The 117,050-nt window shown below is 35.7% G+C and overlaps 4 protein-coding genes, 1 non-coding gene and 4 pseudogenes across 7 annotated transcripts; 3 read left to right on the top strand and 6 right to left on the bottom strand.

The window, feature by feature from the left end:
- The first annotated feature begins 7,787 nt into the window (after positions 1-7,787).
- LOC120140010 lies at positions 7,788-20,819 on the top strand (annotated as a pseudogene).
- Positions 20,820-22,561: 1,742 nt separating this feature from the next.
- Positions 22,562-38,888, top strand: LOC120140009 (annotated as a pseudogene).
- A 568-nt stretch (positions 38,889-39,456) lies between these two features.
- Positions 39,457-41,575, bottom strand: LOC120140051 (annotated as a pseudogene).
- Positions 41,576-42,754: 1,179 nt separating this feature from the next.
- On the bottom strand, positions 42,755-48,138 carry LOC120140050 (plastidial pyruvate kinase 2-like). Its single transcript, XM_039155110.1, has 12 exons — positions 47,746-48,138; positions 46,799-47,086; positions 46,088-46,253; positions 45,633-45,767; positions 45,387-45,497; positions 45,192-45,280; positions 44,778-44,840; positions 44,484-44,659; positions 44,043-44,145; positions 43,794-43,942; positions 43,435-43,543; positions 42,755-43,191 (listed from the first exon to the last, which is right to left on the bottom strand). The coding sequence occupies exons 1-12, from the start codon at positions 47,980-47,982 to the stop codon at positions 43,084-43,086; spliced, it is 1,734 nt and encodes a 577-aa protein (XP_039011041.1). The 5' UTR covers positions 47,983-48,138; the 3' UTR covers positions 42,755-43,083.
- A 7,908-nt stretch (positions 48,139-56,046) lies between these two features.
- On the top strand, positions 56,047-98,176 carry LOC120139879 (annotated as a pseudogene).
- A 661-nt stretch (positions 98,177-98,837) lies between these two features.
- On the bottom strand, positions 98,838-101,011 carry LOC120139862 (rRNA 2'-O-methyltransferase fibrillarin 2). Its single transcript, XM_039154975.1, has 6 exons — positions 100,860-101,011; positions 100,277-100,372; positions 100,106-100,183; positions 99,845-100,012; positions 99,134-99,202; positions 98,838-99,039 (listed from the first exon to the last, which is right to left on the bottom strand). Exons 1-6 carry the CDS (start codon positions 100,905-100,907, stop codon positions 98,863-98,865), a joined length of 636 nt encoding a protein of 211 aa, XP_039010906.1. The 5' UTR covers positions 100,908-101,011; the 3' UTR covers positions 98,838-98,862.
- Positions 99,586-99,658, bottom strand: LOC120140067. Its single transcript, XR_005517698.1, has one exon. It is a non-coding gene; the product is annotated as a small nucleolar RNA snoR60 (small nucleolar RNA).
- A 696-nt stretch (positions 101,012-101,707) lies between the features above and the next one.
- On the bottom strand, positions 101,708-106,970 carry LOC120140047. Of its 2 annotated transcripts, none has more exons than XM_039155107.1 (10): positions 106,815-106,970; positions 105,477-105,620; positions 105,244-105,380; positions 105,001-105,045; positions 104,854-104,907; positions 104,523-104,627; positions 104,235-104,438; positions 103,931-104,016; positions 102,333-103,360; positions 101,708-102,238 (listed from the first exon to the last, which is right to left on the bottom strand). In XM_039155107.1, the coding sequence occupies exons 2-10, from the start codon at positions 105,613-105,615 to the stop codon at positions 102,015-102,017; spliced, it is 2,022 nt and encodes a 673-aa protein (XP_039011038.1). In that variant the 5' UTR covers positions 105,616-105,620; positions 106,815-106,970; the 3' UTR covers positions 101,708-102,014. The 2 variants fall into 2 exon arrangements, with proteins under 2 accessions (XP_039011038.1, XP_039011037.1); XM_039155106.1 differs by lacking the exon at positions 106,815-106,970 and adding an exon at positions 105,870-105,917 and having other exon boundaries at positions 105,477-105,706.
- Positions 106,971-108,264: 1,294 nt separating this feature from the next.
- LOC120140055 lies at positions 108,265-113,427 on the bottom strand. 2 transcript variants are annotated; one of them, XM_039155114.1, is made up of 11 exons: positions 112,997-113,427; positions 112,420-112,506; positions 111,338-112,251; positions 111,170-111,258; positions 110,954-111,057; positions 110,773-110,863; positions 110,346-110,421; positions 110,139-110,253; positions 109,519-110,050; positions 108,386-108,926; positions 108,265-108,291 (listed from the first exon to the last, which is right to left on the bottom strand). In XM_039155114.1, exons 1-10 carry the CDS (start codon positions 113,295-113,297, stop codon positions 108,434-108,436), a joined length of 2,802 nt encoding a protein of 933 aa, XP_039011045.1. In that variant the 5' UTR covers positions 113,298-113,427; the 3' UTR covers positions 108,265-108,291; positions 108,386-108,433. The 2 variants fall into 2 exon arrangements, with proteins under 2 accessions (XP_039011045.1, XP_039011046.1); XM_039155115.1 differs by having other exon boundaries at positions 112,420-112,517; positions 112,997-113,127.
- Positions 113,428-117,050: the final 3,623 nt, after the last annotated feature.

The following is a 117,050-nucleotide window of genomic DNA, read 5'->3' as shown; positions in this document are numbered from 1 at the left end:
CCGATTCTGAACCGAAGAGAAACATTTTTCTTTTTAAATTTATAGAATTAATAAAGAAAACGGACGAGCCCAATCGCAAAAATACGCCGACAAAGCTTTCATCTCCGATCCTCAGTGGAGGACGCCTATGCTAGATCTGTTTTCGAGGTTTTGGATTTCTTTAGAGTAGACTCGACGAAAGCACTTATTTCGTTCGTTTTGGCTCTGATTAATGGAGAGATGGGCTTAACTGTATTTTTGGAGCCTTCTGTTATCCTCCTGATATTAGTTGTCAATGCTGCAGTAGGAGTAATTACAGAAACAAATGCTGAAAAAGCACTTGAGGAGTTACGTGCCTACCAAGTTGATATCGCAACTGTGCTGCGCAATGGGCAAGAGTTGTTGTCGTTGGGGTTGGTGCAAACACTGTTATGGGGTAGCATTCGTGATTCAATGTTGCGAACAGATGATAAAGTGACACCCTTGAAAAAGAAATTGGATGAATTTGGTATATTTTTGGCTAAGGTTATTGCTGGAATTTGTGTATTGGTGTGGATTGTAAATATTGGCCATTTCCGTGACCCTGCTCACGGTGGAATCTTGCTCGAGCGAATGGCATTCAAGATCACAACAAACCGCAGCCAGTTGCACGTTGTTAGGAAGTTGAGGCAATTGGAGGTCACAAGTTGATTCATTAAATATTTTTATGTTATTTTTCTTATTTTATCTTTTTTTTCTTTGATTTATTTAATGTTTATTTATCATTTATTGTCTAATATTTTTGACTTTTTTTAGAAGAATTTCAACCAAATCAAAGGTAAGTAATTTGAATCGAGTTTTTAAATTTTATTTTTCATTTTTCGCAATTAAAGACAACTGAAAAATTAATTGGTACCGAAAGGGCGGTGCAAGGGTGCTAATCCTTCCTTGACCGTAACCATCTCCCGAGTCCGACACGTTTCTGGTACAATACATATCAGGTAAGACGGTGTCCGACCCACCTAAATTCGTTTTAAAATGGTCGGTGGCGATTCTAACCCAATCAATTTAAGTCGAAGCCCAATTCCGGACCTAACCGAAAGACGGCCGCGACAGCTTGGCGACTCTACTGGGGACAGGTAAGTGAGTCAGGCCGAAATTTAATTTTCGGTTGTCTTTTTTTATCGAAAATTACAAGTTTAAATTTTAATTTATTTATTCGATTCCAATTATTTATCTTTGATTATTTTTTTCAAGTAAATAGTTGTACTGACGTTTTTTTCAATGATTTCATATTTTGAAAAAGTTTCCATATCTGGCTCTATACCCAAGCTCCGAACCCTTTTAAGTGGGGTGAAAGTGATGTCTTCGTGTGAATTTATTCACCGTATGTGCCAAGCAAGTAACCTTCGAGATTCATATACCTTATGTCTTCGTGTGAATTTTTCTCCGTATGAGCATAAGAGAATTTTTCCTCTCGAGTTTAACTTAGTCCACATAAGCTTGTAATGGGCTTAGGACTAAGGGTCTGATAAGTCCAATGGGGTACCGGCAAGGAGAACTCAGGTACCGTTTTTTAGAATCTAAACCGGGAGGCTATGGAGAATTAGAGCACACCCCAAAACCTCATTCCAAACCCTAGGCTATTTTTTTCATGCTTTACTTTCTGTTCAAAGCATGCGAAATAGATAAATATGTTGTTATGATTTGTGTGGAATTAGCATGCAGGATAGAGATCATGTCTGGGTAGGAATTAAAGCATGTGGGGTAGATATCATGTAAGGTAGAACTTTTATTTTCATGATTGTTTTTTATTTTTTTTACCTCACTAACTATTTTTTATTTTTTGTTCTCTTTTATTTTGTTTCCATCATTTGCATCATTTAAAAGAGGTGTTGATCCACCAAAAACATATTTATTAAAACATGAATAATCTGCATTAATGGACAAAGGGGTTGTAATACAAGAGGTGAAAAACGCAGGGGTCCGGCTATGGTCAGAAAAAATTCAGAAAGAAAATGAGGATAATCTGCAAGACAACTATGTGTCACATTCGATCAAGAAGACATGGTGCCCACAATCAAATAGATCAAAAGTCAAATTTTCAAAAATGAGTTATTGACCTCGAGAGTCTCTTCAAAGACAACAAGAACAAGATGATAAAACGATAGCTAAATTGGAAGCCATTGTCGACAAATTCAATGAACTTCAGATAATCCCTTTGATGGAGGATTTCAATGATGTTTCCGTTATAGAACAGGTTCAGCAAAGGATGAAAGCCAGAGATGTAGTCATTCAATACTTCTAGGAACAAGTACAAAAAACAGCTCGTCACTTGCACGGTTTAACCAGAGAAGCCGGAGCGGTTCGGCAGGGTATTCGACCGGTGACAGACGAAGGCAGAAGACTAGTCAACTTATTTTAGGGTCTAGAGGATTTAGTCTGAATATACCTTTAAATATGTTTATTGTCTCTTAAAAGATAAAACACTTTTGTCCCAATAAAGATTATTTATAATAAAATACATATCTTCGGATCAATACCTCGAACATCTCATGCATTTTTGCATTTTGCATCTACATTCATTTTTAAGCATTTTCATAAACATGAAATTTCTTACGGAGGATTCAATGAAGTGGGTCTTAACCACATGATACCACATGGAAGCAAGATTTTAACAATTAAAGAAAAAAGCTGAAATCAGTACAGTGGGAGCTTGATCAGTTGATTGTAGGACTAAGCCTGTCAGGATGATCTGAGAAAAGAGTCCACATCTCCCAAGGGCTACGATGTTGAAGCTGTTTGTAGTTACCATATAGGAACCCCCAAACATTCCTCTGAGAACTGTAAGGCATTGATGTGCAAGATCCAAAACTTGATGGCTTCAGGGGTATGAACAGCCGAAGAAGGGGGCATTGCATATATCATTTACACTAAGAGGATTGTTTTGAAAACGTCTTTGATCTTTCATGTTCGCTTAATCTTTTAAACGATTGAATTTATGCTACTTTCTAAGGTGGAGCAATTGAACAAATTTAAATCTTTAGTTCTTCGAATATTAAATGAATTAAGGATTCTTTTAATTCTTCAAGAATTATAGATTTTTGACATATGACAAGATTAAACATTTCTTATACTGTCTCAAACCCCAAAATAAAATACCTTGTTTCTTTACCCAACATAACTCATGGTCATTACCAAAGAGACCAAATTTTGACATTACCTCCATTCGAAATTTTTTTAACAACGCCTTTATCTTTTTGATACACCCATACCTTTCTTTGAGTCAATAAAGTCACACCATTGTCTTTTTAGACTCAAAATTGACATTTTTATACCATTAAAACCCAAGGCATTGAGTTGTTCATTTGAACATGAGCATTCTTCTAAGATACAACTTGAGGCATCTCGCAAGGAGCCTGAACATTGAGACATTTTGGGGGCAAGAAGCAGAAAGAAGAATTCACTCGAATTGATTCTACCATGCATTAATTACACTGTTTTCATGTGAATAAAAATAATCCTAAAAATCTATCCCCCTGGGGACACCTCTTCTGTGAGGACTTCTATGTATGAAATGATGAACGGTTTTCTTTCTTCATCCCTTCACAACAGGAAAAAATATATATCCCTTGTGTCCCCTTTTGAACATATAATATTTTTTTCTTCTGATTCAACCCTAACCAAGGATCACCCTCCACACTAGGGGGCAAGGTGGAGAAAATATGCTCGCATGAGTGAAGACATTGATTCAGATGAGATACCGAAAGGTGAACCAAATGCCAAGTGCGAAGATTCAATCAGAACAAAAAGAGAAAATAAGAGAAAATAAAAAGAGAAAAAAAACAAAGGAAAATTGAAGAAAAAAGAAGACAAGATGCATATGCAAAGATTCTCTCGATTCAAATGACGCATCGAGATTCAAACTATGAGATTGATCAAGCACAATCATTTTCGAATCACTAAATCACTTCACTCGAAGATCATAGAGCATCAAATGAGATTGATCAAGCACAATCATTTCCAAATCACTTCACTCGAAGATCATAGAGCATCAAGAGAGAGACACATACGAGCAGATTCAAATTGAGCAAGATATGATTGAAGACATCAGAATGAATTGATCCTTGGTTTAATCACCCTTAAACACTTGTTTGGGCCTTTTATCCTTTTTTTCATAACCATGAACCATGACCTACGTTACGTTCCTTAAAAGTCCCTTCTAATCATATATGGATTTATGAACAGAAGAGACTATCATCAGATTTCATCCCGCCCATCAGGATTAATCTTTATTTGCAAAAAATAGTTTAATTAATGCATGATAGAGAAAAATAACAAATGAGGGTTCAAGACGTAAATTTTGAATGACGTCTTGAAACCAAAGGAGGATTAGAGTTGAAAACCTGAAAAGGCGACTCGAATATAAAAATTGTGCAGTTGAGACGATCGCAGAAATCCTTCATAAGGCATCGCACAATCTGAGCGTGACCATGAAAGCTGGGAGTTGGAGAACGCTTCCAGTAAGAAAAGCATACAAGCTACCCCATCAAACCTTTGAACATCAAATAAACAAAAATGCCAAACTTGTGACCAAACACAATAACCTGAGACATTTTTATCCTTTCCTTACTTAACCATTTCCCAAAAATAGATTTGATCTTGGCACGTGTCAAACAACTATAATTTATTGAAGGATTAACAATGTAATTAATTCTTTAATATCCAATTAACTTTAGTTTTATGATTTGTCTCAATTGTAAAACCATGAAAAAAGCAATATTTTCAAAACTTTTGATTAAACATTTTTTTGATATTTTCATAACTTTAAAAATAAAAAAGAATGAAAAACATTTTTTTCAAAACAAGACAATCTCACTAGAGTGGATCTTGGTAAATGACATGTGACTCTCAAACACAAAGCTCATGCTTAGAATTAATGCTGAAGCAAGAAATGAGGAACAATGAGGGCATCTTTGAAGATTCAACATCAAATGCTGGGGCATTTTTTGAGATTTAACATCAAATGTTGGGGCATTTTTTGAAATTTAACATCAAATATTGGGGCATCTTTGGGAATTCAATATCCTGATGTGAATTATCAGATCTTCTGAAGGTCTTTCCTCCACGTGCAGGAACCAGCAGACAAAAAATGAGATTCTGTCCGATGAATAAAACAAGAACTAACTCAGTATGCATGCATTGTAGAGCATCATTTTTTTCACATGCATAATTTTTGCAGCTTTAGAGTCAAGTTTCAACTTCAAGACGAAAGATACTCGATTCAAAGCACATTCAGAAATTGATGGTGGTTGCTCAACTTCACATCGAAGGGGCAACTGTCTGTCGACAAATAACTTTCCAATTTCATTCAGAGTCGATTTCAACTTCACAGCGAAAGATATTAGACTCAAAGCGACACAATTTGCTCGAGAGTAGATTTCAACTTGACGACGAAGGATATCTAGCTCGAAGTCAAACTTCACAATAAAGGGGTCATCCACGGTTTCAACTTCACGGTGAAGGGAATCGTGTCCACCCGCAACATACAATACTTGGATTTCAACTTCACGACGAAGGATATTCAAGTCAAGGCTCAATTTCACGACGAAGGGGCCATCCACTATTTCAACTCCACGACGGAGGATATCGTGCCATTTTGAGGCTTAACTTCACAACGAAGAGGCTTCCCAGTTTCAAAGCCAATTGCAACTTCACATCAAAGGATATTGGACTCGAGACAACACAAGTTCAACTTCACAGTGAAGGGACGACTGGTTGTCAACAAACAATTTCCCAGTTCCAGTGCCAATTTTAACTTCACGATGGAGGATATTAGACTTGGAACAATACAACTTACTTGGATTTCAACTTCACGATGAAGAATATCTAATTCCTAGCTCAACTTCACGGCGAAGGGGCCACCCACGGTTTCAACTTCACGACAAAGAGAATCGTACACACAAGCAGCATCCATCTTCAGATTGGATTTCAACTTCACGGCGGAGGATATCCAACTTAGAGAAGGAGTGTCTGTCAACAAACTTTCCAGTTTCGAAGTCAATTTCAACTTCATAGCGAATGATATTGGCCTCGAAACAGCATACTGGATTTCAACTTCACGACGAAGGATATCCAATTCCAAGGCTCAATTTCACAATGAAGGGGTCATACACGGTTTCAACTACACGACGAAGGGAATCGTGCTCACCATTGTCTCTCTTGAGACAGTTTCCAAGTTTTGTATCTCTTGAGACAGTTTCCCTTGAAACAAAATCTTGTCTCGCTTGAGACAGTTTCTCTTGAAACAAATTTTGTCTCTCTTAAGACAATTTCACTTGAAACAAATTTTGTCTCTCTTGAGACAGTTTCCCTTGAAACAAATTGTCTCTCTTGAGACAGTTTCCCTCGAAAAAAAATCTTAGAATATGTTTTCCTTGAAACAAATTTCGTCTCCCTTGAGATAGTTTCTTTTGGAACTAAGTTTTGTCTCTCTTGAGACAATTTCTCTTGAAACAAATTTTGTCTCTCTGGAGACAGTTTCCCTTGAAACAAAGTTTTGTCTCTCTTGAGACAGTTTCTCTTGAAACACCAATCTTTGAATATGTTTCTCTTGAAACACAAAAAAAACCTTTGAAATCGTTTCTCTTGAAACACAAAAAAAACCTTTGAAGATGTTTCTCTTGAAACACCAAAAAAAAACTTTCAAGATCTTTCTCTTGAAACACAAAAACCTTCGAGTTCGACTACGTTCAGCTCCAAGGCACATCATTTGCAACATAGCTCAAGGCAAGAAGGCTATTTGCCAACCAAAGACCTTCGAGTTCGATTACGCTTAGCTCAAAGGCACATCATTTACAGCATAGCTCAAGGCGAGAAGGGCTATCTGTCAACAAAAACTGATGAGTTCGATTTCAACTACTTTTTTGAAGAATTTTCAAGCCGAAATCTTTAAATCAAAAGAAGACAAAGCCCAATTCCAGGAACCCAATCACATTTGAGAGGACCGGACAAAAACTTGTTGTCTTTTTCATCTTTGCCCTATTCTTGCTAACACAAAAATGTGCAAAGAGGGGCAACTGTAGACACCTGTTTTTGTCCGGGTCTACAAATTTTTTTATTATATTATATTATACTATATTATTTATTTATTATTATTATTATTAATTATTTTTTACTTTTGTAGGCCCTAATCCAACACCCACCATTATCTCACCACTACCACACTATTATCTACCTACTAAACAACTACCCACCACCTCCACGTCTTAACTAAACTCACATATGGTTCCTTGTTTTTCTCTCTTTTTTCTCCTTATAAAACACCACGGATTTCATTTATAAGGGGGGGAGTTCAAGCTGATCATCAACAACAATAATGGAATCCTCGACAACAAACCCTTGTTTCCCTTCTGTAATCCCTTTGCCTTAACCCGTCCAAAATCACCAAAAGTTTTCTCACCTGGAAATCCAAAACCAAAAGAATCACATTGGTAGGTACCTTGATTCCTCCTTGTCCCTTGTTGGAAGCCAACTGTGGGTATGCAAGTGAGTTGGGATCGATCTCACTCAACGAATTTCATCTATAAGGCGAATGTTCTGCTTTCCTTGATGAAGTACGACTCAGTGCACACGCAAAATTCTCAAAGTTACGAGTGCCTGACGAAGCCTTATCTCATGTTATGAGTATGAGATTTAAGGAACGTGATGTAATGAGGGCATTATGATTGAACAATCAAGATATTGAGAGAGCTATTGATTTTCTTTTTGAGGAAAAAGCAAAGAGAGTACAAAAGCGAGAGGATGATATCAGGTACAAAGAGGAAATCATGGAGCTAAAGCAATATGGAGTAACGCCATTGAAGAAAGCTGTGAATCTTGACAAATTGAAAGAATTAATGGCTATTGGATTTGAGAAGAAACTTGCTGCTGAAGTGCGACTCAATGCAGGCTGTTGCTAATTCTCGGGTTTAGTCTTTGGGGGGGCACGCATAGTTGAAAAGTGTAAATCTCGAGCCTCCGATTCTGAACCGAAGTGAAACATTTTTCTTTTTAAATTTATAGAATTAATAAAGAAAACGGACAAGCCCAATCGCAAAAATACACTGACAAAGCTTTCATCTCCGATCCTCAGTGGAGGATGCCTATGCTAGTTCTGTTTTCAAGGTTTTGGATTTCTTTAGAGTAGACTCGACGAAAGCACTTATTTGATTCATTTTGGCTCTGATTAATGGAGAGACGGGCTTAACTGTATTTTTGGAGCCTTCTGTTATCCTCCTGATATTATTTGTCAATGCTGCAGTAAGAGTAATTACAGAAACAAATGCTGAAAAAGCACTTGAGGAGTTACGTGCCTACCAAGTTGATATCGCAACTGTGCTGCGCAATGGGCAAGAGTTGTTGTCGTTGGGGTTGGTGCAAACACTGCTATGGGCAGCATTCGTGATTCAATGTTGCGAACAGATGATAAAGTGACACCCTTGAAACAGAAATGGGATGAATTTGGTACATTTTTTGCTAAGGCTATCGCTGGAATTTGTGTATTGGTGTGGATTGTAAATATTGGCCATTTCCGTGACCCTGCTCACGGTGGAATCTTGCTCGAGCGAATGGCATTCAAGAGCACAACAAACCGCAGCCAGTTGCACGTTGTTAGGGAAGTTGAGGCAATTGGAGGTCACAAGTTGATTCATTAAATATTTTTATGTTATTTTTCTTATTTTATCTTTTTTTCTTTCATTTATTTAACATTTATTTATCATTTATTGTCTAATATTTTTGACTTTTTTTAGAAGAATTCCAACCAAATCAAAGGTAAGTAATTTGAATCGAGTTTTTAAATTTTCATTTTAATTTTCATTTTTCGCAATTAAAGACAACTGAAAAATTAATTGGTACCGAAAGGGCGGTGCAAGGGTGTTAATCCTTCCTTGACCATAACCGACTCCCGAGCCTGACACGATTCTGGTACAACGTAGATCAGGTAAGACGGTGTCCGACCCACCTAAATTCGTTTTAAAATGGTCGGTGGCGACTCTAACCCAATCAATTTAAGTCGAAGCCCAATTCCGGAAGCAACCGAAAGACGATCGCGACACATATACTTCCATATATTTTCGGCTTAATTATAAAATAATAATCCAAATTATACCGTTTAAGTGCCTACAATATTTTTTAAATGTTACCGGTGTCTAATGTTACAAACTTACTACAAGTGTTCAGGCCGTAACTTCCGTTAGTTTTTCTGTGTAATTTTTATTTTTTAATTAAAAATATGATTATATTTATAAAAAAAATTCCCAATTTCTCTTAATTACAAAAGAAAAACTCAAATTCATAAAAATCTAAATCCTAACTCTAATCATCCACCGTCTTTTTCAACTACGACCATTGTCGCAACTTAATCCTTGTCATTCTCCTAGTTATACGTCATCGTGGTTTTCGTCGATTGACCGTCAGAATCGCGATTTTCATAGGGTTCATGGGGTACAAAATGTCGATTAACCGTCAATCGATCGTGATTTCATAAGGGTATTGATCGTCAGATAAGTGAGGTCGGGTGGAACTTCGTCAATGACAAAGAACGGCGGCGAAGGTTTTCAAAGTTGTAAGGCTATCTTGAAATTTTTGTGTGTTTTTTAAATATATAATTTTAATTTTTTTAATTTTAAATAAAAATTTTAAAATTATTAGAGAATATGACACGTTTCACTTAACGGAGAAAATTAATGGCGTTTATGGTTCGTACAGCTAAAGTGGTAACGTTTGTAACGTTAGGCACTGGGATAATTCAAAAAATATTGTAGGCACCTATTTGTGAAAAACGTTATAGTTTGGACACTTATTCTATAGTTTGTGTTATATGTTTAAGTTTTGAGATATTCTTGTATTTGCATTGTATTGCTATTATTTTCCTGCGGCGTTTTAATTGCTTTTTTTTGGTATCATGTGTGTATTATGTTGTGTAATCGTATCGGGTCCAGGTCAATGATGTCTAAGGAAAGATAGCCTAATATAAGGCTAAGAAAATGCGTTACTGAAAATATTAATATTTTTAACATTTTCGGTAGAACACTACTTAAAATGTTATTTTTTTAACCGAAAATATTAATATCAGGCGCTACTTAAAATGTTATTTTTTCTATCGGAAATATTCATTTTAGGTAGCGAAATTAACATTTCTGGTAGAAAAAATAACATTTTAGGTAACATTCTACCGGAAATGTTAAAAAAAATATTAACATTTCCGGTAGCACCTTTCCTTAGCATTATATTAGGCTGCTGTACAGAAGAACTAATCGGTCCAGGTCTACTTTTGAATAATAATAAATTTGTTAATTTAAATATATATTACTATTATATTCAAATTGGAAGTGAAATGATTCATTTTTGTTTGAAGCTATTCAATCTTAATTGTAAGAGTTAATTATGCTTCAGTTGCCTGAACAAAAAAAATGTGTTAACTAATTTTATGGTTCTTTTTGTTCAGAGGGGAACAATTTAAATTCCCTGTTAATTAAAACACTTTGGTTGTTTTTGATTTTGGTATCATGCTGATTTGTGTTACCCACCATTGCTTGTGGGTTCAGAGAGGAAGCCAGGGGACTTGGCCCCTTGGTTAAACGGGCAATTTTCATTTCTAGTCACTTCCAAGTATTGTCAATTCAATTTAAGCCTCTTGCCCTTTAGCTAAATGGAAATATTGCCTTTTTAGCCCTTTTAAAAATTAAGTAATAAATTTAAGCCATTTTCAAATTATTTTTTAGCTTTGATCCCCAAATTTTTTAGCTTTGTCTATGCGTGGGTTTAAAGATCTGACATTGAAGGCCATAAGTGGACTACGTTAAATGGTATGAAGCAGTTGTCTACTGATTGTGATTGTTCAATTGATAGGATTAACCGGTACTTCTAGGTGCTGATTAAATATTAGTTAACAATTTTAGGGAAGTTTTGCATTCAATACGTTACTTTTACTGCATTTTAGCAATTATAATGTGTTGATTAAGTTTCGTTCTATAAATATCATCTGAAGCTCTCTCAGTTGATTAACATTTTCCTGCTTAAAACTGGGAATATAGGAAAAATAAGGGTGCTTCTATAAGGCACTGTAAGGGGTTCGTATGCTTGTGCTGAATTAACCTTTTTGTGCAACTGTAAATTCCGGATGAGTGCAAGGATCATGGTTGATTCAGGCCCAACAATAAACCAGAGTCCCATCGTTAATAGGATATCTGAAAAAGGTGGTGATGGCGGATATGTTAGTGGAGGTTGGAAAAGGTAAATACCGTTTTTCGCTTGTTCTAAATAGTTGTTTTTACTTCTTATCATATGCAATACAAAGTGTCCATGATTTATTTTGTAAAAATTATTTTTGTTTGTATGCTGGTTTAGTTATTTACTCTGATTTGATAATGTCTTCGCTGGTTTGGTTCAATTAATGTGTTGCCTAATGATTGAAAGCTAGATGTTTTGTTGTTGGTACTATAAGCTACCGATCATTTGTGCACTCTGAGAATTTTTGCAATGTCCATTTTACATGTGTTGATATCGGTACAGTCTCTTAAATTTGCACATGGTCTCATATTGGAACAAGTTAAAAAGGGTCTTTTAGTAAGTTCATTTGATCTGTTTGTCTTTACTTTCATACGGTGATTACCTAATTACTGGGTGATTAGAAGAAAGAATACTTTTGTTTCCTTGCAGGACTTGTAATATCATTGTTAATATCAATTGTATTCTCTTTGTAATTTCTTTACTTTCCAGAATCACCTTTGTCATAAGTATTCTCCTCTTCAAGTTCTTCACATAAACCATGCCTCTCACCTGAATTTCTACATCTAGCATACAATCATCAATCCTTGCCTTCTTGTGTCCAAAGGATAGAAGCTATTGCCTATCGTGCATGAATGCTGTTCTATTTGTTGATTTAGATGTTTAAGAGAAATTCAAATTTTGTTAGTTGTAATTTTGTACAACTGATGATATTAACCAATATTAGATTTTAAACCACACTTACATGGTAGGTTTCTTGTCTGATTTGACAGTGAAGATGGAAAATTAAGCTATGGCTACTCAAGTTTTAGGGGAAAGAGAGTGACTATGGAAGACAGTCTGCATGTTCGGAATCTTTGTTGGTTAGATTCTCTTATCATTTCTTGCCTTGTGGAAGGTTATGAAATTAAAAAATTATTGCCTTTGTTCTATAACGCTTATGGACGAATATTAGAAGACGTACCATCTGATGTGATGATCGGAGAAGACCTCAGTCCACAATGTGGGACTAGTCTTTCTTCTGATCTAGGTTTCCACTAGCACAATCTTGATACAGCTAAATATGTTAAAAAGATAGCATGCTTGTGGTTTCTAGGCCATTTATGGGCCATCTGAATATGAATTATGCCATTTATATCACTTTGGTAGCTTCATGGTAGAAATTCACAATTAGGTACACCGACTTTTGTTCTGTCAAGCAATTCCTACAATTTGTTAACTCTGATAATTGAAAAGCTAATTTTTCCTACACTGCCCATGAGGATGTGCTATCTGATCTTTAAATGCTACATCAATTAGCTCATGTCTACAAAATGCCGATCATTTTTTCTTTTTGAAATTACAAAACAAAGAAAATTAAAAAAAAATGAAATAGGAAAAGAGGGAAAAAGGAGTAAGGAAGAGAGAAGGGAGGCCATTTGGCTCAATGTAGTTCTGACTCCTCTTCAGTGTTCCGGTGTCCAGACTTCTAGTTCTCTCTTCCAATGTTGGTTTGTGCTTGCAGTCTTTAACTTACTCCATCCTGGATGCTGTGTGGACATTTGTCAGGGTTTTGAAATCCTTTGCTTTAGTGTTGATGCTGTATTTCTTCTTTCTTTTCTGTGGTTGCTAACAAAGTTTTTGTGCATAAGCCATAGGCTTGTTTGCTGGTAAAGTTAGCAATTTGCTATGAGTTGTGGAGTTAGAATCGGTTCTTGTTTTCTTTGTTCTTGAGTTTTACGTGATCGATAAAGAGAGATACTATTTAGATTTTATTTCGGTCATAAATTCATAGCTTGTTTAATTGTTGAAGAGATTTCATCCATAGAAAATTTGTGAGAGAATGAAGAAAGGTTCAGGTTTCTTCGGGATGTTCCCTCACTTATTTCTTTCTTTTTGTGTTTTTGGGAATTTTTGAATTCAAAAAGAAAAAAATAATTCCTCGGTTTTCTTGATCCTTTTTTAGAGGTCCACAAATTACATGTGCTTTAAGAAGGTTTCACATATGGCTAGTCAAATGATTATTGGTCTTGTATGTCACGTGTGTATTTTGACCAATGGAGCTAGTAAATGGGATGATTTGCTTGAAGGAATAAAAGTTCAGGTGCCAGATTGCAAAATGCTATTCTTTGAGTACCAGAGTGACACGAGTTGTATAGTTCAAGGTTCAAATAAATTTTAAAATTATGTCTAAGTTTTATTGTGATTTCATTTAAAACAGAGTACAACTCATTATGAGACCGACATTCTTTTATTTACATCTAAATGGTGGCTCTTGACAAATGCTTTAAGTTTCAACCTATTTATACTATTTTTCATTATGTTATGTGCTTTTGGATGGTGAATAACGTTTCTAAAGAAGAAGATTTCCTTTGATGTCTGAAATGGAAGTTTTTTGTTTCTCCCCATTTAACAATATTATCTGCAATTCCAGGGCACGACGATTCTCATGCTGCTGAGTATTTGAAGCAACATCTTTTTGAGAATCTAATGAAGCATCCAAAGTTCATGAGCGACACCAAACTTGCCATAAGTGTGTTCAAGATCTTTGATATTCTCAGTTTATGGATTTTTTTAAAATGTTGCATATCCTAGCTTTCACACCCCCCCAAGAAAAACACACAGAAAAAGTATTGTATACCATTTACTATTAGCCCTCTATAGAGGATCCATGCGTTAAAAGTTCTCATATCTCTTGTTTTGAGTAAGCAAGAGATAGGATTGTATCCTACACAAATGATTATCAAGCCATTTTAATCCTCGTTTATTCATTTTGGTTTTATTGGATATGCTTCTAGGTGAAACATATTCACAGACTGATGTAAATTTCTTGGATTCTGAAAGAGATACTTATGAGATGATGGTTCAACTGCTTCAACGGCCGTTTTGGTTGGCAACTTTCTATACGTTGCCAACGTTGTGTTGAAATGTCAATGCATGGGCGGCTGGCAGCATATGGGGCTGCTTTGGGCGGCTGAAAATTGGTCCAAGTTAGGCACCAAATTGTTGAAAGTAAAATTACACATTTTAATCATTAAACTTTAGGGTATTTATAAGATTAAGTCCTTAAGATTTAACTATAAATACCCTATCCCATTTAGCTTCAAAATCATCCCAAAGTATTCTAACTTTCTTCCAATACTAGAGAGAATTTAGAGAGTTTCTTAAGAGTTGTTTTCTCTTTTTTATCAAGAGAGAATTATCATTGTTTTCTCCTTGGTCGATCGAGAGAAGTTGTAATTCCTATTTTCTCATAGTGAAATTCTTCTACCGTTGCCCGTGGTTTTTACCCTATATTATTCAGGGGTTTTCCACGTAAATTTTGTGTCTCTTTTATCTTCATTTTTATTTTCTCAAATTATCAGTTGCGATTTTGCTCTATCCAATAGCCGTCTTTCGCAACAATTAGTATCAGAGCCAGATTTGAGTATGTAATATCTGCTTATTGTCTTTGTGGTTGCCACCAAAAGGTGAATCCTCCAACATAAAAAGTAAGAAGGTATTATCATTCTTTGACGGTTCTAGAGAACTATTCACGATAGTGAAATAGTGTGAGCTATCCGAAATAGAAGCTATGGCAACGAAATTTGATATTGAAAAGTTCAATGAGAGAAATTTCTCATTGTGGAAATTGAAGATGAAGGCCATCCTGAGGAAAGACGGTGTCTAGTAGCTATCAATGAAAGGCCGGTGGATTTCACAGATGACAACAAATGCATCGAAATGGACGGGAATGCTATGACAAGCTTTCATCTAGCATTAGCAGATAAAGTATTGTCAAGCATCGAGGAGAAGAATACAGCTAAGGAGATATGTGATCATCTCACCAAATTGTACGAGGCCACATCGTTGCACAATAAAATTTTCCTTAAGAGGAAATTGTACACTCTCCGGATGTCAGAATCTACTTCAGTGACGGAGCACTTAAATACACTGAACACCTTATTTTCTCATCTTACATCCTTAAGCTGTAAAATAGGAGAACAAGAACGTGTTGAACTTCTACTTCAAAGTTTACCGGATTTGTATGATCAACTCATCATCAACTTGACAAACAGTAATGTCACCAGTCTAGTCTTCGATGACGTTACAGCTGTTGTTCTACAAGAAGAAAATCGGCGCAAGAACAAGGAAGACAGACAAGTAAATCTGCAACAATCAGAAGCGTTGACAATGATGAGAGGAAGATCAACGGAACGTGGCCAAAGCAGCAGTCATAAACATGGTAGATCGAAGTCGAGGAGCAAGAAGAATTTAAAGTGCTACCACTGTGGAAAGAAGGGTCACTTGAAGAAGGATTATTGGAGTCTCAATAAAAACTCCAATCCACAAGGCAATACCGCAAACACTTCAGATGATGGAGATGTTCTATGCTGCGAAGCGTCAACCACCGTGGAAGGTAGAAAGAAATATGCAGATATATGGCTCATTGATTCAGGAGCAACATATCACATGACCTCAAGAAGAGAATGGTTCCATCATTATGAACCTATCTCAGGAGGATCTGCGTATAGTTGCAATGATCATGCCTTAGAGATCATTGGCGTGAGAACCATCAAATTGAAGATGTATGATGGAACAATTAAAGTTGTTCGAGATGTGTGGCACGTGAAAGGCCTGAAGAAAAATTTATTATCCTACGGATTGTTGGATAATAATGCAAGCAAGATTGAAACACGGAAAGGAATCATGAAGGTGTTCCGTAGAGCGCTTGTGGTGCTGAAAGGTGAAAAGATAGCTGCAAACTTGTACATGCTGAAGGGAGAGACTTTGGTAGAAGCAGAAGCCTATGTTGCCTCATGTAGTTTAGATTCGACAATGCTATGGCATCAGAAACTTGGACACATGTCAGAACAAGGAATGAAAGTCCTTGTGGAGCAAAAGCTACTTTCAGGCTTAACAAATGTATTACTTCCTTTGTGTGAGCATTGCATAACAAGTAAGCAGCACCGGTTGAAATTCAACACATCAAATTCTAGAGGTAAAAGTGTTCTAGAATTGGTTCACTCTAATGTATGACAAGCACCGGTTACATCACTTGGCGGAGCAAAAATACTTTGTCTCATTTATTGATGACTACTCCAGGAGATGTTAGGTGTACCCTATTAAAAAGAAGTCAGATGTGTTTTCAACTTTCAAAAACTTCAAAGCGCGGGTGGAACTTGATTCTGGAAATAAGATCAAGTGTTTCAGAACAGATAATGGAGGATAATACACAAGCGAAGAATTTGATGACTTTTACAGAAAAGAATGCATTAAAAGACAGTTCACAGTGACGAACACTCCTCAACAAAATGGAGTGGTAGAGCGGATGAACAAAACCTTGTTAGAAAGAACAAGAGCAATGTTGAGGGATGCAGGCCTAGAAAAATCATTCTGGGCAGAAGCAGTCAATACCGCCTGTTTTTTGGTGAATCGAGCTCCATCAACTGTAATAGAGCTGAAGACACCAATGGAGATGTGGACTGGTAAACTAGCTGATTATTCAAACCTCCATGTATTTGGAAGGATTGTGTACGTGATGTACAACTCCCAAGAAATTTCAAAGCTCGATCCAAATTCCAGGAAATGCAAATTCTTGGGGTATGCTGATGGTGTAAAGGGGTATCGCTTGTGGGATCCCACTGCCCATAAAGTGATCATCACCAGGGATGTTATCTTTGTAGAGGATAAACTAAAAAGAAAAGAAGACGATGATAGCGCTGAAAAGTCAGAGACTACACAGATACATGTGGAAAAGGAGGTTGAACAAGGAGATTCTTCTGAAGCGGAACCAGCACATGATGAACAAGAACCAGAGAGTTCTGAAGCTCCAACAACTCGTCAATCAGATCGTGTGAGAAGACGTCCCAATTGGCACTCAGATTATGTTATAGAAGGTAATATTGCATACTGTCTTTTAACAGAGGACGGTGAGCCATCAACATACCAGGAGGTAATAAACAGCTCAGATGCTTCACTGTGGATGATGGCGATGCAAGAAGAAATTGAAGCCCTTCATAAAAATAATACATGGGACCTTGTGCCACTACCACAAGGAATGAAGCCAATTGGTAACAAATGGGTTTTCAAAATCAAGCGAAATGGTGACGATCAAGTGGAGAGGTATCGTGCAAGACTGGTGGTCAAAGGATATGCTCAGAAAGAAGGTATTGATTTCAATGAAATTTTTTCTCCTATGGTTCGACTAACAACAGTTCGAGTAGTCTTGGCAATGTGTGCTACATTGAATTTACATCTGGAACAGCTAGATGTTAAAACAACTTTTCTTCATGGAAATCTTGAAGAAGAGATTTATATGCTCTAGCCTGAAGGTTTTGAAGAAGACGAAAAGAAGAACTTGGTTTGCAGGTTGAACAAATCTCTGTACGGTTTAAAGCAGGCGCCGAGATGTTGGTATAAGAGATTTGATTCCTTTATTATGTGCCTTGGATACAACAGACTTAATACAGACCCTTGTGCTTATTTCAAGAGGTATGGTGATAACGATTTTGTTATATTACTGTTGTATGTGGATGACATATTGGTTGTATGACCCAACAAAGATCATATTGAAGAATTGAAGGCACAATTGGCTAGGGAATTTGAAATGAAGGATTTGGGATCAGTAAACAAGATTCTGGGGATGCAAATTCACCGAGACAGAAGTAATAGGAAGATTTGTCTTTCACAAAAGAATTACTCGAAGAAGATCTTGTCACGATTCAACATGCAAGATTGTAAGCCAATTCTACCCTTCTTCCTATTAACTTCAAATTATCCTCCAGTATGAGTCCTAGCAGTGAAGAAGAGAGGATGGAGATGTCTCGAGTACCGTATGCATCAGCAGTGGGAAGTTTAATATTCGCTATGATATGCACAAGACTAGACATTGCACAAGCAGTGGGAGTGGTTAGTCGGTACATGGCGAATCCATTCAAAGAGCATTGGAATATTGTAAAGAGGATCCTAAGATACATCAAAGGGACCTCAAATGTTGCATTATATTACGGAGGATCAAACTTACTTATAAATGGGTATGTCGATTCTGACTATGCAGGGGATTTGGATAAAAGCAAATCTACTACAGGATATATGTGTTCAAAGTTGCTGGTGGAGCTGTAAGCTGGGTTTCAAAATTGCAGTCAGTTGTGGCTACGTCCACAATAGAGGCAGAATATGTAGCAGCTACACAAGCCAGTAAAGAAGTAATTTGGTTGAAGATGCTATTGGAGGAGTTTGGGCACAATCAAGAGTATGTCTCTCTGTTTTGTGACAGTCAAAGCGCCTTGCATCTAGCAAGGAATCCAGCATTTCATTCAAGGACAAAGCACATACGAGTTCATTACCATTTCATTCGTGAAAAAGTTGAAGAATGGACAGTATATATATGCAGAAGATTCATACCAAAGACAACATAGCATATTTCATGACGAAGGCGATCAACGCTGATAAATTTACCTGGTGCCGATCCTCTTGTGGCCTGACGGAAACATTAGCAACATGATGGTACAAGGTAGAAAGAATTATGTGAAGATATGATTGTTCCAATCAAATCTTCAAGTGGGAGATTGTTGAAATGTCAATGCATGGGCGGTTGGCAGCATATGGGGCTGCTTTGGGCGGCTGAAAATTGGTCCAAGTTAGGCACCAAATTGTTGAAATAATAAATGGTAAAATTATACATTTTAATCATTAAACTTTAGGGTATTTACAAGATTAAGTCCTTAAGATTTAGCTATAAATACCCTATCCATTTAGCTTCAAAACCATCCCAAAGCATTCTAGCTTTCTTCCAATACTAGAGAGAATTTAGAGAGTTTCTTGAGAGTTGTTTTCTCTTTTTTATCAAGAGAGAATTATCATTGTTTTCTCCTTGGTCGATCGAGAGAAGTTGTAATTCCTATTTTCTCATAGTGAAATTCTTCTACCGTTGCCCGTGGTTTTTACCCTATATTATTCAGGGGTTTTCCACGTAAATTTTGTGTCTCTTTTATCTTCATTTTTATTTTCTCAAATTATCAGTTGCGATTTTGCTCTATCCGATAGCCGTCTTTCGCAACAGTTGAGACTCAAGGACTATAATATCCAAGGCTGGAGAAGGTATTCCATGCTTTTTTTTAAAAAAAAACTGCGTATTAATATGTTACTTTCAAGTTCACTGATACATGCATCAACATATTTTGCCTTTAAATATTATTAGTATTACTTGAAGATGATGTGAATGGTTCAATGATATTGCTTGAGGAAATGACCCAGTAAATGGGAAAAAGGCCGGGCCCCATATTTTGAAAGCATTTTTCTTTACTTCTTCCTTTATCAACTATAGATGACGTGATAATGAAGTTTGAGAGTTTTGAATTTGTAAGCGGGGATTTCTAAAATCAACTTCTTTTACCTTTTCATGCTATCCTTCTCTCGGAAGATCATAAACCTAATAGAAGCGATGAACGGTAGAGAATTGAAAATGCTGGTGGGGTTGTTATGTGGGCAGGTAAAATTGTTTAAAGAACTAGCTTGTCTTATTGAAGCCAGAACAAATATTTTCATTTGTATCTGGTACTCAAATCAGAAGTTCCTCCTGAATTTTTATATTGAAATATTTTGTTGATAATGTTGTTAGGAACTTGGAGGGTAGGAGGTGTATTAGCTATGTCTCGAGCTTTTGGATATCGCATGTTGAAGCAACATGTTGTTGCAGAACCCGAAATTCAGGTGATCTCAAAACCATATGCTAATAAGCTAGTAATTGCTCTCATTTCATTTCATTTTGCTATTATTTTCTCTTATTGTATTGCTTTGGCCTTGGTAGTATGGACTCATTTGGAAAAAGCATCATCTGATATGAAAATATTGAAAATTGTAACATCCTATTTTCATCCTTAATTCACCACAACCATAAGTCAAAATCTGAACGGTGAAGTAAAATTGTGCTTGTTTATTCTTTTTGTTTCGACTATCAATGTTAAATAGCTTTGCTTCATTATCACTTCTATTTTTTCTTGCTCCATCCTATTTTGTCCCGTGGTTTCTGTATCTATGGTGGTCAGACTACAATTCATATATCGTTTTGTGTTCAAGTTGTATATTTTTTCCCCTTCTAATGAGATACTAATATTTCTTAATGTTTATTTCTCAGCATAAAGAGATAGATGAAGAGTTTGAGTTGCTTGTGCTTGCTAGTGATGATTTATGGGATGTAGTGCCTAATGAGGTAAACCTCTCTCCGACGCAACTAAATTATCTGTCCACGTATATCAACCATGTGTCTGGTCTTCGTTTCGATTGATGAGCAACATCTAAGGATAAACCGGTAGTTATTCAGGACATTTTGATTTTGACAATGAGTCCCAATAATATTAGATTAGATTGGTTATCTTTCAATGTTCGAGGGGATTTGTGTGTTTGCTTGTTATAAATTAAAAGCATGTTAGCAGGATGCTGTTTCGCTAGCCGGGGGCAGAAGAAGAACCTGAAACAGCTGCTAGAAAGTTGACAGAAACAGCTTTCATACGCGGGAGTGCCGACAATATAACATGCATTGTGGTTAGATTTCACCACGACAAGGCAGTTCCGGTTAATCCCAAAATTGGGTAAAGGTCCCTTATATGGTTTGCAGTTTGATGCGAAGATTGATTGGCAATTTAGTTTAATTTCGAAATCTATATGTGCCTTTTATGGCAAATGTGCATTAATTATATAGAGGACGCGATTTGTTTGTTGGTTTTGGTTTCCTAATGCTCTGTGGTGTGTAATACATGGACCTCACGTCCCCTATTTATTCCCACTGTCATTTCATTTTTTTACTGGCGCAAAAATTTTATTACCCAAAAGAAAGCAGATAGCTGCTACAGTAGAATAAAGATGCTACATAAGACGAATTAAAACTGCAGAACCAGAAATCACTGCATTACCCAAAACTATATTCCAATCACTACACAATCCAGAGTTTAGCTTAATGGTCACCCCTTAAAACTGCAAAGGGACCTCCCTAATCTTCGTCATCAGCACTTCTATGAGCCCCTCCAAAGACTCTTTTTCCTTTCCTTCCAAATACATCAAACATAAACATTCCAAGCAACCCTGAGTAAGAGAGACAGGAACGCCTTTCCCTAGAGCTTAGAGATTGCCTAAGACACCTCATACGCCCAAGTACCAACCCTTGTTCGAATATCAAGTACAACCAATATAATCTCACAATGCTTTGCCACACCTCATTCGAATAACCACCTCAAAAAACAGGTGGTCCCCCATTCCAGCCCTTCAACGCAAAAACACAACCCCCCTTCAATCTCCATCCCCCGTCTTAACAACCTATCCCCATCACCAGTTGGCAGCCTATCAAACAAAGCAAACCAAGTAATAATAGCATTACTAGGAATATAAAGGAGAAACCAAATTAGCCTCGCCCAATGGACCTTACCTTGCCTCCTTAACACCTTCGACACTTCTTTAACTTGACAGCCTCCTTGCAGCGTCCAGTATCCCGCAGAATGGTCCATAAGCTTAGCCGTCAACTTGAGAAGCTTACTCCAAACCCAACTACAAGTAGTAGGGGCATTGAACTCCATTGTTTAGTTGGAAGTGTAATAAAACCATTCCCCTTAATACTTTAAGGGTAAAGTATACAAATGGTCCACCGATTATGGGACGTGTTTTGTTGAGTCTATTGACTATTAAATGTTACAAAATGACCCTTTAACTATAGGGCGATGTTTTGTTGAGTCCTTCGACTATTAAAAATTATAAAATGATCACCCGACTATTCATAAATCATATGTTTCAAACTCTTCATTTTTCGTTAAAAGATTTATGGTCGTCTGAGCACGATGTTGACATATTGGTTGGGATATGATTAAATCATATTTTAATACTATTTACTAGTACCGTCGTTGCTTTTAAGCACTTACTCGATGATAAAGTATTTCAAGCATTGACTCGACTACATAATGTAAATGGAGAGTCGGTCCACAAAATACAGTTCAAACGTTTCCGAGATCATATTTTATCATATCTCAATCAACAGGTTAACGTTCAACTCAAACAGTAGCTAATTTTTTAACAGAAAATTACAAGTTTGAAATATAAATAGTTGGATGATTATTTTATAACTTTTAATAGTAAGGAGACTCAATAAAGCATCGTTCTATAATCGTAAAACTATTTTGCAACATCTAATAGTCGGAGAACTCAACAAAATAACGCTCCACGAGGAACATTTGTGTAATCGGTCATCTAGATTTGTGGAAATACAAGTTGTGTTCACTGTACAACATTTAAAATATACTTTATGAGACGGATTAGCTTCGAGATATAGTAAGGGTAACTATAAATAAACGATCGTAAATAAAAACAATACCGTATAGTTACGTCAATGCAGCGGTATGAGGAATGTTTCAAGACAATGAAGAGTACCGGTTCTTTGATTTCTCTAAAAGCATCGAAATTGGTTGATAAATTTTACGGAATTTGAGCACTCCACGAGGCACTAAAACATAGCGGGAGATTAAATCTTAAGAAGATTATAATTGACATGGACAACAATAAAGCAATCCAGGTTACTCCTGATATATCAAACGTTTTATGTGGTGATGTTATAATAGATTTAATCAACATATTGAGAGAAAATAATTGCTGAAATAAAGATTCATCATGTGTCAGGGGAGCAAAATGAAGTCGCAAATACCTTGATAAAATTTTGTCGAGGCCAACTGTTAAGCCAAGGACATCAAACTTGGATATCCTTCCACCATCGATTAGAGACATATTAGTCCAAAGAGCTTGTGTGATTTCAGAATAATAGTAATAAACCAATGGAAGGCACCCAAAGTTTAGAATACACACTAACTTAAAAGATGATACCTGCAATAGCTGTTACTCTCATGAATGTCTTCCGTCTTCACTAGCATACTGCAAATTACAAAGATATTCCACATAGTATACACCGCTTCATCATCGACATAAAAACAATTATGAAATATTATAACATACTGCTACTAATTCAAATTAATTTGTGATTATTATATTTAGATGACAAGTATTGTATTTCCTCCGAATTTTTTTTCTGTAAATCATGTTTTTATCGTCACCTTTCGTCTATTGAAGTCTTCGGAAGAATTTTTCCGTTGATTAAAAGATATAAGTCTTTGAAGATTATGATCTCTTATAGGCTCATGTTATCTGTTACTGTCTGGTGATCATGTCCATTTGCCTGGTCAATTTTGGGATAGTCATAATGATCTTACTCTTGACACCAACCCAAAGAGTTAATATATAAATCCTCATTCAAGACTGAGAAAATGATATTCTCTCTCTTTAAACTTCATATTACTCACGATTTTTAGCTCATCATTCTCTCAAAAATAATCGTATATGATTTTTCATTCAAATGATCAGAAAGAGTTAACCGTCTACTGCCATGGCAACCCAAATTATTCCATAACAATATTTTATTTCTTTTTTCCAAGGTGCAGCAAGTTATGAAATTACATACTACCCAAGAAACCAAAATAAAGTTTACTTATTGATGTAGGAATGCATGAGAGAAAGTGTGTAATTACGAATCAAGCTCAAAGGAAGAGATTCAAAGTGATTTTAAGGTCGCTGTTTCTTGTAAGCTTGTAGAATATCCATGATATTCCATGGATTTCTTGTTCAAACACCATAGCCTTGACATCAACGTTGCTAGCGTTGTTGTTTTATTATTCCTTAAATATCACATTTTCCTATAAAAGAAAAACGAGCCAACAGAATCATCAATCAATTAGATCAACATAATGTGTTGCGCAAGACGGCTATCGGATAGAGCAAAATCGCAGCTGATAATTGGAGAAAATAAAAATGAAGATAAAGAATACACAAATTTTACGTGGAAAATCCCTAAATAATATAGGGTAAAAATCACGGGCAACACTAGAAGAATTTCACTATGAGAAAATATGAATGACAACTTCTCTCGATCGATCAAGGAGAAAACAAAGATAATTCTCTCTTGATAAAAAGGAGAAAACAACTCTCAAGAAACTCTCTAAATTCTCTCTAGTATTGGAAGAAAGCTAGAATGTTTTGGGATGGTTTTGAAGCTAAATGAGCTAGGGTATTTATAGTTGAAGCTTAAGGACTAATCTTATAAATACCCTAAAGTACAATGACTAAATTATGATTATAACCTCACTTTGTCAACAAAAGCAACTATTATTATTATTATTTTCTTCATGCTTTCGGTGCATTTATTATATGCACCTTTCGGTGCTTAGTCAACAATCTCTCACTTGAAGATTTGATTGGAACAATCATATCTTCACACCATTCTTTCTACCTTGTATCTTCATTTTGCTTACGTCTCTAACAGGCCACAAGAGGATCAACACCAAGTAAATTTATCAGCGTTGATCACTTTCGTCATGAAATCTGCTATGTTGTCTTTGGTATGGATCTTCTGCATATCCATCGTCCTTTCTTCCACCTTTTCACGAATAAAATGGTACTGAACTCGTATATGTTTTGTCCTTGAATGAAATGTTGGATTCCTTGCTAGATACAAGGCGCTTTGACTGTCACAAAACAGAGATACATACTCTTGATTGTGCCCAAGCTCCTCCAATAGCATCTTCAACCAAATTGCTTCTTTACTGACTTGTATAGCTGGTACATATTCTGCTTCTGTTGTGGATGTAGCCACAACTGATTGCAATTTTGAAACCCAGCTTACAGCTCCACCAGCAACTTTGAACACATATCCTCTAGTAGATTTGCTTTTATCCAAATCTCCTGCATAGTCATAATCTACATAACCATTGATTAGTAAATTTGATCTTCCGTAACATAATGCAATATTTGAGGTCCCTTTGATGTATCTCAGTATCCTCTTTACTGTATTCCAATACTCTTTGTCTGGATTCGCCATGTACCGACTAACCAATCTCACTGCTTGTGCAATGTCTGGTCTTGTGCATATCATAGCGAACATTAAACTTCTCACTACTGATGCATACGGTACTCAAGACATCTCCATCCTCTCTTCTTCACTGCTAGGACTCATACTGGAGGATAATTTGAAGTTAATAGGAAGAAGGGTAGAATTGGCTTACAATCTTGCATGTTGAGTAATTCTTTTGTGAAAGACAAATCTTCCTATTACTTCTGTCTCGGTGAATTTGCATCCCCAGAATCTTGTTTACTGATCCCAAATCCTTCATTTCAAATTCCCTAGCCAATTGTGCCTTCAATTCTTCAATATGATCTTTGTTGGGTCATACAACCAATATGTCATCCACATACAACAGTAATATATCAAAATCGTTATCACCATACCTCTTGAAATAAGTACAAGGGTCTGTATTAAGTCTGTTGTATCCAAGACACATAATGAAGGAATCAAATCTCTTATATCAACACCTTGGCGCCTGCTTTAGACCGTAAAGAGATTTATTCAACCTGCAAACCAAGTTCTTCTTCTTTTTCTTCAAAACCTTCAGGCTGGAGCATGTAAATCTCTTCTTCAAGATTTCCATGAAGAAAAGCTGTTTTAACATCTAGTTGCTCTAGATGTAGGTTTAATGTAGCACACATTGCCAAAACTACTCGAACCGTTGTTAGTCGAACCACATGAGAAAATATTTCATTAAAATCAATACCTTCTTTTTAAGCATATCCTTTGACCACCAGTCTTGCACGATACCTCTCAACTTGATCGTCATCATTTCGCTTGATTTTGAAGACCCATTTGTAACCAATTGGCTTCCTTCCTTGTGGTAGTGGCACAAAGTCCCATGTATTATTTTTATGAAGAGCATCAAATTCTTCTTGCATTGTCATCATCCATAGTGAAGCATCTGAGTTGTTTATTGCCTCCAGGTATGTTGATGGCTCACCGTCCTCTGTTAAAAGGCAGTATGAAATATTACCTTCTATAACATAATCTGAGTGTCAATTGGGACGTATTCTGTAATAGCCTCAGTACCGAGTTAGTGACTAAATTGGAAAGTTTTAGATTTTGGGGATTAAAATAGAATGAATGAATGGTACAAAGATTTATATTTAAACGATTGTGTATAATTGAATTGAAAAGAAGAAGGAATAGAAGGCAAAAAGAGTCATTTACAAGGAAAATTAGTTAAAGAAAGGATATATATGAGTACACGTGGGTTGAAAAGGAGAGAACACCAAAGGCTTCCAGAGTTCTCTTCTTTTTCTTTCTTCCTTGTGCGTGTGAACCAAAACAAATGTAAGTTTTCTAATTGTTGAGTTTCTAGTTAAATTTAAGATTGAGTTGTGATCATTAGATGATAACTAAGCTTAAGGAAAGCTTAAGTTATCTTAAAATCAAAGGATAAAGGAGTTAGAGAAGATTAAAGATTTGGAGTTCTTGAGTGAACTCTTGAAATAGAGTTTATAATAAGAATTGAAAGTTAAATTTGACTTGTCATCAATCTAGTTAAGACATATGAAGTGTTAGAAGTGGAATTAAAACATGTTGCAAAATTGATGTAATTCTTGAATTACATATGAATGATGGGATTTTGAGGTTTAAGATAAAATAAATGAGTATAGATTGGTTTAAGTATGTGTAATGGAGTTAAGAATGTAAAAAGGGATGAAACATGAAGGATTTAAGCTAAAATGGATGAATTTTCGGGTTCAAAAAGAGGATTCTGGGCAGAGTGCATCGATGCACATTCAATGTGCATCGATGCATCAAGGTTAAATCCCATAATTTGTTGAAGGTGCATCGATGCATAAGGAGTGCATCGATGCACTCTTTTAAATTAATTGAACATCGAATGCCATTTATGCATCGATGCATCTGCTTAAAATACAAACATCGAATATGATTTATGCACCGATGCATGGGTAATGCATCGATGCACCCGTCAAGGGATGCATCGATACATGGTGTAGTGCATCGATGCATACCTTCAATACGAGATAGAAATAGCTTTCTTTTAGCCTAAGGATTTATAGTTTGAAATATATCAATTCGTATGATGATAAGTATCAATGTATTACTATGTAGATTTAGAGTGTAATCTCATTCCAGAACAATTGAAGGATTAGAATCGAATCAAAGCAAGGCTAAGGTGAGTGCAATTTAAATTGTACTTATGTATCAAATAAACATTGGCTTACGATGAGCCAGTGATGGAGTTACTATAGTAAGAAGGGACTTCTAAAATATTATTTGAATTGTGATTATTATGTTTGCATGAGTATATGAAAATGGGTACATATGTTATATGTATTGCATCTGTTACATGAATTGAGTGAATAAATGTTAGTGTGATGAGTTATGTGAACTGGTTTAAGTAGTGGATGTAATTATATACGTTACTTAATATAAATATGTGATTTAAGACATAAGTTAAAGAACTATATGATATGAGATAAGATAGACACATGCTATTATAAGTAACTATAGGATCACGAACTATGTAAAATAGCAATGATTTATATGATAACAAGAGAAAGGATATAAATTACATGAGTTAGACATATATATATATATATATATATATATATATATATATATATATATATATATATATATATATATATATATATATATATTTGTATAACCAACTTATGAGATTAGATGAAAAGTGAGATAAGTTAAATAACATTGATTTATAGGACAATATAAGAATAATATATAAATGAGGAGACATTGATAGAAGTGATTATATGAACATGTAAAATAAGTTATACGGAGAGGATTTATTAGCTGAAATGAACATATAATATATGAGTCATATGGTAAAGAGATTTATGAAGCTATAGGAAAATGTTATGGGAACTATGTGATGATAAGTTATGAGAAAATATTTATATAGGTAACAAGCTACGTGAAATTGAATTAATTAATATATGAAACTAGAATATAATTAATGTGAAATAAGTGATTAGGTAAAAATGTGAGAAGTTATAGGGCATTGTTATTCGAAGTATATGAAAGTATGTATATGGATACTTGTATAAGTTTATATGTTATACTATGTGCTATGTGATGTATATATGAACATATGTGAACAAGATATGACATGTGAGTTTACATGAACAAATGAGAAATGATATAAGTCATATGAAATGATCTATGTGAATATATGCACTTGTGATACATGTGATATGATATGAAATATATGGTTACACATACATATGGTATGTGACAGATAGAAAGAACAAGTGATATGAAAAGTATAAATGATAATGCCCATGTTATATGATATGAGAGCTAGTGGTATAGTTGGTATGCCAGGAGTCGAGGGTTCTACGTGGTCATTCGAGACATATATGTAATTATGTGGAACTTATATGTGGTACTTCGGTACACTTATTGGAGCCATGGTATTATGTATGTGGTTTAAGGAGTAGTCATTCGGGACAATACAGTGGTTCTTCGGGACATAGTGGTCCTTCAGGAAGTATTCAGTGGTCCTTCGGGACGTATCTAGTGGTCCTTCGGGACATAATAGTCCTTCGGGACGAATACTGAACAAATGTTCGGTGCCCCATGAGGGAATTTATACGAGCTGCGGTGACAGCATTAGTGTACAACCTCAATGTACTCACATACCTTATGTTCTCACAGGTGTATATGGGCTAATAAAAAGATAATAACAAATTCAATACATATGATGCATATGCTTTTGGTGATATGAAATATGTTCTATGAATTATATGATAGTATGTATGTTTAGTTATGAAATGATAAATGTGTTATATGATATACAAAAATGATAAATACAAGATCATATGATAAGTAGAGATTTCGATAATGATGGTATATGTACATGTATGTATTTTGATATATGAAATGTACTATAATTTCTATTATATGTTTTATATGCCTCACTAAGTCAACGACTTAGCGTGTGATTGTTTCACACGTAGGTACCAAGAAGAGGAAGAATGATAAAAGTTAAGCAAGACAGGTCAGTTCCTCCTTTCCAAAGATCAGATCAAAAAAACATTGTATAATATGTATGTTATAATACGGATGGTAGTTGGCATGTAAATAAAATCTTGAATTTGATATGCTCTAATTAGTTTTGATAAAATCATATGAATATCTTTTATATAATTTAGTCAGTTGTTTTTAATAAAAGTTTTTAAAATTATTCACTATTTTGTACAGGTACAGGTTTTGAAAAGTCAATGTGACACCTCGGATTCGTATCCGAGTCGGGTACGGGTTGGGGGTGTTATATTTAATAGTATCAGAGCTACGGTTTAGCCGATTCTAAGCTAAAAACGAAGTCAAAAGTGTTTTAAAAATATACATGCCAACACTAAGTGAAAAATTTTCTAATCTGATAGGGTAAGGAGTGTGTTGTCTTGTTAATAGAGTTCAATTTTGTTTTATGCTATATAAGATAAGTGAATACCTGATAATGATTTATTAGATATATATGTTTATATGATATGATAGATGATATGTTAACATATGCAAATGAAATATGTTATATGATATGAATTGGATGATCATATGCACACGTGATATGCGATAGAAGAAATGATATGGGCACATGAATATATGAGAACTTCCAAAGTGAAGTACAAGGCGATAGACCTTAAGGTAATAGCATTCACCTGTCCTGGCCAGGCAGGGAGAAGAGCGAACACCTCAGGAAATGCCTGTATAAAATTTGGAAATGTATTTATCATGTTGAAGAATGTTCTAATGTGTTTTCAATTGTATACTTCGTTAACTCATAGAAAGAATGTATCGAAATAGTTAAAAAGGTTAAGAGCACCCGAGTTCAAGGGTGAATTTGAGAAAGATTCTATTGTTACAGACCTTTGGATAAATGATTAAGATAATGTTAGAAAATGTTCATTTCTTCAAAGTGGAGAAAATTAAATTGAGTAGTTTCGTTATTAATTGGGTAAGTTAGAATACGATGGACAAATGTCACCCTGAGAACGTTAAAAGATCAAATGACATGGTTATTGTTTGTAGAATAGTTCGAGAATAAGTGCATCAGTGATACATTTATAAGATGAATGAAATCAGAGTTATAAATTTTAAACAAAGGGATAGTATTGTGTATAAGCAAGAGTGTGGATATAATAAGGGTTTGTACTCTAGAAGAAAGAGTTAGCATTGGCTAACAAAATTACATGATGAAAAATGTGTTGATCATATGAATGTGATATAGTGAAGGAAATAACGATTCTTATGTTTGAGGGAAAGTAAGGATTGAAAAGGAAGTATAAAGTAATATGACAAGATCATGTGTATTAAAGTACAGATAAGGATTAAGAAATGATGAAAGGTCGGAAGATATATGATTGGATAATTAGGGCTTGTGCCCTATATTGAACAGTTGATATTTATTAACTGTAATAGTAAAGGTGATATAGTTGTAAGATTTGGAAAGGATATACGGTTAAGTTCATCAAGTATGATGAATTTGAATTTGGTTGTATATTTGGATTATATAGATATGATAAAAGCAAAGAGAAAAGTATTTACAAGTTTTAAAGGGAGCTTTGAGGAAGGAAAATACAAGTGCAAGAAATGGTAAACTATGAGGTTCTGTATAAGTGAAGTTGATTATTAACATTATGAAGAGGTGATAAAGATATGATTTGTATATAAGAAGATCTTGATTATAAAGGATAAATGGATAAAGAAATGAAAGGATGAAGTATAAATGATCAGATGTGATAAAGGTTATATGGAAGTGTAGATGATAAGCTCGATATAGAAGTAAATAAAAGTGTGTAGGATGATGTGAAAAGATTGTTTGAATTTGTAAAGTCTATGTTTAATCACATTTAAAGAAGATACAAAGTTGTGTTATTGGTCAAGTGATGATGGAATAAGAGGTTGGTTACTATTATAAGGTAGTTAGAGATGGATTTATAATGTTGAGTGATGATATAGATGTTACTGTTTACATGATAAGTGACATGATATAATGTATAAAAAAGTGATTGAGAAATTAAAGGATTGAAAAGTAAGTTTTCTAACAAGGACAAGAAGTATTAAGTAAGGGAAGCATTAGGAGAACATGAGAAGATATGTTCTTATCAAGATGTGCAGTGAAAATTCGAGGACGAATTTTCTTATAAGGAGGGGAGAGTTGTAACAGCCTCAATACCGGGTTAGTGACTAAATTGGAAAATTTTAGATTTTGGGGATTAAAATAGAATGAATGAATAGTATAAAGATTTATATTTAAATGATTATGTAGGATTGAATTGAAAAGAAGAAGGAATAGAAGGGAAAAAGAGTCATTTACAAGGAAAATTAGTTAAAGAAATGATATATATGAGTACATGTGGGTTGAAAATGAGAGAACACCAAAGGCTTCCAGAGTTCTCTTCTTCTTCTTTCTTCCTTGTGCGTGTGAACCAAAGCAAAGGTAAGTTTTCTGATTGTTGAGTTTCTAGTTAAATTTAAGATTGAGTTGTGATCATTAGATGATAACTTAAGGAAAGCTTAAGTTATCTTAAAATCAAAGGATAAATGAGTTAGAGAAGATTAAAGATTTGGAGTTCTTGAGTGAAATCATGAAATAGAGTTTATAATAAGAATTGAAAGTTAAATTTGGCTTGTCATCAATCTAGTTAAGACATATGAAGTGTTAGAAGTGGAATTAAAACATGTTGCAAAATTTATGTAATTCTTGAATTACATATGAAGGATAGGATTTTGAGGTTTAAGATGAAATAAATGAGTATAGATTGGTTTAAGTATGTGTACTGGAGTTAAGAATGAAAAAGGGGATGAAACATGAAGGATTTAAGCTAAAATGGATGAATTTTTGGGGTTCAAAAAGAGGATTCTGGGCAGAGTGCATCGATGCACATTCAATGTGTATCGATGCATCAAGGTTAAATCCCAGAATTTGTTGAAGGTACATTGATGCATAAGGAGTGCATCGATGCACCCATCAAGGGATGCATCGATACATGGTGTAGTGCATCGATGCATACCTTCAATAAGAGATGGAAATAGCTTTCTTTTAGCCTAAGGATTTATAGTTTGAAATATATCAATTCGTATGGTGATAAGTATCAATGTATTACTATGTAGATTTAGAGCGTAATCTCATTCCAGAACAATTGAAGGATTAGAATCGAATCAAAGCAAGGCTAAGGTGAGTGCAATTTAAATTGTACTTATGTATCAAATAAACATTGGCTTGCGATGAGCCAGTGATGGAGTTACTATAGTAAGAAGGGACTTCTAAAATATTATTTGAATTGTGATTATTATGTTTGCATGAGTACATGAAAATGGGTACATATGTTATATGTATTCCATCTGTTACATGAATTGAGTGAATAAATGTTAGTGTGATGAGTTATGTGAACTGGTTTAAGTAGTGGATATAATTATATACGTTATGTAATATAAATATGTGATTTAAGACATAAGTTAAAGAACTATATGATATGAGATAAGATAGACACATGCTATTATAAGTAACTATAGGATCACGAACTATGTAAAATAGCAATGATTTATATGATAACAAGAGAAAGGATATAAATTACATGAGTTAGACATATATATATATATATAGGAATTTGTATAACCAACTTATGAGATTAGATGAAAAGTGAGATAAGTTAAATAACATTTATTTATATGACAATATAAGAATAATATATAAATGAGGAGACATTGATAAAAGTGATTATATGAACATGTAAAATAAGTTATACGAAGAGGATTTATTAGCTGAAATGAACATATAATATATGAGTCATATGGTAAAAAGATTTATGAAGCTATAGGAAAATGTTATGGGAACTATGTGATGATAAGTTATGAGAAAATATTTATATAGGTAACAAGCTACGTGAAATTGAATTAATTAATATATGAAACTAGAATATAATTAATGTGAAATAAGTGATTAGGTAAAACTGTGAGAAGTTATAGGGCATTTTTATTCGAAGTATATGAAAGTATGTATATGGATATTTGTATAAGTTTATATGTTATACTATGTGCTATGTGATGTATATATGAACATATGTGAACAAGATATGACATGAGAGTTTACATGAACAAATGAGAAATGATATAAGTCATATGAAATGATCTACGCGAATATATGCACTTGTGATACATGTGATATGATATGAAATATATGGTTACACATACATATGGTATGGGACATAAGAGAAAGAACAAGTGATATTAAATGTATAAATGATAATGCCCATGTTATATGATATGAGAGCTAGTGGTATAGTTGGCATGCCAGGAGTCGAGGGTTCTACGTGGTCCTTCGGGACATATATGTAATTATGTGGAACTTATATGTGGTAATTCAATACACTTATTGGAGCCATGGTATTATGTATGTGGTTCCTAAGAAGTAGTCCTTCGGGACAATACAGTGGTCCTTCGTGACATAGTGGTCCTTCGAGACGTATCCAGTGGTCCTTCGGGACGTATCTAGTGGTCTTTCGGGACATAATAGTCCTTCGGGATGAATACTGAACAAATGTTCGGTGCCCCATGAGGGAATTTATACGAGTTGTGGTGATAACATTAGTGCACAACCTCAATGTACTCATATACCTTAAGTTCTCACAGGTGTATATGGGCTAATAAAAAGACAATAACAAATTCAATAAATATGATGCATATGCTTTTGGTGATATGGAATATGTTCTATGAATTATATGATAGTATGTATGTTTAGTTGTGAAATGATAAATGTGTTATATGATATACAGAAATGATAAATACAAGATCATATGATAAATAGAGATTTCAATAATGATGGTATATGTACATATATGTATTTTGATATATGAAATGTACTATGATTTCTATTATATGTTTTATATGCCTTACCAAGTCAACGAATTAGCATGTGATTGTTTCACACGTAGGTACCAAGAAGAGAAAGAATGATAAAAGTTAAGCAAGACAGGTCAGTTCCTCCTTTCCAAAGATCAGATCAGAAAAACATTGTATAATATGTATGTTATAATACGGATGGTAGTTGGCATGTAAATAAAGTCTTGAATTTGATATGCTCTAATTAGTTTTGATAAAATCATATGAATATCTTTTATATAATTTAGTCACTTGTTTTTAATAAAAGTTTTTAAAATTATTCACTATTTTGTACAGGTACAGGTTTTGAAAAGTCAATGTGACACCTCGGATTCGTATCCGAGTCGGGTACGGGTTGGGGGTGTTACATATTCTCACACGATCTGATTGACGAGTTGTTGGAACTTTAGAACTCTCTGGTTCTTGTTCATCATATTCTGGTTCTGCTTCAGAAGAATCTCCTTGTTCAAACTCCTTTTCCACATGTATTTGTGTAGTCTCTGACTTTTCAGCATTATCATCGTCTTCTTTTCTTTGTAGTTTATCTTCTACAAAGATAACATCCCTGTTGATGATCACTTTGTGGGTAGTGGGATCCCACAAGCGATACCCATTGACTCCATCAACATACCTCAAGAATTTGCATTTCCTGGATTTTGGATCCAACTTTGAAATTTCTTAGGAGTTGTACATCATGCACTATACTTCCAAATACATGGAGGTTTGAATAATCAGCTGGTTTACCAGTCCACATCTCTATTGGTGTCTTAAGCTCTATTGCAGTTGATGTAGCTCGATTCACCAAATAACAGGCGGTATTGACTGCTTCTGCCCAGAATGATTTTTCTAGACCTGCATTCTTCAGCATTGCTCTTGTTCTTCCTAACAAGGTTTTGTTCATCCGTTCTGCCACTCCATTTTGTTGAGGAGTGTTCGCCACTGTGAACTGTCTTTTGATGCCTTCTTTCCTACAAAAGTTGTCAAATTCTTCGCTTGTGTATTCTTCTCCATTATCTGTTCTGAAACACTTGATCTTATTTCCAGAATTAAGTTCCACCCGCACTTTGAAGTTTTTGAAAGTTGAAAACACATCTGACTTCTTCTTAATAGGGTACACCCAACATCTCCTGGAGTAGTCATCAATAAATGAGACAAAGTATTTTGCTCCACCTAGGGATGTAACTGGTTCTTGCCATACGTCAGAGTGAACCAATTCTAGAACATTTTTGCCTCTAAAATTTGATGTGTTGAATTTCAACCGGTGCTGCTTACTTGTTATGCAATGCTCACACAAAGTAAGTGATACATTTGTTAAGCCTGGAAGTGGCTTTTTCTCCAAAAGGACTTTCATTCCTTGTTCTGACATGTGTCCAAGTTTCTGATGCCATAGCATTGCAAAATCTGAACTACATGAGGCAACAGAGGCTTCTGCTTCTAGGAAAGTCTCTCCCTTCAACATGTACAAGTTTGTAGCTATCTTTTTGCCTTTCAATGTGCTCCTCAGAACACCTTCATGATTTTATTTCGTGTTTCAATCTTACTTGCATTATTATCCAACAATCCGTAGGATAATAAATTTTTCTTCAGGCCTTTCACGTGTCGCACATCTCGAACAACTTTAATTGTTCCATCATACATCTTCAATTTTATGGTTCCCACGCCAATGATCTCTAAGGCATGATCATTACAACTATACACAGATCCTCCTGAGACAGGTTCATAATGATGGAACCATTCTCTTCTTGAGGTCATGTGATATGTCTCCCCCGAATCAATGAGCCATATATCTACAAATTTTTTTCTGCCTTCCACGGTGGTTGACGCTTCACAACATAGAGCATCTCCATAATCTGAAGTGTTTGCGTTATTGCCTTGTGGATTGGAGTTTTTATTTAGACTCCAACAATAATTCTTCAAGTGACCCTTCTTTCCACAGTTGTAGCACTTTAAATTCTTTTTGCTTCTTGACTTCGATCTACCATGTTTGTGACTGCTACTTTGGCCACGTTCTGTTGATCTCCCTCTCATCGTTGTCAACGCTTCTGCTTGTTGCAGATTTACTTGTCTGTCTTCCTTGTTCTTGCGCCGATTTTCTTCTTGTATAACAACAGCTGCAACGTCATCGAAGACTCGACTGGTGAGATTACTATTTGTCAAGTTGATGATGAGTTGATTATACGAATCATGTAGACTTTGAAGTAGAAGTTCAGCACGTTCTTGTTCTCCTATTGTACATATTAAGGATGTAAGCTGAGAAAATAAAGTGTTCAACGTGTTTAAGTGCTCCGTCACTGAAGTAGATTCTAGCATACAGAGAGTATACAATTTGCTCTTAAGGAAAATTTTATTGTGCAACGATATGGCCTCGTACAATTTGGTGAGATGATCCCATATCTCCTTAGGTGTCTTCTCCTCCTTGATGCTTGACAATACTTCATCTGCTAATGCTAGATGAAAGTTTGCCATAACATTCCCATCCATTTCGATCCATTTCTTGTCATATGTGAAATCTATCGGCCTTTCACTGATGCTAGACAACCGTCTTTCCTCAGGATGGCCTTCATCTTCAATTTCCACAATGAGAAATTTCTCCCATTGAACTTTTCAATATCAAATTTTGTTGACATAGCTTCTATTACGGATAGCTCCCACTATTTCACTATCGTGAATAGTTCTCTGGAACCTTCAAGAATGGGTAATACCTTCTTACTTTCTTATGTTGGAGGATCCACCTTTTGGTGGCAACCTCAAAGACAATAAGCAGATATTACACACTCAAATTTGGCTCGGATACCAATTGTTGTGGAAGACGGCTATCAGATAGAGCAAAATCGCAACTGATAATTTGAGAAAATAAAAATGAAGATAAAGAAGACACAAATTTTACGTGGAAACCCCCTAAATAATATGGGGTAAAAACCACAAGCAACGGTAGAAGAATTTCACTATGAGAAAATAAGAATTACAACTTCTCTCGATCGACCAAGGAGAAAACAATGATAATTCTCTCTTGATAAAAATGAGAAAACAACTCTCAAGAAACTCTCTAAATTCTCTCTAGTATTGGAAGAAAGCTAGAATTCTTTCGGATGGTTTTGAAGCTAAATGAGCTAGGGTATTTATAGTTGAAGATTAAGGACTAATCTTATGAATACCCTAAAGTACAATGACTAAATTGTGATTATACCCTCCACTTTTTCAACAAAAGCAACTATTATTATTATTTTTTTTCTTCATGCTTTCAGTGCATTTATTATATGCACCTTTCGTTGCTTAGTCAACATAATGGCCTCCAGGCAACAATCTAGCAGTGCTGGAAGCTCTCGACACTGCCCGGACTCAATGGTACCATGTAAAAGCTATTGTGATCGCCGGTATGGGTTTCTTCACAGATGCTTACGATCTCTTTTGCATCACAACCGTGTCCAAACTCTTGGGCCGCCTTTACTTCTACGATCCTACTATCGGCAAGCCGGGAAAGCTCCCCCTAGCATTAACAACTTGGTCACCGATGTAGCCTTATTAAGAACTCTCAGCAGCCAGCTTGTGTTCGGTTGGCTTGGTGAAAAACTTGGCCGCAAGAAAGTGTATGGGATCACTCTCATCCTCATGGCATTTTGCGCCATTTGTTCAGGCCTGTCATTTGGAGCCACCTCCGGTTATGTGATCGGAACCCTTTGTTTCTTTAGATTTTGGCTTGGTTTTGGCATTGGTGGTGACTATTCTCTTTCTGCAACAATCATGTATGAATATGCTAATAAAAAAAACTCGTGGGGCATTCATTGCGGCGGTTTTCGCCATGCAAGGTGTGGGGATTATATTTGCCGGCTTGGTTTCCATGATTCTTTCAGCTGTCTTCCTTGAGCTTTATCCAGCACCTAGTTTTAAAGATGATCATGTATTCTCCACACGACCGGAAGCAGATTATCTATGGCGGATTGTGCTCCTGTTCGGTTCGTTACCAGCTCTTTTAACAGTATTGGCGGATGAAGATGCCGGAAACCGGTCGTTACACTGCAATCATTCAAGGGAATGCGAAACAAGCGGCGGCTGATATGGGTCGAGTTCTTGAAATGGAACACGATGTCGAATCAGATAAGGTTTCACAATTCAAAGCGGCGAACCAGTACACATTACTATCACATGAGTTCTACAGACGCCATGGCTATCATCTTATAGGTACAATGACCACTTGGTTCCTGTTGGATATTGCTTTCTACAGTCTAAACCTAACCCAAAAGGACATTTTCCCGGCCATGGGTTTACCCAATAAAGCTCCTGATGTGAGCGCCATTAGAGAAGTCTTGGAGACCTCACGTGCCATGTTCGTTGTTGCTTTGCTAGGTACGTTTCCAGGGTACTGGTTCACCGTACTTTTCATAGAAACGATCGGTCGTTTTGTCATCCAACTGGTTGGATTCTTCTTGATGTCCATATTCATGCTGATTCTTGGTGTCAAATATGATTATCTCAGGGATCATAATAAGTTCCTGTTTGTTCTTCTTTATGGGTTAACTGTCTTTTTCGCCAACTTTGGTCTCAACAGTACAACCTTTGTGCTACCGGCAGAGCTGTTCCCTACCAGGGTGCGGTCCACTTGTCATGCGTTGAGTGCGGCTTCAGGAAAGGCCGGAGCCATGATTGGAGCTTTCGTTGTACAAACATATACATTGGACGGGAATGTTAAGAAAATCAAGGCTGCCATTATCGCTTTGGAATTTACAAATATGTTGGGATTTTGTTTCACATTCCTCGTCCCAGAAACCAAAGGTCGGTATTTAGAAGAAATTTCAGCCGAGAGGATGGTGGTTGTGGTGGCGCCCAAAATGAAACTCAGATAGCCACCACCGTATCGGTTTCTATGCAAGGAAACAGCCGCTTTGAAGAGATTTGAAGGGTAAGATTACCTAAATAGCTAGCTTAGAAGTGTGATGGGGAAAAAATTAAAAGGAAGTGTTGAACAAATAGGCGAGAGACGAGAGGTTTTCTGCCTGGTTTTTCGTTTGGTTTTTAATGATTTCTGAGTGTTATACGAATAAGAGCTGCAACCGTTGCTATCTAGGCCACTATTGTATAAAGGGTGATTTCCTCCTGGCTCTGTGTAAACGTAAACTATATTGTTAAATCCACTGATTGATATTATATAAATCTAATTTAGTATCACTAGAAAATCATTACTCTTAGGGGCGAAAACAAATTTTCAATCAAAAATACAAAAATATATATAAAATGTATAAAAACTTGAAACTTTTAGGAGGCGACTGTCCTCACCAACTCACCCACTCCCCCTCGGGTATCGGATGTATGTAACTCTGGCTAACACTAGAGCTGTTTCTGAACAGATGACTATATGTACTTATGTTTGCTGGAATTATCACAAAGCAGAATTTAAACGTATAATATAACTTGGGAAATAGGAAAACAAGAATAATAATAGCAATGAGCCATATATCTATCTGAAATGTATGATAATTAGCTCATAAAATACCCATAACTTGCTTTCTTCAATCTAAGAGACTAAGACAAGAAACAGCAAGACAGGAGAAAAGGCATAAGATTGAAAATTCACAATGCTAGGATATCCTCAAAAGTTCAGGAAGTTGATAAAGTAACTGATGCAACTGCTTGATTGAAAGATATGCATGATGAGGAACTAACTAAGGTCTTTACGGTCCTCCGAGTATTGCGTTTTCGATATCCTCTCTACTCAATGCATAACTGAATCTCCTTTCGACGTCTCTTTCAAGATTCCCAGGTCCACTCTTCAAATACCTGCAGCATATGATACAATCTTCTTCTTAGCCCAATCAAATATAAAATTTGGGATAAAGTTGAGAAGAATGCCGTACAATACTTTTTTATTTTTGTTCATTTCCCTTCCGATTCCCCCCCAGACGTCGGACTACATTTAATTAAATTACACTGAGATCATCAAGCAATCAAATGCAATAAGTTTGAATGAGTTTGCAGGTTTTAATAAATTTTCACTAAATGGAAATGGTTCGTTTTAGCAGATTGTATCAGAAGAAGATACAGCTTGATCCAACCTAAGAAACAAGGTACAGTAGAAAAGGCATTAGATTTTGGACAAGGTTTGGAGAGAATTAAGCCTCCTCTAAAAACATCCTATAGTTAACATCCAAAATCTTTTGCTCATTCTCTCTAACAAATAGCATCAATTTTCCAGCGTATCTTCTCTCTTCGTTTCTGGAATTCTATCCCGCTCTCTAAATTTATGCAAAAATGAGAAATTGTGCGAAAAAGAACAGTAACCAGTGTAGTTAACACTCACGGTTTTTGCTTCATAGGTCAACTCTACTATAGATTTGCAAGCAGGAAGCATTGCATGCATCCATGCAGCAATGATTGTGATCACCAATCCTGGTAACAATTGTAGAAGGTGGAAATGACCAAACCTTCCCAACTTTATACCTATCCTTAACCACTGTTTTTTTTTCGTTTCAGCTTTCGAACGCATATTCTGTTTAACTCGATGGAACTTGGTCAAGTCAACTAAATTTTGTCATTATCAACGCCTATAGCTAGTATTTCACATAAAATGCCACAACATTTAATGGAAACTTTGTAGCGTATGCATGGCTGGAATACCACAATTTAGAAACTTATATGCCAGCTTATGTTAGTCACTAGAAACTACAGAATGTTTGCTCCATAATAGAAACTAAACAACATCAACCTTTGGCGAAAAGGATACAGAAACCTCCCTATTAACCGGCTGCGGCATTGCCTAAGGGACGCCTTTCCGGGTTAATGCAGTACTCTGTTGCATTGTGGTTTCTTCCTAGAGCTTTTCTCTCCCATACAACAAAATGTCAGTTTTCAGCAAGACCAGATACCTTAAGCAATTCAATTATACCCATGAATTTTCTTTTTTATGCAATTTAGTACAAGAAATACCAATTTCACACCATCTAAAAAATTCTGTAAACCCAGTTAACAATCAATCTAAAGAAAGATACCCATCTCAGATTAAACGAAATAGAGCACACCCAAAAGTAACAATAATAAAATAAAATCAGACAAAGGAAATGGGTAAAAGCCATTGTTTTACCTTATACAAAGATCAGTGACATCAAGAGATCACTGGGCATGCCAATCAGGTTTTTCAATCAACCAAACAGCACGGTCATCTCTGGTTTGATAAAACCCTGAGCTCCTAAGCCATGCTTCAATGCAAGGCAAGCTGTGAGAGTAAAGGGGCTTGTTCTTAACAGGGAGTCTGCTGAGCCACTCATCTTCTGCGGTTGGCAACTCCCCTGATTCTGACGATTTTGAAGACACGAAAGTTGCAATTTTCCTTTGAGATTGAGGAACAGAGTAGGGAAACGAAAGGGACTTTTGGAAGAGAGAAAAACAGGGGAATTTCGGATGAGTTGATGAGGCATGCGTGCTAATGACTAAATTTGAGACATGAAAAGCAGACATTTTTTTCTTCAAGTAATTGTTAATTATTTTCTGGTTGATAATTTGTTAAAAACGGAAAAATTAGAGTTCCGGGGGAAGTTGAACTGGGAAAATATGATTTCCATTGTACACTAAAACCCCATACCATTATCTTCTCCATGGATGGACGGTTGGGTTAGGGAATTTCCCTTTTCTTTTTAATGTTTTTTAAATAATATCTTCTGAAAAATACAATGAACAAAATTTAAAATTTATAAACATTTTTAAGTATAATTCCTTTCATAAAGTTAAATCATAAAAGGGAAAATAATTAAATATTTAAAAATAAAATATATAAATAAATATATCATTGGATATTAGTAATAAAAGATGAATATCATTAATATTAATAAAATAATAATTGATAATTTATTATTCGGTATATTATATTGGTATAACATCAAAGATCAATTTAATCCAGTTTTATCACTTATTTAAAGACTCAACCATTTAACCTAATACAAGTTTTAAATGCACAAATCATGTTACAAACTAGTTAATAACCAAATCGATTCATTTTCATTATTCGGATTAATCAATTAATAGATCATATACTAGTGGTTATATATATATATATATATATATATATATATATATATATAAAACATAAGCAGTTATGGTATAATGCCAAAGTCCACTTTGCTCCTATTCTTTTATTGAAACAATTTAATTAATATTTTTATTTTAGTCAAATAAATATAATTTTAAATAAAAGTTATAAATCAACTAACAAATATATCAGTTTGAACTAACATATTTTTTATTGAACTCAAAATTAACCCGTTTATAGATTAATTCACACGTGACATTTATTGTTTATTTACCTTAACCCGTTTAAAAATTAATCTTGGGCTACAAGTTAGGTTTTTAGGTCTTTATTTAATTACCCTTTTCTTGAGCTAATATATAATAGTCTGGTATGAATACAAAGTAATAATATCTATTCGAAATTTTTGTACTCTATTGACAACACAAACATACCCTGTAAATACAACTACTCGAACTCAAGACTTATAAGGAAAATAACATTTCCTTTTAGTATAAAGACCACACTCGATGAGGTTCATATACTATGTCTACTTGGTAAACAAAATAAGTATTTCATCCCATTCTTGTTGGCTGATAGCATCCGTATAAGGCTTCCCCATTTATAAGGATAGAGTTTTGGATGTGGAACTGAAACAATAAATCACAATAGCAGCCAGCCGGGCCCTTTTAAACTATAGCTTCATTTCACAAGAATCATTGAAAATGCATGGATGTTTGACGACTACTCAAATTAAGCTTACAGTGTGCTGCAAAATCACATTCCTTTTTACTAGAAACACAAGCTCAATATATCAGCCTGCCTGCCTACCTCATATTTCGCATTTGGATAATCTTCGAATACAAAACTAGAATCTTCAAAAACTATCTTGTTTAGGGGGGATATTAAAAAGGAGAAAAAGAAAAGGAGGCAATGAATAATAGTCCCATAGTCCAAGAAATCTGGAGCAAACATGAAACGCTAAATAATAAGACATAGGTCCCAAACCTAACCTGAATACTCTTCTATGTGACCATTTGGAACTATAAATAATAGCATGAAGAATATAACTCAGTCGAATGGGACTCTTTGAAAACCGCTACACTTTTCGGACCTGGATATTGTGAGTGGACTGGAATCGCCAGATGGGCTGTCTGCCGCTCTGAACAAGAGAGATCTCTTCTCCTTCCTTCACCATTCCTTGCCTCTGTACATCAACCATTAAGTTCATCGTGAAACAAGCACACAATAATTCTTCTAGCATGCGTTACAAAAATAACCTTTTTGCAAGAATCAAATGAACCAAACTCCAAAGTAGTATACTGAAGTTTAGAGTTGTCAGTTATAAGTTGCCCAAAAATAATCGTTAACTGATGCATGAACAACTAAATCTATAGTTACCAGCCAATTAAAGGGAACCTTCATAATGAATACTCTGTTAAAACCTTACCTGCAATAAAGCTAAAGCCTTCTCAAAGGTTTCCTCAGCATCATCTAAGAACTCCATGTGTATGGGACATACTCCTTGATATAAAGCTAATCGTTGTTGTACCCTTTTCCTGCATGACCAATAAAGTCATAGTCAAACTTTCAAGTTCATAAAGTCCAGTAATGGTTGAATCTTCACATTGACATTACAATACTAGTGAAATATTGCACTTCTGAGTTCATAGATATTATCATCCCATTTGGAATTAATATATTCATAAAGTCAGACTCAAATAGGGTAGACTGTTATTATTATGCCATAGCAGAAGACGAATAAGACAGTGGAGAAAGAACTGAGATTCAGGAACAGGTCAAACTCACTCATTTGTGAAGGCAAAGATAGTGCCCGAAGGACGAAAATGGCTAAGTAATATAGCCATGAAACCAGTTCTAGTGAAGACAACAGTGGAGATTCCAAGAGTATTTGACATCATAGTTGCATGATATGCAAACATTTCACTCATATGGTTCTGCAGAGAATAAGTAACTGCAGTCAGAATTGATAGTTAATAAAAAAAATACAGCATTATGAAATGCTGAACTGAAAGTGCATATAACATGTTAAATGACCTTGAAAGCTTGACCTAGATTAGGTGGCATTTCACCACCAGATATAGTTGCTTCAGTTCGTAGTGCAACTGTATGCATCACTTTAACAGCTTTCAACGGGAACCTGCAAGAAAGTGAAACCTATTTACTAAAGTGCACTTAGGTAGAGTACTTTGATCATTGTTCATACAATTCCACTTGAGCAAAGATAAGGCAATGTAGCAGATATGACATTCTAGTTTTATGTCCCAAAGAGTTTCGTTAAGTTGATTTTAATTACAAAATTACAAATAGTGCTCACATGCTTCTACCTCCACCAATTAGGATCCAAAAATATCCTTACCTACTTTTAATAGCAAAAATGGCAAGGGGTGGTTTTTCACACAAGGAAAAAATAAAGGTACAATGAGGAGGAAGTAAAATAGAATTTCTAGAATTCCATGTAAAACTTAAATAACTTACTTTCCATGAGCTGTTTCTCCAGAAAGCATGACAGCGTCAGCACCCTCACGAACAGCAATGGCAATGTCAGATACCTCTGCTCTGGTTGGTGTTGGATGAACAATCATACTTTCAAGCATATTGGTTGCCACAATAACAGCTTTTCCCATGCTTCGACATGTTCTAATTATCTCTTCCTACATTTTACACCAACTAGAATTCTGAGTGGCTAAGTAAATAAATAAATTGCTTTACAAGTAAATATAGTCTGTTTGATGAATTATCTTTTACCGTTCAATAAAAAACTAAACCAACCTGCAAAAGTGGAACCTCCTCGATAGGAAGCTCTGCACCAAGATCTCCTCTAGCAACCATTGCCTAAAATAAGAGAACAAGAATTACTTTCTACACATCACATATATTGATGAAAAATCAATAACTAGATTTTAATGTCAAATCATATTATCATCAGAAGAAGCAGTTAAATATCACAAATGGTACTTAACATTTGAAAAAAAAAAGCAAGTACACAGATGGTACTTGATATTAGAAAAAAGCCTCATAACATTTTAGCATCAATTTTCCTAAAAAATGGAAAATATTTTTCTTCAGCAAAGATACAGCTGAATGTATGAAATAGCCAGAAAACTAGCTAAACCTTCATATGCATAAAATATAAATCTAAAATTTAGCTGCATTAACGATTCAATAAAAAAATTAAGTGATCACCCCATCAGATGCTGTTATAATTGAATGCAAATTTGGAATAGAATCCGCACTTTCAATTTTAACAATAACATGAATATCTGCATCACAAACTGCCAAAAGCAAAGGAAAAAAGACATCAGTAGAAGAGAATCTAAAACATATACCAGAGCCACTGTTGTTATTTCACTAAAGAAAACAATAAGATGAAAAAAATACTCTGCAGATAATTCTTCAACTCATGAACCACTTCGGCATCTTTAACAAAGGAAACAGCATAAAAGTCAACTTTATTGTCTACTCCAAATTTTATGTCATCCCAGTCCTTTTCTGCAATAAACCAACCAAAATGAATAACCCATCATTCTCAACCCTATATAGAAAGTGTGGGATAAAAAAGGAGAAAGAAGAGGAAAGTGGAAATTCTACAATAGAAATTGGAACAATTAAATTTCGAGGACCAACCTGTAATAGAAGGCAGTGTAGCACTTTTTCCTCGGACATTTAAATGCCGCCTAGACTTAAGCTCACCACCATCAACTACTTCACACTTCACTGAATCTTCTGTCTTAGACTTCACTAAAAATGACATCATACCACCTACAGCATGAATCAGTAGTCAGAGGAACATGTAATCAACAAAATGACAATGTCAACCGAGAATTTTCTAGTGCTTTGTGTTCATAATCTAGTTCATGTTATTTAGCACACTAAACTCTTGTTTGATAATGGAAGGATGCACATTCGCCTTGGAACTTAAAGATGATTCATATTACAAGGTACTTTTGCTCAAAACCAGCTTGGTATGCAAACATGCATGCTAGCTGCCGTTATTAGGATAGGGGGCCATGATTAACAAACTTTAAAAGTTAACAAAACCTGAAAAAATCTGCAGTCTGTTGAAGTTCATGGAAGCATACCATCAACGAGAAGCATGTCACCAACTTCTACGTCATTAACAAAATCATCATAGTTAACACTGACACAATCAGGTGTCCCAACTCCTCTCCTAATTGTAAAACTATATTCCTGCCCAGTTGTTACTGTAATTGGTTGGGGCAAGTCGCCACTCCTAACCTCAGGGCCCTAATAAACAAAACCAAGCACTCATAAGAATACAATAAATGATAGAATTATCAGAAGAAAATTGCGTATTATCAATTATTATTGTTGCCTACAACACTATGTCCAACAAATTTAAGGGTCCATAACCTCACAAATTAAACAAATGAATGAAGTCAAAAACTATATGCACACACATCTACACACACACACACACACACACACATATACATATATATATATTTGTATGTATATTAAAGTCTTTCTCATTAAGTGCCCAAACCAGGTACCGACTACATACTGTCACTTGTACATACTTGCTGGTCTTACTCCAAAATAGAGTGCTAGCATGACCATAACCGAACCTGTATTCAAAATCCAAGAAAATATTTGGCACGATCATATAGGTTTACGATAGAGGCATTGTCTAAGATGACAAAAATCCTGACAATAAGTTTGCAAAAGGTCCCTCTGGTGTCTAACTCCCACAACACCAAACTCATTGACTCAAGCGACCTGGCATAACTACTTGTACACAATAAAAAGAAAATGAAATTGAGGGAACTTACCTTGGTATCAAGCATAATAGCAATGGTGTTGTCTTTGGATTGTGCATTATACTCCTTGACTAAATCAATAACTTTCTGATGGGATGCATGGTCTCCATGAGACATATTCAAACGGGCAACATTCATTCCAGCCTCAGCCAATTTCCATATCATTTCCCGTGTGTTTGTTGAAGGACCAATTGTGCAAACAATCTTTGTTTTACGTCTAACAATAGGCTTGGACCACATACCAACTGATGTATCGCCTACTTGCTGAATCCCCCTTAGCTGCTCATACTGTTCCTCCCTCTAAAGAAAAACAAATGGTCAGAAAAATTACAAGCAATGACTTTTGGCTACATGAAAACAAAAGCATAGTGACTACATCATTGAACAAACAATCCCATCATCCTACTCCAGTGTTAATAAGCAGAAAAAACTTAATTTGTTATACAATTCAAGGTTCCTTTTCTTCATTGGCGAGGGCAAACAGGCGAACGTAATGTCCCTGCCCCCTATAATTCATCTTTTATGTTGTTATTCTCTGGATAATTTCTTTAGCACAAAAACAACCAACACTCCACACTGGCTTGTAATCTCACAGGAAATGTCGACTGAATCCTAAATTCTTACCATTTATAGTACACAGTTTTCAAAAAGTCCCCGTTTTTAAAAGGAAAAAAAAACATTTCTTTCTATGGATTTTTGCAAATTTCACTAATAGGATAATGTATTTTCAACAAAACAAACAGAACCATTCAACTTGACCCTCCCCATTATAATACCATCACTCCACTTATAACTCAACGCCTATTGCTTGTTCAACTTCTAAATAAACAAATAAATAAACATAAAGTAAGATCCAGAAAGAGTCGAATCGATTATTTTCTCCTTTTTATTTCGCAAGCGTTGCCAGCAACCAAACAGAAACGAAAGCGGAGGATAAAAAGGTTCAAAGTGGCACAAACCTTGGGTACATCCTCAGGTGAAACGGGAATAACTTCAGGGTCGGCACGTGCGGCTCTCTTAGCAGTAATCCTAGAGTTGCTCCTAAACACGACTGCCTTGCTCTTCTTCGAGTCAGGTGCCAGCACTTTGGAAGCGAAGCTCGCAGGCTTAAGCTTCTCTGCTCGCTCTTGAACGGATCCAGACCCCTTGCTTAAGAAGTTAGCGTGGATGGATCTAGTGGCCACCGTTTGAGCCATTGCAAAAATGAGAGAGAAGGAGAAAGAGAAAGCGTGGGACGGGTAGAGGAAGTGTCAGGTGATATTTTTAAGGACAAAATCGAAGGTTGGGGAAATCGCCGCTAAATTTGGCGGAAACTGAAAACAAAGGGGGCTGGAGAAGGAAGATAGCTTAGTTTGTATCGACACTAGTATGATTTTTTTATTTATTTATTCTCCTTGTTGCGTATGCATGACTTTCTAAACAGTTGAGAATTTGACAACGGGATATTTTCTCCAAAAATCATCGGTGATCGGTATATATATCAATCTAATATTAGTTATATTATATTTTCGATCTAACATCCGTAGTAATAAAGCGTGCCCCTGAATCGCATTATATGTTGATTTGGCGCCACGTAGAGTATAACGCGCCTCCTGTACCGCGCTATACACTGACTGGGTTACATGTGGGATATAGCGCCCCTGCTCCGTGCTATACGCCATATAGGAGTATAGCGCGGATCAGTAGCCGCGCTATACGCCGTACCAAAATTATATTTAACACGGTCCCTGATCCGCGTATATAATAATTACATATAACGCGGTGCAGGTACCGCGCCTTATATGTTTATAAATACCTCACGTTCTCGCATCTCTCCTCTCTTATAAATTAATACAACAATTCTGTCAACGAGTAATAATTCTGGCAAACTTCTTATATTTGATTTAGAAGTTCATTCGATTTTTCGTTATAAGGTAATTTTGTTATAATTTTTTAATTATACTTATTGTTTATTATCATTATTTGAAAAAATATTATATTTTTAATTAATTTTTATGTTTGTAAAATTGAAAAGCGGGAGCATAAGTCGAAATAGTTTTGCGGTGCAGATAATAATATAAAATTATATTATTTAAATTATTTACGTTGATGTGTACAAAATTTTTTGTGTTATATTTTCGTTCATATATAATTTATTTAATTAGGTTTGTTCAAGTTATTTTTTTTGCAGATATAATATTGCCGCACTTTTAAACTCAAAGAATGGTGCGACTTTCAGCTATTGTTTATTATGATGGTGAAATTCGAGAAGATGAGGCCGTCATTGTTTTCGTATCAAATGAGCATGTTAAAATATCATTCAAGAGAAACATAACTCTTGAGGAGCTGATAATGAAGATTTCGAGGAAGATTCATGTTGGAAGTAACAGAAGAATGTCGTCGTTGCAGTACAGATTTCCAACATCATTGTTGTCATTAACTTATACAGCGTTCGAACTTTCGAACGATGATGATGTTCAAATGATGGTTGAAGCTCAAAGTAATTATTCAGACGCCGCTATTGAGATGTATGCACATTTTGTTCAAGTGCGTGCTGTTCGGGGTTAATCTTTAAGCTCACACTATGGGTTGGCTGAACAAGTTGATCAAGCTGACAGCCCGACTACAGTAATGTGTAATGATTTTAATTCCATAATGGGAAGACATTCATCCGCAACTCCTTACGATATGTACCGAGGTGGGTCAACGAATAATCCGTATGGCAACACCGCGTCCAGTTCAAGGGGAAGGCATTGATCTGCAAATTTCTTTGACCATATGGAGATGTCATCGACGCAACCATCTGTGCAGTTTCCATTTGACAGGATGGCTTCAAGCTCCAGGGGGAGACATTCGACTGCGAGCTTTTTCGATCTCAATGTCGATATGTCTTCCAGTTCAAGGGGAAGGCGTTCAAGTAGTAGTAGGTTCTTCGACCTAAATGTGGAGAGCATGGAGGAACCATCATCTCCACCAGAAGAACCACTTCGTGAGCCTGGTACGGATGGTGCTGAGATTGGACTATTCATTCACCCAGAATCACCGCAATTCAACTCTGATGATGATGAAGTTCCAGGAAATGTGGCATAAACCGACCCTCCTGCACACATGTATGAAGCTGATTATGGTGCAATGTACGGGCCAGAATTTGCGGATAAGCCTCATCTCAGTGGCTATGGATATTACTCATCAATAAATAATAGTGAGTTATCTTTAGGCATGGAGTTTTCAAGCAAAGAAGAAGCGATGATGGCTATAAAAAATTACAATATTCGTAATTTTGTTCAGTCCAGAGTCAACCGATCGACAACCGAAAAATATGTATGCTACTGTGTCCTACGCGAAAACGGATGCAATTGGATGGTTCGCGTATCAAAAATGAAGAGAAAAAACAACATATGAGAACTAACAGTATACAACGGTCCTCACACATATTATGCTTGAGGGGTCAACCAAGATCATCCCAACTTGGACTCTGAAGTGATATGCCAAGCCATCATGCCCATGGTAAAAGCAAGCTCTCATATAGCTGTTGCAGTGTTGATTTCAGCTATACAATCGCAGTATGGGTACACCGTCTCCTATAAAAAAAGCTTGGTTGGCAAAACAAAATGCCATTGTCAAACTTCATGGCGAATGGGATGCATCTTACAATGAACTTCCAGGTTGTTTTAGGCTGGTGCGGACGTTGAATCTTGGGACAATTGTGGACTTCGAAACCTCCTATGCATACCATAATGATCGAGTTCTTCGCGATCGATGTTAATTCTACTGGGTTTTTTGGAGCTACCCAAGTGCGTTAATGTTGCCAAATACTGCAAGCCTGTGGTCTAGATCGACGGGACTTTCTTGTATGGAAAATACAAGCAAGTTTTATTATTGGCAGTTGTCCAAGATGGCAATCACAACATTCTTCCAGTTGCTTTTGCTCTTGTCGAAGGAGAAGATACATATTCTTGGGCTTTTTTCCTTCGAAATTTACGTGCACATGTTATCACGAGGGAAAAAATCTGTCATTTCAGATCGCAGAGCTGGGATCAAAGCAGCAATAGAGTCTTTGGGTCCAATGTGGCAACCACCCTTTGTCAACATAGGTATTGTCTCTAACACATTGTTGTGAACTATCATGGAAGGTACAAGAAGAATGATGAGCGTCAATTAATTGTGAGCATGAGTAAGTGAAAGCAAGTTAGTAAGTTATACATTTTTTGATCATTTTAATTTTGCAAAGAAAGCAAGTAAGTAAGTTATACATTTTTGATCAGGTTACGAACTACTTCCTCGAACGTTAGAATCAATGCTTCAAGATTTGCGGGCGAAGAACGAGGAAGGATACGATTACATCAGCCTCATTGATAAAGAAATGTGGACGAACGCATATGATGGTGGATATCGATATGGACACATGACGACCAACTTGGTTGAGGCAATCAATTCAACCTTAAAGGGTGCACGTCACTTACCTGTAGCGGCTTTGGTAAAAACTATATATTTTCGTTTGGGGGCGCTTTTTGCGAAGCTCGGGGGACAAGCTCAAACCTGGATGCAAGGCGATCATGTCTATCACCCTAGATTAGTTGCAGATCTACAGAAAAAAAATTGCTGCATCAAATAGAATGTCTGTAACAAGCTTCTTAAGAAGGCATGAAATGTTTCGTGTCACAGAGTTGTCGCGACCTCTTCAAGGGATTGAAGCTGTGTCGTTAAGAGTAAAACTAAAGGACAGAACGTGCGACTGCGGGTTTTTTCAAGCTCTGAAGTATCCATGCTCTCATGTGATAGCGGCTTGCTCGCATACACGTCAAGACTATAACCATTTTGTGGATCCCGTATACCTACTATCTGAAGTTTTTAAGGTATATGAATTTGAGTTTCCCCCCATAGGTAATGACAAAGACCCTGATGAGGTTCAAGATTGACTTCCGATTGTACCAAATCCGAGTTTATTGAGGGAGCGTGGTCGTCCAAAATCCAATCGAATTCATTGCGATATGGATATTCGAGAAAGATCTAGACAAGATAGAATTTGTGACCATTGTAGAAACCCAGGACACACTAGAAAAACATGTCCACTTCTGTTGTCATCAAGTAACAATTGATGAGGAAATGTATTTGTTTATCAAATAATAATTCTTGTATTTAATTTGTATTTACTTCAAGTTAATGTCATTCGATAATCGCTGATGAAGATTTAAAAAAACGAACACAATCATTAAATTTTATCAAACTAATAACAATTTGGTATTTAAATACAACAAACTTACAATAAGAATTAAATGGTAAATGATAACCAAATTACAATAACTGATATTAAATGGTAATAAAAAATTAACTGAAATATATTAAAAAAAAATCTAACAAATTTAACAAAATAAATTAAGTATTAAATGAGAAATAATAAAAAATTACAATTAAACAAAATAAAGTAAATAAAAATATAATAAAAAAAATCTATCGATGTCTGCGTCGCGAATGTATTCCGTAGGGCGGTGGCAGTCGGTCTCGAGGAGGATTTCTTCGTATCACTGGTTCTGACTCCTCGCTGTCATCGTCGTCGTCACCATCGTCGTCGTCGTCGTCCTGAGCAGGTACATTAGGTTGATGAGGAGCTGATGACGATGAAGCACCTCCATAGAATAAGGACCCTGGAGGTGTATGACTGACTATCCCACTTGCCTGCGAAAACTGGGAAAACCCAGACATCGCTGAGTGTGAAAACTGTACAGGAGGTGTCTGTGCTGTAGCCATGGGTGATGAGGTTGAACCCGCCAAATATCCAGCATATGAACCCCAAGTCAGATCTACAAACATATACCCATAATAGCCTCCAGGAGGGGTCATCTGTGACGGTGGCGGGGTCATAAAACCAGGTGAAGGCGGCGGCGGTGGTATCTGGTAATGGAAAGGCGATGACGGCATCATATATGGCTGTGGTGGCTGCTGGGAAGGTCCTGCTGGTACAGCTGAAGGGACGATGGTGATGTGTCGGTGAACGTCTCTGTCGACGTCGTGGAAAGGTCTACCCTCGTGCATCCTCGGGAAGTATAAACGGTTTCCCGTTACTGTTGAACCACTCATAATAATCCTCAGCGTACATCAAGAGGTCATCAAAAATGGGTTCTCTACGGGGAAGACGCTGATGCCGATCCTCCCACAACACGACCCACCCATGATGCCTCACCAGTCAATCTGTATCTGTCTTGCCGCGTCTATCTAAGCTATGCAACTCGTCCATATTGTGAGGTGCTTCCGGAATTGATTAAAAACAACCAAACTGCCGGAGCACGCGATCAGTGGAGTGCCACTCGACGGTCGCATAACAGATCAGAGGGACCATCGCCATCCAAACATCTGATGGACCCCTCAACTTAGGTGGGATCACCGCCCTCACATCATCAGTAGAATATGGCACCCATTCAAACTAAAACAAATAATATATAATTTTTATCAAAATAATAATCTAATTATATAACTATAATCTAAAATCGATTTTTAAACATTAAAATTCATACATATGTGCCAGCCTTCTGATCGATTAACACCCTAATTTTTTTTAAATCATCAGGTATCTCCTGATGATTTTTTCTATCAGTAGACCACCTATTCAAGAAAAAAATTTGTTATACACTGTATAAAATTATTAATATACAAAATCAGTTTTATGATTACCTCAGAAGTAGTGGAAATACGAATGGTTCTTCACAACGGGACATAAAAAGGGCAATCGATACCATGCCCAAGACTGCAGCAGCAGGAGACATCCGCCGATAGCATTACGTCTGTAGTCAGTGGCTCCACACATCTCCCTGTACAGCAAAACCAAAACTGCTGAGCCCCAACTGAATGATCCGGTGAGACAAAAGTCGCTAAGATGTCGCAACCACATGCAGTGAACTAGGTTGCGCGATTTGTCCGGCATCAACAACCCTCCTATCAGCTGCAGTATGCATGTCCGTGCATACATCTTAACCTCATCCTCAGAGGCGTCTGCGCTCAACTCCCGAAAATTGGCATCTAACCAATTTAACGGTATCCTACCTCCGATAAAATTTTCCGGGATACGTCCTAGACTATCCCGACACAAAGTAGTCCAAGAACCGGAAGCTATCCCCGATATCACATCTCCATCCACCGGAAGCCCCATGTGCATAGAAACAACCTCAAGCGTGATTATGCACTCTCCGCACGGAAGATGGAATGTGTGGGTCTCCGGCCTCCACCGCTCTACTAAGGCAGAAATCATGTATGGCTCTATCTTACAGTGACCCTGATATCTACCTATGTAACCGAATCCAACCTCTACTAAATACGGCAAGACACGGCTGGGTATCACTAACTTAAGATTCCTAATAAAATGATCTAATACACGGTCCTTCTCCTAAAAATAAATAATTACAAAAATTAATTCTTAATCTAATAATCATGCATTAAATAAATCAACTAATTATCACTAATAATTTAAATTAAATTAAAATTTAAAATATTACCGTATCAACAAAGTGTCGAGATATTTAATTCTTAATCTAATAATCATGCATTAAATAAATCAACTAAATATTACTAATAATTTAAATTAAATTAAAACGTTAAAATGTTACCGTATCAGCAAAGTGTAGAGATATATGATTTCCATCAGAGCGAAGTAGAGTGCCTTCCATTATATATCTGCAAAAGAATTATATTAGTAAAATATTAAATAAAGTAAATACATAATAGTAAAAATATTATAAAATATACCTTAAAAAAGATAGAGTATTTGAGAGAAATTTAGAGAATTTGAGAGAATTTGTGTGATAAAACTGATTGAGATGGGGGTATTTATAGGGAGGATGGGGACGTGTAGGTTGGGTATTTAGGGGTATAGCACGCCCCCTGTACCGTGTTATACCCCACGTGTCAGATATCCAGGTATAGCGCGGATCAGGGGGCGCGCTATACCCACGTGGTGCCAAATCATCGTATATCGCGGGGCAAGGCGCGCGCTTTATTGTTACCGATGTTAGATCGGGAAATATAATCTGACCGGTGTTAATCGATAAATATACCAATCACCGATGATTTATTGTGAAAATCGCCTTGATTACGATGTAATGGCCGACTTGGGTTGAATTAGAGCCAACTTTCTAAACCTACTTACAAATACGGAGGTGCAGATCTCTAAATTTGGCTCGAAAACAAAACTGAACCTAATATTGTGTAAAGACTCAGATCATGAGATAATCATTATTGCATTTCAAAACTTGTTGGATTTAAATAATTTATGAATTACGTATTCTAAAAATTTTACCTAACAGTTATTTCGATAGCCCAAATATGATACCTTGAGTCCATAGGAAGATATAAATTGACTATAGTCGTTATTGTATAAAGAACCTCATATCCTTAAATAATTTTAGGCCATCCTACTTGATTAATTTTTTCTAATAAAATTATTTTATTGAATTAATTATTTTTTGTTACGAAAAAATATAAAGATTAAATTATTCTATTTTAATAAAAAATAATATAATATAAATAATATTTTATATGATTTTTAATTACTTTAAGTTAAAAATAATTTTATTTAAACATGTCAAAACCCAAAAAAATTGTTAAAATTTTCAAATAATAATGTGAAAAAGATATTTTTCAAATAAAAATCATTTGATGTTTAGTTTCTCAAATAGTGTATTCTCTAATAAGTCAATAAATACACATAGTTCACCTGTCGTCTGCATAAAGTCGCAAAGAAGATTCGATGTCTTCCTAATACATAGTTCTGGGTCTATAAATGATAATGTCGTTGGGCTGACAAATGAATTAGTCGAAGGAGCATACACCATTAATAAAGCTTATAATAGTTAGTGTTATTGAACTGACAAGGAGTTGGTTGAAGAAGTAGACACTATTGTTAAAACTTGGGATTGTTAATGTTATTGAACTAATAGAGGAACTGATTAGAGATGGTGGAGGAGCATGTCCCATTAATAAAATTTGAGAAAATGAATAACATAAGCACGAGACATAATACAAAAAACGTCGTGTCTTTGCAGCACCTAAACATCAAATGATTCAAACAATTTTGGAATAACACTACAACATTCACTCAATTTAAAAAAAATAATTCTTTTCAACTCTCTACATTATAAAATTCATTTTCCCGTAACATTATTTAGAAAATTACCCCAAAAAATTTTGTCAAAAAAAAATACTATCTATTGAATTAAAATTTAACGGATAAATACACGTTAGAAAAGAAAAACCTAAAATGGGGATACGACACCAAAACCCCGCTGTTACGTTTTCCGATCTCAAAACCAAATTCAAAAACCCAAGGGCATTCATCTGTCTCCTAGAAACACAAACACAGCTCCTCTTTTGGTTATTTGTTTCTCAGATTGGCGCATCAATCACAAAATCGTTTATGAGGCATATTGCCATCTGAAATTTATTTTTCCCAGGTGATGTAATTTCCTTTCTTTTTTCGCTTTCATTTTCTTTTGAATTTATGCTGAATCTGTAAACTTTATACGTTTTTTTTTTTTTACATTTCATGGCCGCAACTTTCTTGAATTTTCGTTCCAATTTCAGATCTTTTTTCTCATTTATATGTTTTTTTATGGAAATTGATTTGAGTTCGTTGCTTCTGTTCGACTTTGGCGGCGCTATCAGCTTTAATCCTTTGGTTCACTTTCTTACCTACCAGTTATATCAGTTGATAATTAGGGTTTTTCAATTTTTCGTCAATAATAGGACGGGCAGTACAGAAACTATCCTGACTTTATTGAATTGGAAAAATAACGATCTTTGCGAACATGTGGTGTGTGTGTAGTTTAACTTTATTTCTGCAGTAGCTTGATAAGATTTGTTTCAGGTAGGCGATCCCCATGGCTGCTTCAGACGAGAATGGTGCATTGTTTCCGATTTTCATTTTAACAATAATGGCACTGCCTTTAGTGCCTTATACAATAATGAAGCTGTGCCGAGCTGTATGTAAGAAAACTAAGGCCATTCATTGTCAGTGTGCACAATGCTCTCGCTCGGGGAAGTACCGCAAATCCATATTTAAGCGGGTCAGTCCCTTTTCTGGTCCCCTTAATTTGTTTTCGATTTTTCAGTTTATTAGGAGTTTGAATCATTTCATCTGCATTGAGACAGTTCGGCTTTGGAATTTGTTCTCGCAGATCTCAAACTTCTTAACGTGTAGTAACCTGACTCTGGTGCTGCTCTGGATGGTCATGATATTTCTTGTGTATTACATTAAAAACGTTAGCCAAGAGGTAAAGACATTTAGTAAGAGTGTGATTCTATATTCATTTTATATCTTGTTATTCCTATATTCTAGATGCTCTGCTATGAGTTGTGCTAAATTAACTGTTTTGTTTCTTTTTATTCAGATTTTTTTTTGAAAGAATCTTTTTATTCAGATTCAAGTGTTTGAACCTTTCAGTATACTAGGATTGGAGCCTGGAGCTTCAGATTCTGAAATAAAGAAGGCATATAGAGGCTTTCTGTTCAGTATCATCCAGATAAAAATCCAAATCCAGGTTGAAGGTGTTTTAGTTATTCAGTTGTATGAGTTCCCATATATGACTCGTAGGTTAGCTAGAAAAATAAAGCATTTGAATTACAATTTTTATTTACTTAAAATTGCATTATATTATTTTCCAGAGGCTCACAAGTATTTTGTGGAGTACATAACCAAGGCTTATCAGGCTCTCACAGACCCAATATCCCGTGAAAATTTTGAGAAATATGGTCATCCAGATGGAAGACAAGTAATTGATCTCTATTTGATAGAATGAGAAGCATTGTATTTTAATTCTAATCACTGTTATAATTACCCAACTTCAAGAGTTAAGACAGTGTTATACCTTTTTGATGCAGGGTTTTCAATTGGGCATTGCTCTTCCTCAGTTCTTACTAGACATAGATGGGGCATCTGGTGGCACTTACTCTGGATTGTTGGCGTTTGTATTCTCTTGCCTTTGGTGATTGTTGTCATATATCTCTCAAGGTCATCAAAATATTATGGAAACTATGTCATGCATCAAACACTATCTGCTTACTATTACTTCATGAAACTGTTGAAAACATTTTGATATTTCGATATAACAAATTAAGTTAAATGATATTTGAAAGATTTTGGAGTAATATTTTGATATTCGAATAATTATATTGAATATACTTAGAAAATCTTTTGGAAAATATTAAAATTCATTTAACTTAATTTATTATATCGAAATATCAAAATGTTTTCAACAATTTCTCACTTTTTGATATAACAAAACATTTTAGTAATTTTAAGATTTTGAAATCAAGTTTTGAAATTACTCCCCTTTACTCTAACACTTCTCCCATTTAAAACACTTTAACATTTTCTCCTCTTTTTCTTAAATCAAAAAGACTTTATAAGATTTTAAACAAGGTTTTGAAATCATTTAGTCAATTGATTATAAATATATATAGTTTAAGTTGCTAAGATCACAATCAAGAGAAACGTTAGCCATTAGTTTTATAATCAATATCCATAAACAATGTGATATGGTGAAATTGGTCATATATCTAACATGATATAAATGATGCAAGAATGAATAAATTTAACCAAACCAAATATATAGAAATATAAGTTCAAACATCCATAAACCATCAACCAAATTCAAAAATCAAACAATCAAAATTAAAAACAATCCAAAGTCATTCAAAATGTTGAAACAATAATCTCTAAGTTATATTTCAAAGTACTAAAGCATGACAAATAATCAAGCATCCGTAGGAGGATCGGGAGGAGGAAAATGAGCTCGCATAGCGGTCATCTCATGCGAGAGTGCATTAATGCGTTCATTTATAGAAGCGTTGTTCGCACGCATCTCCCGGAGAATCTCCAATTGTTGAGCTCTCATTGTGGATAAATGAGACTCTATGGAAGTGAAGCGAGAATCCATGGATGCATACCAGAAATCAAATGTCTCCATAAAGGATTGAAAGTATGGAGGCATTTGATCCTCTGGTCGTGCTTGTTCCTCTGGTGGAGCTTGTTCCTCGTGCTGTTCTTGCTCATCGTCGGAGTCATCGGCTTCCGGAGGTTATTCATGAATACGAACCCAAAGAACAGTCTCTTCATTGAACTTCCATCCCGATTTGGTTAAAGAGAAGAGGTTGATTTGGTTTTTGAGGGGAAATGAAGCATCAAGACCAACTCTAAGCTCAGCCTTCTTAAACAGATTACTAAGAATACAAACGTAAACTAAAGAAGAACATAATTTTTTATTGGGAACAAGATTTACGGTTTCGACAAGTTCAGAAAAGATAATCTGTGGAAGGTTGATTTTGAGATTATTTTGGACACAATTTAGTCAAAATAAATCTAAGGCTCGAAGAGTAGAGTAACGGCCTCCGGATGGTCGAAACCACCAAGAGATCATAAGGTGAAGGAAACGGTCGTGAAGATCTAAAACACTCGCACTATCCCTTCGTTTATACTGAGATCCTACCGTTAATTTTTCATTATCTAACCCGTCATTATCTAATCCTAATGCGGTGACAATGTATTCCGAGTCAAGATGAAGGAATCGTCTTAGAAGATAGGATCGGATTCCTATGGTTAAGGTTTTATCTCGGTTTTGAATGCAAACGATATTAGAGTAGAAGATACGAACGAGTTGGTGGTAAACTATAGGTTCAAGCTCGAAGAGTTTATCAAATTTTCACTCTTGAAGAGTAGGAAGATGTCGAAAATTGATGTCTAACATGACTTAAAGAGATGGGATTCATTCTTTCCGGATTTTGTAGGACTCAAAGTATTGACAAAACCTAAAATAGAGATTTTGTCTACGACCGAGTTCATTGAAGCAAGAATTACGAATGTTCATGTTTGGATAATCGGGATTAAGATTAGAAATTTGTTGGATAGGTGGAGGATTTGGAGGTTGGCTAGAATGACTAGAGGAAGGTCTAGAACGTTTGTGAGACATGATTTAAGGTAATCGGAATGGAAGAAATAACCTGCAATTTTAAGAACACATGGATGCAATATAATCAATCGCAAAACTCAATTTAGTCCTTAATATTTCAAGGTTCTCTAAATCAATCCTAATGAGCAAAGTTTTTGAAAACTATTGAAAAATAAGGTTTTGAAAATCAATATACACATAGTTTTCATAATAACAACATAATTAAATCAAAACACAACAATTTGAATTTTTTTTTTTAATTTCAAAAATTTTCAAAAATTTTGAAAATTCTTGTGTTTTTTTGATGAAAATAGTTGTAGAATCTAGTTTCTAAACACTAAACAATCAATGTCCGATCTAAAGTTTAACCTAGAACTAATTTAAACTAGTTCTAAAATCAAAATTGATAAAAAGAAATTTTTAGAAAAATTCCTTGAAGAATTTCGGATTAGAGTGAGATTGGATGAATTTTGCACGATTTTGAAGATTCCAACAGGTTTAGGAGTTGATATTTGAAGTAACTCCAATTAAAAATGGTGTTTTTGATGAAATATGGAGATAGGGAGAGAGTAGAGAGAACGGCGTGAGGAAGAGAGAAAGAGTTTGAGGCAAAATGAGGTATTCTGGGCGCGATATATCCAGAACCCTCAGGGGGTATCGATTCCCCTGTGGGGGGGAATCGGTTCCCCTTCAAGGGGGTATCGATTCCCTCTGCACCAAAAATGCTAAAATCTGATTTTAAATACTCAAAAAGCTAAATTAATTTTCTCTAATGGTATTGGCAACTCATATATTGAAAATTAATCATGTTCAATCAATCAAATTAATCTTTAAACTAAATTTGAACATAAAGTTAATTTTCACCAAGAATCATAAACTCCCCCTAACTAAAAGCAAATAATGCAAAAAAAATGTATTACAAGCATTTTTCATTTATTCTTAAAAGTTCTAAAATTATTTTAAACACTAAGTGAAGATAGGTCAGTTAAACCTAATTCTCTCTTAAGTGTCCAAAAATGTTCCTTGTCTAAAGGCTTTGTAAAGATATCCGCTAATTGATGCAAAGTATCAACAAATTCTAGAACTACATATTCTTTAGCGACATTGTCTCTAATGAAGTGATATCTTATTTCAATGTGCTTAGTTCTAGTGTGTTGGATGAGATTTTTAGTGAGACAAATAGCACTATTATTGTCACATTTGATAGGAATAGTACCTACTTTAATTTCATAATCAAAAAGTTGTTTCATCCATAAAATTTGTGCACAACTGCCGGCTGAAATGTATTCCGCTTCATTGGTAGACAATGTAACACAATTTTGTTTCTTTGAAAACCAAGAAATCAACATATTTCCAAGGAATTGACAAGTACCGGAGGTGTTTTTCCTATCTAATTTGCATCTTCCATAATCCACATCAGAAAAGATATACAAGCTAAACCTAGAGTCTCTAGGATACAAAAGTCTAAACTAGGAGTGTCCTTAAGGTATCTAAAGATTCTCTTAACAACTAGTAAATGTGATTCCTTAGGACCTGATTGAAATCTAGCACATAAGCAAACACTAAACATCATGTCCGGTCTACTTGCAGTTAGATAAAACAAAGAGCCAATCATTGACCTATATAATTTAACATCCACACATTTACCTCCTTCATCTATGTCAAGCTTTGTTGATGAGCTTATTAGAGTATCATGAAGTTTCCCATTTTCTAGTCCAAACTTCCTGAGCATATCTTTGACATATTTAGCTTGATTGATGAAGATGCCATCTTTTCTTTGTTTGATTTAGAGTCCCAAGAAGAATGAGAGCTCCCTCATCATGCTCATCTCGAATTCACTTTGTATTAGCTTAGAAAATTCTTGGCAAAGAATATCATTAGTAGAACCAAATATTATATCATCAACATAAATTTGAACTACTAATAAATCTTTACATTTATGCTTTAAAAACAATGTAGTGTCAACATTTCCTTTTGAAAAACCTTTTTCAATTTTTTTTGATAGGAATAGGAGACCTCATTAAAAACCTCCCTCTTAGTGGTCCTTAACCATATGGTAAGAACCAGCTAGCGGAAGGAGGAAAAGAGTGTCTCAATTTTATTGATTTCAAACGGAGTACATAAGACTTAACAGAACTCCTAAGAGTTACATAAAACTTAACAAACACCAAAAAAACCCCTACTGCTAAACACTCAAACCCAGGGGAACACAGATAACCATCACCCAATTCCCTCCTTAGCTAGTTTGTCAGCCTCGCAGTTACAACTCTTAGGAATCCACCTCACAATAATATCATGCAAAGATACAACAGACATTAAGTCCTTAACAAACTGACTTAGGAATGTAAGAATTGTGGCTTGATCAAGAATCCAATGCAATGCTTGCTTGCTGTCACTTTCCACAATCAGTCTCCCTTTCGAAACCCAAACCGAGGCAACAAAGACTTCAATGCCTTTCTTGATAGCGTTCAATTCTGCTAGAATGATAGGATTAGGCGTATTCAACATACCTTAGGCGTATTCAACTCCTTAAAAATCGAAAGATCATCAGCCAATGAGGGATCACCAATCAAACAATCCACTTGAGTAGTGAAATTCGAAAACTTTGCTAGGAATCATTTTGCTAATCTGAACTGAACAGTGAAGAACAACGTGAACCTGTCTAGTTTAACTTTTTAAAAAATTATTTCATTTCTAATTTTCCAAATCGACCATAAGACTGCCCCTGAATTAACTTCCACATAGTTGAATAAGGCCTCAAATCAGACCAAGAGCTTAGAAGGGATTGTGGATCACCTGGTAAAACTGACAAAATACCCCAAAAGGCAATTACTCTGTTCCATAAGTTCCACGAAACCTGGCAAGCAATAAAAAGATGCTGAACAGATTCTTCACATGAATTACATAGAGGGTATAGAAAATCATCCCCAATTGAAACCCCCATTTTCTTCAATTCCACTCTCACTGCAACTTTTTTATGAGATATTTGCCAAAGGAAAGCCTCGACCCTAGGAGGGACTAAACCCAACCACACACATTTATTCCACTGAAAAGAAATATCTTTATATGCTGAAAGAGACTTCCTGCACTCCTTAACCGAAAATAGCCCCTCACCTGCATCGCCCCAAAGTAAACAATCCTCCACTGAATCAATTAATTTAATGCCTTTAAGTAAATCCAGAAGCTCTACCAACTGATCTCCTTCCCAATCGCAAAGATTCCTTCTAGTCTTTATATTCCACTCCCAACCAGTCGAATCAAAACTACCAAAATCTGCAACATTACCTATTTTGTTTGAAGATAGCTCATAAATCCTAGGGAAAAGGACTTTCAAAGGTAAATCCCCTGACCATACATCATTCTAAAAGGAAATCGAAATGCCATTCCCTACTTGTAACTTAGCTTGGGATCTAAGGCAACCTCCAATAGAATCATCTTTGGTGAAGTTATTCACAATCCCCCTCCAAATCCAAGAGTCCTTGGGAGAGTGGACCTTGGAAATATCCATAAAATGGCATCTAACATTGTGTTTGGTACAAACGAATCTCTTCCATATCGAATGCTTCTTATTAGCAAACTTTCAAACCCACTTTCCCAACAAAGCTCGATTAGTAAGATTCAAATCAGTAACTCTCAACCTCCACCACTTATTCAATACAAATCTTGTTCCAACCTACCCAATGCAACTTCTTTTCATTCCCTCTACCCCATAAAAAGGCTGTCATCATAGAATTTAGCTTTTGACAAATAGATGACGGAATCTTGAATAAAGAAAGATAGAAGATAGGTAAAGAAGACAACACTTATGAGAACCAATCTACCCGCCAATGACAAAGAAGAAGCTTTCCACCCTGTTAATTTTTTTATTAAAGTTGTCAATTACAGGCTCCCATAATTTCACGTAATTCCTTGTAGCCCCCAAAGGTAAGCCTAAGTATACCGACGGGAAGGAGCCAATAGAACACCCAATAGTCGAAGCCCACTCTCCCAGAATAGCATCATCCACATTAATACGATACAATTTACTTTTGATTAAATTTAGATGAAGTCCCGTAATTAAGCTAAAAATCCTCAAAACTCTTCTAACATTCTTAATTTGGGTAATGGAAGCATGGCAAAAAAATAATTAAGTCATATGCAAACTGAATGTGAGAAAAAGTGAAATTGTTTTGATTTTTGCCGAACGAAAACCCTTGGAAAAGGCCACAATCCACAGCTTTCGATAGCATCAAATGAAGTAATTCACCAACCACATTAAAGAGAAGAAGAGAAAGACTACAGCCCTGTCGCAATCCTTTTGCAATATTAAACTCTTCAGTAGGAGACCCGTTCACTAAGATCGAAATCGAAGCATCGGAGATACACTGTGAAATCCAAGAAACCCACCTGTCATCGAATCCCATTTCATTCAAAAGGCTCAAAATAATCTGCCAATCTACAGAATCATACGCTCTACTGAAATCCACTTTAAAAACGACCCCTTTAAGCCCTTGTTTCCTCCAATAGTCGATTCCCTCATTAGCTAAACACGCACAATCCAACAATTGCCTCCCCGGAATAAAAGCAAATTGAGCGTGGCTTACAATATCATTAATACAAGAACTAAGTCTCTTAGAAAGAATTTTCGAAAGAATTTTGTACAAGCTGACAACGAGACTGATAGGTTTGTAGTCTTCAATACTCTCTGGATTACTTTTTTTAAGAATCAAGGTAATAAATGCATGATTTACCCCATGAACCCATTCCTTTTCTTTATAAAACTCGGAGAAAAACTCCATGATCCGCTCCTTCAAATTCAACCAGTACTTCTTATAAAATCCCATGGTAAAACCATCCGGGCCAGGAGCTTTAGAGCTCTCAGAGGAAGCAATTGCTTGCCAAACTTCTTGCTCCGAAAATTGTGCTTCAAGGTAATCTTTTTGAACTGCTGTCAGTTGCTTAAAATCAAACTCAAAGCCTGCAACTTCCAAAGTTGATTTTACATTATAAGCATTCTTGAAAAAATTGAACACCGTTGGTTTTATCTGTTCTGGTTCTGAAATTAATCCCCCTTCAGACTTCAATGAATGAATGGTATTAATTTTGTTTCTCTTCAAAGCACTTAGGTGAAAAAACCTTGTATTTCTATCTCCATCTTTAATCCATCTGGTTCTTGATTTCTGGAACCAGATTCTCTCCTCGATTCTCAACAGCCTCCATAACTCTATTTTAAATTTAATCAGTTGATCCCACTCCCCTGAAGACAAAATTCCACCTTGAGATTTTCTTTCCAAATCAATGATTTTTAATTCCAGCTGCGAGATGGATTTTGCCAGTCCTTTGTGACAGCTACTAGACCAGTTTTTGATTTTATTTTTGGTAACCTGTAACATCTTGAAAATTCCCCCTGTATTCTTTTTTTTTCTCTACTGATGTTGATTCTTCAACCAAATCATCAAATCCTTGTTCTTCTAAAAGAAAATTAAAGAACCTAAAAGGTTTAGGTCCCCAATTTATAGAAGCATCCTCCAACAAAATCGGATTGTGGTCTGAAATTAAAAAGTTTGACAATCTTTCATACCAAACTCTTGGAGCTTGTTTTAAACCATAAAATATTTTTGTCAATTTAAGAACATGATCCGAAAATTTTGAATCTTCAAAACCTGGAAGTTGTTCCACATACACTTCTTCTTTTATAAAACCATTTAAAAATACACTTAACATCCATTTGATATAATTTAAATTCATGAAAATATGCAAATGCTAATAACATTCTAATTGCTTCCATCTTAGCTACGGGAGTGTATGTCTCATCATAGTCTATGGCCTCTTTTTGAGTATACCCTTGAGCAACAAGTCTAGCCTTGTTTCTCACTATATTAACACTCTCATCAAGCTTATTCCTAAATACCCATCTAGTACCTACAATAGATTTATTACTAGGCCTTTCAACTAATGTCCATACTTTACTTCTCTCAAATTAATTTAACTCTTCTTGCATAACCATAATCTAATGTTCATCATTTAATGCTTCTTTAATATTCTTAGGCTCTATGCATGAGATAAATGCAATATAATTACAAATATTTCTAAGAGAAAATCGAGTTGTTACCCCTTTGGATGGATCACTTATGATTTCACCATCTTTGACATAGTTGTACTCTCTTGGGTAAGGTACTCTCTTGGGTAAGATACTTCCCTTTCTTCAATGGTTGGATTCTCGAGAGGATCATGAGTTTTCTCATCTTTCGTTTCTTCCTTTGATGATGGTTCTCCAACGTCATGTCTAACATCATTTGTATTTATAATACATATATCATCATTCAAACAAGAATCATTCCTAGGAAGGAAATTATCATCAAAAACATGTATAGATTCTTCTACAACTAAAGTTCTTTTATTAAATACTCGATAAGCTTTAGAACTTAAGGAATAACCCAGAAAAATTCCTTCATCAATTTTAGCATCAAATTTGCCAAGATTTTCTTTATAGTTGTTTAAAAAAAACATTTACATCCAAAAGGATGAAAATAGCTAATGTTAGGTTTTTTAATTTTAAAAAGTTCATATGGAGTTTTCTTCAAAATAGGCCTAATCATTACTCGATTAATAACATAACAAGCGGTATTTGTGGCTTTCGCGCAAAAATATTTTGACAAATTATTTTCACAAAGCATGGTTCTAGCCATTTCTTCTAAAGTTCGATTTTTCCTTTCAACAAGTCCATTTTGTTGAGGGGTTCTAGGTGCTGAAAAATTATAACTAATATCATTAAAATTACAAAATTCAGTAAATCCAAGATTTTCAAATTCAGTTTCATGATCACTCCTAACACTAATTATAGAGTAACCTTTTTCGCTTTGGATTACATTTGAAAACGTGATGAATTTTTCTAATGCTTCATCTTTAGTACTTAAGAATAAAACCTAAGTATATCTAGAATAGTCATCTACCAAGACAAATACATATTGTTTTCCACCCAAGCTAGTAGTTCTAGATGGCCTAAAAAGATCTAAATGGATCAATTGCAATACTCTACTAGTTGATACATCATTAATGGATTTAAAAGAAACTCGCTTTTGTTTTCCTTTAGCATAAGCATCATAGATTTTATCATTATCAAGTTTTAGTTTAGGCAGCCCTCGAACCAAATCTCATTGAATTAACCGTTGCAAAACACTCATACTAGCATGTCATAGTCTCCTATGCCATAACCAACTATCATGCTCATCCTTAGCAACTAGGCATAAATTAGTCATATCTATCAAGTCTAAATGCAGTATATAAATGTTTCCTATTCTATGGCCAACAAGCATAATCCGATTAGATGCAATATCAATAACTTTACAACCATTAGTTTCAAACATAACATTGAATCCTTTATCACATAATTGACTAATACTCAAAAGATTATGTTTTAATCCGTTCACATATAAAATATTTTTAATTTGTATGGAAGAGTATTACCTATTGTACCTATACCTTCGATGTGTCTTTTTGAATTATCATCAAAAGTCATTTCTCCTCCATTTTTGGTGTTAAGCTCTATGAACCGGTTTTTGTCTCCGGTCATGTGTCTTGAGCATCCACTATCAAGATACCATAAGTTTGAATTTGTTTCTCGTTCTTGTAGCTATGTTCCTTTTTCTACAAACAGAGGTTAATTTCTAATTTTTGGTACTCAAATTCTTTTGGGTCCATATTCATTAGTTTCCAAAATCCTAGCCCCCTTAGGTATCCATTTGTGTAGGATATCATTATCTTTAGTAGTAACGAGTCTTTTAGGAACCCATATACTTTTAACGATTTTTACATTAGAGGTTCTTCGGGGACCTCTATGATTGTAGTTTTTAAAACGTTTTCTAACAAAGTTGGATTTTGAATTTTCTCCATTTTCAAAACGTTTTGTTCCAACTTTATCAAAAGAAGCTTTAAGATCATCAATTTTCTTTTGATGATCATCATTGATCTTTGAAAGTAAATTTTGCAAATCTAAATTTTTCTTTTCAAACTCTTCTAGTTTGATTTGCAAATCACTAATTTTATTTTCAAAATCATTGTTGGTTTTGGATATGAGCTTATTTTCATTTTTCAATTTTGAAACATCATTTTTATATTTTAAAAACAATTTCTCATAATCCGAAGACAACCCATTATATTCCTCTAATAACTCATCCTAAGATAAATCATCTAATTCAAATGAGTTAGAGGTTACCTTAGAATCTTCCCCGAATGCCATCAAGCACAAGTTTGTTATTTCTTATTCCTCTTCATCGGAACCTTCATCGCTCCATGTAGCCACATGAGCCTTGAGCTTATTCTTTGATTGACCATTTCTCTTCAATTGTGGCCAATCATATTTGACATGTCCAGACTTTTTGCATTCATAGCAAATGATAAGGTCCTTCTCTTTTGGTTCAATTTTTAGGTCTTCATTTCGTTTGAATTTTCTTCCTCGGTAAGGTCTCATCATTTCTTGAACCGTTTGGCAAATAATGCCATTTCCTCGTCATCTTCATCTGAATCACTCTCATATTTTGTGGATTTAAGAGCAACTCCAATGTTTTTCTTCTTCTCCTTCTCTTTTGGTGTCTCGTCAATCTTATCGATATCCACCTCATCTTCAAGCATCATTTAATGAGTGAGGAGGGAATCGATTAGCTCTTCAAGAGTTAAAGTCTTTAGGTTCTTAGCCTCGATGATTGCCGTCTTCTTGGATTGCCACGATTTTAGAAGTGAGTAAACTAACTTCCTCACAAGCTTTTCGTTTGGAATGATCTCTCCATATGATTTGAGATCATTTACAATCGTTGAGAATCTATCCGTCATAGCTTTGATATCTTCTTTTGGTTTCATCCTGAAATTTTCATAGCTATGTGTTAGAAGACTAATTTTAGATTCTTTTACCTCGTCGGTGCATTCATGAGTGACTTGTAGTTTATCCCATATTTCTTTGGCGGTTGTACAAGATGAAACTCTTCCATATTCATCTGGTCCAAGAGCACAAAATATGATATGGATGGCTTTGGAGTTGAGTTGTAATATTCTTGTATCTCCTTCACTCCACAATCTTGGATGAGTGAGAGGCTTGATATATCCGTCTTCTACAACATTTCATGCTCCCATGTCACTTGCTTGAATAAAATACATCATCATATTCTTCCAATAGGCATAATTAGCTCCATTGAAGAAAAAAGACTTGTTGACGGGCATCGAATCGAGACCGGAGTCGACATTTGAAGTAGAGGTCATTGATGACTTGATAATCGATGTAACTCTTCCCGAATCGACTCAAGAGGCGATTAAACCTTCAAATGAGTGAGGCTCTGATGCCAATTGTCCTCTCTACTCTTTCTCTCTTCCTCACGCCGTTCTCCTCTCTACTCTCTCCTTATCTTCATATTTCATAAAAAAAAATACCGTTTTTAATCGGAATTACTTCAAATATCAACTCTTAAACCTGTTGGAATCATCAAAATTGTGCAAACTTCATCCAATCTCACTCTAATCCAAAATTCTTTAAGGTATTTTTCTAAAAACTTCTTTTTATCAATTTTTGTTTTTAGAACTAGTTTAAATTAGTTCTAGGTTGAACTTTAGATCGGACATTGATTGTTTAGTGTTTAGAAACTAGATTCTACAACTAATTTCACCAAAAAACACAAGAATTTTCAAAATTTTTGAAAATTTTCGAAATTTAAAAAAATTAATTTTCAAATTGTTGTGTTTTGATTTAATTGTGTTGTTATTAGGAAAACTATGTGTATATTGATTTTCAAAACCTTATTTTTCAATAGTTTTCAAAAACTTTGCCCATTAGGATTGATTTAGAGAACCTTGAAATATTGAGGACTTAATTGAGTTTTGGGATTGATTATATTGCATACATGTGTTATTAAAATTGCAGGTTATTTCTTCCATTCCGATTACCTTAAATCATGTCTCACAAACGTTCTAAACCTTCCTCTAGTTGTTCTAGCCAACATCCAAACTCACCTCCAAATCTTACACCTATCCAACAAATTCCTAATCCTAATCCCGATGATCCAAACTAACCATTCCCAATTCTTGCTTCAATGAACCCGGTCGTAGACAAAATCTCTACTTTAGGTTTTGTCAATACTTTGAGTCCTACAAAATCCGAGAAGAACGAATCTCATCTCTTCAAGCCATATTAGACATCAATTTTCGACATCTTCCTACTCTTCAAGAGTGGAAATTTGATAAACTCTTTGAGCTTGAACCTATAGTTTACCACCAACTCGTTCGTATCTTCTACTCTAATACCGTTTGTATTCAAAACCGAGATAAAACCTTAACCATAGGAATCCGATCCTATCTTCTAGGACGATTCCTTCATTTTGACTCGGAATACATTGCCACCGCATTAGGATTAGATAATGACGGGTTAGATAATGAAAAATTAACGGTAGGATCTCAATATAAACGAAGGGATAGTGCGAGTGTTTTAGATCTTCACGACCGTTTCCTTCACCTTATGATCTCTTGGTGGTTTCGACTATCCGGAGGTCGTTACTCTACTCTTCGAGCCTTAGATTTATGAGAAAATAACCTCAGTGACCTAAAATTCCTTATAATATACGATTTTGACCAACTCTTTTCGATTTGCCAAAATGACCAACAAAATCGCAATGTGATCTCTAAATAGCAACGCGATCTCCAATATCGCAAATCAGTTTCCAGATTCGCAACGCGATTTTGATTATCGCATTACGATTTTTCAAATTCGCGTTACGATTTTAGAAAATCGCAATGCGAATATGTAAATCGCAACGTGATTCTGACTATCGCAATGCGATAATACATAATCGCAACGCGATTCTGACTATCGCAACGCGATAATACATAATCGCAACTCGATTCTGACTGTCGCAACACGATTCTGACTGTCGCAACACTGAATTTCAAATTCGCAACAGGTTTTAGTTTCGCAACACAAATATTTTGGGTATATAACTACACAGCAGCAACAACTCATAACCTAAATCCCTAAATCGCAACTCATTCAATCTCCATCTATCACTCTCTCCGGCGACATCCGTTCCTATATCCAACGACATCCTTCCCCATCCGACAACAGGTTTTAGTTTCGCAGCTCGTTTGTTTAGTAAATTAATTTACAATAATAAAATCATCTAATGTTGATCATGTTTGGATAGATTTGTGTTTTGGAGGGTCATGGGAGAATGTTCATGGTGTTTTACAATATATGCTTTTACCCATGAATCTTCAACTAAAACTGTTATTAAAAAAGTTAACTTATGAAACTCTAATGTTACGTGCTGCAAATAAATTGAATTTAGAGCCCTTAAGTGGATTTAGGCTATTTATCAGAGAAAATGTAAAGTTTATTTGTTAACTGACAATGAAGATGTTGAACGATTCATTGCTTACATTAGTGTTTCGCAAGATGATGTTACATTGTATGTTGTTGAACCTAGAAGTAGTGAAGTTGGGTCAGTAGCGGGTAGTAATCAACTAAGTTTTTCAACCCCAGTTTATGGTGCTCAAAATTTAATGGTTCCACTACAATTTCATCCCCAAGCAAATTTTGTTTCACCACATTTCTAATACCAAACACAATCTCAAAACCCACAACATTTCCCTAATCCAAATCCCAATCAACTTTCAGCACCAAATTTCGACTTTCGTATTGACTAGTTAGACGATGATGAGCCAACAGAAAAAATTGTGAGTACTAGTCAGTATTCGAAATTTGATCTTGGTCAATACCCGGACTTTGATCTTGGTCAATATTCAGATTTTGATTATGTTTCAGAAGAAGAAACAGACCCTGTGTGTAATGATTTTGATATTGGTCAATACCCAAATTTTGATGATGAAACAGCCGCTGTCGAGGAAGATGTTGTTGATGATAATGAGGAGGAAGTTACGACTGTGAATGAACATGTTGAACATCCATTCTGTAATTCATATAACTCTGAAGAAAAAAAAGAAGAAGAAATCCCCGAAGAAAAGTCCCTGAAGAAAATGCCACGGGAGTATAACTGGAATATGCCAGAATTACTTTAGATACCGGAAGAAGAGTTGGTAAAGATAGCAGTTGATTGTTACACAAAAATTATTCGTATCAAGAAAGATGATTGTTTTGATACAAAGGAAGACTTGAAGATAGCTTTTTATACGAAATGTGTGGAAGATGGCTATCAACTAAAAGTTAACAAATCAAGCAAAGATCGTTTCGAAACAAGGTGTATAATTGACAAAAATTGTACGTGGCGTATGATTGCAAAGAGGATAAAAGATTGCAAAATGTTTCAAGTTAGGATTTTTATTGATAAACATACATGTTCAAGAACCCAAGTTTTTCCTCACCATAGACTGGCAAACAAAAAGTTGTTGGGTGGTTTTATGGCTGAGTTAATGTTTTTGAATGGCAGGGTATATCGGGGACATGAAATTAGGACTGACATGAATGCTCGGTTCAAGATTAGTATCTCATATTCTCAAGCTTGGAGAGCCAAATGTTATGCCTTGGAATTGTTGAGGGGGTCGCCAGAAGCATCGTTTGCTCAACTGCCGGCTTATTGTCACAATTTAAAGCTGAAAAATCATGGGTCGGTAACTCATATCAAAACAGATAGAGATGGACGCTTTGAGTTGTTGTTTATCGCCATTGGTGCTGCGGTTAGTAAATCAATATAATTTTGTTGACTCATTTTTGTTAGTTACATGCATTTCACATTTAAATGATTATATTTCTTGTGTATATGATTTTGTAGATTCGTTCGTTTATTACTTGCATGCGCCCAATTATTATAGTTGACGGAGCACATATAAAAGGTCGATACCTTGGAGTAAACTTATTAGCAGTAGTCATGGATGCTAACAATGGGATACTGCTAATAGCTTACGGGGTTGGCAAATCTGAAACCTCTGATTCATGGACATGGTTTATGGGGTATCTTAGGGATTGCATAAGTCCTATTAGCAATCTGACAATCATATCCGATAGGGCAAACTCAATTGACAACGCTGTTAGAAGGTGTTTCCCAGATGCTTTTCATGGACTTTGTGGTGTTCATTTGTATAGAAATCTAAAATCAAGGTCTACTGGTATAAAAGATCACAAATGGACATACTGGAAGGCTGTAAAAGCTTATCGGGAAGTGGATTTTAATAAACATATAAATTATTTAAAACGTGTTTTGCCTCAGTGTGCTCAAACACTAGAAGATGTCGGGTTTGAAAGATGGTCAAGAGTACATCAATTTGGAGCAAGATATGGTTTCATGACGTCTAATAGTGCAGAATCAATCAACGCTCTAAGTCGTCATTCCCGGAAATTACCTATTACTATGTTAATGGAATTTTTTCGAGCCTCTATTCAACAGTGGTACTACAAGAAAAGAAATCATGCATGTATTATTTCTTTAAATTCGTAACTTATCATATATTTTACTAAGTATTATTTGTTTAAATTTACAGGAACATTGGAACATTTGAACATCGTGTTACACCATGGACTGGAAAAAAGATAACGAAACGTGTTGTGAAGTCAATGTCATGGAGAGTTGAACCATGTTCAAACACTTTGTTTGAAGTACTGGATAATAACTTAAATGGGCTTGTCGATCAAAATGCAAAGACGTGTAGTTGTATGAAATGGCAAACATCTGGTTATCCGTGTGGCCAAGTTATAAAAGTTGCTCTTCATCTAAACCAAGATGATTCAAGCGCATACGCTATGGATTGCTACACTACAGAAGTATATCGACAGACTTTTGCCGAGATTATTTACCCTATTCCACATCCTTCTGAGTGGGACATACCAGATGACTTACAAACAGTTTTGCCACTAGCCATGGACAGAAGGCTATCTGGCCGACCAAAAAGTCACGATCGTATACCGTCTAAGTGTGAAGATAAGAAGAAATTGACATGTAGTCGGTGCAAGGAAAGTGGTCATACAAGGTTGACATATGGATCACCAGTGCCATCACAATCATCTTTTCCTCTACCAAAATATGGATCCTCATCAAAATCCAAAGCTCATATAGTGTTAAGAAAAAGACAATCAAAATCGCAATCAAAATCAAAATCCCACTCACAACCGGCTTCACCTTTTGGGAGTATTAACTTAAGTGATTTTTAAATGCAAACGTTGTATTATGTGTATTTTATGTGTAAACTTTTAATATTTTCAGTTTGGCATGTATTAGTAACTTGAGTTTGAACATTGTTATGATATGTTCAGTTGTTATCACTTATTACACATTCATTTGAATATCGCAACGAGAATTTGACTATTATGTGTATTTTATATGTAAACTTGTAACGCGAATTTGACAATCGCAACGCGAATTTGACTATCGCAACGTGAATTTAATTATCACAACGGGAATTTGACTATCGCAACGAGAAAATCGCAAATCGTATTAGATTATCGCAACGCGAATTGACTTTCGCGTTACGATTTTGGCTTTCGCATTGCGCTTTTGACTTTCGCATTACGATTTTGAGTTTAGCGTTGCGAAAGTGTACCTTCAACATATCTTTTGCCTTCAATATGATGCAGATTGAAATCAACAAATTAACTTTTACATTTTAACTAATTAAACAAGCACAAATAAGAATTATTTACACATCAATTAAACAAATCAACTTTTACAAATCAATTAAACAAGCAAAAAATGCTAATAATTTTTATTTTCCTCATCGATTAAATAAATCAGACTTTTAAGAATCAATTAAACAATAAAAAAAGTGTACCCCAGACAGTTGTTTATGCACCCATACATCAATTTCACGCAGCTCACTTCAGAATTAACCTGCAGAAACCAAACATTTGCTCAAACAACACTTTCTACACATCTAAAACCAACAAACAACAAATTATTATTGAATTCTAGGTACTTAACAACACTTGCATTTGACTTACAAATTGTTTATGGACACTTTCATAACGCGGATGCAGGTAGGCAGCGTTTCGCATATATCGCTCTAGCCATAAAATGCCGAAACCACAAGCATACTGCTCCTCTATCTCTATCGGTGGGAGGTAGAAATTGTGTACTTCCTTTCGTCAAATGCTCCAAGCACATGCATATGAGAGGACCACAATCCCCTCTGGCTTCTTGCGTTTGTTGTGGCGCGGTCTCGTCTCTGATAACTGTAACATTGTACTTCTTTGGCTTCTTGTTTCCAGAATAAGTCCAATAATTAATCGCATCAAGAATTTAGCCAAATGAGAGCTCTATCCCTTAATAATATCTCTCAAATCAGACAATGATATGTAATTTTTCATGCTGTCATAGACTATTATCTTCAGGGATGGGAGCTGAAGCTCGACGAGAAGCCAATGAGTACGTTCCAAAACAGGGATAAACACCTTCAATCATAAGAAATAATTCAATTGCGCACTTATTTATGAACACCTTTAAAATATTTAAAAAATAAATACTAACCTTATCGACCTCCCACCATGCAGGATAAAGTTTAGCTTGTCCATTAGCCAACACATATGATTCATGTCATTGATTCTTCAAGTGAACTACGTGAAAAGACGTCGGCATAATTGTATATCATGTATTTTTTTATTTTTCCTCATTTTCCTTATCATTAGAAGACGTGACATCAATGCATCAATATGATGTTTTACAAAAAAGACATATATTAGTGAATTACAAAAATTTTAAAAAAATTAATCAAAATGAAATATAAGAAAAATATAATACTTACCCCCATCGAAATAGCCTTTGTCTTCAACCCCTAATAACACACCCCACCAAGACCGATCAATCAACAAATGTAAATCATCGTTGAGTTTGTATATGTCAGCGTAACACCCCTGACTCCGCTCATGTAGATAAAAATCAACTGCGGTCTTAGCCCAAAGGGTATTATCTAGAATTGTTTTCGGTAGTTTTCTCCTCTCCACTTCATCTGCCGGAATGGTACTGGCCGGTCACTCATACGAAAGCCAACAGTCATCCATCATGTCCGGCACGTGAGAGGGTTTCTCAATAATTTGACATATTACGCCGTGTGAATCGGGGTCTTGAACGATGGGAGAGACCTCTTCAACGATGATAGGGGCCTCTTGAACGATGGGAGGGGACTCTTGAGGGATGATATGGGCCTCTTGAACGATAGGAGAGGCCTCTTGAACGATGACAGGTGAGTCGGGCTTCTTCTTACGGAGTCTTCGCACTATTGGGGTGAACGGAGACGTAATGGCATGTGCACACCGTCTAATGCGTGAACCCCGTCGTGTAAAAAAATCCCGACGTAAAGCATCCACCTTATCGGGCCGCTAAAAATAAATTAATACATAAATTAGTAAATAAACAGACATGATATTAAACAGTGAAAACAAAGACAAATATGTTTCAAACTTTCACGGTATTCACCCAAGTCATTATTCTATCATAGTTCACAAAATGCATCAGATAACATTCCAGAAGTAAGCACTTATATAAACATTTAAAAGGACAACATATATGTTTAGTGCATGTTTAAGGACAACATAAAGAGTAATAGTTTATTCTTGAAACTTAAATTTGCAACACTGTGAAGTTAGTATTTGTCTTTGTCTTTTGGTTGAAATAATGCAATCCATTCAAGTTTCAATTTTGTAGAAGAAGAATAGTTTCTGAAACTTCAAATCGCAACACGAAACTTAAAATCGCAACGCGAAAATGATTATCGCAACGCGGAAATGATTATCGCAACGCGAATTTGACTATCGCAACGGGATAATCGCAATGCGAAATAAAAATTGCAACGTGAAAATCGCAATGCGAAAATGAAAATCGCAACGCGAATTTGGTTTCGCGTTGCGATTTTTATTTCGCATTGCGATAGTCAAATTCGCGTTGCGATAATCATTTCCGCGTTGCGATAATCATTTTCGCGTTGCGATTTTAAGTTTCGTGTTGCGACTATTCTTCTTCTGCAAATTAAAACTTGAATGGATTGCATTACTTTAACCAAAAGACAAAATAAAGACAAATACTAACTTCACAGGGTTATTTTAGAACTGTTTAGCAGTATTGGCAGCAACCGAATGAATTTACTAAGCAATCTAAGTGAAATTACGAGTAAATCAAGTTAAATATGAAAAATCTTAAACTTACCTCGTTGCGTAGAGTATGAACCTCATTCTGCAACGATGCTACCATCTCACGTAGAGCCGCTACCTCACCACGTAAAGTAGATACATCATCAAGCCATGCACCATTGTCATCGCGTAAAGTACCGACCTCCTCACGCAAGGCATTGACCTCATCACGTAACTCCCCTAACTCATCCCGTGGAGATGGAGAACATGGAGATAAATGTCGTGGCATCTTTGCCGGTCACCTATCATGAGGTGATGGTGGAGAAGAGGCTCGATGATGTGACGGAATAGGTGATGGCTCTCGTTGTAGAGGTGTATAGTGTGGTCGATCAGGTGATGGCTCTGGGTGAGGTGATGGCTCTCGAAGTGGAGGCTGCTCATCATCCGTGCCATCAAAAAAACGCTTACTAGCTTGCCACCAATCAGTGGCAAGCTCAGCCTCCGTGGGTTTCAGCCTCTGTAATGGCGTGTTGGCCTCCTAACAATATAAAAGCTCAAACAAAGTTAAACGTGTACTAGTAATAACTTGTTTATATATGATAGTATTTGTGTTAACTTACATCATTTATTGTCGTATACCGTAGTAACTCTTCCCAAATCAACAGCCGTCGTTTCCTCTTCCAGGAAATAGCTCTAGGAATATCATTTGAAGTTTTTAATGCATATGTCTGCATGTCGAGAAAAGCCTCAAATATCCAAATCTACAAACAATATAATACACAAACATTAGTAATTGTTAAATAATTAATTATAATTTTGGAAACATTATATAGAAATTCTTACCTTAAAGGCCCAAATAAAGCATGACAAAGTGTATTTGGAATCATCATCACGCAAACTTTTGCGGTCATCAAAGGCAGAAGACAACTTATTCCAGGTAGTTTTCCATAGATACGAACCCCATGGAAACATGTTCCATGCATTTAGGTCCTCTACCAATAATATTAGGTCCTTAGGAATAGGTTGTCTGACCTCTCTGCCTAAAAAGCCGGCATGCAAAAGTACTAAAAGGCATACTCGGACAACATCGACGTAATTCATCCGAGTAAAACCATCTTTCTTATTCAATAATCTCGTCAAGTCGTCAACGTGTAAATTCGGCTTCTCCATTGACAGCTCAGGAAAAACCCGAGATAACCATGATGGGCGGGTAATATGACTAGTGTATCGACCTACATCATCGTGTCCGAAGCGTAGACCAGTGATTAAGCAAAACTTCTCCCGCCCAAAACACGTATACGCCGGTGGAAAATGAAACCATATCTCTTCATTACCACATTTTATACACTCGGGTAGATCGATAGTCATGGTCTGAAGCCACAAATGGGTCAATATAGCATCTCCACCTGGATGTTGTACTTTCAGCCATAGCCCGAAGCAAGTATCCTCAAAGAATTTTCTTTGTACAGGTGAAAGCTTCGACGCAATTGTAGTGACTAGGCTTATTTTATTCCTTAAGGTCAATTGAGCCGAAAAAAAGTTCTACAAAAACAATAAACATACCAAGTTAGATATACCAAAAACTACACTGTGAAGATATATCAAAAACAATAATAAACATAAAGAGTAGTAGTAGTTTATTCTTCAAACTTAAATTTGCAACACTGTGAATTTCGTATTTGTCTTTGTTTTTTTGTTGAAGTAATGCAATTCATTCAAGTTTCAATTTGCAGAAGAAGAATAGTTTCTGAAACTTAAAATCGCAACACGAAAATGAAAATCGCAACACGAAAATGACTATCGCAACGCGAATTTGACTATCACAACGAGATAATCGTAACGCGAAACTAAAATCGCGTTGCGATTTTGTCGTTGCGATTTTCATTTCGCGTTGCGATCCTCGGTTTCAAATAGTCATTGTCTAAAATTGAAACTTGAATGAATTGCATTACTTCAACCAAAAGACAAAACAAAAACAAATACTAACTTTACAGGGTTAAAGACTAAACAGTTTAGCAGTATCGGCAGCAATCGAATGAATTTAATAAGCAATCTAAGTGAAATTGTTAATCTATTATTGAAATTACCAGTAAACTTATCATCAATTTCAATATGAAAAACCTAATAATAATGCAAAAATTTCAAAATAAAAATAATTAAAAAAACAAACCCTCAGTGGTTGATTTGGTTGATTTTCCATTTCTGATCGTGAATGATTGTGAGGGTGGCTCTGAGAGATGGAGATAGACGGATTTCGCCGGAGATGGGGATGGATTTCGTTATAGAGAGTGAGAGATGGAGATGGGATTGAGTTGTGATTTAGGGTTTTAGGTTAAGAGTTGCGATTACGGGATATATTAATATTCGTGTTTGGAATTTGAAAATAAAATACGCGTTGCGATACTAATGACGCTTTGAAAATCGCATTGCGATAGTCAGAATCGCGTTGCGATAGTCAAAATCGCGTTGCGAATCTGGAAACTGATTTGTGATACTGGAGATCGAGTTGCGATTTTGTTGGTCATTTTGGCAAATCGAAAAGAAGTTGGTCAAAATCGTATATTATAAGGAATTTTCGGTCACTGAGGTTGTTTTCTCTAGATTTATTTTGGCTACATTGTGTTCAAAATAATCTCAAAATCAACCTTACACGGATTATCTTTTCTGAACTTGTCGAAACCGTAAATCTTGTTCTCAATAAAAAATTATGTTCTTCTTTAGTTTACGGCTGTATTCTTAGTAATCTGTTTAAGAAGGCTGGCTTAGAGTTGGTCTTGATGCTTCCTTTCCCCTCAAAAACCAAATCAACCTCTTTTCTTTAACCAAATCGGGATGGAAGTTCAATGAAGAGACTGGTCTTTGGGTTCGTATTCATGAACAATCTCCGGAAGCCGATGACTCCGACGATGAGCAAGAACAACACGAGGAACAAGCTCCACCAGAGGAGCAAGCACGACCAGAGGATCAAATGTCTCCATACTTTCAATCCTTTATGGAGACATTTGATTTTCGGTACGCATCCATGGATTCTCGCTTCACTTCCATAGAGTCTCATTTATCCACAATGGGAGCTCAACAATTAGAGATTCTCCGGGAGATGCGCGCAAACAACGCTTCTATGAATGAACGCATTAATACACTCTCGCATGAGATGGCCGCTATGCGAGCTCATTTCCTCCTCCCGATCCTCCTACGGATGCTTGATTATTTGTCATGCTTTAGTACTTTGAAATAGGACTTAGAGATTATTGTTTCAACATTTTGAATGACTTTGGATTGTTTTTAATTTTGATTGTTGGATGTTTGAATTTGGTTGATGGTTTATGGATGTTTGAACTTATATTTATATATATATTTGGTTTGGTTAAATTTATTCATTCTTGCATCATTTATATCATGTTAGATATATGACCAATTTCACCATATCACATTATTTATGGATATTGATTATGAAACTAATGGCTAACGTTTCTCTTGATTGTGATCTTAGCAGCTTAAGTTATATATATTTATAATCAATTGACTAAATGATTTCAAAACATTGTTTAAAATCTTATAAAGGTCTTTTTGATTTAACAAAAAAGGGGAGAAAATGTTAAAGTGTTTTAAAGGAGAGAAGTGTTAGAGTAAAGGAGAGTAATTTAAAAACTTGATTTCAAAATCTTAAAATTACTAAAATGTTTTGTTATATCAAAAAGGGAAGATTGTTGAAAACATTTTGATATTTCGATATAACAAATTAAGTTAAATGAATTTTAAGATTTTCCAAAAGATTTTCTAAGTATATTATATATAATTATTCGAACATCAAAATATTACTTCAAAATCTTTCAAATATAATTTTTAATCCTTACTCAAGTGTAAAATTAAGTTTTAACCTTAAAATAATTTCAAAACAATTTTACAAAATATTTCGAACCATTTCAAAGCCAAAAATTCCAAATTGCTCAGAGGGAACCAATTCCCCCCGTTCAACGGTCAAAATATTTGAATTTTACACTTAGGGAACCGATTCCCCCCACGCTCCAAGTTGTTTTATTAATTGATTTCACACTAAAACGGCTCTATTGACTCTACTAATCATCCCCAACGTTTAGAATCATTTGAAGATGTATTTAAACAAGCTTAGAAGCCATTAATTAACAACAAGAAAACACAAGAAACAAGAATTAAGAGAGAATCAAAGAGAAAGCATTTTTCATTCAATATTCATTTTGCTTTCAAGAACACTACTTGTACTCATTTATATTCATTTTTAGTGTTATTTTCTCTGTTCTAGAATTGTGCAAACAATCTACCTTGTGAGGATTTCTTTGTAAATTTGCAAATTTGTAATATTCTCTTTGAGAAAAAGTGTTCTCAAGAATTGGGGTATATTCTTGAAGGTGTTGTAAGGTTATCTTTTTGGCCTCAAAAGAAATAAAAAATTAGTGAATTTGTTGGAAAATCCTTAGTGTGGATAGCTAAGGTAGTGGACGTAGACTTTGGTTGAGAAAGTTGAACCACTCTAAATCGTTGTGCAAATCTTTTCAATTTTTTGCAAAAGCTTCCACCAAAATTTTAATTGCCAATTCACCCCTCTCTTTGCCAATTTCATCGATCGATTAACTCAACAGAAACCTTCTTTGGACCCAAGGTACTTGTCTCTTTCTAAAATATTCATGATCACTAGTTACAACTCAAATAGTGTATCAATCTTTTATCATATGCACATGCACTTCATGATCTGTGATGTTAACCCAAAAAGGAAAGCATGTAATGTATCGGAGCTTTTTTCCTTTTGTGAGTTCCTTCTTTTTTGGGATGGGGGCCATCATTAGGAAACAATGGCGTTCTCTTCCTTTCATTTTTAGTTTATTTTTGTACTTGTATTAATGAGGCACTTCATATGATACTTGTATAACCGGGTCTTATCTTTATGGGCGAGCAAAATTTGATTTAACTCGAAAAAATTAATTTTTTTTCTTTCAAATTTCAAGTTATTTGAGTCAACTCAAATTTTTGGTTCGGATTTTGAATTTGAATTTGCAATGTTTGAATAACTGAAAACTGAATTAAAACAATGTTGTTTTGGTCTTTAGCTAAGTAATTTGATTTTTTAGCAATTTGGTCCTTGATTTCCCATTTTTGTCTTCCTTCGTTTTAAGTCTATTTTTTAATAAATTTGAACCACATGCACCTCAACCACATTAGAATACCTATATAGCTTAAATTCCTCTTTTTGACAACAATTTTCTTATTTTTGTAATTTTGTCCCTCAACATTACTTGATTGAATTGTTTTTTTTTTCAATTCTTCACTCATTTTAAGTCCATTTTGACCACTTTTGAACTGCATGCTCCTCTACCACTCTAGAATAACTATGTCACTTCCATTCCTGTTTTTGACCACAAATTTTCTCGTTTTCTCATTTAGTCCCTCAACTTTCCTTTGAATTCAATTTGATCCTCCATTTGTCTTTAAAATTCTCTATTTCCATCAATTCTTTGACTCCTTTATACTCTCATCAATACTTTATCCTTAAAAACCATTCTTTTAAATAATAACATTATAACTATATTCTATAATTTTAGATGATATTTGATTTATTAAATAATATTATAAATCTTACTTACACACATGAAAATGAATATAAATAAATATATTTGTATATTGTATACGATTAGAAATAGTCGTTTAATTTGGAACCAATCGGTACCATAGGCCCATAACATTATAAATAATTACATTTAAATTTGAACAGAAACTCTAACAAATATATATGATTCCACTTAAATCAAATCGAAAAAAATTTCAAATGAAGTTTAAATGATAAAATGGTACTCATAAACTCGACTAACTCGAATTTTTTCAACTCGACTCGATCGAGTACTCACCTCTACTTACCTTGAGCTTATGAATTTAATGGTATTATTGAGGGGGTTACAAAATGACCGGGTGCCGTCACCAAAATTGCTAAGTTCCTTGATTATTTTGTCTATGTGGGGATTTGATATCTTTACTGTTTAACCTGTCTTGATGTCCAATCGAATAACATTTTTCAACCTCTCTGTAAATATAGAATTGTGGAGTTGTTTATATCATAATTGCAAAACTATCTGATTCATTTTGTTACCTGGTTCACAGCAAAGTTATGGAAGTCTTCACTAAGGCTGCTGAGTATATGGAAATTCCAGTTCGTAGGACTGACGATGAACCTCTCCAGAAGCTGTTCATGTCCGTCAGGAGTGAGTTGAATCTGGACCTTAAGAACATCAAACAAGAGCAAGCTAAATTCTGGAAGCAGCATCCAGCTATAGTAAAGGTAATTTATAGGCTGACATTTATCTTTATTGAAAAATAGGATTTTTTTCCCAATTTATGGGGTTTCTTATTATTGCATTTGTGTCATTTTGTATCCAGACCGAATTGTTGATTCAAGCCCAATCAACCCGTGAATCAGCATCCTTATCTCCAGCCCTGCTTGCTGATTTTAAGCGCATGCTAGAACTTGCACCTCGACTCCTTGAAGAATTATTGAAGGTCATATCTGTACCTGTATATCATAATTGAGCATCTATGACTGATTTGGATACCTCCTCTGTTCTATACCTTATATACGGAGTATTTTTTCCCCATGGAAATTCAATCCTATAGGAAAATGTTAAAGTTGAAATTTGTGGTTCATATAGTTACCATATTGCTAAAACCCTTCCTAGGGTGGATGCATGGATATCCTTAATGCTTCAGGATTATAAACTGTAAGATAACTCAGTAATATGGCTCATATTAACCTTTTTTAATTAAAAGTCGAAAAATATTCATTTGAAATATTCATTTGAGAAGTCCTACCAGCCCCTTGCATTGTCTAGGAGCTTAAGATATTTAGGGCATGTGTTAAATTCGAATGAAGTAAACCCAAAAAAGAGAGTTAGATGAGATGACAGATTTCAGAGTGAATGGTGGAATGAAATTGTAGCCAACAAAAATTGACATGTTTACCCATGGGGGTTGCCCATGAGTACCATGTCTTCATGCTTTAGCCTGCTATCTGAGTTTCTTCTATCCTTGTATTGCTCTGAATAATATCTAACGTTTATATCTTGTTTCCGTTATTAATATGTATTCTATTGCAGATGGCAGTTGTCCCACGAACTGCTCAGGGTCATGGATGGCTTAGGCCAGCAGTAGGCGTTGTTGAGCTTTCTCAATGTATTATTCAGGTGTTTATTTTGGGGGATAATTAGCTACTGCTTTTTGTATAATCATTTCTACGTTATTGCTTGCATAAACAAGTTATTGATTACTATCTATTAAAATTCCTTACACATTATTCAACTCAAAATATTTTGAAATAGTTGAACCTTGTCTAAGTTATGCCCACCCCTTTTTGCTTTGAACTAAAATTTCCCTCATCCTCCACAAGTCCTCATTTTCTTGGAGTAATAATTACTTTATGAGAATTATCTCATAAATCCTAATATGTTTTTATTTTCATTTCCGATTGATAATTTTCTCCCCTTCCTCTTCTTTACATGTTGCAGTTGCCCTCGTTTCCGCTCTTGTTAATGCTTGATGTTATTTATTTTGATTGATGTAACAGGCTGTCCCACTAAGTGGAAGAAAGACAACAGGCGGATCTTCGGAAGGCATTGCATCATTCTTGCAGCTGCCTCATTTTAGTGAAGCTGCCGTCAAAAAGATAGCTCGCAAGGTAAGTGATAAATGTTAGGAAGAATGCATGCACTGTTCAACATTTCACCTTCTTTCTGTCAATGAAGGTGTCCGATCGCTTTCTGGTCTATGTAGGAAATTTAGTGTAATCTGCTTTGATGCTTCTGTATATACGTAAACTACAAAGGAAGCATTTTGTTTTGTATATATTTTGGTTATGTATAGGAAGATTCTGCTCATTTTGGGAGCTCTCAAATGAACTTTTTCACATGTTTCTTAAACTAGACTTAAACAGGGAGTATTCAATTGAAGAAAATAGCGAGTTCGATTGTGGTTTTCTTTTCCTTACCCCCCCCCCAACACACACCTGAATTTGTTTACATATTTATCTTCAGTTATTTCCATTTGATCTAATTGTAGACACCCGTTTTTGTCCGGGTCTTTTCTATCTAATTTTAATTATTTTTATTATTATTATTACTATTATTGTCATTTTTATATTATTATTATTATTATTTAATATGTATTTACATTTTTTTGCAGGCTTAATGGGCAACCCAAATTACAGACAAGCCCAATACACCCAAGGCCCACTCGTGTGGCCCATCAACCCAGAAGCCCAACACATTAGGGTTTCTAAGCCCTGAATGGTTCCCAACGTCGCCGCCGCTCAAGCCAAGTTGCACTTCCCACCGCCGTCGTCACTGTTGCCGGTCCATCTCATCGTCGCCGTCATCATTAACAGAGGCCGAACAGTGATAGAAACAGTGAAAAAAAACAATCAACAGAAACCAAATCAATATCAACTTATCATATACAGTAGCCTAAATCTGAAAACCCATTAAAATAACACCCAAAAATCCCGAAAAATCTGGACTTTATTCACCCAAATCAGAGAAATCAAATCCTATCCATAGACCTCATCATCTCACCAAACGAAGCAAAAATCAACATGCAAAGCAAGATAAAAGGAAAGAGCAAAGAGAACAGAGGGGGGGCGGTGATAACAAAAAAAAAAGAGAGAGACCATTCGGGTTTTACAGAAAGAAAAGAAAAAAATCAAAGCATAAAAACAAAAGGAAAGAGAGAGAGAGAAGATCTCACCGTGGGTTCGAAGCGGTTGGGAACACCAAGAGTCGCCGGATTCTTGTTGCTTCGAGAGGTAACAACCTAAGATTTAGGGGTCTAGATAGGTTTTTAGGCTATAAAGTTTAGGGTTCTGGTTCAAGGGAGAAGAGAGGGTTCATTTGGGCTCATTTTCACTTCTCCGACCGCCGTGCGCAGCCGTCGGCCCCGCCGTGGGAGCCTCCGGCCACCGTGGCCGTTCTCTCGTTGTTTGAGAGAGTTGGGAGAGTTCTCTGGAACTCTCTCTCTCTCTTCATCTGTTAAAATGAAGCAAAAATGAGGGGAGAAGCCGTTTTGGGGGCTTGGGTGGGGAGCAAAACGCAGCCGTTTTGGGCACCCCATTCCCGTGTTTTCAGAGTTTTAAAGGGCTAATGGCGTGTTTAGTCCCTGCAGGTTGAGAAACTCACCCGTGTCTCTCATATATTTAGGGTAAATCGCACTATAGGTCCCTTGCAGTTGTAATCCATTTATTTCAATCATATACTGAAAAGTTTGCTTTATTATATTTTGAGCACTTATGTTTCTGTATTTCCATTTTAGGTCCTAATTCTTGTGTTATGATATTTTGTGGGTGTTTGAGTTTAGCCATCATATTTGCAAATGTTCTATTTTGGTCACTGTCCGACATTTTGTTTAATTACTTTTGATCCTCCGTATTTCTGTGAAATTGTTTTAGTCCTCATTTGCATGGTTTGTGTAATTATTTGATTTTACGCCTTAGAGTTTAGATTTGTTTCATTTCAGTCCATATTTGGTTATTTATTTCAATCTCATTAGTTTTTAATTTAGGCTATGATATCTATAATAATTTTATTTTAGTCACTTATTACATGTGTTGTGTGATTTTGGCTGATATTCAAATTTGGCCCATGAATTTATGATTATTCCATTTTAGTCACTGTTTATTATTTGATTTAATTACTGTTCGGCCCTCTATGTTTCTATTGATATTTTAATTTGGCCTTAATATTTATGCATGTTACATTTTGGTCACTCTTACAGTTTATGTATTTTGTATTTTGTATACCATGTTCATATAGTTTGTATTTTGGTCACTAGATCTTCTGTTGCTAATTTTATAAATTTGTACATTGTATTCTACAGTTATATATTTTATTTAGTCCTATTATTAAATGTAATGTTATTATAGTCATACTTGACTTTGGTCCCAATGTTTGTAATAATTCATTTTAGTTCTCTATATTATTTTTGGGTTATCTTCATTTGATACATGTATTATTAATATTTGTAATTCGGACTTTGGTTTTTACTGTTTAGTCCCATTAGTTTTTATTTCTTTATTTTGGTCCCTAAATTTCTTTTTCTTCTGTTTTTAACCTATTCAGTTTCTGTATTTGCTATTTACTCCCTTAAATTCTTGTATTACTATTTCAGTACATCAAGTTTCTGTTTTTCTTCCTTTTGATCCTTGTAATTACAAATATTTACCTTTGATAATATTATCTTGGTTTTATATTTTCTTTTATTTTAGTCATTTATGTATGATTTTATTGCACTTATTATTTGGTTGTTTGTAGTATGTAAATAATGTTTTTTAGTAATGTAAATATTTTATTTTGTATTTCCAATTACATTTATTTTCATTATATTTTTATCTATATATGAAATATTCGACTATATTTTCAAGAACACGTATGCATAGAATGGGCGTGGAAAGTACCACTTGGTCGAAGTGGTACGATCCGATACGGCATTTTAACGATATAGGAACTTGCAACAAGTCGATTATATTTTACTAATTAATTTATTTTAATAATGTAATGTGTGTTTTTTAATTTAATATTTATTTCATTTTTATTTGAATGCAAACGTTAATTTCATTTTTATTCGATTCGCATTTTATCAAGAGGGAAATATTCTTTATGGATAAGAAATAGTCGAGTTAATTTTCCCGATGGAGGATTACTAATTTCGATATTTCTTTTCGAGTTAAAGAATTTTCTGTAAATAATTAACTCGAAGCAAATTGATTAAATTTCAATAAATGGATCGTAATTTAACTTTATATTCGATTTATAATTTCCATCATCACGACGATATGTAAGCGATACAGTACCAATTTTGGGCGTTGTGGGGGTGCTAATCCTTCCCCACATGTAACCGACTCCCGAACCCATCAAATCGATTTTTTGGTAAACGTAGACCCCTTTTGTCTTTAAAAATGATTTTTCTTAAAATTATTTTGAAAGACGTTTTTAGGTATTCGACCTGCCTAATCTAAAGGTCGATGGCGACTCTTTTCAATTTTATTCAAATCAATTCAAAAATCACCCATTTTTTTCAAAATAAAGTCGTAATCGTTTTTTTAAAATAATATTAAATTGTTTTTACAAAAAAATGGTTATGACAGCTTGGCGACTCTGCTGGGGACTTTTTTTTAGAGAGTCAGGCTGTATGTCGTTTACATATTGTCATCTTGGTGGAAATTATGATTTCTAGTTTTTAGTTAATTTATGATCCATTTATTGAAGTTTTTAATTACTTCATTTTTTATCATACCAACATTTTATTTTTTTGCTTTAAGCTCTGTCCAAGCTTTTGTCGAGTTTTTTCTTTTCATTTTGAGTCAAAGGTAGGTATGTTCCTCCTCACACACATCACATCATGTGCATAACATAAGCTCTAGACACGAGCTTCGATCCAAATTAGTTGGGGTGAATGCTTTACTCTCGTAAGAATTTATTCTTCGTATGAGTTTTAGCAAATAACCCATGGGATACATACCTTATACCTTCGTAGGGATTTATTCCTCGTACGGGTATAAGACAGTGAATCCCCTCGAATTGAACTCGTTCCGTTTGAAACCTGTAATGGGTGAGGATCGAGGGTCTGGCAGCCCAAGGGGGGCACCGACATCAAGGACAATTCGAGTCCCCTTTCCTGTTAGAACCGAAACCATGCATATAGTGAACCGTAGAATGGTCACCCTAGGTATAGTTATATCGAACCTCTGTCCGTCAGTAGGTACCTAAAATATGTGTGCACAAAGGAGGAATGTTTCTAAACCCTTACCTTTTGTTTAAATTTGTAGAATATATTTTTTTCCGAATAAAGCATGCGAACTAGATACCATGTAGTTAGGACCAATTTCTTGAAAATAGATCATTTTGGGTAGATAGCATGTCCGGGTAGGATTGTTATTTAATTGAAAGCATGTTTGGGTAAATATCATGACGGGGTAGGTGATATATCCATCTCTGAATTACATTTTTATTTGTATCAATTATTTTACATGTACTAACTTATTTTTCTCTTTTGTTTGTGTATACTAACTTATTTCTTCTCTTTTGTTTGTGTCATTTTGTCATTTGCATTGCATTGCGTTGCATCATCATAATGCAAAAGTGTTGATCCGTAAGGGGATATTCGAGAGAAAATTTTCACAAGAAGAAATAAAAGTTTTCAATCAAGCGATCGCATACACAGACATGCATCGAGGGCTAAAAAGAAGTCCAGAGTATAAGAATGAGATTTTCTCGAATATCGTGCATCATTCGAGACTGATATGATAATCCACTGATCTAAGGAGTAATCCAGCAGTAGATTCTCATCCACAATTATTCCATCGTTAACCATCAAGGAGTGAAGCACAAACTTCAGCACCACCGAGGCATTAACGAAGTCTGTTTACAAAACGCTTGAGGGGCATCATTTTCAAGGATGAAGATCCAAGATGAAGCAGCGACCCATTTCAGATTCAACATCTAAGAGAAGTCAAGTCTGTAAAGTGGACTGTCTTGTAATGTGAAAACTTTTATTTCTGGTGAAAATTGTTCTAAAATATTCATTGTTGGGATCCACATTTCTGCATTTGCATTTGCATCGTTGCATTTTGCATAACATTCATTTAAGCATGTTTACATGCATTAATCATACCTTGCTGGAAACTTTGAGGAAGCACTTCTAACTGTGCAATTGCATTCACACAGTACTGAGAATGGATGCAAAATTTGAGGAATTAAAGAAAGAGCTAAACGAGAGTTTGCAAAAGATGCAAGTTGAGTGGGAGGTTAAAATGGAGCAGATGCAAAAGACCACCGTGGATCGTATCTTGCAAAACCAAAAAGACCTAGTTGACCAAATGGTAGCAAAGATGGCTGAGCTCAACCAAGAAAAAGGCAAAGAAAAGATTTCATTGACCCGTGAAACAGTTAAATGTGTGAAAGCACAGGCTAATTCACAACCACTTATCTCGTCCAACAGGATTCCTAGTCACCAAGCGACGAGAAGAGCCAAGAACGAGATCCCAGAGAATCTGAAACAGTGGTGCAGAGAGACATTTCAGGGAATGAGAGGACAAACCTCTCACAACGGGATGGATGCAACAGAACTAGTACTAGTTCCCGACTTGGTGCTCCCGCCCAAATTCAAGATGCCCGAGTTTGAAAAGTACAGGGGAACCAGTTGCCCCAATGCCCACCTCACGATGTTTATTCGAAGAATGACTAGATACACTAACAATGATCAGATGTTGATCCACTGCTTTCAAGACAGTTTGATTGGACCTGCTTCAAGGTGGTACCACCAACTGAGTCGTTCTCAAGTCCGCTCCTGGAGGGATTTGGTTAGTGCTTTTCTGGGCCAATACAAGCACATGATTGATATGGCCCCCGATCGAACAATGCTTCAGAATTGGGGATGAAGAATTATGAGAGTTTTCGACAGTACGCACAACGATGGAGAGATATTGCATCTCAAGTGCATCCACCAATGACTGAAAGAGAGTTCATCACTATATTCATAGATACATTACAGTCTCCTTATATCGACTACATGATAGGGGTTGCCACTAAGAGTTTCTCTGACATTGTCATGTGTGGAGAAATGATTGAAAGAGCTATTAATAATGGCCAGATATGTGGTACTAGCCATACTGACATTGAGGAAAGAGCTGAGGTCAGTCTAGTGGATTTAACTAATCTGGGGACCGTGTCTCATAATGATTTTCGTAAAAAGACATGCATCAATCCAATTCCGATGACATATGAGGAATTGCTCCCAGCTCTAATTGAGAACAACCTGGTGATTCCAGTTCAATCCAAACCAAGAACTGACCCATATCCTGAAGGCCATGATATTAATGCCATATGCAGCTATCACATTGGGATCTCAGGGCATACCACTGAGAATTGTAGGGCATTAAAGTGCAAGGTCCAAGATCTGATCGATTCAGGGACATTAACGTTCAATGTGTAATGGGGCATTCTGATCGGAAGTCGGTCGGGGCATCCATCAGGAGATTTTGTTGCATTCATGCATGACATCTTGTTTGAATTTGTTTTTCTTTTGGTTCTTCTTATGTTTAAATTTTTGTAAGTCACTTGACGTTCGAACATTGTAAATAAAATACTTCCTTAAAAAAAATGACAATGAGCAAATTTTAATCTTGAATTCTTTGAATATCATTTTAATTAAAAGCATTTTAATAATTGAGGTTGTAAATCTTTGACAAATGACAAGATTGAACCCTGCAAAACAATGACCCCTTGATCCTAATCCAGAGGTACACCAGAATACATACCATTTTCTTGCAGGGACCGAGCTAGTTTTCTGTTCACATAAAGAGTCAATCAAAGGGTTTGGCATTCAGGTATGTGTTAGGAGCGGATAAAATGGGGCAACTAGCACATGAGATTGCAAAACTAATTGGTTATTATTTCTGTTTATGACGTTCAATGATGATCATAATCTTCTCAGATGGAATGGTCAAGTAGATGAATCTAGTTTAGGTCAGTTGCTTGGGAATTGAACTCTAACGATGAGATTTTCTGACCTTCAACAAACACCGAGACTATAACAGGTTCTCCTCAGCGAGCTTAAGAAATGGAATACGTAAACAAACAAACAAAAACATATATATGTATACAATAAAGCTGAGCTATTCTGCTAAAGCAATTGGTAATAGAGGAAACTCGAAAGCCCTGGCTTTATGAATAGAGTACATTCAAACCATGAAATTGATCGGGTATTTGGCAATCCGGTGTATGCTCCACTGTGGTTGTCAAGTCGAAGACTTTGTGACGACATGAATCCTTCAGCTAGCCTGATAAAGGCAATTATAAATATATGTACAATAAAGCTGAATTCAGCTAGCCAAACAATGGCAAATTAAATCAAATTTACTAAATAAGGAGTTTCGGTGAATATGGACTAAGGGAGTTGAGGAACGCCTGTTATAGTCGACTTCACACGAGCACTCAGAATTCTCGTTTTTAGACCGATATTTCTGCACTACCTTGACTAGGTAAGTCTACGAAGCTTGAATAAATTGAAGATTTCAGAGAACTGAAACAAAAGTGTTCTAAAGAGTTTAGCAAGTGACTATGCTAGTGGTGTCATTTTGTTCGCCTTCGATTAAAATGCCAAATCAAGAAAAAGGGGTATGTCATTACCTTCACGAGGACCAATAGATGAAACACACCTTAGAATTTAGGTAGCCAACCTCTAAACCCACCTGTCGATCTTGATATTTGTCAAAGATTTGTAATTATCAATGATTAAAAGAGCATTTGATTCTTTTGATATCCAATGAATTCATGTTTTATAATTGGCTTCAATTGTGAAACTTAGAAGGAGGCAATATTTTTCAAAATTTTGAAAATTCAAGAAGAAGAAAAACATTTTCAAACAAGATAATCTCTCCGGCGGAAATATCTTGGAATTCAACAAATATATCTCCGAAGCTCAGAGTCGAAGTTGGGCAAGAGAAGCTATTTTGGGGCAAAATTTGATGAGGCAAAGAAAACAAATTGTCTCAGGTCAAGGTTTGTAAGGGTACACATTGGTGGAAATACGGACAAACTGAATCAATGATAGAGTGAAGACTGCTCTCGCAACCATTCTCCTTTCATCTCGAGAAAAACATACATCAACATATACATACATACATACACTTACATACATGTTACATAAGTTTGCATCTTTGCATCAAACGTTTATCACCATGTGCAATAAACACTTTGAGTTTCCCTCTCTTGAGGACAAATAAAATACAAACTTCATCATGACATCATAACATCAAAGATTAGTCATTCATAAATACATCATTTTGATCTCTCAGGAAATCAAAGCTCGGAAATGACTAGATATCTCTAACTTGAAGAAATAATGACATCCACAGATTTGACTTTTTGAAGTCAACAATCGTCTCTTCTGAAGATATTTCCATCAGCAAGAATAAGCAGATTATCAGTATCCTTTGAGCTGTTTTTTTTCCTGGAGACAAATATTTGTCTCTTGAGACAATTTCTTTAGAAAAAAATATTTGAGTTTGTTTCCTTTGAAACAAAATTTTGTCTTATTTAAGGTAGTTTCCTTCGAAAACAAATTTTGTCTCGCTTGAGACAGTTCTTGAAAAACAAATTTTGTCTCACTTAAGACAATTTATCTGAAAACAAATTTCGTCTCGCTTGAGACATTTTTCCTTTGAGATACAAATTTTGAATTTGCTTCACTTGAAACAAAATTGATCTCACTTGAGATTGTTGTTTTTTAAAAAACAAATTTCGTCCCGCTTGGGACATTTTTTTCCTTTGAAAACAAATTTTGAATTTGCTTCACTTGAAACAAAATTAATCTCACTTGAGATTGTTGTTTATTTCAAAACAAATTTCGTCTCGCTTGAGACATTTTTTCTATGAGATACAAATTTAAATTTGTTGTATTTGAAACAAAATAAACACCTTTGAGATTGTTTCCCTAGAAATAAAATCGACAATCTTTGAATCTTTTTCTCTTAAAACGATTTTTGTCTCTTGTGAGACAGTTTCTCTTGAAACAAAAATCTTTGAGTCTGTTTCTTTGGAAACAAAATTTTGTCTCTCTTAAGACAATTTCTTTTGAAAAAATCTTCGAGTCTTTTCTCTTAAAATGAGACAGTTTCTCTTGAAACGAATTTTGTCTCATTTGAGACAGTTTTCAATGAAACCCCGATCTTTGAGAACATTTCCCTTAAAAACAAATTTTCTTGAGACAGTTTCCTTTAAATCATCTTTGAGTCATTTCCCTTGAAAAGAATTTTGTCTATTTCGAGACAGTTGCTTTTGAAACACATCATCTTTGAGTTTGTTTTTCTTGAAACGAATCTTTGGGTTTGTTTCTTTTGAAACAAATCTTTAATTTGGTTTCTCTTGAAACCATAACTCCTAAAGATGGCCAACCGTCCTCATCATGTAGGAATCGTGTCATCCCCAGACCAGATCTCCTCATCACGTAGGAGCCGTGTCAACCATAGATAACCAGCCGTCCTCATCACGTAGGAACCGTGTTATCACCTTCCTAAAGATGGCCAGAACTCTTCATCACGTATGAGCCGTGTCATCCCCCGACCAAATCTCCTCATCACGTAGGAGCCGTTTCACCCCTAGATAACCAACCGTCCTCATCACGTAGGAACCGTGTTATCACCTTCCTAAAGATGGCCAGAACTCTTCATCACGTATGAGCCGTGTCATCCACCGACCAAATCTCCTCATCACGTAGGAACCATGTCACCCTTAGACGACCCGAACTCTTCATCACGTATGAGCAGTGTCGTCCCCAACAACCAACATTATCCAATTTCTAAGTTTAAAAGGGAGAGAACCAGACAAAAACGTGATGTCTTGTCGTCTTTGCCCTATTCTTGTTAACACAAGAATGTGCAAAGAGGGGCAGCTGTAGACACCCGTTTTTGTCCGGGTCTTTTCTATCTAATTTTAATTATTTTTATTATTATTATTACTATTATTGTCATTTTTATATTATTATTATTATTATTTAATATGTATTTACATTTTTTGCAGGCTTAATGGGCAACCCAAATTACAGACAAGCCCAATACACCCAAGGCCCACTCGTGTGGCCCATCAACCCAGAAGCCCAACACATTAGGGTTTCTAAGCCCTGAATGGTTCCCAACGTCGCCGCCGCTCAAGCCAAGTTGCACTTCCCACCGCCGTCGTCACTGCTGCCGGTCCATCTCATCGTCGCCGTCATCATTAACAGAGGCCGAACAGTGATAGAAACAGTGAAAAAAAACAATCAACAGAAACCAAATCAATATCAACTTATCATATACAGTAGCCTAAATCTGAAAACCCATTAAAATAACACCCAAAAATCCCGAAAAATCTGGACTTTATTCACCCAAATCAGAGAAATCAAATCCTATCCATAGACCTCATCATCTCACCAAACGAAGCAAAAATCAACATGCAAAGCAAGATAAAAGGAAAGAGCAAAGAGAACAGAGGGGGGGCGGTGATACCAAAAAAAAAAGAGAGAGACCATTCGGGTTTTACAGAAAGAAAAGAAAAAAATCAAAGCATAAAAACAAAAGGAAAGAGAGAGAGAGAAGATCTCACCATGGGTTCGAAGCGGTTGGGAACACCAAGAGTCGCCGGATTCTTGTTGCTTCGAGAGGTAACAACCTAAGATTTAGGGGTCTAGATAGGTTTTTAGGTTATAAAGTTTAGGGTTCTGGTTCAAGGGAGAAGAGAGGGTTCGTTTGGGCTCATTTTCACTTCTCCGGCCGCCGTGCGCAGCCGTCGGCCCCGCCGTGGGAGCCTCCGGCCACCGTGGCCGTTCTCTCGTTGTTTGAGAGAGTTGGGAGAGTTCTCTGGAACTCTCTCTCTCTCTTCATCTGTTAAAATGAAGCAAAAATGAGGGGAGAAGCCGTTTTGGGGGCTTGGGTGGGGAGCAAAACGCAGCCGTATTGGGCACCCCATTCCCGTGTTTTCAGAGTTTTAAAGGGCTAATGGCGTGTTTAGTCCCTGCAGGTTGAGAAACTCACCCGTGTCTCTCATATATTTAGGGTAAATCGCACTATAGGTCCCTTGCAGTTGTAATCCATTTATTTCAATCATATACTGAAAAGTTTGCTTTATTATATTTTGAGCACTTATGTTTCTGTATTTCCATTTTAGTCCTAATTTCTTGTGTTATGATATTTTGTGGGTGTTTGAGTTTAGCCATCATATTTGCAAATGTTCTATTTTGGTCACTGTCCGACATTTTGTTTAATTACTTTTTGATCCTCCGTATTTCTGTGAAATTGTTTTAGTCCTCATTTGCATGGTTTGTGTAATTATTTGATTTTACGCCTTAGAGTTTAGATTTGTTTCATTTCAGTCCATATTTGGTTATTTATTTCAATCTCATTAGTTTTTAATTTAGGCTATGATATCTATAATAATTTTATTTTAGTCACTTATTACATGTGTTGTGTGATTTTGGCTGATATTCAAATTTGGCCCATGAATTTATGATTATTCCATTTTAGTCACTGTTTATTATTTGATTTAATTACTGTTTGGCCCTCTATGTTTCTGTTGATATTTTAATTTGGCCTTAATATTTATGCATGTTACATTTTGGTCACTCTTACAGTTTATGTATTTTGTATTTTGTATACCATGTTCATATAGTTTGTATTTTGGTCACTAGATCTTCTGTTGCTAATTTTTATAAATTTGTACATTGTATTCTACAGTTATATATATTTTATTTTAGTCCTATTATTAAATGTAATGTTATTATAGTCATACTTGACTTTGGTCCCAATGTTTGTAATAATTTCATTTTAGTTCTCTATATTATTTTTGGGTTATCTTCATTTTGATACATGTATTATTTAATATTTGTAATTCGGACTTTGGTTTTTACTGTTTAGTCCCATTAGTTTTTATTTCTTTATTTTGGTCCCTAAATTTCTTTTTCTTCTGTTTTTAACCTATTCAGTTTCTGTATTTGCTATTTACTCCCTTAAATTCTTGTATTTACTATTTCAGTACATCAAGTTTCTGTTTTTCTTCCTTTTGATCCTTGTAATTACAAATATTTACCTTTTGATAATATTATCTTGGTTTATAATATTTTCTTTTTATTTTAGTCATTTATGTATGATTTTATTGCACTTATTATTTGGTTGTTTGTAGTATGTAAATAATGTTTTTTAGTAATGTAAATATTTTATTTTGTATTTCCAATTACATTTATTTTCATTATATTTTTATCTATATATGAATATTCGACTATATTTTCAAGAACACGTATGCATAGAATGGGCGTGGAAAGTACCACTTGGTCGAAGTGGTACGATCCGATACGGCATTTTAACGACATAGGAACTTGCAACAAGTCGATTATATTTTACTAATTAATTTATTTTAATAATGTAATGTGTGTTTTTTAATTTAATATTTATTTCATTTTTATTTGAATGCAAACGTTAATTTCATTTTTATTCGATTCGCATTTTATCAAGAGGGAAATATTCTTTATGGATAAGAAATAGTCGAGTTAATTTTCCCGATGGAGGATTACTAATTTCGATATTTCTTTTCGAGTTAAAGAATTTTCTGTAAATAATTAACTCGAAGCAAATTGATTAAATTTCAATAAATGGATCGTAATTTAACTTTATATTCGATTTATAATTTCCATCATCACGACGATATGTAAGCGATACAGTACCAATTTTGGGCGCTGTGGGGGTGTTAATCCTTCCCCACATGTAACCGACTCCCGAACCCATCAAATCGATTTTCTGGTAAACGTAGACCCCTTTTGTCTTTAAAAAATGATTTTTCTTAAAATTATTTTGAAAGACGTTTTTAGGTATTCGACCTGCCTAATCTAAAGGTCGATGGCGACTCTTTTCAATTTTATTCAAATCAATTCAAAATCACCCATTTTTTTCAAAATAAAGTCGTAATCGTTTTTTTAAAATAATATTAAATTGTTTTTACAAAAAAATGGTTATGACACTAATGTTCAAGAGCTATTAATTTTCCGTTGCAGAAGGTGAGAACGATTCAAGAACTCCGAGACATGACTGTCGAGGATCGTGCTTAACTTTTAACTCAAGCAGCTGGATTTTCTACCAATGAAGTAAAAGATGTTGAGATGGGTATTGGAAATGATGCCTTCCTCAACAGTTGAAGTTACATGTGAGACTGAGGGTGAAGAGGGTATACAAGAGGGCGACATCGTGACAGTTCAAGCTTAGATAACACTCAAAAGCGGTAATGGTCTGATTGGCGCTCTTCCCCATACCCCCTATTTCCCATTCCACAAGGAAGAAAATTTCTGGTTTTTGCTTGCGGATGCCGCCTCAAACAATGTCTGGTTTTCCCAAAAGGTGAGCTTCATGGATGAAGCTGCTGCGATAACTGCTGCTTCTAAAACCATCGAGGAGACAATGGAGGTTTCCGGAGCAAGTGGTAAGGAGACAAGTGAAGCGGTCAAAAAATCTGTAGAGAAGGTGCGAGGTGGCTTCAGATTGGTGATGGGCAAATTCCCAGCCCCGATGGAAGGGAATTACAGTTTGACTTGTTACTGTTTGTGCGACTCTTGGATAGGTTGCGATAAAAAGACAAACTTGAAGGTTAAAATTCTCAAAAGAACTAGAGCCGGCACCTGAAGAAGGACCTCTCGTGGAGGATGGGGTTGAAGAGGAATAGGAGAATGAAGACGAGTACGATGATGATTACGAGGGTGAGTACGATGAAGATGAGGAGGATGAGAAGGATACGAAACAAAAGGGGCCTGCAGCTAATGGCACAGTGCCTAAGAAAGGCTCAAACTCTGATGGTTCAGAATCAGGTACGGATGAGGAATGAAGCAAACAATTCTATTTATGATTTAGAAGAATAAAGTCCCCATTTTCATTTTCTCCAAAAAAGAAAAAGTAGTGAATAGCTGAAGGGTCATGACAAAGATAGTTATCGATATTTGCTCTTTAGCTGACAGAGATTCATACTTTTGATACTATAGACGTGTGGGTTTACCTTTTTCAGCCTCGAGTTTACTTTTAGTATCACGTGTTCCGATATACGAGGGGTAAGTGGTGTAGTTGCCCTGAAAATTTAAAATTATCACAAATATTGAATCATCCTTTACATATGAACTTAAATTGAAAAATAAAATAAATAAAAATTTGATCTTAAATCAAATATTCTCCTTTCTAGATCTTGTATATTTCTTTATATTTATAATCTGATAATTTCTAAACAAATTTTTACGAACTGTGACTCCCAAAAATTTATATTGCACGTAGTAAAGACTAATAAGAACTCATTCTGAAACCTTAAATATTTATTTATTTATTATTCAATCAAAGTACAAAAATTTTGGGTTAAATTAACATCCCTATTTATGGACGTTACTTCAGTCCTTTGCTATTTCTTCTTAGTGATCAAATCTCATCTCTTACGTATACATTAGCTATAACATTAACATTGAGTTTTAATGAAAACAAAAAAATGAACCAAAGAACTGAAGAAACGTTACAGTAATTTGGATATCCATTCTCTCAAAATCCCTACTCGTACAAAAACATGAAACACAGACTTAAGGCCAGCCTAGGCTGCAGCTTTCTGTTTCTTCGGCATGCGGTAGCCGCCAACGACACAAGCATGGTCTCGCTCGAAAGGTTCAAGAGTGACTTGCTCGAAAGGCTTGAACTGCTCCTGCTGCAATTTCTTAACCTCACTCTGGAATACAGCCTCAGCAGGAACCGTCGAGTCGATGCAGTTTTCCTGAACAAATATTTGAAATCTTATCTTAAAAGTCGACTGATCCAAGTCTTACAATGTCAACTTCCAAGTTTAGAATCACAAAAATTTTACCAACCTTGATTGAAATAACAAAATGACCGCCAGCTTTCAGGAAATATGATGCATTCAAAGCCAGAATCCTAGACTGCAAACAATGTAACAGAAGCTCAGAAACTAAATACAAGCACGGGACGATTTGTGTCACTCTTCTTCACCCGGAGAAGTTGAGTAAGCTGGAGGACCATCCTTGGACCAAGGAAATGGCTACATCATTTGCATAGCAAAAGTTAAAACAAAAGCAATCCCGAGAGACATAAATCCAAGCACATACACATACACGCATGGTGGGAAAGGGATGGTCTGCTACATGTGAGTTTCAAACACATACTGGTATAAAAGGAAAGCATCCATAAGTTCAACTCTGTGTAGGTAAATACCTGTATCAGTGATCAGTATACTAGAAGAAACCCGAAATCGCATTTCTTAAACGAAAAAAATCAAAGAACCATTCTTTTGTAAAACAAATATTGCATCAGAAACTCGAATTTGCATCACCCATTAAGTCTTGAAGGGGAATCCAAGTAGAGTTCATCATTTGCATGAACAGATCAATCTGTTTTCAGAATGATAAAAACCAGAAAAACCATATGAAAATCATACAGAAGCTGGATGTGATGACATAAGCAGAGCGTGTAAATCGGTAGGTTGTTGGTTAATCTAGCAAGTGAACCTGATCCTCATTGTTTTCCCCCCAATGTTATAAATCATAAATACTCGAAAAGCAAACCTGATCAGGCTGCGCAACATCGGAAAATATCACATCCGCCATGCCAACAAGCATCTTGTATTTAGCCGGATGCCTGGCATCTTCGATAATCGGTATAACATTCGTTCTCTTCTTAGCCATGTCTCTACCACTTCTGTGAGAAAATTCCACAGCATAAACCACTCCATTCTGAAAAAAAAAAAATAAACAAGCATTAAGCAACTCTGCCAGATACAAACATACAAAGAACATGCAGAGATTTGGCTTCAATACTGCACTTACAGGGCCAACAACATCAGATACATGAGAAACAGTTGTGCCAGAAGCAGCTCCAAGGTAGAGGACCTTAGCACCAGGTTTCTTGATTAATCAAAAATAATAATAATCACAGGTCAGATATGCATATCATGTACATTATACGAACGAACACTAAAAGGCGAATGAAAAGCTTACAATCCATATGTTATCGACACCACCAAGAACTGCAGCAGCCAACTTGGATCGGAAAGGATTCCACACCCTGTACTCAACTTTGGTCCCATCTTCATTCTGCTAAGAGACAAATCATGAGGAACAAAACACCCAGGTAGCCTAATACAAAGCATATACAACTAGAGCAGTACAAATCATAAGTTACTCTAGTTTGACTAGGTCAAAGCTCAATCAACACCCAACCCAAATGGACTCAACTCAAGTTGCTGATGAGCTAAAGCAAGCTACTTAATACCCAAATCCATAAGTAAGCTATCAACTCAAAAAAATGATACAAGGTTTTCATATACTCAAGGTTTATGCTCAAGTGCGAGTCTCATTTCAAGTTCAAGTTTTTTCGATTTCAAGTAAAGCTCCAGTTTTGATTTCAAGTCGAGCTAACAATTTTAAGCTCGCAAAATTTGAAGTGAGTCAAGCTTAACTTTGAGTGAGTTGAGATCAACAATACTCCAACTCAATTCGGCTGGTTTAGAGCCCTATTACATCACATGATATTTAAAGCACTTAATATAGGAGAGTGGATGATTAGAAAGATGAAAATAACCTGAACAGAAATCCTCTTTTCATTGTAGACAGCCTCACCAGGGACCATATTCTTAGTAACAAGAGCATCTTCTTTACCCTTCGCAACAAAAACTCCTTCGTGCTTATGGGGCTCAACTACAACCTTGCTCCATAATTGTTATAAGCGATGTAGAAGACAACCAACTCCTACTTTCAGTTGGTGCTGAGATTGTTGACAGGCCGCCGCATTCTTTTCTCCAGAAGCAAATAAACGGTAGTGTTAAAGATCTGCTTGGCAAATTGTGATAATTATCTAATTCTCGAATCAAGATCAACGGGAGAAAGGTAGAGAATAAATGTCGCTTAAAATTTTTCAAATATTATATATTTTAATTTTTTTTTCTAAATTTCTAATTGATAATTTATTACCATCTTTTAAAATTTTATAAATTCATTTATTCTTTTCGGGCTTGTTTCAAATAATCATTCCCCCTTTCATACAATTTTTTTGTTGTTTGAAATAGATAGGAATTGTTGTTCTTACAGTATAAAATATTGTTGGATGCAAACCTTTTTTTTATATAAACGATGGCGTTCTGATGAAAGTTTATATTATTCGTGTAATCCCACATCGGTTGTTTTATAAGGCAGACGATAACAAATAACAAAACTTGCTGAGTGACTAGTTTGTTATAGATTGATAATGTTAGTAATTAAATTATTATTTTCAAAACATCATTAGAAAAAAAATCATTATTTAATTGAATAAAAATATTTAAATTTCAATTGATTATCAGATTCGATCAGTCAAAATGAAAAAAAAAATAATTATCTTAAACCTCCAATGGTCAAAAGTATAAAGCAAATATAAAAAAAATGGACTTACACTTGAACCCCAAAAAAACCTTTCCAAGACGGCGAACCCCAATTTGTTACAGCAACAAATTAGGCCAAAGAAAAAACAATTATCAAAACAGAAAAAAAAATCTTAAAAACTACTGAAACTGCTCTATCACCTTAAGAAACCAGGAGAGGATCATAAAACATTTACTGCGAAAACCTCTTACCTTTCTTCAATTTTCCGACAGAAGACCGACCGGTGGTAAAACTTGGAGCCTTTGCAAATAGTATACTATATATGATAATGATCTGATGCTAATAAACATTCCCCCCCCCCCCCACTTTCCTCCTGTTCCTAGGTGGCAGACCTTTGTTTCCGAATGTACTTTGTTTTTGCACCCTTTTCAGGCTTCGTTCTGTACTTGCATATGGCAGCTCCAACGGTAGAAGCCTCACAAGCCCCTGCCTTAACCATACACTTTTCTGACGAGTCGACTTCAGCCTCTGAGCACCCTGAAGGCTCAAGGTTTGAGGATAGAACCACGGTCATGTGTTCGCCTGCAATAGCCTTCTTCCATCCTACAAAGCCAATCAGAAGTTTATCAGGGACGATGAGTAAAAATGGACTCATAGCAATAAATTTAATGCATATATATCAAACATCCCAACTTACTCCCAGCGAGAAAGACCTTGGAAGCATTGCTGTCAAACTGCAAGTTTCCTGGTTGCACCTGCACGCTTTCCTCGAGTGTTGAAGAAAGATTCATTCTTACTACATCATCGCTACCATCTACTGAAGATCGCCTTAGACAGCTTTCACTGGACGAGATCTGGACTGCATTTTCAGCAATCACTTCCACCTCAAATTCTCTAACACCATTTTGGACTGGCAGTGAAGTTTTTCTCTCTTGTCGGCTCACTGGCCTCCAAAACTTAATGGTTGATCGGTTTGCAACACCCTGAACATGATCATGTTTGCTGAATCTCTCCTGAACATTGTTCCTCTTTGGTGTTTGACACTCCACGGGGTACCTGTCACGGGCTTCAGCTAGATTCTTTCCTAGTGGGACGGATATAGAGCCAATTATAAGCTCCGGGTTCTTATTCAGATCAAGTTGATTTGCAGCTTGTTTCTCTGCTCTAATTCTCAAACTATCCCCATCATTTATTGCTTTAGGTTTTCGGCTCCACATTTTATTACTATTACCCATAGCAGCATTCCATTCCCTGTTTGTTCCATGTTTATTCATGCCTCCAAACTTAAATCCATGAGAATTATGACTAGCATGGAAACCATTAAGCACCACACGCTGTGATTTGGGTGGAGTCTGCCATCGAGCAACAACTATACGCTGACATCCATCTACTGGCTCCACTCGTCTTCCGACATTCTGACTAGTTCCTGGCTCACAATATCCATTGCTAAACCCCATCTGAATTCTGTCATCTGCACCCTCCTCGGTGTTAGGGAAAGGAATGGGTTCTAGGGATGGAAGTACTTGATCTGTTGATATGACTGCATTTTGTCCATCAATATCAAAAGCAGCCGAAGGGCTGGATGCATCAGCCCAAGTATTAACCTCCAATGAATCGTCCATGTTCTGCTTACCTTCTTCCGTCTCCCAGGGTTTTTGTTCCTTAGCTTTCTGCTCCTTCTGCCTAAGTTTTTTCTGTCTTTTTCTCTCAAGAAGCTCAACTTGCCTAGTGAAGAATCATGAAAAGAATCAGCTAATCAAAGGTTCTTCCATTTTTCTTTTTGTAAGATGTTGAACTATTTCAGAAGAATTATGTCATTAATCAATAACATAAACTTAGGTGTTAGGAACTACCTGGTACCACTGCCAAACCTATCACATGATTAATTTTCCATATACAAGTTCTACACCTTCAAATTATAGTTACTCATTTCTGTTCAAGAAATGCAAAATTACTTTTACACCAGTATCTTCTCCCTTTTTTCACTCTTTAAATCAGTTGAGGAGAAAAGCTGTCTGCATCACATATTTTGGAAGTATTTTAGTAATTATACCACATGTTCGGGTTTGTTAACTCCTGGAAAAGAAGAAATTACTCAAAATACTTCTCTGATCTTTGTCCTCCCAGACATTACTCAGAGATGATTAAAAGAGAATCACTTACTGTCATGCTAAGAGGAACATTTTTAGAGAAAAGAGGGAAGGAGAAGATTTGCAAACGGTCCAACTTTTTCACATGCGTCAAATATAAAAAAAAAAATTACTTTGTTAAACAAGGGGAATAAGTAATATGCACCTCTTCCGGGCAGCTTCTTCCTCTTCCACTAGCAACTTCTGGCACCTCAAAGCTTCAGCATCCTTATCTGCAAGCCATGCTTTAACCTGAACAAAAACAAGATTAATTTGATTTTGAAACAATAAAGGGAAAATTTTAAAAAGTAGACAGATTCACGAATCACAAGCACGCCTATCCTGCTATTGTACTGGTTGTCCCAATGACTAGGGATAGCCATATGCTTGCCGACCAAATTATTCATAAGTTTGCATGAAAACTTCCGAGTAAATCAACCTTGAAAGAATTGAAAAATAAAGAAAAGTACCAATTTCTGTTCTACCAAGAAGCTGGTACAAGCAACCACGTTCTTGGTTTGAAGACCAACCTTTCCTGCTTCCCCATCAAAAATATATTTTTGCATCGAGACTGCTGCACCACAAAGGAAAGTCTTCTCACTTGCATCATCAAGGATACTTAATAATTCTCGGGAAGATATTGGAAACCTTGTGGGTCTAGCTTGGACAAGGTCCTGCAAAGATTTAGGGCATATGACATCCATGGGATAAGAATGCATTAGCATGCTTTCAGATCCATAACAAAATATGTTCCTTACCAGAAGAGCAGAACCTGCCCTCAAGCAAACTTGTGGCACAGCAGGAAGCCCTATTCTCTTTACAAGTGTTGTCAATGATTTTATAACTGAAGATCCTGGAACTTCCTAGAAGGTATAGTTAGAAAGGAAGAAACTGTTTAGGAGATAAGGAGAAACGATATCAATAATCACACAATATGAGCACATATATCCTAGCAAGAAACAATCATTTGGTTAGAAGATAATGCAGCAAAACTAACAAATACAATATGAAAACCAGATGTGGATATCACTTGAATATTAATAAATGATGTACCAAAGATTCAACAGGAGAAAAAAATTAAACAATTACCTCCAATACTACATCCGTGAATGATATAACTTCCTTTGCCTCATCCTCTGACAGCTGTAAATGATATAAATGAGAACGGCAACAAATGACTAAGAGGATAACTTAAAACGAAATATGCGAGACAGGGAAATGTGAAGAAAGAAATACCTTGTCCCAAAATGCAGCTAGTAGGTCCCTATTTTTAGAAGAATCCTACAATGTTAAAACAACATTGTTTAGCGGAGTCCTAAGAGATTTAAAAAGGAAAAAACATCAGAAGTAACGGAGGTAAACCTCAAATTTCCAAGAGGCTAGAATCTTAAAGAAGCATCATAAGAAAAAAGAAATTGCAAGAGAAAATCACCAAGTATAAACATAATAGACTAATTCTGTTTCAAAGACTGAGAAAACCTTATCAAGTTTTTTCAACCTATGATGCACACGTATATGCCTTCTGTAGTTAATGGGTGAACAAAATTCTCGTGAACACTTGTCACACTTTTGCATCTGCACCTTCAGGGGAGTGAGTAAAGACCAGCCAGGGATTTCTGTCAGAGATATAGGCAAGAAAATCAAGTAGTGTAGCATGAGTTATATAATATTTTCTTGCCAATGATTTTAACCATCAACTAATTTTCAGGTACCTTGTTGATCCAAGGCGTGCAGCAATTGAATCCATTGGACCGAGCTGTCTCCAGCCCTTGAAAATGAAAGGAGAGGCTCTTTTCCAATAGCTTGTCTGATGAAAGTGTCCAAAGAATCATTTGGCTCCTCTGATTTCATTACATCTGCAGAACTGGCAGCCTTGAGTTTTGCAACAGGCATTTATGCAAACAAACAACGCACAACCACTAACTCAAAGATGCCATTGCAACTAAAAGGGAGTAAGAGAAGAAATTAAGATCCTGAAAAATCTACTTACATTCATGATTTACTCAATATTGGATCACACTACTAAACTATGATTCAGAATAGATGCTAATCAAGCAATATATGTAAAACATGTAAAATGACTTCAATAAAATGGACGTTACTACCACTCATTATCCAAAAAATGAAGATTTCATTAGCATCTTTTACTGAATCTGCAACAGCAAACAATGTTTCATATTGACACTACCCTCAACCCCACATCTGCATATGCATCTACCGGACAACCAAGATATGCCATCAAACATTACCTAATTCCAAAATACTCAATATGCATATAAGACATCCATGCCGCTGTGATAAGCATAGTGACAAGAGCAATAATGTTATGCTCATGCTTAGCAATTCTGAAATAACAATCAAATGCAAAGATCGCATATAGAAAGATTCTAGTAAATTGAAAACATACAGTTCATATATTAAATAAATGAGGACTGATGAATTCTCACTATCCAAATCTGAAACCAGGCACTAACCATCTAATGCACAACTTATGCAACTAAAGCCATTCATAACAATAATTCATCAATGGAGCCAAGTTGTCCGCTAGCATTTTTACAGCAAAACAACTAAATAACGAGCCTAAGAATTAATATTAAAATTCATTTGTAGGGAGCAAATATTAAAATTTTAATTTCAAGAAAAAAAATCACAAATCATAAATAAAAAATGACAATCAAATATTGCAGAAGAACAGAGCCCAATAAACTGTCTACATTTACAAATAAATTACTTCTCGAACCTTCATTTGTCTATTATCAGCATAAAAAAGGACGCATTTTCTAGAATTTTTCTTCACCAAGCCACAATATAACTACTGAACTTAGTTTCGGCCAATTTCCATTATTCACATAAGATAAAATTCAAACTCCGACTATCTAGTTCCAATTTTTAGAGCTTGCAACAGCTAAAACTCCATATAAACATCATAAATAATTAAAACAAATTAAACGAGTTAGGGCTTTCGAGTCACGTGATCCGCGATAAAGGCTTGAATGTAAAAAAACAAAAAACACAAAAAATATGATAAGTGAAGCGATCGAAAAACGTACCGGTGAATGATATCGGTTAGAGGAGAGACAGAATCTTAAGCGATCGCAAGCAAGGATTTAGAGCAGAGGAGCAGGGGATTGGGGAGTGCTTGGTGGAAGGGAAAATCACCGAAGGAAAATGATCGGGCGAGAAAATTGTAGCGGAAGAAAATGAAAAGAGAGTTCCGAGGGAGCGATTTGTAAGATATATATAAAAAAGGGTGGAAAGGGGAACCCTCTTTCAGCTTCAATAAAAACGTAGGGAGATATGGTGGCGTGGCTACGTGCTTGTTCTGATTCCTCAATCACTCCAATTCAAAAGCCTTAAAGCCCAACTCTTTTACCTTTGGGGCTCTTTCTTCAATTTCAATGTATTTTACTTAAAAAATAGGTTTAATATTGGTTTTAAAAAAAAATAAAGTTCAAGAGTAGATAGACTAAGTTTGAGAGTGATAATTGGGTTTCTATTGAAATCGTTTTTAAGATTAAAAAAATGACCTATAATATTTTACTATAAAAATATTTACTATTATTTCTTCATTCTTTTTTCTTTTTTCTTTCTTCATTCCCTCTCCTCCCAAAAATTCTCGCATCTCACTCAACTCTCGAATTTTAAAAATCTTAAAACAATTGTATCCGTAGTTGTCATCGATTATCGTTAACCTCCAAACTTTTTTAACCTCTTCAAAACCTTCTAATTTCAAATACATGGTCTATTTTATCGAAAATATATTGATGTTCATAAATTTAATTTAAAATCACTCTTCTCCTTTGTTTTCGATCTCCTTCCTCCATCGTCAGATAAAACTGAAATAAGATTATTTTATTTCTCTCTCCATATGAGTTTACTCATCATTGGGGTTTTGTTTCCTTTTTTCTTGTTCTTTTAGTTTTTTTTTATTAAAAAAAAAGTAAACTTAAGGTTTCGAAGGTTGGAACCATGTTAAAGTGAACACCTACACATTTAGAGTCAGTTTCAAGGCGGATAAGACTCTTCAGTCTTCAAAAATCAAATCAAATAAAATATTGAATGGGGGTATGAAATTCTCGAATTGTGATCGGGACGACCAAAACTCCATCTTACCCAACCATGCTCATCCCTAATCTCACTATAATTAAATTATAAGGTAACATACCCGAAAGGCCACTAATATGTTGGTTAGATTCCATTTCAACCACTAAATTAAAAAATTTGTTAATTGGATTATTAAAATTTTAATTTAGTTTCAGTTAAGTCACCTTAAAATTCTTTACGTGATTATTTATCCAAAAAAAAAATTCTTTACGTGACAATTAAATAAATTTGTATAATAATACATTTGATCTCTTTTAATTATATATTTTATCAATTCAGTTCTTATTTTAATTAGAAATAATTGACTAAATTTACGCGCTTTAAACCATACCATTGAACCAACTTAAATATGTGTTTCATAGCTTTCAAAACTTATATTTAATTATTACTACAAACAAAATAGAGCAGCAGCAGCAAATTGATTTCAATTATTAATACAACATCATCGCATTGATAGCTCGTACTATCTAATATGAACTGACCAGAGATCAGAAGAAGAATTACATGCTTCTCAGCTGCAAAATTTATTTATTAGTCTCCATCAAAATACTGACCTCTTTGGAGGTTATGTTCTGAACCTCTGACTGAGTTTCTCAACTCCTACACGACAATCCTCAGCCACTCGTTTTGCACCTTCTTTAACGGCCGAGATAAATCCCGCCGTGCTTCGCTGCACCTCTTGTACTGATCCCCTTGCCTTCGACACAGCCCCATCTTTCAATTCTTCAGCCTTTGCACCTGCCTCGGAGGCCCATTTCTGCAACACCGAAATCAAATGCTGCATCCTCAGGACAATCTTATTGATGAATTCTCTAGATTTGCCTTTTACTTCACTAGCCAATATCCTGAGCTTTCCTAACAAAGCTTCACCCCGGATAATAGTTCCTTCAACTGCAACTGGCTTCTCTACATTTACCCATGTATCTCCTGCAACACTCTCTTCGCGGAGGTCATTGTCTACGACCACTTTGATGCCGTGCCTCGTCCAGCGTTCTCTAGCTTCCTCCAGGGCTTTTGCCTGTTCTTTTGCTCTTTTTGCCTCATCCTCAGCCCAAGCCCTGAATTTATTTTGTACCATATATTACATAATCAAATGAGAACAACACAGGAACATATCTCTCAGAAAAACAAAAATGGAAACAAGGGGCAAAGACAGAATCTCCAAATGATAGCGTTAACCCCAAAAGAAGAAAAGCCAAAGCTATTCATGATTTTTCTTCCACAAAAATGGATAAGGAACACGGCAGAAACATTAATACGACCATCATAAAAATCCAAGTTAGCTGAGGGTCAAACTTTTACAGTTTTAACATGGATTTTGAAGAAAATACTTTAGAGATTTATACAAAAATTGGAATCATTAAACAGTGATAATCACGCCTGGTGCATTTTTTCCAGTTCTACCTGGTAAAGGTGACAATTGATTGAGCAGATATGCCAAAAAATGAGAATTCAGCAAAGTTTCACCCAATTTATTTAGCCACAAAGATATAAGGAAAAAAATTCTATCAAGTATCCATGTTCTCGTAATTATTATCCCATAAAATAAAGCATCTAATATATATCTGGATAGTCATTTTTGGTTCCTCTTTATTAAGTTGTTGAAGTATCAATTTTAAAACTACATAATAATCAAGTTTATTTCCTTACCTGGCCATTGACAAGGCTTTTCTTTCCACCTCCAACTCATGCTGTAACCTGACAATCTCCTGGGTTTCATCCTCTGTTTCTTTTCGTAGTTTGCTAATCCTTTCCTTCTCGTATGATATCTCTACTTTGTCACTCGTCATGTTTTCCAACTGCTGCTCCACTTCACACCTTAACCTTGAAAGAATTTCCATTTCAGCATCAATTGCAGCACGGTTCTTCATTAAGGCAATATTCTCTTCCTCTCTCTCAGCTCTTAACCTTTCCAGTTCATGCTTTGCCTCTTCAGCCATTTTTTCCACAGCATCAATCTTTTCCCGTTCCATCAAAAGCTCTTTCTCAAAACTAGCATTAATATCTTTCTCAACTTCAGCTACTAAAGCATTGTGAGCAGATACTGCATTTTCCGCCATTGATTCAGCTTCGATACGAGCGAGCTCCTCGCTCACTACGTCAGAAGCTTCACCAGTTGCAATAGCAATGGCAGCTTGGGATTTTGTCACAGGCTTATTTGGCTGGAACATTCTTGTACAACCTATCAGGATAATGACAATAACAAAGGCATATCAATCATCAAAATAAGATGAAACTTAGAGAAAGTAATTACCATTGAGATGACTTACCAAAAGCAAGTGCTATTATTCCTTGTTCTCCAGTAGATAAGTCTTCCGTGAGTGCAGGCCATGCATCAGGATTTATTTTATCAATGTCTATGAAACCAGAAAGTTGGTAGAGGATCTACATAACCACAACGGTAAAATTAATACCAAACATATCCACTAACCATATAAGATGAAATGAACAAATAAATAAACTCAAACATAAGCAACCTTTCTGTCAGCTTCTGGGAGCTGTCTTTTCTCTAAGGCCATTTTCCAACATATAAGATCCTGGCGTGATAGAGGACTAGAGTAAAAAACAAAGGACAAAATAAGAGGCCAACCACAAAACAGAAGTACCATTGTATCTATAAATAAAGCAATTAATGGTTATATAAATAAAACTGCAATGCAATTCCATTCATTGTTTTAGGTTTCAGTCAGCGTAAGCACATATTCCATTGACATTTTACAAATAAGTTGTACGGAAATGGGTTAAGAAAACTTTGGGAAAATAATCAAGAATCATTCTTAGATATTAAAAAAATAAACCTGCAGACGGGCAATAAAATAGTGGGAAATTGGTATTGGAGAAAACATTAACCAAGATAAATAAGATGACCAATTTTGCAAAAGTTTAATGTGTGAACAGGGATACCTTTCAGGAGAGAAGTAAAAAGGACCTAGATTGTTACTAAATAAATCTTGATTTGAAAGCTTGCTTGAGATAAGTCCAGCCTCTGCCAAGCCTGAAATATGTAACTTGATCAGCAACAATGAATTATAACCAAAAAGATACTCTACCAATATGACAAAAAATAAGAAATCCTATTCTCAACCTTGAATCGATGAAAAATCAGGGTCTTCAGTTGTTATGTCATCAAAAGCAAGTTCAGTAACATTCTCAATATACATTGCAGGATAAACTTTTGATACTACATTCCTGCAAACAGAAAAAATGATCAAATTTATGAGCATGAAGGTACCTCTAACATGCTAATTTCCAAAAGGCCACACTCTTCCATGCATAGGAGAAACAAGGAAGGCACCTATACCTCGAAAGAGCACTGCTTGCCGACACTAACCACCGAGCATACTCACGACGTGTACAGAGATCACCAGGAAGAGCATCAGCCTCAATAACCTGGAAAAGATTGAGATATGTCACAAGTTCTCATTATTCAATACTCCAATAATTCTGGATATCAGTAAGAATGAAATACCTTCAAAACTTGAAGGGCTGAAAGTGCCTGCCCCTGAACCTGATCAACAACTGCAGGAACTAGAACTTTCCCTGGGTGTCCCTGTAGATCTGAGAAAACTATAGACGGAGCAGGTATACCAGCTGGGGAGAAGGAACTCCTTGGAGTTGGTGATTCAGAAACTGGTATGCTATCTTTTCTTTCATTATAATCAATGTCCCCTTGCTCAATTGTTATCGAATTACCTGGTGCTGACACGGGAGTTGTTTCAGATGACTCAGTCTCATTTAACTTGTTCACTTCCAGAGATGAATTCTCTATTTCAACTAAGAGCGGAGACAATTTTTGGCTCTCAATGTTTTCTTCAGTTAGAGATGATTCAATGGTTTCCATATTGTCTTCGGGTACAATCTGATGTTCAACAATTGGTTCCGACTCTGAACTAACTGAGAAGCTCACAACCGAAGGATCAGTAACTGAATTGGAGCTAGAAGAAAAATCCGAGATATTGAAATTATCTTTTCCTTCTGATCCAAGTAATCCCTCATCAAAATCATTGTCTAGGTTTATTGGGTCAGACAAGTTAGTATCAATACTTTCCCGGGCATTAATCAATTTGTCTTCAGTCTTGGAAGTTGCTTCAGGTGAATCGATATCAAGGTTGCTATCTGATTCTTTAAGGTTTGATGCAACAAAAGAGCCAGCGACAATTTCAGTTTCCGGGAAAACTGACTCCCCATCCAAAGATGAATCACCATTTTGCATGTCTCCTGGAACTGGAACAGTATTACTGGCACTATTGCCATTGGATTCTGAAGGGGCCGAAAGATCCTTATGTATTCCTGTTTCAGTTCCAGTTTCTTCAGCTTTTTCACCCTCAGTATCAATTGAAATTTCCTGTTGAGCTGTTAAGGGTTCCAACTGCTGCTTTGGTCCTGCAAGTCAACAAATGGTACAAGCATTCAAAATCGCTTCCCAGGGATGATTGTCTGTTCAATTAATTAAGTCCAATAAAAGACAGAAAAGCGAAAAAGTAACAACAAATAAAAAAATAGAAAACCATAATAAAATAGAACCAAGTGCAATTGAAATAGAACACTTACTCGAAGCACTTCGATTACTTAGGGACATTGCTGCAAAGGAAAGCCCTGCTACCAGAACAAGTCCAGCTGATCCAGCTCCCACAATTCCTAGAAGCAAACTACTTACGAATTGTTATTAGTCCATAACATGGAAAACGACAATTTTAGTTTAAACCCATTTATGCATAAGATAAGAATCCTTACTCCCGCCCCACTATCTGCCCAAACCCCCATGCAACCATGAGAGCTATTTTCAAGATTATGCGTCAAAATATCATATGATTAATCTCAGCTTCATTGATACGGAATACCTTTGATTGACAGTAAAGAAGCATTCAGTGTAAGAAAACATGGTTAAAAACTTAATCAGTTAACTATTTTCGGATAAATCCTTCAAAGCGTTATGCTTTTACCAGCTGGTCACAAGTAAACAAAAAAACCACCAAAAAGAATAGCCAAAATTCAAATAGAAATGATAACATTTTCTTCCTTTTCCCCCCTCTTCTACTCAACTATTGAGAACAAAATAGACGCCCAAAATTCAGCTAAAACAAGTGGTAACAACATTAGTTTGTGCAAAAGTATAACAAATAAATACCTCCAAACCATCTGTCCCTTCCCGAGCCAATGGAATCTTCAACACTATCTGAATCGGACCATCCGGAAAAAGTATCCGACCCAGCAGTGGAGTCCGACACAATCCGCAAAGCAACATTACGACGTTGTCCCAGTCCTTTACTCCTGCTTCTTGAAACAGAGAGCAAGCGAAGACGTCGACCATCGAGCTTTCCCGCCCGTGTCCCCACGAGAACCGCGCGTGATTCCCTGCATTCCCTGTAACGCAAGGCCAGGCGAAGCTGAGGAGAGCTCGGAGTCGACGATGCAGATGTACAAGCCATTAAAAAAAGGGGGAAAACAGCGGCGCGTGAAAAATCCGAAAGGAATTGAACCGGGCGCAGAGGTGAAGGGTGATTTGTTTTAGGGTTCTGGTTGTTGGTACAGACAAGGAGACAAAGGGAGTGCGAGAATTTCTTTGTTATATCTTTCCTTATCTTATTCATTCATATCATCGAGTGTCCCTCGCCCTTGTCTTTTTTCCCCCCCTTAATTAATATGTAAAAATATTTTTTTTAAAACGTTATATTTGCATTTCACACCGCAAAAATTACTTAAATTTTATATTTTACCCCTGTAAAATATTTGGGATAATATCATGTTTGATCATAGTGTTAAATTACGGTTGTAACACAGCGTAATTAGAGATAGACACATAACCCGAACCTGACAGGTTTTGATATGACCCGATCCTATTGGATCAAATTTTTTAAAAATTGGGTTTGGGCGGGTCATTTCATGTTTTTTAGAGGATAAATTCATGTCAGATTTGGATTTAGTATGAAAAATATCTAATTTGATCCAACTTGAAAAATAATGTAATTATACTTCATATATTTACAAATACTAGCAATAATATCTCTATCTATATTTTTTTTTCAATTAGTGTAACCCCCAGACCCGGTCTGTAAGATAGACCCAAACCTAAGTGGTCACATATCCCATTCAGAGATTTTTTTTAAAAGAACTTATAATACATTAGATATAATATAGAACAAAATATTAATAATACAGATATATCCAAAACGATAGCAAATACATGTCACCAAATCATAACCGAAAAACATATAGAGATATACGTTCGTACAAAATAAGTAGTTGATCTCCCCTGATGCCAAATCTGCTAGCTTACGGTCTGCTGTTATCTGAAAAAGGGTAAAAACTATAGAATGAACCAAAAAGCACAGTGTGCTTCCAACAGTATATAAACACATACTAATAAAATATTCCAGTAAAATCAGTTTATCAACAAGTTTATTTTATTTAAAATTATGAACACTATTTCCATCCACTCATTCCGATTTCTATTATTTTTTTATATATTTTCCGGAACCATACACCCACCTGCACACCAATAAGGACTTACCCTGAGCATAAAGCCGAGGAGCCTGCGGTAATAACTTTCCCATCCAATCATTCCAATCACCAAAATGTGTAGGTTCCCCAGAACCATACACCCACATGCACACCAGTAAAGACTTACCCTAAGCACAAAGCCGAGGAGCCTGCAGTACTAACTTTCCCATCCAATCACTCTAATCACCAAAATGTGTAGGTTCCCCAGAACCATACACTCACCTGCACACCAGTAAGGACTTACCCTGAGCACAAAGTCGTGGAGCCTGAAATACTTCCCTCAATAATACCCCATTGACAGTAATAAACATTTATGTATTCAGGTGAAAATAAATGTCAATCCATTAAAACATGAAAATGGTTCATGCTTGAAAATCATATGCAGAAATTACATAAACCATACATCAGATCAGTAAAATCCGGTAAATCAGATGTCGGGTAACCAGTATTCAGAAAACATGTATCGTGTTGTAATAACATTCAACATCATCATAAATTTGAAACAATTCACATGATAGTTTAAAACAGTAAGATAACACCGTCAGGAAACACACCTGTAACAATCTGAGAAATCAGATAAGGAAGCCTACTAGTGAGTCTGTCGATCACGCTCTGCTGCAGCGCTAGATCCTACGAATCGGAAAAATCCATATTGGAATCCTAATATAAATAATCTTAATCTTTATTTAAATAATATACGGAAACCTATGGGTAATTCTCGTAGTACGCGGTTCGGGATGATTTAACGAACGGACAACATTGGACCTAACTGATCATTGCTTAGATGAAACATGAGTACCTTCATAAAATATTTTTACTGAATCAATTCCTTAACCAAATCTCAAATAAATAATCAAAATAATAAAATAATAAGCCTTTTTGGATTCACATGCTCGATTCGGGAATTTTGGGTCAGAATTTGGCAAAACGGACTTCGAAATCAGATTCAGGACGTCAAAAAACATAAAGTATGACCTTCCGGATATTTAAATTCTTGGTCAAAGTCAAAGTCAAAGGGTTTGACTGACAATTTGAAGACTTTCAGGTTCGAATTTGGTGAAACGTACCCCAAAAACGGATTCGGGACATCGAAAATTTATCATGATAGATATACTCGGAAAAGATTAACGGTCGTTTAATGGCCGGTCAAAGTTCTGGTCAAATGTGGTCAACGGTCAACGGTCAGGTCAACGGGTCGGGTCGGGTTAATGGGGTCGGACCGGTTCGGACTGGTCAACCCGGTTCAGATCAGTCAAACCGGTTTCAATACTGGCCGAGCCTTTCCCACGTGCAGTGGCGGCGCGTGGGGGCGTGTGAGACCTCATTCTGTGTCATATAATCACGGAAAAATTTCTAAAAATTATTTTGAGCGATTTCGAGATACTTACAAAGCTCGGTTCAAATTTTTGAACGGTAGAGAGCTCAATTTCAGTAAATTGGAAACTTTGATCGCTTTACCTCCCCACGCGCCACCGTCGATGGAGACCAAAGATGACACCGGCGGACTCGGAACGTCACAAGGAACACGATGGTGTGGGAGGTGTCGTAAACGGGGCAACGATCGGCGATGAATTTAAGATTTTCTCGGTGATGGAGCTAAAAAAATATCGAGACTTTGACTTGAAATTAATGGAGTTTGGCAGCGTTTCACTTCAATTAATTTAAGGGATTTGTTCCTCGCTCAATGATGAACACGGTGGTGTTTTCAAATCGACGATCAGAGGTCGAACGGCGTCGGAATCGTGGTTGGAAGTTGGGGCTTTGAGGGAGGAAATTTGGTGAAATTCATTCTGATTTCAGAATGAATTTGACGCTTATAATGCGTGAATGTCGACACTCCAGGGGTAAATTCAGGGCTTGGTCCCTGAATTTCCTTCATCTCTAAAACAAGCTATAAGTTTTAAAATCTTTCAATTTAGTCCCCAAATTTCACCAATTTACTTAATTAAAACCTCAAATTACAATTATATATATTTTTTTCAAATTTCCGAGTTGTTATAATTCTCCCTCTCTACAAGAAATTTCATCCTCGAAATTTACCTTATGAAAATAGATGAGGAAATTGAGCCTCCATTGACTCCAAAGTCTCCCAAGTAGCTTCTGAGGGGATACGATTACTCCACTAAACTTTGACCATTGGAATACGCCTATTCCGAAGAACTCGCTCATTCCTCTCTAAAACCTAAACAGGCTCATCATCATATGACAAATCAGGTCTCAACTCTACCTCATCAACTTGAATGATATGATCTGGATCTGGACGGTATCGCCTCAACACAAACACATGAAAAACATCATGAATACAACTGAGCTGGGAAGGCAACTAAAGCTGATAAGCAATAGGTCCAACTTTCTTCAAAATACAATACAACCCAATAAATCGCGGACTCAGTTTACCCTTACGTCCAAATCTTAATACCTTCTTCCATGGGGATACCTTGAGAAAAACCTGATCTCCAACTTCAAACTCGATATCCTTACGTCGCTTATCTGCGTATGATTTCTATCTATCAAATGCCTCTTTTAAGTGATCACGGATCAGTCTGACAGTATCTTCAGTCTCTCGAACCAAGTCTAGACCCAAAGTTTTTCTATCATCTAATTCTGTCCAACATATAGGAGTATGACATCTACGTCCATACAGAGCCTCGTACGGTGCCATGAGAATACTTGCTTGGTTA

The sequence above is a fragment of the Hibiscus syriacus genome, unplaced genomic scaffold (assembly GCF_006381635.1).
Source record: "Hibiscus syriacus cultivar Baekdansim isolate YM2019G1 unplaced genomic scaffold, ASM638163v2 tig00110777_pilon, whole genome shotgun sequence".
NCBI classification, from domain to species: Eukaryota; Viridiplantae; Streptophyta; class Magnoliopsida; order Malvales; family Malvaceae; genus Hibiscus; species Hibiscus syriacus.
The sequence above is the reverse complement of the archived record's forward strand: the minus strand, read 5'-3'. Positions and strand labels throughout refer to the sequence as shown.

What these genes read in the sequence shown, in the direction of transcription:
- LOC120140050 (XM_039155110.1), bottom strand. Translation starts at nt 47,982, where the DNA reads ATGGCTCAAACGGTGGCCACTAGATCCATCCACGCTAACTTCTTAAGC. An exon ending in GTTGAAGAATTATCTGCAGA is followed by an intron (nt 45,281 to 45,386) that starts GTATTTTTTTCA and finishes TGCTTTTGGCAG; the next exon opens with TTTGTGATGCAGATATTCAT. An exon ending in ATCTAGGTCAAGCTTTCAAG is followed by an intron (nt 43,943 to 44,042) that starts GTCATTTAACAT and finishes TATTCTCTGCAG; the next exon opens with AACCATATGAGTGAAATGTT.
- LOC120140047 (XM_039155106.1), bottom strand. Translation starts at nt 105,657, where the DNA reads ATGCCTGTTGCAAAACTCAAGGCTGCCAGTTCTGCAGATGTAATGAAA. An exon ending in TCACGGATGTAGTATTGGAG is followed by an intron (nt 104,628 to 104,853) that starts GTAATTGTTTAA and finishes TATACCTTCTAG; the next exon opens with GAAGTTCCAGGATCTTCAGT. An exon ending in TCTTGGTAGAACAGAAATTG is followed by an intron (nt 104,017 to 104,234) that starts GTACTTTTCTTT and finishes GTTTTTGTTCAG; the next exon opens with GTTAAAGCATGGCTTGCAGA.
- LOC120140055 (XM_039155114.1), bottom strand. Translation starts at nt 113,297, where the DNA reads ATGGCTTGTACATCTGCATCGTCGACTCCGAGCTCTCCTCAGCTTCGC. An exon ending in TGATTTTTCATCGATTCAAG is followed by an intron (nt 110,864 to 110,953) that starts GTTGAGAATAGG and finishes TACATATTTCAG; the next exon opens with GCTTGGCAGAGGCTGGACTT. An exon ending in TTTTACTTCTCTCCTGAAAG is followed by an intron (nt 110,422 to 110,772) that starts GTATCCCTGTTC and finishes TTTTTACTCTAG; the next exon opens with TCCTCTATCACGCCAGGATC.
- LOC120139862 (XM_039154975.1), bottom strand. Translation starts at nt 100,907, where the DNA reads ATGGTCCCTGGTGAGGCTGTCTACAATGAAAAGAGGATTTCTGTTCAG. An exon ending in AAAAGAGGATTTCTGTTCAG is followed by an intron (nt 100,373 to 100,859) that starts GTTATTTTCATC and finishes GTCTCTTAGCAG; the next exon opens with AATGAAGATGGGACCAAAGT. An exon ending in ATGTTGCGCAGCCTGATCAG is followed by an intron (nt 99,203 to 99,844) that starts GTTTGCTTTTCG and finishes CATTGTTTGCAG; the next exon opens with TCTAGGATTCTGGCTTTGAA.